This window comes from Macrosteles quadrilineatus, unplaced genomic scaffold (assembly GCF_028750875.1).
Source record: "Macrosteles quadrilineatus isolate MER2022 unplaced genomic scaffold, UCM_ALF_1.0 Scaffold_2__2_contigs__length_208266976, whole genome shotgun sequence".
Lineage (NCBI taxonomy): Eukaryota > Metazoa > Arthropoda > Insecta > Hemiptera > Cicadellidae > Macrosteles > Macrosteles quadrilineatus.
In genome coordinates, this window is record NW_026542595.1 from 130,143,728 (window position 1) to 130,287,906 (window position 144,179).

General features: G+C 36.8%; 1 protein-coding gene and 3 non-coding genes across 4 annotated transcripts; 2 read left to right on the plus strand and 2 right to left on the minus strand.

Moving 5' to 3' along the window:
- The first annotated feature begins 2,980 nt into the window (after positions 1-2,980).
- Positions 2,981-3,052, plus strand: Trnat-ugu (transfer RNA threonine (anticodon UGU)). The gene has a single exon. It is a non-coding gene; the product is annotated as a tRNA-Thr (tRNA).
- A 2,403-nt stretch (positions 3,053-5,455) lies between these two features.
- Positions 5,456-5,528, plus strand: Trnat-cgu (transfer RNA threonine (anticodon CGU)). Its single transcript has one exon. It is a non-coding gene; the product is annotated as a tRNA-Thr (tRNA).
- A 12,278-nt stretch (positions 5,529-17,806) lies between these two features.
- Positions 17,807-90,363, minus strand: LOC128986046 (B-cell lymphoma/leukemia 11A-like). Its single transcript, XM_054406139.1, has 3 exons — positions 90,077-90,363; positions 41,117-41,515; positions 17,807-22,245 (listed from the first exon to the last, which is right to left on the minus strand). The coding sequence occupies exons 1-3, from the start codon at positions 90,111-90,113 to the stop codon at positions 19,580-19,582; spliced, it is 3,102 nt and encodes a 1,033-aa protein (XP_054262114.1). The 5' UTR covers positions 90,114-90,363; the 3' UTR covers positions 17,807-19,579.
- Positions 90,364-116,350: 25,987 nt separating this feature from the next.
- Trnat-ugu (transfer RNA threonine (anticodon UGU)) lies at positions 116,351-116,422 on the minus strand. The gene has a single exon. It is a non-coding gene; the product is annotated as a tRNA-Thr (tRNA).
- Between the last annotated feature and the right edge of the window lie 27,757 nt (positions 116,423-144,179).

Sequence of the window (144,179 nt, forward strand, 5' to 3'; positions counted from 1 at the left end):
GTAGAAAATAAGATTTTAGACACGAATACTGTGTGACTGTGACTGGCTCACACAACTACATGTTTTTTTAATAAAAATATTGCGACAGCTCATCCATAGAGATGGAATGCCTACTTCAGTATCCTACAGTATCCTATAGTCAAGAGCACATTACATACTTTTGGTCGAGTTTTCGACCACTGGACGACCACTAGTAGGCCTATCAGATTAATTCCCAATTTAAATGACATAGGGTTTATAAGTACAGTACTTGGGTTTGCTGCTTCAGGGAATATAATAAGGTGGGTTTTGAGTAAAACATTAATCGCTTAGGATGAAATACCAATTTGCCAAATTTGATCAAAATATATCAATAAATACTGCAAACTGCAACAGTTTACTTTATACTTCATAAATAACATGTTCATTTAAAATCATTGTTTTTTTATCTCTACAAAATGATTTAGGAAAATTTGAAAAATGATGTTTTGAGGGCCAAAAAATAGGAAATATCCGTTTTAACTCTTAAAACCCCCAATAAAACCCTGTTCCCATATTCCGATCATGCTGGTTAGCGAAGTCGTGAAAATAAATTAAGGTTTAAATGTTTGTACCAAATTTAATCGAAATCGTATAATTTTTACTCGATAAAATTCCCTAAATAGTGACGTGCGAGTGTAAAAATTTGCATTGTAAAATATTTGTGTCTTAGTTTCGTAACTGCATAGTGATGTAATTTAGGACATAATTCAAACCGGAAGTACAACGTAGAGTTGGTAATCAGGTCGCTGGTTCGATGCTGAATAAAGGTGGTGGTTTGAAGGTGGAAACAGAAACTGATGTTTTCTAGCATTGAGTTTTTTAATGACCCTACAAAAGAACCATGAGCTTGATCAGTAACAGACTGGTTACAGTGATCTCATTGATTTACATCAATCTTTTACTTATCTTCGTCTTAAAATTCTAGGCGTGTTCCTATAGTCTAGTGTTAACCGTCGGTCTTCGATGTTATAGGCAAAGGTTCGATCCCCACAATAGTAAAAAAAATACCCTGCGATGTGTAAAATTTAATCTTATGTAGATACAATCTTGAATTAGTTAATTTTTTGGGTTAAGTACATCTATCATGATGTAAAATTGTAGGATGTAGACGAGCTGATATATCCAATCCATGCTTTGCAACAGGAAGAAAATGTGACCTAGGCAGCCATTACAGTTTATAATCGGTGCTGATGTGTGTTAAAAAATATAGCAACCCTATAAATTAATTTGAAAATATAAAATTATTTAAAAGTGTAAGCCTCTTTACTTTCAAAACCCTACTTTTGATGTCAATAGATCCACAACAATAAGACAACATACCGTAGTGTAGCAAAGCAATAGCAACAATTAATTGATATTGATGTTATGTGAATGAAATGTTTTACCATAAGTCTTCAATTTTAGTCAAGCCTCTTTACATGTAGCTTGCTATACAGATTAAAAATGAAATTGTGAGCAATACTTTACAAAACGTATACAACCTTTCTTTAACCAAACATAAACCTCTTGCTAAATAATGCACATCCTTTTTTAGTAAATAAACAAAGTAAATAAGCCAGTTAATTGCATTGACCAGCTGTTTAATTAAATGAATTAAACTAAATCATTTAAACTTTGGAAGCATGTCAGACGTAGCCCTTTGGAAATATTCCTGTGGACCGGAGCCCTTAAGATTAATTAATTAATTAAGATTAATATGGGCTATTAATTAACAGCTGTGTCTAAGGAATATGTCGGCCTTAGTCACTAAGACTACAAGATCGTGCCACTCATCCTACAGTCATCCTTCACTCATATTTAGGTTAAAATTCGCACATAGTGGTGTCCCCGTCTTAAAAAAAATTGATAAGAAGTTTGTCCATATAAATAATTAATTGTCCACAAACCTACACTCTCTAAGCTTTATTTTGATGTGCCTATATAATCTTATAATGCCTATATTTTAATTTTGTAAATGGCCTTAACCATTCACATAAAATTTTATTGTATCACTTTGATTACAAAATAGATTATCCTTTTCCGGTGTAAAGTTGAATGAATTATCAGTATCATACAGTCAACGTGTACTGTACATAGGTAAGAATTTGAATAATGTCCCTAAAAACTAAAATCCAAATCACCTCAAGAGTTTTAGCAAATATTCTATACGTAAGCTATTACCGTAGTTCTCAAATAAATACATAGAGCCGGGGCCGACTTATTTATTCGTTTTATGTCCCAAAAACATCTACCATTATTTTTTTAAATATTCATAGATACATGGTGGCAAATTGTCTTGGGATTGTTAAATATTTCAGCAAATTTGGCACAAATTTACTATACACAAACGTCATATAAAACATTATTTAGTGAAACCTCCTCAGGGGGCGCCTGCTAGTCAAAAGGAAATCTTAAATGCAAGCATTATGCTGATACGCACATCAAATTAAAGTGTTTATTTAGTAGAACACAATGCCACAAATTAGAGCTCAAAAGAACAACTGAGTCAAAAATGGTCGTTCAGATATTCAAAATTGCAAAATCAAGGAATCTTTTTGTATTTTGATAAAATTTCAGGAGTCTTTACTTATGCCTAGTCCCAATGCATTACAGTCGTTACGAAAAAAATATATATTATGCTCCTTGGATATATGATTTTTAGTAATACTCCTCAAAATGTGAATTGAAAAGGGTTTTTTTTAATTGAATGCCTACTAAATTGTAGATATGTTAAATATAGCCTACAACGTTCAAAAATACAAAAATATAAGTGGGAATAATTGTATACCAAAGAGTAAAAGAATAAATTTAATTCTAAGGTTTACTCTAGTGCCTCATCTAATGTCTACTAGAATTTCGTAAAAAAACTCCGTAGAAAATCTACCAACTATGCCATCAGTCATGGCCACCTTGACTCCTTGAAATGCATGCAACAAGCAGCTCTTTCTCAGAAGTGACTATTTCTGACCAAACTCTCATCGCCTCTTTAGCTCAGTGGCAGAGCGCTGGTCTTGTAAACCAGCGGTCGTGAGTTCGATCCTCACAGGAGGCACCTGACTTTTTGTTCGCATAATTTGTAGATTCTGTTAAGTAAAATTAAAACAAATTCTATCAACGAGGATGTCGTGTTTTAATTAGTAAAAATCACTTTATAAAATATTTTAAAATAGCTCTGATGTGATGATTTATTTTTAACTTAAAAATTTATTTTTAAATTTATTTTTAAAGGTAATTTAAACCACTATAAAGTTAAATTTTATACATTTAATGTTTAAAATTGATTCTTAACCAGGGTGTAAACGTTTTAAAACGCCAACATGACTAACTAACATGATTAACTATTTCCTGTGCATTTTGAAATGTAAGTTCATTATTTAACAAGGAAACAGACGGTTCTCGATCTTGACCGTAAACTGATGAAATCACAATCCAAAATGTTTATGCTTTGACAGTATTGAAGGTATAATTATTGTCAAATTTAAATAAACCAAAAATTATCCCAAAGCCAAAATTCTAACTCTTAATCCCGATCTTCCACCACTTACCGTTCGAAACTTATCTGTTAATCTCATCAGAAAACGAGTTAGACGGAACGGGGTCACGTGATGACGAACCGCGAAAACAAAATGGCGCCGTAATTGCGATTAGCGCGGGAGCGATAACTCGTTAACACTTTGGCGCGAAAAACCGCGCGTTCGATTAGCGGGAAATTACGCGGGATAGAAAACAGGCGGTTCTGTAAGCGGCGATCACGGAGATCGAATTAGGTAAAATGATCAACCGCCAGCAATATCCTACGGCGCTCATCTCTAAGAGCTACTTCCGGTATAGGAAGGTGGGGGGGAGGGGGGGTAATAGTATTTATATACTCGGTAAACTGATTCTGTATAGGTTATGGTATATAGGTAGTTTGTTCAAGTTCTTTTCTTCATACAAAAATGGATAAGAGAATGTGTGCAACTAAATACTAAACGCAGGAATTTGTGCTCAAATTGCGCAAAATAGGGCTGAATATTCTTTCCCGATGCCTTTACACAAATTGCTTAAAATAGGGTTCAATATTCGTCTCCTAGGCGTAAAGAATAATGTACATTAATACCTACCCTTATAGCCTTTAAAAATTACTTCGTAGCTGAAAAATGTAAATTTAAGTTAACATCATAGTATAAAATATAAAATAATATGAAGGTTTGTATTGTAAAAGATAATTATTTTGGTTAATAAAACAAGTGTGCAGTATTTAAAATGTGTAATTGTACCATACCACCTATTGACCCATACCATGAAGAGTTTTAACAGTTATCGGGCTATATCTGTTTATTTAGGTAAATGTTAGTAATATGCTGTTAAATTACAATAATTACACCTACACTCGCTATTATTAAAGGTTGTCAGCAACACTGGACCCTTAAGCAGACTCTATAAATAAACCAAAAACTAAAGGGTGAAGTACTAAAATAGCCTGTTAAATTAACATTCCGCTAAATCATAAGGTCTAAAATAGGACCGCAATCGTAAACATCTGTTCAGTAAAAGGGATTTTACGGAAAAAAACCCTGGTGAAACCCCTTATTGCATTACTAGATAATATATTGTAGTGAAATCTATTCTGTATAGAAAACCCTCTAGGCTCTTAGATATTTTTACCAGGGTTCAATTTTTCAGCGACCTTCATGGTGAACCCTACAAGGCAGAGAAAACTGTATACGAAATATTATAATTTAATAAGGGCTATACGTGGTAGATTAAATAATTATGGTATGGCTTCTGGTATTTGTAATCTGTGCTTATATACTATTTAAGAACTTGTTTCCTAGGATTTTAAAATTATGTTGATAATCATTATGTTAAACAAATTTAAGTGAAAATGTAAAATCCATGTACTAAGGACATTTATTATGTTATTAATAACTGAGCAACATTTAAATTCTAAAGAGCTTAAGCTGCTAAATTTATTTAAGATTGCCATTCTCAGCCAAATGTAATACATTTACAACGCGTAAGGAGCATTTTCCCTCATTAATAGCCTTTGAAAACAATCAGGGTCACCTTTACCCCGGCGCTCTTTTCTTATTGGATTTTGAAGTACAGTAGTTTTAGAAATAAGTTATGTCAAAACCTCCAAGAAAAGTGTTGGTAGCTTCAATTCCATCGACAAAATACTGCTGGTCCATAGAAAGGTGCTGGTTTGATTCCGGAAGATTTATGCATTTTTCATTTGCCATTCAAATAATTTGGGCTGCTTTTTTAACAGGTTGATATCAATTTAATTTGTATGACAGTTAGTTGGCATCGCTGGAGCCCAAAGTTAGTTAGGGCCGTCTACTACTTGTTGTTTGTAGCTTTAGACACTATCATTGTTACGAAGGACATTTAAGTAGTGAACATCTGTAAATTTAAGGTGGGAAATTGTGCGCATGCGCGTTGTTTTGCAATAATCGCAGGAAAATCTAACGCCTCCTTGGCTCAGTGGTTAGAGCACTGGTCTCGTAAACCAGGGGTCGTGAGTTCAAATCTCACAGGAGGCAAAACAATTTTATAATCGTTTCACGGAACGCCAAAAGCAATTTGGTATTGGAAACTAGCCTGTTCGCATCCATATTCCCCTTTTGCTTTTGAAACGTATGAAAGATTTTAGTTTTAAATAAAGTGAGGTGTGGTGTAACTAATAAATAAAATAATCCTTCATTTTAGAAAGAAGCTGTGTTAGGAGTAAAACTAAATAGCTTCTTATAGAGGATATTCACTATAAACTCCCATTAAAGAAAGTAATTTTAAATAGAAATACATAAGTCAAGTAATCAACTATATTTGTAACTTTTGTGTACAATTTGCTAGAAATGTTAATTTACATAGATAATTTAGGATTGCGACGGACGTGTAAAATACTTTATTCAAAAAACTGTAATATTACCAAAACAAACAATCCGTGTAAAGATTATTTGAGTCCTTTGTGTTCTGTATGCATTCCTTTACACAATGGGTAATAATTATAAAATTAATCAAAATAATAATTTACCAAAAGTAGTCCATACATAGTTTCAAACAATATATTGATAGAAAACACCTGTATTGCATGACAACATATTTTTCATATCCGTTTCAGAAGCATGAAGACACCTCAATCCCGCCCCTTTCTTGATAGACATTTTCCTTCTGTACCACTTTTCTTTACTTTTATTCTCCCCCTATACGTAGTATAAGGAGAAAGCATTGTTTCAAAATTTCAAGTTCTTGGTTTGGGTGGAAATAGCCGTTTTGTGTCCTCCTGAACACAAAAAACAGTTTTGAAATTATGTATGTGCGTGAGTATTTTTGTGAGGTTATGTTTACTTACACCCTACACCAGTGATCCGATTTTGATTAAATTTGGTATGTGGGTACAAATTTACATGATGTCTCCAAGCAATTTTCACTTTTCTGAAATCTTGATTATAATGGAAATTTTCATATAAAAACTCATTTAAATAACGATACAATCAGGTGTTAAAAACGGTCCGAAAGATTTTAATTAAAATGTAGTATGTTATAACCCTTTTAACTCTAAAAATATGGTACAAACCCAATTGTATAAACATTTACTGTTAAACATTTATGGCAGAATGTGTGATCTTTCCATATATTATCGTTGCTCCCACCACTTGCCTATTGTAAGGGATGCTTACAAGCAAATGGGAAAAAGCATGTGCCAGATTGCTGATACCGTTAATTGTGTTAATCATCAAGCATTTCAAACTTTTATTGCCTGACTTTGCAATGACAATTTGGTATGATGAATGAATAATCTAGGTTCAGATATCAATTTAAGTAGCAGCGTTCCCTGATAAAAAATAAGTATGTCTTGGATATGTCAGGAGATCTGGCTCTATATCGTAAATTTCTTTTAGTGCAAATAAAACACCATCTAACAACTTAGTGGACTCATCACTAATATTCAGTAAGATCTCCGATATGAAATTAGATAATATCATAAACAATAGGCAATTCTCTGTGATAGCACTTTATCGTAAAATTTGCGCCTTCAACTTTTATGACGCAGAGTGCATCATAAATATGCACTACTATTGCAGCACAAGGTTTGAAGGCGCACAAAAATACTAAATACTGTAGTAATTTAAAGTATTTTTGTTGGTATTTAATTGTAGGTTCACTTTGGTGACATGACGAAAGATTTTAAGATCATTATTGATACTTTATGAATACCTGATATATTATTTATATCGTGAGAACTTCAAGTTAATTTTATTATTAGCCAAAGGGTGGTTGCAAATGTGAATACGCTATGTGATTTGTATGATGTGTAAACAAAATATTTAATAAGACATCCATTAAGACGCATGAACAAATTACGTGTTATTTCATTTAAAATAATGCCAAACAATCGATTTAAATATTGCAGCTATTTTTTCATCTTAAAATCCAATGGTCAATAATTCTATTATTGTTTATTAAATGGGTAGAAAATAAAAATCTCACCTGGTAGGCCTATAGGTAATTTTTACTATTTTAAGTTTCTACTGTCTTACGAGTTTTGTCCGTTTTAGTTGGATAGTTATATGTGTATTCAAAACGGATTGACAATGCTATAAACAACAATATTAATAAATAAAATTGTATAGAACAATTCTTAAAACTAACATATATAACCAACCGTTGTATGGAAAATCCTGTATATTTTAACAACTTAAAACGTCAATTTTACCAGCACGTTTGTTCATTGAAAAATAACCCGGAAATATTCTAACTCGTCTCACAGTAAATAGACGTTCCAGAGGTCCAGAAATCACACAACGTTCTGGTAACGACTGAGGCGCTCGTAGTTCAGCCATATTCCGCTAGGTGGCAGGAGCGGAGTTGTTTGTGTTACTGGATTGAGATTTAATTCAATTCTGCTATTTTCTTCCCCAATGTTTCTATGGAGTGTAAATAAAAACATTTTTCATAATTCATGTGTAAATAAATCTTTTAATTACTATAGTACAATTCTTTTACAGACATTTATTCGCATTTTTATCCTTTTAAACCTTTGAAGGGTCAAATGTAGGATTTGTAAATAATACTTCTAGTATATAAAAGGTTATTTTTATGTAACGCAAAATAAAGCAACAAAAAATAAAAGTCCAGTCTAAAGTTATTGAAAATAAAATTATTGCAAATAATGAGAAAATAACAAAATGAATGTTATGTTAAATATTTAACGTTTTATAGAACTTAAAATAAATCGGACATTATTTTTGTCATTCATTTTAAAACTACTTTAGCGTCATTTTTTTCCAGATAAATGTCACATACTGTAGAAAATCAAGAAAACCTTAATAAAATTGGTATCGGTACTATGTTTGAATAATTAATTAACATCTATCCATTCCGAATTCGTTGAATTTATCTAAATCACTCCAGAAACAAATAATCATCGATGAATTCAGACGGAAATTTGTTTTAACGTAATGGTTAAAGGGGAAAAGGTTATAATCAGTTTATTTAATTCATCTGTGATCTATTTCATTGTTTTGAAGAAAAAAATAATCAAAAGTCATGTCTAGACAATATCAAATATCACCCTGATATCATTGGACGAGACGAAATGCACGAAATGACAGTGATCAAGTCAGCTGATCAGCTGATCAGCTGATCGACTGTCGATCGCTAACGAACGTAACCGTCGCTCGCTTCGTCGACGACGAAATCGGAAATGATCCTGCAAACATTCTGGTCACTTCCCTGTGTCTTCCACGCGGACAAGCCCGATCTCTCCGTGACTGGTAGGTTACTCGGTCTTTTAATTTTAGTGAAAACAATTGCTTATGTAGGACAACATTGACAAAACTTATGGAAATTATTAAATAAGACTTCTTATTGTGGTTTGCAGTAACATGATATTTGAGGTAAAATAAATCGTAGGGGGTTTGAAAATGACACTTCTTATAAAGGAAGACTTGTTATCAAAGTTTCACTGTCCCTTAAATAGATTAACATCATCCTTTCAGATTTATTATCTTTACTTTACGTGATCAAATTTTAATGTTAGTTCCAGATTTTTATAGAGAGCGATGTGTAGTTTCTAGTTCTTAAAAAATGTTTTATGGCAATAAATTGATATAATTATAAACAATTAATTGTCTGTCTCCTGGTGTAACACAACAGGAATGCATAAATCGTAAAATCTAGCCTAAGATCTCAGAGTAATAAAACAAAATTTTGTTTTATTACTCTGAATAAGATTAAAGAGACGAAACATTCAAAACTTTACCTACAAGAATCACGTATAAAATGAGGCATCAGATTTGACTATATGATCAGAAATCAGAAGTCATAGTCAATAGTTATAATTAAGATGTGAAATGCAATACCGTAGCTATTGTAGTTATATCGTCAAACTTCAAACCTTCAACCATGGTTCAAATCATGTCAAGTCATAAAGTCATAATCATAAATTATCTTTGCTGCTCGTTCTTGTTACAATGCCTTAACCCTGAGGTTATGTATTTCCAACTATAAAAACAGATACAAACCTTAGGCAGCTAAATAGATATATCTTTGAGTAGGGTATAAAAATCATTATTGAGACCATCGACAAAAAATAATTAAAGTTTAATTTTTAAGTTGATTGAATAAAATATCGTTGTGTCATCTTTAACACTTGCTCTGGCAACTCATTTCAACTCACTTAACTGTTAACTAACTTGCAACTATCATCACCATCAATACTTCTTTATAAAATTTGGAATTATTGTATGTAAATATTTTCTCATAACATAGATTTTCGATGCAAATATTTATTTACCTAACCCGCCATGTTAAACTTCCCTATCCCAAGCGTGATGTATACAACTTCCAGTGTTGGGGAAGCTACTTTTAAAATGTAGCTAGCTACAACTACTGCTACATTTCCAAAAAAGTAGCTTAGCTACAGCTACAGCTACAGTTCCCAAAAAGTAGCTAGCTACAACTACAGCTACAATGAAATGTAGCTACAGCTACAATTTTAGCTACTTTTCCAAAAGACGTTACTTTTTATTCCACGCACATTAGGTAAATGTAAAATTAATTGCAACTACATTTTTATTGAACAAACATTTAAAAAAATGTCAGTATTGTATCTAACATTACTTGGAAAACAAATTATTCCTAGATTGTATTTAATTTGTTGGCATTATAAACCTAACATTACAACAACAGAACCAAATAGTTGGGTGTCCCATCATATTTAGTACTTATTTTTAAATATTGCATTATTTTTAAACATCTTAAAATGTAAATTTCATTAAGTTCAAAGGACATACAACCAAACTATATTTTAAAAGCTCATTTTATTAATCTAATATAGATTCATTTATAGATGTTTTATATCAACAATTAAGACCAATAAAACTGTAAAAAGATTATTTAAAAATACTTTTTTGTGTTACAGAGCCTAGCCTACTGAAATTGGAGTTTATTGCCTTCCTTTACTTTTATTGTTAAAAACGACATTGCTATAACTTTGAAAGTGATAAATTACTTGTTCTACGAATAACACTTTTCAATGTCAAGAAATCGTCCTTTATTGTCATTATGCATAGGGCAAATTGTGCTTCAACCTAGTTGGTAGAGAAAACAGTATTCAGTAACTTATCCTGAAATCGGCTTTTAATTTAAACGTGTTTAATTTTGTAAAGTAAAAATAACATGTAGGCCTACTTGGCTATGTAACAAGTTGGCTATAGTAGGCTTGTTCTTGCAAGGACTAAACAGATATATTCATAATAATTGAACTTGGAACTTGTGTTCGTCTTATAGCCTCAGTCCTATACAAGTACAAGAGTTGTTAGCAGGAGCAAACTATGCTATTTTTTCAATGTATGTTTCATGTTATATGGAGGGAGATTTTTTCATTACAATTATCATGTAGTCTAGGCATATCTTAAATCTCATCAGGTAATTTCCTCTTTGTTAATTTAGTAAACCTTTGAAAAATCCTCGTAATCTAATCTAACCAAGGAAGGACTTGAGATGATAAACCACAATCAACAGCTGAAGCAAAGGTTGATAGACCAGCTTTCTAATTATTTCAAGGTGTGTTGGTTTCCATTAAACCCCAAGTTGAAACATTATCGATATAATAAAGAAACTAAATTGATTACTAATTCCCCTGTCCTGTCAATCACTTGCAAGCATTCAATAGCTTCTCTTGTCACCGGTACCCGGTACCGTTTAAACGTCGTCTGCATCTAGCGATTTTATTTTATCTGACAGTAATCATAGAGTAGTAAATTAAGGAAATGAGAGCCAAAAATGTGGATAACACTCATTTAATGGCCTCTATGTCCACACAACGTTGTGTTGTAATAGGGAATGAAAGGGCTGCAACCAGCTGTTTGAAGCCAAGAAAGTAGGCCTATTTTGTTTTTATCTCAGTTTAAAAGAGGTTGTTTCACGTAAGGTTGAGGTTATGATAAAAATCACTATCTCAAACAAGTTAATGTAGCGAGAAAAGTAGCTAAAATTCCGCTACAACTACTTTAAAAATGTAGCTAGCTACAGCTAAAGCTACAAAATCTTAAAAGTAGCGTAGCTACAGCTAACGCTACAAAAAAAGTAGCGCGCTACTGTAGCGTCGCTACTTGTAGCGCGCTACTTCCCAACACTGACAACTTCCTTACTTCTCGAGTGATGTAAAGTATCAAAAACTCACTTGGTGATGTAATGAAACCCATTTAAATAACATTGAGCGATTAACTTAAAAAATATACCTCTATGGAGACAAGAGACAACGACGTTCAACGCTAAAAATCAGCTGCGCGCTTGAATTTTATTGTTATGTTTTGAAGAATTTTCCTAACCTAGCTTTTGTTTGTAAATGAACGTTACTGTTAGAAGATGAGTGAAATGGATAATGATTAATATTGTTCGTAACCTCATGTATATTGTCGGGTCAGGTAAAATCTTGTACGTTACACGTTACGCAAGAGCGTGTATATACATCACTTAGGTAAATTATGCAACTCGCTTCCGCTCGTTGCACAGCCTTCACCTGCGTGATGTAAAAACGCTCTTACTACACTTGTAAAGTAAACAGCTATTACTACACTTTGTAAAGGTCACTTATTAAATTAAAATTAAAAATACATTAGGTTAAGGACTAATGGAATTTTTTTAATATTATACCAACTGGTGTATCTTTATTCATAAAGTAAAATAAATGTTGCCATGACCACGCTGTGCTTAAAAAACATAATAAAATATATAACAGTTCAGGCACAAAATTCTGAAACAATTTATGAAGCTTTGTTTACAAAAACTCAAAATTAGTTTGAAATAAATCAATATATTTAATAACTATAGGAAAATAGATACAGTAATACTTTTTGACAATTAATTTTAGCAGTGCCTGCAAAAGCGTGCCTACTACAATGATGCTAGATAGCACGGCGGGTTGCGTGCTACCTGTATAGGGCGCTAGAAAACCTGTGTACAGTATCTACACACCAAAGAAGACGGTCAATATTTCGTGATGTATTTAAGATATTAATACATTATTATTAATTGTTATAAAATAATAATACAGTATATGAGAAGTTCGTTATCAGTAGATTCTAGTTTATTTATGCTACCTACTTTTTAAAGTCTTGTCAAATTTGAAAATAAAATGGGAAAACAACGATTTCTCTAGCTTAGTTGAAATTTGAAATTATTTGCAGTTAAGTTTGTTTGGTTTAGTGGTGTAGTTAAGGTTACAGTTTACCTATTTTTTATTGTACCAACTGTTGGTAACATATTGTTTACCCAAGTTTAATTATCTTACTGACCAAAACATAACACAGTCTCGATTTGAGTAAGAATTGTGTTATAAATGTGATGGTTTGTGTGTTTGTTTGTTTGAAGTACAATCGCGCAGTAACAACTGGTTGGGTTGGGCTTAAATTTAGCATTATGATGGATTAGGTTCTACATTAACAAATAAACCTTTTCTTACTTCAAAAGCCCTTTCGGGCTCCACCCCATCGGCTCTTGAATTCCCCATGTTAACCTTATGAGTATTCTACCTTATGACTATTAATACAGACATTCCATCCCTATGTTAAAGTTGTAGCCAGGTTATTAATAAAATTTGTCTTAGTTGATGTGAGCCACCTACAGATTGCGCCGATCTAAATTACTGATTTCTGCCGATTACACGATGGTTTTTAACAAGTGAAACTGATGGAATGACTTATTATGAGTTATAGCAACTGTTGTGACCCAGCAAATATGTCAGTAACAAAAAATAAGGTACAAAATAGAGTTTTAGACACTAGTGCAATCTGTGACTGGCTCACACAACTACATTCTTTTTTAGTAAAAAATTGGCGACAGCTGATCCATATAGATGGGATGTCTTGATTCTACTTAAGAAATTAAAGAATTTTGCCAGCTGTTTCAACTACACAATTTGTTTCTATGATATTCAATAGCTAAAATGTTAAAAGGTTTACCAACCGCAGCACTATTAATTTTTTTCAGTCATGCAACAGCTAATTTAAACCAAGCCACGACAAAAACCTGTGAGAACTTCATTTCTTTCTATTGTTTAGGGAAGTGGTAGAACATTATGGCTATGATAGATGTACTATTTTATCTGCTGTGCTATGTGGTATACCGTAATTTATAGTAAACCGAATTTTCTTAAAACGTGTCCTCTACCATTGCAAATGCAAAGCGTATAACTGCAATAAGCATTGTATACGCTAACCCCCTACGAAAGACATAACAAGAACACAGAACTCGGCTAGTTAAATTGATAAATTCATAAAACAGTCCTTTCTACCTGTAGTAAAAATTCTTATTGTTAGGTCTATAGTGATACAGACTGGCCACTCGTATAACTCTAGGCTTTTCTCAAGTAATTAAATTAATTCATCCAACAACCAGCCTCCACCGTCAGTGCAGTATGAAATGATGACACATTTCACACTTCGCTCTCACCCTTTCACTGTTCGAAGTAAATTGTTATGAATCACTTAATTGACCGAGCTTCGCTCTCTCTTGCTCCCTGCGCTGGGAAGTGTAAACATAATAATTTAAGAGGTTGGTTGTATTGGCTGTACTGCTGTACACCGTAAACCGGATCTGCGTAGTGAACAACAAAGCCATACAACCTACTGACATGGAATAAATACAACATAAATTCATTAACCCGAATCATAGTTAATGATGGACGCTAATTTTAATATTTTCTGCACCGAATCAGTGTTTAGAAGCAACAGCATCTCTAGTTACAAAAATGCAGGTGTTTACTTGAGTTTGGTCAGCGGGAAAGATGTAGGCATCAATTCGAGCTACAATTTACGTTAACCCTACTTCAATTTAAGATCTTTCTACGTCATAAATACTCTTGATTTCCTATATTTACTTTGTACTTTTGTTTTGCCCTAAAGTAATAAACCTGGTGGTAAAAAACAAAGAACCGTTGTCAAAGTAACTTAAAAAAGTAGACTTTATCAAACATAATAGTATGATATGAAACATATCAATGTTATTTCCCAAAATTATATGAACAAAAAACTAAATAAAATAATGCAAATAAGTCATAGTCACGAAATACCTAATAGGTAGGCCTATGTTTTTTATTATTTATACGTGATATCCACTAGATGGATATCGTGTTCCGTAAAAATCTGACTTAGACCAAATCATTACTGATAATTATAGCCAATAGTAGGCTATGATGTATAACTTGCTAGCTATACACGATACGTTGACCTACATTTGTCATTGTCAATGCACACTTTTAATTTTATTTGCAAATAATATGCCTATTGAATTAAATAGTCTGATTCTCTTTGAGTTTAACTATAAAACCAGACATAAGGCAATATTAAATTGTTTCAAATAATGTAATTTATTATTGAGGTTAACAATCAACACTGGGCTATTTACCTCTGAACAATAAATAGTAAATATTCTAAAACTTAAGTGTTATTTTAGGATTTTTTTAAAATTTTGACTTGAATATAACCAAACTTGCTTACCATGTCAATACTAAACTTAGTCGTCACATGGTCGTTTTAACATAAATAATCCAGTAGCTTAAAACGGTGTATCACTAAAATAATCACTTACATTACGTATTTTATGTTTGTGAAACACCTGTCTTTTTATTGTTAACTTAAGAGAAAAACACATCAATGTCCACTTCAATACAGGAATGACAATGAAATGACGACCTAACCTAAAACGCGAACACACAGAATATGTAGGTGACTGAACAGTTCAATGAATCTAGAACAAATTCACCAACAATGAATGACTTAACTGGCTGGTCAGCTGATTACACTGTTGCCAACCTAAAAAGTAAAATTTCCCTCTTTTAATCTTTTATGAAAATGACTAGTTTTACTGTTAAATTACTTAACCATTTGTATTTCGTATTTCATGTACAGTATACGTTATGGCAAATCACAAGAATTTGTTAACTAATTGTTAATTAATAATTAATTGTTATTATTGTGAAAAACGTCAATTTAAACAGTAAATAAAATTTATTTATGTCAGACTACTAGTCTACAATCTTTTTGTGTTACGAATTTTAAACTTTTTGATCTATCACAGTGCAGTACAAAATGCTGGATAGTTATAGAGTCTAATCGTACTTATTGTACACTATGTTCAAAATCTTATTTTGTAGTTACAATTTCTGTAATTTACTTTTATGGCAGTTATTATAATATAATAATAATTGTTCATTCTACATTCTTAACTCTCTTGGTCATAAAATATTCTTCCTTATAAGTTTATTTTAAACAACAATTATGTCAATACGGGTAGAATAAAAAATATTAGTAACGTAGTATATAAGTAGTTGTGATTAAAATATACTATACATTTTGAAATGAGAATAAGCATGTGCTTGTAAAATGTAATGATTTTGTTAAGAGAATTAGTTTGGTAAAAAAATAATATTTCTTTTATTATTCATTGTGACCCTTGGTTGGAATATATCATTGATAAAATAAAATAATTACCTTATCCAACCACAGTTGTTTCGTTCCTTACAACTTCATTAGGTCATTTTTAACCACATCATCAATGTATTGATACATTGTTGTATGTCAATAGATTCTTTAAAAAACGGTCACAATCACAATAATTGAAACTTGTCATGTTGATAAAATAGTGAAATAGAAAGTACTAATTGAGAAAAAGTCTGATTAAAAATATACAGGTTGGCCAGAACTGTCTTTTACTGCCACTGACTAAATAAAACTGACCGAATCATGATGTTTCTTCTTCTCTCCAGTGCCACCTGTATTTCAGTTTGTTTTGTTCTTCTTATTGTATACTTCTTTGATTAGAATCTTGTCAATATATGTACAAAATATAATATTTGACTGGAAAAAAGTCTGATGATTTAAAATGGCACATGGGTCGAGTTTGTTTAGCTTTGTTGATGGTGAATTCTTCTTTAATAACACCAAGCTTAAAACGTTTAGTTAATACTCCAACTATTTCCATGTTCTTATCAATAGATGTGTAGTTATGTGATTCCGATTGATATTAAATGTTCGGCATAACTGGATTACTGATGTAGTGATCTTTTAGGTATATGTTCTTTAAATCTTTGAAAGATCTTCCAGTTTGTGCCGATGTAGTACTTTGGACAGTCGTCACAGTTAATTCTATAGACACCTGATTTTTCATGGTTGTTTGTGGCGAAACAAGCCGACATACCAACGTGGTTGGATAAGGTAATAATTTTATTCTATCAATAATAATATTTCCTAAATGTGTAAATAACTTCTTCATCAGCTTTGTGCGTGTTATTAAATTTACAGAAAGAATCTCGCTATTGACATGTAGGGTCTGATGATGATTGGAGTGTCCAATCGATAACGATCTCCACTTACCATCTTTTATATGTTTACCTACGACCGTTTTTTAAAGTAGCCGTTTCAGTACAGTTATTAGAAATGAAAAGGATCTCATAACAGCATTGTTTACTCTCATAACAGCATAGTTTTACTCATAACAACACGGGTAACGGACCAATGAGGTTCAAGGATTGAGAGAGGAGAAGCAAAATTGTAATGATTCGAAATTCAACTAATCAGCTGTTCAGGCCAATTTAATTGTTGATTGGTGCAATTAGTATTTGATATAATGTTTCGTTGCATCACTGTCAGTGGCAATTAGAGGTTATAAACAAAAACATAACCTCTCTTAGAAGTTATGAGTAGTGATTTTTAGTAATTATAACACCGTCGTAGGTAAAGTAGAGTACGCAACTCGCGTAAATAGTGTTAACGACACTCGCCAAGGCTCGTACCTTAAATTTTCTACTCGTGTCGTTAACACTATCTTTACGCAATCGTTGCGTAAACTACTATTACCGTCTTGTGAGTTAACCAACACACTATAAGTGTAAATATATATATCAAGTGTAATCAGACGTGTTTAATTAACTTTCTGCTTAAGATATACTAATTTGCGATATATATATTTTTTTAATTTTTCTAGTGACAGTATTTTTTGCTAAATCAAAAACTAAAATAACACGCCTTGGTTTATTTTTGTTTTGGTTTATTATTTGGTTATTATCTCTGCGTTGCCACTTTTGCCATGCTGATATTAATTTTGTTATTCAACAAATGTCAATCTATTGAATAAAACAGAGAATCCAGATGGTACCGGTAATTAATCTTAACATTAAATATGATCAGCAATACTCAGCACAAGGTTTAAAAAAAATCTTGTCCAAATAAAATAATCTTGCATGGCGATTTGTTTCACAGGCTTAACTAATTGGTCAGTATAGGCTATAGAACCAGGACACAATAAAACGCAGGTGAAATTTTCATTCACATATTTTATCCATAAATACACAACTCTACGGTCAATAATTTTGGTACATTACATGTACAATATAATGATACAATAAATAAATAAAAGAGTCAATGAAATATGGAACGTATCACTATACTTTCACACGGTTTCAAATAATAAAATGTATACAGTTGTAGATATATACAGTAGACCGCCAATGGGCGCTATGTTACAGGCCATACGGCGCACAGGAACTAGATCTGGTCGTACGACCTTAGTTTATAAACAACCATACAGCGTAGTTGAGAAATCCAAAATAATTGTATACAGAAATAATTTAATATCACAATGCAGAACAGAATGTCCAAAATCTTACACTATGGAATCGAGTACTGACTTAAGTAGCAGTGTAAATTAAGTAGTTGTAATACTGAAACATGGAAAGGTAATGTAGTTAAAAGTATGAATAATAACAAAATATAATACTTTATAAAAATCTGATATCAAACAATGTAGAAGTGGCTTACAACAAAAAGCAGTCGATTGGACATTTAGGTATGTTTTATAACATTGAATACATTTTTGCTTATTACCAAAACTGCTTGCCCTTGGGTAAATTAATAATGCTAACAAGTGTTAAAAATGCATGCTCACAATAATTTTTTGACTTTTTTCTCCAAAACTAAATTTAAAAATGAAAATATATTCTTGAAACTGGTTTGCAATCGAATGCAATCTGTTGTAAGCCATTCAATGGCCGGGTCACCACACATCGACATGTACGGGAAAGGTAATCTACAAAAGACATGACATATATAAATACAATATCTATTTACCCTGTGATATGCGTTCTAAAGACGGTTGAAAAGAGAAAACGTCCGGAAATCTACGGGAATCACATTGTAGGTGCGGTAACTGCAAATAGAAAAATAACATAGCTATTTCCGAGAGCTAACAGTAATCAGTATGGCGGGTCGCTATAAACAACTAGAAGAACACACAAAATAACACGAAAATAACCTAGCTTTATACAAGGTTTTGACATCAAGGTGTAACCGATTTACATATTATTTATGATATACACACATGTACACACGTAAATGATAGAATACATGGGACTCGGCCCGCTAAAGCTAAGGAATATACAAACAAACTCAGTATCGAAAACAAAACAGGTAAGTAACAAACGTTGGTACTTGTAGGCTACGAAGCAGCACCTAAACCCAAGCAGTCTTAACATGGAATCATGACGGTGTGAGGAATGTAACGGCTTAGTTTAAGTACAAGTAAAACACATCAAGTACGAGGATACGCAGATCCGTCACTCTGTTTAGTATAAAATTGTAAATCGATTCGTAATAGGTGGAGAGGGGTGAAAATCTGTAAGAATTCGGTATTTAGGAATTTCAATTCGGTATTCATGCTTTTTCGTATACCATCAACCCGAAACACTTCCCAAATGCAAAACAAATGCGATAATACTTAAACAACATTTTCGAAAACACAATACTGTTTAACAAAACTCGTCGATCTAAAATTTCCAAATAAACCTAAAACAAACTAGAAAACAAACAGATCAAAATGTTAAACGCTCAAAACAGATAACACTTATAATTACTTAGTTAAATACGCGTCCGCAGTCGCGCGTACAGAATAACCATTCCTTTGGTATCAGTTACGAATTGACAAACAACGCGTGTGTAGTGTCCTTGTATCACCTGGGATGACTCCGCCGGGGCGAGGGCTAATAGATGGCGGAGGGTAGTGGCAGATGGCGGAACCCACCCCAGGGGAAGAGTCATGTGGCGTCCTTGGAGGCTGACGCGCTGGAGTCTCCGTCGTCTCGACTCTCCATGTCTTCCTCCATACGCATCATGTGACCCTCCATGTCCATCTTCATCTGCATCTTCATCTCCTCGTCCATCTTCATGATGGAGGGCAAGATGTGTCCGGACTTGTTGTTCTGGTTCACCACGCACTTCCTCATGTGCTTCTCCAACGTCGACGGTACAGAGAACGGCATCTCGCAGAACCTACACCGGTAGACGTCCTTCCCCAGGCGACCGTGGGTCTTCATGTGCCTCGTCAGCTTGGAGCTCTGGGCGCACGCGTACGAACACAGCTCGCACTTGTACGGCTTCTCGCCCGTGTGCGACCTCCTGTGGACCGTCAGGTTGCTGCAGTTCTTGAACACCTTGCCGCAGAACTCGCACGTGTCGTTCCGCCGGTGGTCCGCCTTCTTCATATTCTGACCGGGAAGCACGAGGTTCATCGCCGCCGCCGCAGCGGCCGCTGCTAGCGAGGGGGCGCTCGGTCCCGGTTTAGGGCCGTTTTTTAGAAGCATGTTCTCCGGCATCGACTTGGACCGTTGGTTGAGCATGTCATCCGGGTTGCCGACGCCGAACATGTGTTCCCTGTGGGCCGCCATCGCTGGTAACCACAATCCGGCGTACAAGTTGTCCGGTTCAGGACCTCTTCCTAACGCGTGATGTTGTGTTTCGAATTCCAGTTTTATCCGTTTGCTGGATGCGTCAAAGGGGTTCTCGAAAGGTGTTCCTGGTCCGAAGAAACCCGGTGGTACTCTCCCTAAGTCCATAGGAGGCTGGCCGGTCATAAGGTTTTTTGCGAACTCCTCACGAATCCTCATAGCAGCAGATTTGTCTAGGAACCCGTTTTCTAGGTGTCTTAGTGAAGGTGGAGGAGGTTTACTTCCTCCGTTGTTGTTGTCTGAAATAAGAAGTGATCTTTGCAGAATTTCTTCTTTCTTGGAAAAGGGCAATGGATGCGAACCAACCGATTCTTGTAGTGCCTGCTTATACGCTTCATTGTATTGTTGGATGTTGCTAAGGCCGAACTTATCCATTAGTTCTCCGACGAGAGATCCAGAATTGGCAACCTTTTCTAACGGAGTTGCCGTCGGAGTCGGTCGGGCTGATGAGCTCAGATTTTTCTCCCCACTATCGGGAGGAGTCGAGGAAGTAGACTTTGTCGTTAGATCTTCTGGCGCGTCTCCGCCAAGGTCGTCGTCTTCGTCACCCTCTTCGTCTTCCAATTCCATATCTTCTTCTTCGTCGTCATCTTCATCTTCTTCATCGTCCATTTCTTCGTTGTCCTCGTCTTCGCATTCGTCGTCCAACGTATCGACAGACCCTGCGTTCGAGATTTGGTCCGGTGCCGAGGTACTACCATTGGTAGCCACCGCGCCCTCCTCGCCACCGGCTGCCCCGTTTCCCTGGTTAGATCTGCGGTGAATCTTCATATGCCTCTTGAGCTTGGAACTCTGTGTGCAGGCGTGATTACACACAGAACATTTGTACGGCTTTTCACCCGTGTGCGTGCGTCTGTGAACCAACAAGTTGCTCTGGAATTTAAACCTCTTCCCACAGTACTCGCAAGCTCTCGATCGACCCTCGACTTCAGCAGCGGCGGATTCAGAGGTCTCGGAGGGTTTGCCGGTGGGAGGACTGGATGCCGATCTCGGGGTAGATGTGAGCTCAGTTGAGTTGGTCGTCGGGGTCTCAGCCATTTGCGACTGTTTCTCTGGTGGAGTAGCAGATTCCCCTCTTGTAGGAGTAACGTGATTGTTGTTGCTGGTATTGTTATTATTGTTGTTATTGCTGGTGGACAGGGAAGGGCCAGAAGTGGGTGGGTTGCTATTGGGACTAGTAAAAGGAGGTGAAAGTTTCCTCGGAGAAGGAGAAGAACTGCCGTTGGCCGCTCCCGGACTCGTCGTTCCGGCGAGCTGTCTTAGCCTCTGGGAGTAGAAATCCAGCTGGGGCTCGAGGGAGAGCGGTAGTGAAGCAGGAGGTGGAGGAAGGACTGACCGTGACGAAGACGTCGGAGGGACTATGGGAGGTCTGTCTGCTGGAGGAGGGAAGGGCGAGTGAGGTGGTGGTACACCCCCGGCTGCGGCGACTGCGGCTGCAGCAGTGGCCAGGCCAAGGGCGTGATGCTGGTTCAAGCGGATCTGTTCAGAGACCAACCGCTCCATGCGGAAGTGGTCAGGGTGACTAGAGGGTCTCGCGAACAGAGGGTTCGAGTGGGAGAGGTGACTCGAAAGTGCGGTGGACGCGGAGGTCGGTGGGAACGTCGGGTGTCTGGAAGGGTCGCCAAGCGGCATTCTCAACAGTCCTCCCACGCCGAAGGGGTGATGCAGAGGGTGATGCGGGTCTACCAAGGGCGACGTGGGAGGGAGTCCCAGCCTGGGTAGGCCCAGGGAGGGAGTGGTAGGCCCGCCGTTCCCGTTTCCCGACCCGCTAGAGCAGGAAGAGGACGCTGAACAGCTGGAGTATGATCCTGTGGAGTGGTTGGCTTTTGGCGCCCCGGTGCTGGCTGCAGGGGAGGATGATGTGGATGACGACTCTACGTACAGTCTGATACCGTGGGTCGTCTGTACATGCTGGACCAGTCTCCAGGCAGAGTGTAGTCGTAACTTGCAGGTGGAACACACGTAGTTACTGGGCTCTGTAACAAAAACACACAACCGTTAGATATAGGCAAACAGTACATGATAACAATTAGTCACATTGATTAAATTCAAAGTAATCCATATTGCTTACACTCTTGGAAAATCTAAAACTGAATCAGTCACCGCTTAACCTACATTTTGTGGTACATATCAAACCTTCTGAATAATTTCTTTGTACGCTATGACGATATTCGAAATACATCAGCAGTAGGATGTAAATAGTTAATTTCATCAAATAACTTACTATATAGCTATAACTTACAAATAATCCCAACAGAATACCGACTTAAAACACAGCTATGGTTGAAATCTTTTACGAAATACCAACATACAAATATTTCAAATTCAAAATAATATTTAAATATAAAGAGGCGAGGTAGAGAAGACAGGTCGCGGTCGATGTAGTCGACAATGGCGAGGATGTTCGCCGACTGACTCCAAACAGACATAACGAGTCCAGCTGAAATAATGGAGGGAAAAGTTGGGCGCGTATAATGACGTTTAGAAAATAATTGGGGCCTCAGTTGACCCAACTTTGGCGCGGTTAACAAGCTCATGTTTGAAAACTAGAGCGTAGTTGGCGCGTACTTGGTCCATGGTGAAAAACTAGTGACTGCCAGTTCTGTCAACTGTACGGTAAAAAAAAAAACACATGTGACAACTTTGAATGTGATAGACTCGACATTATGTGGTTTGGTTTGGAAAAGAGCATAATACCTGTACCTGAGTGCCTTTAGTTTTTTTTTGTCGTCAAATCGCAAAAAAATATGAATGTTCGTGTTAAATGACTACGGACGATTTTGGGCTAAATAATAGAGAGTGATAAGGGTACATTTTAACAACAGAATCTTTAAATCATGATCTGTGAATATGACAGGCATAGAAAGATTATAATTTTCTTAAAAGATGACACGGAAATAATATGTCCTTTATTTTTGAGAAGCTAGATTCTCAAGTGTGGGTGGTAAGGGGGGAAGTTTGATTTTCATTCAGTAACGACGTACCCCACGTGTGGTCCCCATTAAGTTAGAGCCCTCTAACATTTTCCTTCTTTTATTATTTCTATATTCTTCGTGCTACGACGGTAAAGAAGTTAGTATATTTTCTCTGGTGAGATGGTTTGAAAGCTAAATTAATTCAAGAATTAAAAATATTGTTCATGGGGAAAAAGCTATACAAATCTAAGATCGCAGTACGTACAAATATAATTTCTAGCCGATAAAGAAAATATTTAAATTTTCTCTATATACCTTTAGAATGCTATTTATCTACTTACAATTCAAGGAAATATAATTCTACGAAATTTTATTGAAATTAACTTAATATTTCGGATCCTATCAAACATACACATCAATTTCAACCTAAGCTACTTTTATGAAAAATATTTGTCCAATCCTTGAATTTGAAAAGTTACTGAGCATAAAACAAAAAGTAAAGTAACTAGCTAAAAATGTACCTATATCACGATTAGAAAAAGCAAACACAACCGCTATAACGCCATTTACTTAAGAAGAACGCCATTAAAACTGAGAAAAACCCCGAGAAAAGTAGCAAGGGCTAAGAGTGCTTAATTCCAATTTAGTCTAACGCAGAAGAACACTACAGCCACATTACAGTACTACGTATAAAACAGTTTTACGTTCTCATTATTTCCCCACTGTAATTAAAACTAGGTTTTTGCACCCGCGAAATAAAGTGTCCGCAGATTACGTGCTAAGTTTGCACACGCGGGAAATTTTCGCATCCCAAAACAGTTTTAGGTCCTTATTAATTCCAATAACTAAAACTAGGTTTTTGCGACCGCGAAATAAAGTGTCCGTAGATTTCCACATATTGCAAACATGCTAAGTTTGCACACGCGGTGGACTTTGCGCCTTCCGCATACTAAACAGCTGGACATTGAAACCACCCTGCCTCACCCGGTAACATGTGTATTACACATTTGCGATTTAATAAATTATTTTGACAAGGGGATATTGAAACCGCTTGCTGTTGGCGGTCAAAATCTGTTTTGTGCCTGTATTGTTAGGGGTGAATTTATAATACTGTAATTTGGTGTGTATTTGTCACATGGTGGTTAAATTGGAAAAAAATACTATTAATGTTTGCGGGTTGAGGTTTTGTTATTTAACAACAATTTTTCAACTCGAAAGATAGTCAGATATAATAAATATTTGATCATAAACTAGCCATAGCAATTAAGTTAAAACTGTTGCACACAGCTAGTGTTAAAATAATAATAAAAAAACTTGCTTTGTGTATTAACATATACATTTATAACACAAAACGAACTATAAAAAAATCAATTCCTTATGTGATGAATAGCAATGCTAAAATGCTTAACTCCATTGATGTCTCATCACAGGGGTTTTGTGTTCCATAATTCCAAAATATAAACAACAGCAAAAATAATAAATGTGAAATACAATTTTATCCCACTCTGACCGAGAAGAAAGCGTTGGTAAGTAACGCGTAACGGTAAGTTATCACCGAAGGGTCTTTATGCGTAGACGTCCTAAATAAGAAGATATGCAAGGAGATCCCCAAGGAACGAGTAATGGATTGAGCGGGATTAGAGGGAAAGAAGAAGAAAGCGGCATCGCCGAAACTCGCGACTTCCGTTTCCTCACCATGCAAGGGGGTGGAAGGGGGTAGGTGCTTGAGACCATTTCCGGCTACCACCCTCACCCCCTACGTCCAGGGCTCTTTATCATAAGTGATAGTGGTGTAAATTAAGTCAGCGGTGGTTTTTATGAATAATTTTAAATTAGTGGTTTTCAGATGTTGCTAAACATACAAACAGATGATTCTGTTGGGAGAAAATTGTGCTTTATGGTCAATTTCGAAAAAAAAAACTCCGTGAGCGATCTGGTCTAGTAGAGTGGGGCTTCGATTACTGAGGTCCCGGGTTCAAGCCCCGCCAATCCAAAACGGTTCCTTGCTTCGTTACAATGCCGCTGCCCTCCGTCGGTACATCCGGATAAAGCACTTTAAGACCATGGCTTGCCTTACAGAAAAAAATGAACCAAAAACACTTTTGTTTAGTCAACCAAACTACGAAACCTCAAAACAATTCACCGAAAAATTACGTAACATACTACAAAGCCACTTTCCAACTAGTTTGACTCATTAGACAAAATAAGTCTCGCTATCAAACTTAATTCCAACTATTTCGCAAGATGGAAATTGGCCCAAAATACCGTGGGGGTATTTAAAGCCCCATTACGCGTAACAACCTCGGACGGTCACGCTCGGAGTTTTGGCGGGTAAAGGAGGGGGTTTGGCGCCGTTTTGGACACAATTTGAGGGCGGTAAGTGGGTAATGCGCAACGCAATGAGAATCGTGCTTGCGGTGATGAGCGGTGAGCGATGGGATGGTGACACTTTCTAGGTAATGACGACGTTTGGTAACCGATAGTCGGGGCTACCGTGTGGCGCAACTGGCCAAGGCGCAACTGGGACTGGTCTTTCCCAGAAGGTCGGAGGGTTAAGAAGATAAGTATGTAAAAAATTTAAAATTCAACAATTTTTGAAGAAAATATTTAATTTATGTGTTTTTTCTCGAAAAATGCACTGCAAAAACGTTTGAACAGTTAAATAAGTTTTAAGTTTTCCATCGTTAAATTATCTCCAGGTTCTGTCACAAGGGGTATGAATAGCAAATGTTAAATTGTGTGGGAACGAGATTATAAAGTTAAATTCACGTTGATTGCAAATACAAATATTAAAGAGAAGGAGAACAGTTGGTACATAATATAATTGGGACGAGAAAACTATTTAGCAAATTCTAGAATATAATCAAAGGATAAATAGCAGGCACATTTTATTCAAATTACGAGTATCTTAAGTTAAGACCATAGTGGGTCATAATCGAAACTCGATCCTTTTTCGCACCCAACTCAATTGAAAAAGTCCGTAACCGCTTGTTTACGGACAATAGCCGGCGAAATCCGCAAAACAGTCCGCAACCGGGATCAAACGGCATTTAATTACAACAAAATAGGGTGAAGCAACATGGCGCAAAACACGGAGAAAAAGCGGCGGAAACAATTGAAATCCGTACAACCAATGAAGCACAGCGCCGCGGATGGGACTATTTTCGCTGTTGTCCATCACTTAGTGTTATTGTTGACCTTTGTTTTGCCCTATTGTCAGCTTACAAAGCGGTTTTAAATATGTAAAAGCCGGATTTTCAGCTTCCTGTCCAAATACTCCAACCTCGATGCTGCACAATGCATTGGAATAACGATGAGTTGAGTGCAGTTGCCGATGGCTCCGTCTGATCCCGTTTCGGTGGTTATTTCAAGCTCTTTGTGCACATTGAGCAATGGGCCTTGGTGTGATTTGGGACAAATAGCATGCAAAATTCGGCACTTGAATGTAAAGTACGAAATACTATTGTAAGACGTTGCTTAGTGATTCAAGGTGATCTCTTGGTACATAAGTGTGTTGTCTATGAACAAGAAAATAAGATGTATGAAAACAAGATTTTTTTTAAAACATCAATAGACCTATGAACAAACTACATAGAAGCGTAGTGGTAGTGTAACCTTCAGAAATAAACATAATTAATTCTCCGACGCTTTTTAATCGAATATTGTTTTTTTTTATACAAATATACCTTTGTAGGTACCAAACAATGTAATTCTCATGTTTTTCACACAAAAAAAATCAAAAGACTTATTAAAAACAAAATTTTGGACGTGTTAAACCCCCAGAAAATAAACACAAGTAGCCGCCAGAGCATTGTTATTGAAATAAGTCAATTATGTAGGAAGGGCGGTGAGATCTGGGCCCACTTTTACGATGTCAACTCGAAAATTAAGATAAGCCACGGCTAGTGGCGCCTCAAAGAATGGAAATTTGCATGAGAAACCCCGGCGGAAAAGAGATTCGATGTAGGCTGTTATTTACGGGGCTTATCTCCTTCTTATGATAAGAGCTGGACTCACAATATACTGCTCCTGGGCTAGGTGGAATATAGTGTAGTGTATAGTGTATAGTGGTGATAAAACTATTGTTAGGTAGTATACTGTTTTGTGATAGTATATTGCTGCTAAAAATATTATTCAATATGTCGTATTTGAGTGCAAAAACGTGTAGTTTAATTTTGGAAACCTGTGATATCTGTAAAAATTGTATACTATCAAAACAAAGATTTTTGGTTACATTACGACAAAAGTGTTGGAAGTTTGTACACTTAAAAAATCAATCTAAAAAATACCTTTTGAAACTGAATAAAGTATCGTCAAAACATATCAACTGTATTTCAGCGGTTGAATATAGTTAGAAACATAAGTAACGATTAAAAAACGAATAATAAAGAGAAAAAAAATTGTTAAAATTCACTTATAAAATTGCTGTTATGAATTTACGAGTGACATTTAAAATCTGACGGTAAATCAAATACAAAACGTGGTTTTAACCATAGAACTGAATATTACAATTTCAAAGATCATCACCAAACACGTCTTAAAAACACCTTTATTTATTACGAAAACAATTTTCTAAATTCAGTAACCTGTAAAATTCTGTATAGGCTACTACCCCAAAAAACACCAAATTCCCAACGAAAAATTTAATTTGACTCAAAAAATATCCAAGATGTCAGTTTTTTTAGCATTCACAAATTATATTTGTTTGATGCCCAACGTAAATTAACGTAAAGCTATGCCCTTTTGTAGACGAAAGCTGCAGATTTAAAAGGAGCAAATCATGAATACTTCAAGGATTTTCTGATTTTACAAAAAAGAGAATAACTCTCTTAGTAAACCTGTAAACCTGTGGTATACAAAGTCACAATTCGAAAAGTCTTAAGTTTTTACCAGTATCCAGGCCAATATCAGCAAATTTCAATATAACCAGGTGTTAAACAGAACCAAACAGAACCCATCGAGTTCAATTATTTGAAAGTCTACTCGTAATAACCATAGTCAACGATTGAACGGTTTAAACTGACTTCCAGAAGTCTCTATCAATCATAAAGTCAACTCACAATACTCAAAAACAAAATAACCGTTTAACATTTACAAATATGATTGACATCACAAAACTGAAAACACAATATCGCGTTACATATCAAACCACCCTGTACTTGCTGACGGCTGTCCACTTACCACTCATAGCCAATGCAACACAAACACTAACTAACGTACAAAGCTTGGGGTTGAGCCATTGAGCATACTTGAAACAACGCGCTCGCTCGCTCGCTTATCAGCGCGGTATCGATATAAACAGTGCGTAAACATTGAGTGACAGGGTTAGGGGTGGTTCCCAGGCTCATTGTAGTTTATATGGTTAATTAAAAGGGGTTGAAAGTGTGGTCGTGGCCTACAAGCGTGCGTTGGCTACAGTGAGTTTTTTTATGGAACCAAAGTAAGGTTTTGAAATTTTCAGGGTACAATAGATTAGCGCAAGTTTACTAAGGTGTTTGATGCAGTCGGTGTTGCATTTTTACAGGTTTTCGTTGACAAAAATGGAACTCTAAATGTAAGCTGTTAAATATTTAGATACATACAGTTCTATTTAATTGAATTTTATGTTTTTTATATTGTAAACACATGGATGATTTTCAACCAACATTACTGATGAGTTTCTTTATATTTAACATGAATTATTTATTTCTAAAATTCATAAATTGATTTGTAGGTATACATTTTATTTTGTCACCTTTTCACTTTGGACATGTTTGAACAGGACAAACTCAGTTTTTTTTCAAGAGTATAGCGAATTATTTGTAAAACTCCTATTCAATACATACGTTTAGTTTACCCCCATTTAAATATGTTACGTTTCTAATTTTTCTCCAACCCATTCTTCGTTATTGTCTTTCAGAACTCCTCAATGAATTTCAGACTTTACCTCCGCGAAAATTATAGGCTAATCTTGTAATAAAATACTGGAGACAAATCAATAAACCCCAAAACCAAGAGATTACGTATCAAAGATCGCTATCCATATACTGTACAGTTGAAGCCAGTGAGGCATCATGGCCCATTCCCATAGTCCACTGACCAAGACTTCTGGACTTCCACCGACTCCCGACTCCTTGACAGGGTGACCTACATCCGCGGACATCTCCAGGCCCAGGGCGCGCCGGGCGGAGTCCCTCGCACTTCCGTCCCTCGGCACTCGCGGTAAATCACCCAACCATTTCCCAGTCTCGGTCCATTGTCTGTTGATCGCATTCAACATCCGACAGTCATAGAAGCCCGTCAGTACGTCATACGTCAACAAACTGACGTCTTGGACATTTTTATGAGTAAAATTGGAATTTATGTACCTTAATTTCCTTATTTTTTTAGTAGTATTATGTACCCATTGTAAAATCGGGAGAAGTATACATTCAACTTATAGTTAAATAATACCTGCTTTTGTGTTTTAAACCCGGTGACGTATTAGTGTGATAGCACCGACAATAATATGTCATTACGTTGTGTAAACCTCATCCACATAACAGATACACTCTGTAATTCTGGTTGAAAACCTCAATTAGAAGATTGATAACCAATAGCTGAGGAAGGAGTTATATGAAGTTTCAGAGGGCTATGATCCTTTTAGAGATGTTCTATGACTCTAATCCACCGAATATATTCCGGTATATTCATCCACAGAATAGAGAACTACGGAAAAGATAGTTACTTTTCTTGGCACCTTAACTTCTCCGTGGGAGCACTCACTCTTATTTCAACGCGGTACTTAAGAAATTCCGGAGACCAGAACTCATTGCCAGAGAAGACCGACGACCGAAGACCACGACCCTGTAGGCGTACTTTCTATCCCAGATCCGCACACCCAAACGATGACGGTAACATATGTAAATCGGGGACATTTAAAGAGCCGTTGCAGCAAACCCTTTGTCCGGGAGGGAGGCGTTCTGCGGTCATTGTTTCTGAGTCGCTCCGCTCGCGAGTGGGTGCGCTGCTGTCCTCAGAGATGTATGAATTATTAATACCACGGAACAGATGGGGGCCGCCAATTAGGCGTGATTAAGATATAAAAACCGTAAAAATGACAAGAGGACGGAAATCGGCGTTTTTTGCCGCATTTGAATACATCTCGCGCCCCTTCGAGTTTTTTTAGATTTCCGATAGCTAACGGTTATAGTTGGGTTGAAAACGAGACATCAGTTGGAAAAGTTGTTTGCGAAGTAATTTTCGTTCATATTAGATCCAGAGATATATATTTGGCTACCATTAGTAGAGACAGTACACTACGATTAATAGGATTTATCTGGTTCATGTAATATTGTTCATTTTAAATATCGACCTCATCGACCAGTATTACAGCGTATTTCATTTCTGATTACTTTTATGGTTTCTGATATAGACCTGGTTATGTCATTAACTCATCACCTTATTTTCATTGTCTTTAAAACATCGTCAACTCAATATTGCATTGCAAACCCTGTAGAATTCTAACACAAAAATAAAATAATACCCTACTTTAATTTCACACAGTATAATAGTGCAGTAAACAAACACTATCTGTATAACAATAATTGCACTCGACAATCGCAATGACCCAATTACACTACAAGTTATGCATCGTAGTCAGCTGCAATATAGTTATATGACCAAGTGTCATGTATCGTCTACCAAGTGCCAGACTGCATAACAACTAACTTATTGTGGGAATATTCGTCTCCAACGTCTTATTACATCAGTCTTGAACCATTTTAGTTTAGACACCTATCACTAGGTACATTTGGAATAGTAAAATTACGCTTTCTAGGAAAACACCTACGACTAAACTTTCTTTCACAACCGCAACATTTATTTAGCCGACCCTCGCCGTTTGAAGCTGAGTGACCACGGCCTAATCCCGTGGCGGACAAGACGAAGAGGATTACGCCAACCGCGACCACAATCTTAGACTGACCACGGCCGAGCCTAATCCTATTAGAAACCTAGGGTTGAGAGATACGCGAGTTGCGATATGTACTCGGTGTTTACCGCATCGATCGATTACTGCTTAACTCATGTATAAAACAACACGAAAATCTACATAATATTTTTGGTGAAGCGTAGAATCTTATCCCATGTTTATAGGTGTATTCTTAGTAAAATTAGGTTTAAAACTATAAAACTTATTACAGAAATTTGTTGCATTTGATGTGAACGTGTCAAAAAGAGAACGTTTGATTCATTATTCATAAATATAAGTGCACATCGAATCAGCTGAACTTAAACGGTGCAATCGATAAATAGCTATCGCAATTATTCGATTTTAGTGTGTATCAGTTGCAAAATGCAAGATCGAACAAAATTCGAATACTAGTGGTGGTGCAAACATCATTTATCACCAGTAGATTAAGTTTACAAAATACTCGTATCGCACAGGTAAATGGTTGAAATTCTCGTGTTTTGGTCACGTATAACACGATAATTCGATCTTAAAAATCACTCTTACGAATATGAGAATGTTTCAACCTTTCTGTAACACATGAAATGTTACTTCACCTCGACCCTGCCCACGGGCCACATAGAATGTGGATCCACACATAACACACATAACAGGTCACGGCAGCTGGAAATCGAAAGCCATGGCAAGGCCGTTAGTTTATTTCGGCTGTTCGTTGTAGTTCGATTGGTATTGTTACGGTGTTGTAGCTTGGAACAGCGTTGTGAATCAAACTCTGGGGCCAGCCAATCAGCGGGTGTTCGTAAACTTGTGGGAAACCGACACAACCTCAGCTGGTGCAAGGCTTGCAGGAACAGTTGCGATATTGTAAACGTGTTTACATTGTTTATTTTGGTTTATCCTACATTATAAATATTTCATTGAGATGTGTAATTTTTCATGATTTTTGTGCAAGTTGGGTATCAATAAAACTGTTCAATTGTATATTACGAGCTAAGGGACGAAAATAGGGTCCAGGCTCGAGTGTGTGCAACAATTTTCGTCTAAAACAGTTACATAATAAATAAAATAAATAATACTGTTTCAAATTTGTTTTTAGGGTTAGCAACGGAATGCAATTAAGGAATACCTTTCTCTACTTTTCAGCATTTTGCATACAGTTATGTGTTACGAGTCAAGTAAATGCTTAAAAAACTTACTTAACAGTTGGATAACATATTTGATGAAGTCTTAGGAAAACGAACGTAGTTTTCAAAACGACCAAAAACATCCATTATGAAAATTATTTTTACAATTTAAACAGTTACGGCAACTGTCTTGCTTTACCATCTAAAATGTCCACTTGTCCACACAACAAACGCTAGATTTACAAGGGTAGCAACTAGCAACTCCAGCCACAAACTCAACCTCTGATCTCGCAAACATCTCCATGTACATGATCGTCCGTCGAGCGTCAGTCAGGGTCGACCTGTGATGGATTTGCATGACAAATAACAGAGACAAAGGTGAGTTCATAATCACACCCTGACTTGCCCAGCCCATCCAGCGTCCAGCCTTGGGCTATTGTGCTGCGACATCGCGACATAGAGTAAGTGTGAGTGCATAGAGTAGTGAGGCACTGTATAAAGTGTTTTGGAAACTTTGATCCATGATCGTGTACATTGATTAAGATTGTTTTGTCTTGTAGCGTTCGAATTCTGGAGAGAGCCTCTGAGGGCTTATTGTGCTGCGACATTGCGACATAGAGTAGTAAAGTTTGAGCCCATAGAGTAGTAAGGGATTGTATAGAGTGTTTTTGAAACTCTGATTCGTGATCGTGTACGTTGATCGAGATTGTTTGCTTAGGTAGTTTTTGTAGCCTTATAATTCTGGAGAGGATCTCTATGGATTCAAACCGAGCTATCCCACTCTCTTGAATTTGATATGGTGGTAAACACCGTCAACTTGGGCGAATTTTAATTTCTGAAAAGGAAACTGCCCATGAGATTCATCAACGTTGATTCTTGTTCCCAATACTATACTTGGTTCACTTAGGCGGTTCGAAGGGTTCCTCCACCACTTTTTTGGTATTTAATGTATGTTGAGCTGTTGAGCTTATATTTCAAAGGTAAAGGTAAAGTGGAGGGGATGGATTTCATCCCCTAAACCACCTAAAAATATTGTGAATGAAGTATAGAAGGTTTGTACCGGGTGGCACGCTACCATACATGGAGATGAGTGTGATAGCAAAACCTGTTAACACAATATTTTTGGGTTGAACCGATAAAGACATAAAACTGACAATACATTACACGACAGTCTACTACCGAACCTGAAAAACTCCACCCCAAACTACCTATTACATATACCTACCCTCGATTGTCAATTAATAACGAAATTACAGGCTGTTAAGACCTGCTGTCGTCCCTTAAACGACATACCCTTACGCATGCGCCGCGCAAGCCAACGACGGGTGCGCAAGGCACGCATCTGTCTTCATCTGATATCTAGTGATAAAAAACATCCCCGTCTGTATCAGGATTAGGCAGCTGGCGTGTGCAGACGCGCAACGCGTGCCTTCCAAAGGGTTGTCTAATGAAATAACGAGCAGGTACGGGGATGAGATTGTCTTTGGTAAACAGAGGAAGACAGCTGTGTAGGCGACCTTGGCGGGGGATGTCTTGATTTGGAGGGAAAGCGAGAGGGTTATTGGACTGGAGGGTTATTGGTATGAAGAAAGAGGGTGACAGCTGTATCAACCACCTGAATTTATAAGGGTATGTATTAATTTGGAGGGAAACTACCAGCTGATATAAGTACCAAAGCTGGCCACAGAAGTCCAATCTATGAGGCAAGGTCTAGGTGGTTGATCGTTAAGTTTGTTTAAATGGCAAATAAGAGAAATTATGGGCAAAGTTCGAGAAATAAGCTCTTGAAGGGACTATTAGATGACTTTGGAGAAACGAATGGTAGGTATTAATACGACAGAAAGGGGATAGAAGTTTAGTAGGGTGGAATAAAGATGAAGAAACCCCGTTGGTTCCACATCTAGATTTGGCTGGAATTTCTTGAACCCAATGCTACCAAAGGCCTAGGAGGAATAAATACATCATTGAAATAATAGGAATGTATAGTAAATCGCGAATTTAACGTAAATGGTACTGCTTTGAGGTTGCAGAAAATAATAAGTAAAAACATAAATTAAAAAAAAAATAATTTAACAAAACAAAATTATAAATAACAACTACCCTAACCCATACTGTTACAATGCAGGTAAGAAAATTAGATCCAACATATTTATTTTTCGAAACGAAACTAAAGAAATCACTCAAAAACAGTAAAGAACGGAGAAAAAGATAATTGGGTTATCGGGCATAAAAGGAAGGGTTCGCTGGGTCAATGTGGGTTAAATCGGGCGAACGGACAGCGCAGATTGGCCGTAACATCGATATGCCCGCGGTAGACTGGGCATGGGCACTTGGGCATCTTGTGAATGCCCTCTTGAATCACAAGGTCGGCAATCTCTCGTCTCTCGATCACGACCGTTTTGTGCAGCAAGAAAGGCAGTTGTAAAGGGGACTTAATGCAATATGTTGGCTCAGCGACAACGATGATCAGATTCAATCTATAACGGCAAAGATGTAGTGTTTGAATTTGCAGCCTTTAGGACTTTTCTTTTTTTAGTAGGTCAAAAATGTTTTTCTGTTTGATGTTGGTGAGAAAACGTTGATTTGTCTGAGAAATTGTCTCAAAACATAAAAAATCATCCGAAATTTTGTGAATAATTTGTTTTGATTGTGGTTGAAAATAAGCATTGATAATTTCGTAAAAGTCGGAAACACCATGTACCACATTTATGAACTCCCAACTGATCATGTCAAAACTGATTTACACACAAATAACCCCAATGTTCGATTTCGATGTATAAAACCCGTGTAATAATCAAAGATCAAAGGATCGCATTATGAAAACCCCACAAACTATCAGCTCTTCGCCTACTATCTGTAATTATTTAAAACCAAGGTATTCTAATATGAATATCCGGCGCCCACAAAGGGGTAAAATGCCGGAAGAATCGATAGTAGCGCTTCTCATTATTATCGCACTATCGGCGCACTTTGATGCACCGATTATTGCATTCTTCGGTGATGACATTTTGGGCGCTCGTTTCTTTCCGAACCTTTCGGGTCTACTTTGCGTGTCAAAGCTTTACTGTTATTTGAAGTGATTTCGGAAGGTTATTGACTGAATTTGGGCGTTTAATTAGTTTAGTTTAAGCCTTCGTGCTCTTTGATCAAAATTTGTATTTCCAAAGTTGTTGATACTTTCTGAACAACATGAGTAATTTCCTTTGGTTGTAAACACAATTCGTTATTCTGTGACATTTCTAAAGCACAAAATTAAACGAACTGCCAAACTCGTCGAAAGCGAAATCCGAAACGCAATGAGATAAATCCGAAAATGAAGTGTGAGAAAACAAAACAATTTCGAGAACTATGTCAATATCGAAAACGATAAATCTCCCTTCGGATTGTTTACCAGATTAGATTTACGTGATCGAAAGAGCCACTAAGAAATTTAATATTTTGTTTTCGCGGTAATTTGCCGCGATAAATAAAAGTTTGAGCGCCGCCGGTGCTTTTGGCGCGAGAGGGACGAGTGTTAATATTGTGAATGAAGGGGTGCGGGGAACTGTCACGGCTTCTTGTTTCTTTCTTATTTGGAATCGCATTTCAGTGTCGGGAGATGATTGAAAATTGTACAAGACAGAATGTTATGCAATCTCGACACTCGGGATATTAGGTGTCACAGTTAGAAATCGGCTAGGCGATTGGAAAGATCGCTGCGATTTGTGTATTTTGGAACATAACGTTGATTTGTTTACTCGCTGAAGAAACGTGTTGAGGAAACAAAGACATATGGATACATTTCAGAGAAAAATGTATGAATTTCAGAAGTAGGGTGCATTGTCGTGGAAGGTTAATGGGTTTTTCAATTTCAAACTATGGCAACACAAGATATGTTTTCTTCAATCATTCATGTCACAAAAATATAACCAAACACGTAATGTAAAATTGGAAAAATACGCTAAAACTTTGAGTAGATGATTAAAATAAGTATTCATGCATTGCTTGAATTTCTGTGTTTCTCAATTAACAATGAACAATGCATTAAATACGTTTATCTTGCCTAGACTTCTAACAGAAAGTCATTCAAATACAAACTTCACAACCGTTCAATCTTTATGTGCGATGTACCCACTGCACAAATGTTTCATTTCACAACTACCTCATCAACAACAATTAACACATATTTAAAACTCCTGAACCAATTCCAAACTTGAATTTTTTTCAAAACTACTGAAAACCCCAATTCAAACGATCAGTAAAATTTTAAATCGCCAACAATCTGGTCCTCTCAAAAACGGCAGCGCAACTGGTCAACAATTACGATCGATTGACCGTTGCTCTCTGCTAATCATCCCTTATTACAGCAAGGGTTGTACAATAGATGCGAGGGTGTTCGCGAGGTCACCGGGGCTGATTTGCATCGCCCACCCCTTTGTAGCCTGGACAGCTGCGTTGGGCAATAGGGTGACAACTGTCCAGGTCATCCCGTCGTCCCTAGGGATCACATCCTGAGGGAACAAAGGGTTGTATCATGTGAGAAACCGATACTCGTAATGTTAAAAGTTCGAATGTGAGAATAGGCTAAAATGGTAAGGACAATGAGTATTGGCCAGAATTGTACAGTTGTGTGATTTCTCCATCGGATCGCAGGTCTAGAGGGACATCATAAAGGGTTGTATCATGTGAAACCGATATTCGTAATGTAAAGTTAAAAGTTTTGTGAAATATTGTATAGGAGTGAAAAAGTAGTAAAAATGGTGTTGGCTTTTGGGACGTTAGTTGGACAATCGTGTGATTCTTGATCGGGTGTATCTACTGAAGTACCTTATAAGGGGTTGTATAATTTGCGACACCGATATTTGTAGTACGTTAAAGGTTCGTATGTGAAGAATACCCTATGTATGTTAATGTATAGTAATGTGATTGTAAAAGTGTCGAATGTTACACAGAGGTTGCGGTTTTGGATTTGGACGTGACTTTAAAATGTTTTAGAAGTTCAAGATGTTATCATGCAACGGTTTTGATAGTCAATTACACTTCCTGATAAGAGTGTTTTCGTTACTTGGTAAATTGCTTTAAGATTGTAGTTCAGAGTCAACCTATATAATGAATTAAAAAATAGGCCTACTATAAATGTTGAATAACAGAACACTGCAACACAGCAAAAGTCAAACTTCCCATTGTTGTTAAAGAAAACACAAACATCATCTCAGAGAATCGTGTCAGTAAATGTTTTAGCAAAACAAAGAAGGTATCAAAATCGCTTTTTTGGGAAAGTAGTCTAAACCCATTTAACGTCTGTACATATGACGGGACCATCTCTCTCATGGAATATGACGGGCATGTCTCTCTCATGGTGAAGTCCGAAACGCTAACCCAATTGCATTTTAACGATTTTTATTCGTCGATATTCCAACATAATCCTAATTCCAAACCTAAGAATCTTGACTGCACAACCATGACGAAATCAAGTTTATCCACAAACTAACCATAAAGTCGCTAAATAACCATCACAAACTGTTAACTAACCATAAGATCGTCGATAGGGAAGATCTGAAAGCGATACTGGCGAACGGAAAGTAGCACACACGCGGCGACACCTGTTAACGTCCGTTCCAGGTTTTATGTGTGTTGTCCTGAACTGCAGGATCAGGATCCGTGAGGCGAAGGATCGTAAAAGGACCTCACGAGGTGAGTATATTTTAAAATTCCCGATGACCATTAGCCTCCAAGGACGGTAGGGTGCGAGATTTCGGAATTTGAGGAATGACTGGAAACCCATCGCGTTGCGACGCTGTGAACGTTGCATCGATGAGGTTATATTAGGGTTTCTCTCGAGTCTTAAGTTACTTGCGATTACCTTGTGAAGTTTCTGTATCCTTAAAATATTTATGTACCAATATTTAAAGCCCCCAAAAAGTTTGCAAAAAGATTGCGTGGTTTAGTGTGGGGTAATAAGGTTGTTGTTTTCGTAATGTGTGATGTATATGGGATATTTAGAATTTCTTCTGGACAATTTTGTGAGCAGGTGCTTTGGAGTTTGGATAGTTTTGTCAGCTTACAGAAATTATTCAATTAGTGCTTAAAACCTATGTAAGGTGCAATCAATAGCCCAAATACTTCAACTATACTTAAGGGTTATCACATCCTACATAGTCTTGATCAGCAGAACCGCTGTATAAAATGAGTGAACCTTTAATATCAGTGTAAATAAAACAAGGCTAATGTGTTTATCCTAAATTTTCTGAAAGACTTCTTCATTATAGTATGAAGTTATAACTGACAAAAAGGAACATACAAAAATTCGCGATGTATCGTATCCAAAACAATCATAGGTAATCATTCTTACACAAAACAATCAAATAGTTCAAAATTAGCTTCTGTTAAACTTGCATTTTGTCCACACATTGGTCCCGTGCGCTGAACCATAAAGTAAATAGTGTTTGGTGAAACATCAAAAAACAAGGGGTGAGCCAATACAGAACAAGAATTACCTAAAAAAATAAGCGGGAAACACTGAAATCTATAAATTCAATCTCTTTGATTCTCGAAGCCTGTTACGTTAACCAACTCCCCACATTTCCCACGAACTGCAACATGTTAGAAACATCATCCCACGTAGAGGTGAGCTATCTCGTCCAGAGTGACGTATAGCCCTGGTCACCAGCGGGGGTTGTATATGACGTCACGTGACCTATGCATCAGCTGACGCAGGGCTGAATACAGATCAACCCCCAAACCCCTTCAGCGCCAGCCGCGCATCTGTTATTATTGATAACAGATTGTGAGCTCCGGCTAAGCCGGGACTAATTTGATATCTTACCGGCTTCTTTGACGCGAGGTGGATATTTATTGGGAGTTCCACAGGGTTGTGTGTTCGGAAAAAAATTGTTTTGTTGTTTAGTTAGATCCACGTTATTTGTTATGTTGTTTCTAGTAAGAAACTCAAATTAATGTGTTACAATTGGAGTGTTAAAGGAAATGTTATTTGAAAGACAAAGAAATAAAGCAGTTTTAAAATGAGGGAAGCGTTGATTGATGTATATTGTTGATTGTATAATTTCCAAAATATATAAGAAACGTAGTATGTTTAACGAATGTGGGTAATTTAAAACTTCAAGAAATTCCCATAACTTAGATAACCCTAAAATAAGATTTAAAAAGTGTGTTACAGTAATTACACACATTTTGTGTTATTCTTGTGTGTATTCTTCAATCTGCACTACCTGTTACTACTGAACATTCTAGCTAGACTATTCCAGTTAATTCTGGTTCCGTCGTCATTAGAAATTAACGACAAATCAATTTTATGGTACACAGGTACACAAACTATTAATTTAAATTAACCAATCTCATGTATTTTTTTTAGTTACTCTACATAATCTTCTAAAAATAAAACTTATTAAGCATTCAAAATTCGAATCAATTCAAATTAATCACTATTAACTCTCTCGAACACAAATGCAACCGTACTCGTACCAATCCAGCCTCCGCAATAAAGATATCATCGTGATATTGAGGCTATTAAACAATAATTGGCCACTTACTACTACAGCGTATCTCTAGCGTCTCAGACCAGCTGAGATTCCCACAAAGCCTCCGACAGATGATTAAGCGGCGTTTTGCGCGGGAACCTCGAGATAATTAGGCGGCAAGGTCGCCGGCTGGTCAGATGTCCTTTTAATCGGTTGACCATCGGGCTTTTAAATTCGGAATGTGGAAGACCTTTCGAGAGAAAGCCTCGGGAAATAGCTTCAATTCCGTCGCGACAATTACCGCTCGCAGCAAATGTCGCCGCCATATTGTGCTCAACTGCCAACCTGCCGGGGTAATATGTTTTTTAGTATCTGTGATATTGGCAGCACTGCTATTGCCTGTGGATATTGTCGAATGTATAATATTATCATTGATTATCTATAGTAATTTTTACGTTAGCAGTACACTTATTACTGATTCTTCGTTAATTTACAACAAACTCTAACATGGTTATCAATAATTTTAAATTGCCAAAGTCAAAAATCGCTAAATCTAAAATGAGTTATGCTTAGTCTCCTCGATGAGAGTGAGGGATATGCAAAACACTGAAGTAATCGATTAGAGCCCAAAGGGTCAGTAGGCCCGGACACGCGTCGGGTTTAAAGGACCCTCTGTACTTTTAATTTTATTTATAAAAAGGTGCTCCGCTCTGCTGACCATCCACAATGCTGATACGAGGGTGAGGGAAATCGCCCTAGCCACCTCAGGGTGTCTGGGTGTTTGGGTGAGGGTGTCTACGGAGACCCGGGTGGTTTGGGTGTATCCGTTTCTAGTGTCTTTGGGTGTTTAGGAAAGAGTGTCGTTGGGAATTTACAGTGATTTGGGTATCTCAGTGTCTATAGGTTCTTTGGTTGTCTAGGCAAATCTTTGATTGAGGTTATGGAGGAGTCTGCCTATGAAAGTTCTTGGTGTTGGGGTGTATCTCTTTCTAGGTCCTTTGTGTAATTTGAGATGTAGGTATTTGGTATTTTAAACTATTTTAAACATGGTTTCTTTCACAGAGAGTCCTTAGGTTATTGGTTGATCAAATATTTCCAATAAATAAATTATTAAATTAATTGTTAATTAATTGTTATTAATTAATGTTGTTTAATTAATTAATGTTGTTTAATTAATTAATGTTGTTGTTGTTTAATTAATTGTTATAAATTGTTAAATAAATTATTGGAGAACTCAAAGCTAATTTTAATTTTCCAGTTAACAACTTAGGGGTAGGCTTGTTAGCCTACTTTTAATGTTGGCAGCCCTTTCAGAAGGGGCCTACTGTAAATTTAATTCAAAATTATATATTATCCAACTGCAACACGATATTTCATCAATAAATCCCCAAGGTGACTCCGGTTACCTAAGGGTTGTATACCTGAGTGGGTAGTGTTGGACTCCGCGTCCGCAACCTCAGTCCTCAGTTTCTTGCAGGGACCCCTCGTCCGGGCTGGAGGTGATGTCGAGCTCCTCCTTGATCCGAGGGCTGTCGGGGTCAGGTTTGATGGGGGTGGAGCACCTAGGCTCGTCCTCGGGGCTGTGGTGCCTGGGGACGGTCTTCCGGATGGGAGCGGATATGCTGGGCCTCCTGGAGCCCACGACTCCCAGTCCGTCGTCACTGTCCGCCTCCTCGGCGCCCCCCGGGCTCCGCACACCCGTAGTTCTCCTTGTTGCAGGTCAGCACCTTGTGTTGGATGAACCTGACGATGTCCGAGAGGGCGAAGGACTTCTGGCAGACGCCACAGGTGAGGATGTCCTGATGGCCCCTCCGCCTCCGCTGCAATACAAGAGGTACATTAGAGCATGAAAGAGAGGAAGATGTTGCAGAATTTTATTCAAAAAGCATGTTAAAGAATGTACTATATTAACAATCATGCCAATTGCTCTTTTACGAGATTATCAAACGAAAACAATCATAATGAGTATTAGAAAAAAATTCAGCTGTTCTTAATCATTCGACGTTTATTAAATGGTCCTGGCGTTGGAACCAGATAATATTGGTCAGTAATGTCCCACCCACTCAATATACACACGCAACTTTCTTATATACGTCCATAGTTGTCGGCGCATCTTCATAGTTCAAAATAACTATTGGCCAGTTTACTTAAACCTCCTCCCTTGTGATTAATTTTTTGGTAAAGGTACATATTAAGACACTGTTAACTTTTTTATAGTCAGCGAATGTATTTAGGTATATATTGTGAAACGCTATAGTCCTTTTGAATACAAATCGAATGGATACACATCATTCTTCTGACAGACACCACCTTCAATAACAAACAACCACATCCTCCAAGTAACTAAAAACATGGCTTAAACATGAAATGCCGATCCCACAGAAATAACAGCGAATACATTATACAGCAAATTCAAGGGTAGTTATTGTCCGGGGGCGGAACGGATGGTCAGGGGGGTTAGAGCCACAACAATCGATGAGAGGCCAGCTGTCACACACACCCAGCTGATAACACTGATAACAGCCACAACAGCTGATAGCATTGTCTGTCATCGCCAGCCGAAAATATCTGAAACCCCGTTATCAGTGGTGAAACAATCGCTACAAAGCTCGCTTTGGTAACGACTGGTTTGATATGGGTTCAGCGTTAAAAACGAGGAGTGAGGTTAAACTAGTAATCACTATTTCAAATGTACGTAATAGAGAATAATTTAAGGTCAGGTACAGGTACGATGTTCATATTTAAAAATCTATTCAGTAGACATACAATTAAAGCCTGTGAAAAGGTCTGGCCAAGACAGCAACATTGAAAAAAATTCATACAAAGCAATACTGCAGTTCAGAGTTCAGCTGAGTAAAATATTTAAATTTCATATCGCACTGTTTTGATTGTTTAAGAAATTTTAGTTTTTGTGTGAAAAATTCCGTACAATTGCGTACATTAGTTTACTCTCCCAAAAGGTTTGTACAGTAATACAAATATTATTTGCTTTCTTTTTTAGTGTTGTTGAGTGCATTTTCAGGTGATTCGACCACGCATCAGTTTCTAGAATAAATATATTTTCATACTCTTTGGAATTGTGACACGTTTGTGGTTGGAAAGGGGGTGAAAGTTTGTCTTGTCCGTGGATTGGTCGATGCTGGACATGCGTGCCGTGGCGGGGGAGGGGGAGGGTGGCATTGGTCACTCAAGGGTCAGTTGATGGTCAGAAGCCCCGCCCCCTTTGGCCACCCTAGTGCGTTGGTGGACTTGCTCCACCCCCACTCTCGAGGAGTTTGAGCAATTCTAACAAATAACAAACGTAAAATCTACAAGTAATTTAAACAAACACACAAGTGTAAATGTAGAGGAAATAACAAAACAAAATATTTAATAATAGAAAGAAGACCAAACAACAAACAAACAATAAAAAATCTCGTTGGTAAAAAAATAAAAAATGGTGATAAAGAAAAAGTTCTAAAAACACGTCAATAACACCAATTAACTAAACTTAAAATAAACACAATTGATTAAAAAAACAGCAACACAAATGGTAAACAACAACAATAATATGGTTTGTGATATATTTATCTTGTCAACGTGAGAAATAACAAATAACTATAAATATCAGCAATTGAAACATCATTCAAATTTAGCAGATGAAAATTAAACATGAATAAAATTAACACTTCAGGAAAATCAAGCAAGGTGTCAACGAAAAACATTATTTCTGTACCAGAATTCCTCGAAAAACACCAGAATCCATACATTTAAATGAGATTAACACTTTTGCAATCAATTATGGGGTTGAAAACTTGAAAGCACAAAGAAAAATCTAAAAACACTTCAATGGAATAGTTCACAACAGATAGTTCAATAACAAAAACTGCTGTCCAGAATGTGATAAGGTTTTGGTATGAAAAAAATATTGGCAATTACAAATCAGCTACCACACTTATCTTGAGAAGACAAGAAATAGACAAAGAAGAGAAATCTCAGCGTTTGAGTATGATTGCAATCTGAGACCAATAAACTTGAGAGATGTTATGTTGTAGTGATAGGAGGGGTGGGGGTGATTGGACAGAGGCAAAGGGATGGTCTAGATTCCAACCATTGATAGCCTTGTCTTATTACACGACATACCGAGCTGGGTCCAGTGTAATTAATAGCGTACGTATTGTACCACTATGCACGTTTGTGGGTTGAATGGATTCTTTGGTTTGAGGTGATTTCCTATGTCTGGAATCTACGGTGGCAATAAAGAAACAAAAATGAATAGGCGAATTTATTATGTTGGATTTTTTTGGGTGTTAACAAAATATACCGAAAATAAATACGTATAATTATTAAGGAAAACAGTAGTATATTTTTAGTGGGTCAATAGGGAAGAAGAAAAATATATAGGCAAACCCGTAAACGTTTTAAAAATTGTCTGGGCTTTCCTGTGTTTTTTACGTGGCCAGATTTCATGTAAAATAGTAGAGAGGCAAAACCGTAAACGTTTTAAAAATTGTTTGGGCTTTGCTGTGTTTTTTAAGTGGCAAGATTTACCGTAAAATGCTTGAACGTGAATGAAATGTTTATATCTTAAGTTGGAAAAGACGTGAGTAAGGTTTTCGTTAAAGTTTCGTTACAATTGATCCTGTTAATAACGAACCCTGGATATAGAAGAGTTGTGATATAATATCATCCACCAACTAATTTCTGGATGCTGTGAAAACTGTCAGATCAATCAATATGTTTCGTATTCCACTTTAAAGCCAAGAAACCCCTTTAACTATTTTTTATCGAGGACTAAGATAGAATTGACCACTTTGGATTAGACATTGTTATTGATTTATTCACACACACACTCTGACTAGAAAACCACTTCGATGTGGAATTGGCCGGTTCGGATTAGACGTCGGTTTTCGGTTTTCACTTATTCCGTCCAAAAACAAACAGCCGGCCCCGCCGTCGGGGGCGGTTGAAAATGGGGGCTGGACAATGCCCTATCGCCGTCACCCCTGTTTAAGTATGGTTTTTACCCCTGAAGAGTTGTCACCGAAGTAGGTCTATGTGCCATGTGCCCCTATCCCTCCCCCACTTTTTACACCCCAGAATCAATACCTACCCCATGAGGAAGTGGCATTTACGCTGCCAGACAATGTACTGTTTCTAATTATTTGTACATTAAGTTCCTCTTTTTGTCGAGGTTTTTTTCAACTAGACAATTATCGAGGATTATCTCCAGTGGGGCTGTTTTGGTCGCGACACATGTTTTGATTAGCTCTGAGTGGGCGCATTTGTATGGGGTGGTCTAGATGTTTGGGTTTATTAAAAAACTTTTGAGTTCATACCACAGTCTCATAACAATATCGTCCCATTTGTATTAGTGTAATATTATGATAATTTGCTCTGATATACCTACAAGCTAGATGTATGTATGTAGGGAAATAAGCATGAAGTTGTGTATATATTAATCCTTATTTAGCCCTCCATTAACTTAGCCAATCAAATAGTTAGAAAGGTAAATGACTATATTTGTATCAAGAAACACTGTTTATAAAATTATCTAGTATTATATCAATCAATATTTATTTTTAGAGACACGATGAACATATTTTTGATCAAAACCCTCGATTGTCATACTTCATTTTATACAAACACTAGAAATTTGGTCATTCGAACCGGATTTAAACTTTCTATCCTTAGCCTTAGTATATAATTGGTATTATTATACAACTTAGGTTTTGGATTCGTACAAACCCTTTTGTAATAACTCAACTCTTCCTTTACACAATGGCTCAGTTAATACCAATATAAATCTCAAAATCTTGCTGAAACACATGAAGCATATGGTTCACCAATACATGCATAACATATTTTGTTAACTGCCCAGCCAGACATAGGGGACCGCCCGTAGTTCCGCCGGACGCTGGTGACTCATAGCTCATTTTAAAAAGTGTTTTTTCAAAAGTGTTCTCATTAGAGACGCCGTGGGGGTTGTCATTAGTGCTACCGCCCCAACGGACACTGGCCGCACTTCACACTTTAGCAGCCGTCAATATTTTGGGCGGGGCAGCCAAAATAACAGCTTAAGAAACTTGTCCGATTGTTTTCAAACATTTTGTCCGTATTGTGTGTGCTCAGCCACTAGCTGCGCTTGTCAATCCTTTCTAACATACTGTAGAGTTGTTTTGGGTCGGTGGATTTAAGTTGTTTCGACTATTGCGGACAGTTCTAATCTCAGTTTGACAAAAAATGTTTTTAACGAGAAAAGGTTTAGGACCTGGTATCTGATCCGTATTTAGGCGAGAAAGTTAGTACAAAATTAATAGACAAATCTAGCCAGAGCTAATACAAAAATGAAGAGTATTTCGGCTGAGTTTTGTTAACTTAACTTAGTGTGCTTCAGGTGCCTTTTCACCTAAAGAATACATACAGTATAACAATAGCTATCCCGAACCCTCGGGAAAACGAGTTTTTTCATGAATAATGTTTGCAAGAGCACCTTAAAACCCAGCCTAATACGATTTTTTTTATTTGTAAAACTATCAAAATATTTAACAACAATTTTTTCAACATCAAATGGATTCAAAACGCGAAACGAGAAATTAGGATCAAACTCATTTTACAAACTTGAAATTCCAACTCAGGCACGCCATTTCATTTTATTTAGTGAAATGAGTAATTTGCCAAGTGTCTCGACATGAATGTCCAGAACCGCTTCAATTACTGTGACTCTTATTCAAATTCACGTCGCGGTTCTACTAATGAACGGACCAGACGGACTGAGTTTATTCGAGGTAAACGCGGCGGAATCTGTTTAACTTTGGTCAACCTTTCTAGATTACTGTTTTAATTGAACTTTCAAATATGGGATAGAATATTTGGGTTGTGTTTATGAAATGCGGTCTACATAAAATATTATACACAACAAAATTTAAGTCACTACATAATGAATCACAACTCATCAAAGTTGTCTGAATGTGAAACCATTTTTTGTACATTTGAAAAAAGTTAAGATATAAAAATATTTAAATATTTTATAGGGATGGGTAGTGTTTTTAATTTAGTTCAGTTACACCAGCATACCCCGTACATTCTCGGAATCCAACTGACACTCTAATCAAAAACAATTATTTTTAATTGTCACGAAAGCAAGCCTACAGTGACTGGAGATTTGTAATTTTGTTCTGTTGGCAACACTACAACCATACCCACTATGAACCAATCTACTACCCGGCCTTTCAAATTGTATGATTGCAATACACCTCCCGCTGCCTACCTCTCCACTACTATACGGTATCACGTGGCGATAACACTGAACCATCCAACTACCGACCTATATCAATACTGCCCGATTTTCCAAACGTTTTACAATCCGCGCCCCACAGAGTCAACACTGAATTTCAAGGCGATAACACTGAACCGTCCAACTACCGACCTATATCAATACTGCCCGATTTTCCAAACGTTTTGCAACCCGCTCCCCGGAGAGTCTCGCCGGGATAATGGTGATGCTAATGCGAGGTGGAGCCAACCCGTAGGTGTCATTGTGCCCAGGAATGCGGTCACCTGCCTCACCCCGACATGACCGGACATCGTCATCTTTCATGCAAATCGCTCCTTAATTACCTGCGGGAAACTCGACTCGAATGAAGATGGAGACGGTATTGTCGGTAATGGTCGGGTGATTGTCTCGTGCTCGCGCGTGTGTGTGTGTTGTAGGTGTGCGCGCGTGTGGAGGTGTGCCAAAGTACGAGCTCGTGACGACGCTGGCACACATTGGATCGATCCGTGTTGGTTTGTTGGTTCAGTGGGCACGATATGTTGACGGTTCTGCGGGCTGTAAAGGATTTGAATTTTACTGTTGAGAAAGGTGTTGAAATAGCCTACGTTTCTGGTGTTGTAATAATAGGTCTGAGTAAAAATATTCGCAAGACTTTTTTGACATATGAGTTTTAGTAAGAAATTTTTCAAAAACATGTTTGGAAACAAGGTTAGCCATCAAATTAATGTCCCCTTTTCACCAACTGCAGTTTGAATGGCATCCTGTATATTAAAAGTAGCATCTTACCCATGTTCAAATTAAAATAATAACCCACCAATTACTTTAACTGTTATTTTATTCTCTTACTCTGAAAATACAATAAAATTCTAAAGTAATATACCGTTGTAAACCAAATTCTAACTTGAATATAGCTTTACCAACCTGACAAAAATAGTTCCCAAAAATCAAAATGTATTAGATATGAAATCCATTTTTTGTGTGCAAAATCCATAAATTCCAGCTATGCATATTTATTTCACCCCTTCCCACTTGGGCGCTCAACTCCTTTTCCGCAAGTAATCAAATAAATCTACGGAAACGTTTCCAAAATCAAGAGAATATTCCGAGGCGTGACATCTATAAATACGGGGGCAACTACCCATGGCTGACAAAGTTAAGGAAGGAGCATTGTCCAGGGGTGGCTGTCCGGGGAGGAAGTGTGGGGGGAGGGGGAGGGACAGGAAACGGGAAATTACCACCACCCGCGGCCGCGAGCATCAATCAAAAATATTGAATACGGAATCGGCGCCACACCCGGACCACTGGCCGATGTTTTGTGTGGCTTTTGACACCTTGAGTCCTCCGTCTGTATTGATTTGAACCCTCAACTTTCTATGGAAGAGTTTGGTCAACTAAAATTTAAAATTTTATAATTATACAAAATATTTGTATTACGTTTACTTAACAGGTGACAAGTATGTTTTCATGGTTATTTGGTTAAAAAATCACAGTCAACTGGCTTGACGACCAAGAAAATTTTCACACTAAAAGCCCATCTCCCAATTTCAATTTTATCCAAATTTATTTTATCCAAGAACTAAAACTTTTAAGCTTTTGCAGTTGTAATAATTGTTTCAAGTAAAGAAAACATAAGTTAATATAATTTTGTTCCACCCTGTTCCTTAATTTTTATTTTTCTGTGTATACGGTTTACGCGGTCATTAAATTATAAGTGGCAAACAAAATATTTTGTACGAAAACATTCATGTATTCAGTAATTATATAAATTTAGTGGTAAATATTAAATATTTTCTTGGTTAAACAACACAAATACATCAATTGTAACGTAATGTTTCATAACTTAACTAAGACATCCTTTAAGCTCATCAATTTTCCACTTAAACGCGCTGCAAATCGGACGCAAAGCAATTACAACCCCTAAATCCAGTCCACCATTACACCAGTTACATCTGAGCACAACCCACTTTGACCCTTAATTAGGTGACCAGTTAATTTGGCTCCGACAGAGTTTCGTGGGGAGGAGGCAGGGATCCAAATTGGTCATATATCTGTCTGTATAGCGATCACGGGCCAAAATAAGGCAATTGGTAGACAATAAAAGGAATCGATGCGGTTCTATCTATTTCCGCAACTTTCTCTCCCCACTGCAAACTTGGACTCATGAATAAATCAAAATACTTTGCCGCATTCCATCTGGCCCGCCAAGCACTGTTTTTATACCCTCTAATAATTGAAATGGTTGTTTTCCTAACAATTGTTGTGCAATTTTCACAGATTTTTCCGTATATCTTTTGAGTGAAAGGTAAGTTTTTTGGAAAGGGTTCTTACCAATGAACATGTAAGTTTTGACAGTTTATTATAAATATTCTAAAACTTCAGAATATATTTTTGTTGTCATACTTTAAAATATACTAAAAATTGCAAAAAAAAATGCATATTAAAATTGCAAATTTAGAGAGGTAACAAAATCATTTTACCACATTATTTTACCATCACGGCTCACATTTTGCACTTTAACACACGATGCTGTAACCTGGTAAACACATTGTTAAGTGTTTATTTCTAATTTCCTCACAAGATGTTTGAACGACGGTTTTATTACAGATGAAAACAAGCATCATCCTCAGTTAATCGTTTGGTTTTAATCCCCCAAGAAATGCCACTCTTACTTACTTATCGAGTAACGTTAATTTATTGTCATTAGAGAAAAAAAAATGAGAGGTCGTGAAAATACATTAGATCTGTGTATCATAACACATTTTTATTTGGTTGAAAGGAATTTGCTGACACCCTAAAATGGTAAATGACGAGCAAACTCTATGATGAAAATACTTAAATCATTTGTACAATATTTTTAAACACAGATACGACAATTTAAACTAATTAAAATCTCGTGTACGATATTTCCAAAGACCTATACGACAATTTACTAAAGCAACACACCAATACGACAATTTATCGAAGGTTATAAGCATCTATAAGACAATTTAAACTAATTTTAGTCGCACATACGATGTTCTGCAATCACCTATACGACAATTTACAAAAACCACAAGTACCAATACGACAACATACCAGAAATTGTAAGCACTTATACGACAATTTACAAAAACAACAAGCACATATACGACAATATGACAGAAGTTATAAGCACCTATACGACAATTACAAAAACAACAAGTACCTATATACGACAATATGCCAGAAATTATAAGCACCTATACGACAATTTAACTAAAACAACCCACTGATACGATAATGTATGACAAATTACAAACAGCTATACGGCAATTTCTCCGCTTTACCGGGTACAGAACGCGTTGTCAGCCCTGATGACGGTCGGTGCAAGACGCCGACACTTGTACTAATGCGCCTTTTTACACCGCGCCTTATTAGCGCCCATTACACCCGTATCTGTGCGTTTGACACGGTCATCACATTAAAGTCTGTACACCTAGGCGCATTGAACGCGGGCTTAGACTAACGGAGTGACGATTTGCATTCTTGTTGGGGAAATCGTCAATGTTTGTAAATATTGTGGGAAAATGAGTTTTGTTTTTTATTTTACACAAAAAATCAATTATCAATTATTTAAGATGGGGACGCCACTATGTGCGTATTTTAACCCAAATATGAGTGAAGGATTAGTGTTAAATGAGTGGCGCGATCTTGTAGTCTTGTTAGTGACTAAGGCCGACATATTCCTTAGACACAGCTGTTAATTAATAGCACATACAGCTAATGGCAACTAAGGGACCTGTTTATAGTGGATTCCGAACCACATTTTTCCTCGTAATTAACGAATTGGTCTAATTATCAGGATAGTACTGCGGATAGTCGTAGTACTCACTAGTGCGGACGTTAATCCACACCAGGGAGCATCGCATCCACAGTGCATGCCTATAAATATCCACAATTCGTGACCTCCTAGTAGCTGGATTACAGGACGACGCCACCCGTCCCAGTTAACTTATCGATAGCAAAATTTCTTTAAAATATTTATATGTACCCATAGGTAATGGTAGAATCAACACACACACACACCATAAGTCTGTAAACAAGTTAGACAAGTAGCGGGGGCAGGGGGGGAGGTCACACAAGAGTTAAGGTTGTTTTCTCCGCTTGTATTAGATTAAGAAAGTACGCCTTGGGCGCGCGGTGGGCGCGGACGTCACCTAATCAGATCATCCCCCATTAATGTGACGTCACGGTGACGTTGTCCCAACCAGGTGCCCGAGGCGTCCCTCAGGACCCTGCAGTCGGGACCGGGACTTGTCTTGTTTGTCACTGTAATCCAATTGGGTCACATCTCTCATTGTTTTGCTACGAGTGACTTTTTAGAAGAAATACGTGTTAGAATTGTGATAAAGTAAATTTAGTAATTGTGTGTGGAATTTTAGAAGATTATATGGTTGAAAAATGTGAAGTTAAATTTTAAATTGATTAGAAATACGGTGATAGTTTTATGCGAGGTTAGTCTAACTTAGTTTTGGTTAGTCAGTCATTCAATTAGCAAGAAGTAGCAGTTGGTATTGACTATTCAACAGAAAATATACTTGCAACATTTTTTCAGTACTAAATAAACATGTTCTTGTTCTATAGGTTGTATAGGTATTGTATTATTTTAAGTATGATTATCTCCCCTTGAAGTTAAAATTACCACCAATTACTAATTTTTAAAAAGATTACTCAATATAATATAAATAAAATACATTTGTATAAAGGAAATTATGTAAAGTCAACTATTATGTCAAGAATACATAGCATTTTGCTCTTTCATAATTTAAATCTATGAAATATGAAAACGAAAAACGGAAATAAAAAAAAGTAAAAGCTTTCCCCTTAAAGTAAAACTGAAAGTCGATTTGGAAGTGTTAAAAGATCGGCAAACCTCCCAAAGTGGCTGGGGTATATCGGCAATGGCAGAGGCACAAAAGTTGTTTGTGATCGGAGGGGTTAATTCGGAGCGCAAACAAGTCCATTTCGGGCACCCTGTGGTCGCCATAACGGTGCGGGCAATACCAAGGGGCATCACGGGCACACGCCCCCGCAGGGTTAACGGTACGGGGCAGGTGGGAGTTGAAGTCAAAATTGGGTGAAAAATAAAGTTTTATTGTGGTGTACAGGGAGGATTCTGGCCACATAGAGTCCCGAAAATAGTTCTATAGAGCCTCGATAACTAGCCACCCTTGATAACGAGTGTCATTTTTAAATCCAATTGAATTTTTAAATAATTACATGCTGTTGGAAACCTTAATAAGAAGTCATCCTTGCTAACAATTCTTATTTAATAATCCCAATGAGTCTTGTTATCGAGGTTCTAATGTATTTAGACAAAGTAAAGCTGCTACATAGACCAGGTTTACGTCATCAATTGTTATACTCACAATTAAAATTATACTATTGACTTTTGGAAATTGAGGTACACATTTCATCTTTATGGACCAGCTGTAGTAATTTTTTGTCTTAGTTTTTGAAAACTGGGATAAATAAGGGGTCATAAAACGTGCGATAGTTTAAAATAAATTGTCCATTTTTACCTTTTTTCCCCCTGATTTCCAATCAGGAATTAATTATTTCACCGCACTCATGTCGTGGGCCAATTCAACTTTAACATGGGAATATAATGTCTCGTTCTATGGTAGCATGTTTAATGGTTCTATCCAACCCCACTCCATTTAAATACGGCACAGATTAGTTCAATAGTGGTGGTTAGTAATTTATTAATAAACTGAAAATCATAATAAAATTGCGATGTTTTTGTGCAGAGCTGAATTTCTCTTTCCAGTGCTAACCATTATTTTTTTACATTTTTGGGAAAACATTTTTAGGTTTTGCTGCGTTTGACGACAAACCCCATTCAAATCACCCTATTGTTGTATCACTCATTAAAAGAGTTTCAGTTACGTATCACAAAATTACATAATTGGATAGATTTTTTATATTGTGACGATAAAGTACAATATCATCTTGTGTCTGGATTTTGACCTCGACTTTATTAGTCTTAAGAAATTGCAAATTTCCTTACCCTTTCACCGTCAAATTGTTAATATGCACTTCCCACTTCCCCATATAACACACAAGAGTGTCACTGCTTGTAATACGAGTGCAGGAAGTACTACACCTGTAATATTCAATTTCCCACACCGTTCGTTAGCAAGACACACAGTTTACGCCGTATAAACCCCATAAAGACACATACTAATGCTTCGCCAAGAGGCGTTATTTCGCGGGTTAACGACCCTTGTTTATGGTTTCCCGTTAATACCCCCAAGATTGACTCCTTTACCCGGTGGCAACGGTGGCAATCTAGTAGATTTTCTCACGGTGCATATGGGGAAATTGTTGTGTCATTGTTTATTTCAGTCGTAGTAAAAATTTAGCGTTGTTTTTGCATTCATGCTTTTTCTCCCGATACATTTCAAAAGTCCTTGGTGGAAAATTTCCGTTTTTGGTCCCCCTGAACCCTAAAATGTGGGTTTCGAAGTAAAGTCTTTGAGTGTGTCAGTGTGTGCATGTGTACAAGGCTAGCATCAGTATACTGATACTAATTTCGAACATCTTTTCTATTTTGCCCCCATACTTCTTCATATAGTCGGTGTACAACGACCAACAACTTTCCCACTTCATAAAGCCGATTTCCCAGAATATCTGGCACTTATGAGGTCCGTGGGAAGGCTGTGCCAGGTATGCCAAGGCCGCCAAGGACGTACGACATATGGCATACTGCACATAGCATAACGCAGTGCTAATTGTCCACTCGGACACTCGCGCGCTCTGATTGGTCGAGGGGCGGCCAATTAAAATCGCTCCCGATCAGCTGATTAAGTTAACAGATGTCTGTCACTTCTGTTTGTGTAAGCTTTGAGGTTATCGATGTTAAAAATATACTTGTGTTCTCTGATTGGTGGAGAGAACGACCAATTAAAATCACTCCCGATCAGCTGATTAAGTTATCAGATGTTTGTCACTTCTGTACGAGTGAGTAAATTAACTATAAGATCATTAATAAAAGCAAACTAAACTGTATGGATAGTAAAATACTTTAGTTTTCAATAAGTTAATTACAATTGTAGAGCGAAACCATTTTTGCCATTAGCAATTTCATTTTTTATGCTTTTGAGGTAAATACCAAATTAAGAATATTTAGTCGAATAAATTTACTGGAATCGTTTTTCAAATGAGGTCGAAGGGTCCCCACGTGGTAAGATAAGGATGAGGCATAGTTTAGATTTTGAACAGTTTCATCACAAATCAAGTAAGTCCTAAAACGTGAACAGAGCTAAATCAGTAAGTGTAGAAACTCAGAGAAGTATAAAAAAGTGTTTACCTAATTTGCATTACATCAAGTGTTTGTATTTTGATTGATAAAAAACAATGTATGTTCCGTCAGAGTATTATTTGTCACTATTTCAGGAATAAATTTATAAAAATTATTTATAAGTGGAGAATAAATTATTAACAATTAGTAGAATTTTTTTATAAAAATTGAGGCGCAATTGCACGACAGCTAACGAGAATTTGAATCTACATTAAACACCACCCTTTATCAAACCACAACAAATAACACATAATTGACACTCTTTTAAAAGTATCTACTTTTCTTAAATCTCACGGTCTCCACAAAACAGCAGAAGCTTGTTTAAGTACGAGAGGTAAGTGGCAGTAACCATATCTCCAGACTTCACAACCAGCGCTCTCCGTCTCTCTCTCAGCTATTTGTTGTGTTTATTGCAATGTTGTCATCTGCAACTAGTGTATTGCTACTTGACTTGCGCGTTTATGTGCACCCCCCCCCTCCCCCCGGCTATATACCCCCCTACACTCACATCATCATCACTTCTAGGGGTTAGGGGTCAATAAAGTACCGTCGGTGAGAACTGTAGGGAAAACAGGTGGGTTAACTTACTTTTGTAAATGTGATTTTTAGATTTTATGAGTCTGAGTTGTACGGACGTGGGTAAAAGATGTTAGAAGTATATGTTGCTTTGAACAGTAATTATAAATTAGACTTGCCAAAGGTAAAATTTAAAATAACATATACAGGACCAGGCTTACAAGTAACCATGGGATTGCATCGCAGCTGGAACATCTTATTTTGCACTTACAATAACATAAAAAGCAATTTAAATTAAATATATTACATTGATTGAGGGAATAACTTAAATAGAAAAAACATTTAGCTATATATTTTAACCCACCATATTTATTATAAAATTACCTTATGGTATATATTAAAACTTATTTCACTAGAACGCTCTAAGAAGAATATAAATGTAATACATACGTGATATTCTATCAACAACAGCATAAAACATAAAATACTAATTTTGACAACCGAGTGCTAAAAATAAAATAACTCTTATCAAAAGTAACAAGCAATCAATAATATTTTACCTGAAGAAGACATTGCCAATGACACTAACTGGTACAGCACATGACACATTGATGTTATAAGGAAGGCAGCCGAAGGAAAACTGAATACGGCGAGAGTAGCGACGCGAAAGGATCAAAACAACCCTTCCGCCCGCACCCTGGTGGCCGCGGTGGCAACTATAGTGGGGACAGAGCTTGAGAAGATGAATAAAAACACTAGTCATATAGCTTGTGAAGGTGAAGATGAAATTATAATAATTTCTATCAGATACATCAAAGACATAATTTTCCTACATGGATGACTTGGTACAACGTAATCTTACATATTCTTCAAACACCTTAATCAGCTCCATTGGATTTCCATGAAATAATAACATTATCTCGTTGTTGTATTTTTATTTGGCAAAAAAATATCCTTGTATTTGTATTTTGCGTTAGTACTGATTCGGAGGCGTAAAAAGATAATAAGTTGATATTCGGAATGAATAATTAATTATTAAACTGAAAAAATTATCTCAGGAAATAAAAATCCCTGTTTCTTAATTCTTGGATCACATTACTACTCAATCGCGTTTTTAAATATTTAAATTCCAAATGCGAACAAAACCTATATTTTTTCACCTAAATAAATATTGTAACGCAAATCAAGCGTTGGAAAAATACAACAAGATATCTAACGGTCACGTAGACAAAAACATGCGATACACAATATAAAATCGAGTGCTAAATTAATGAATTTATTTCATAATTAACACGGTCGCAATTTGAATTGCAAATGGAGTATAGGCGAGCACGGAATCCGTGTTTTTCTGAGATTTATCGGCATACGTGATCACGGATGGTGGAAGGTTCAGCCTGGATCTCCTTCTTTGTATTTATATCTCAACAAAGTATAAAATACAAAAATTAAAGTAAACATATCGATTTCACTACGCGTGAAAAATATTTCTAGAGCTCAAAAATTACACATTTGAAGACTTTTTCACTCCTCTTAATTTATGTGTAAACACTTGGAATTGAAGTTTGATTACGTAAACTCATAGGTCTCAACATAATAATTGAAGAATAAAGAACAATTGGAAATAACGAACATTTTGACGTAATTTCATACAAATCTACAAACTCATAATTTTTTCGATACTGTGCAAAACTGCAGTATCATTTTGTTGGTGGATATCAAAATAATTAGAGAAATTAATTTTACTCAAAGCATAAACGGTTATTCGACATTTGTAATGGCCACTGTATTTTAGCATCGCACTTGACTGCATCAAATTGAACTGCAAATATTTGCAATAGCATAAGAAAATTAACTACCAAATTATACTAAATTACGTAATATAAGGAACATGTTGATTTGTAAATTTCCAAAACTGCTCGATTTATTTCGGACTTGGTCAATCTTCCCCGAGACCACATTGCGGATATTTTTCCAAAATCCGAACCTCCGCTCCAGTTACAAGCAGGTGATTGCGGGGTGTGGGAACTGACCGTGAGAAAACACGGATTTTGGTTTCTGGACCTTTGGGTGGGTCGGGGGGGGGGGGGGGGGGGGAGGTCAGGTGCCGCACTACAAATTCGCAACCCTTTCAAAACGTCCGAAACTGGCCTCTTGGTGGACAACACAAATGTTTGGAGTCACTCACACCCCCCGCGGCTGGGAGAGCTTCTGTTTATCAGAGAGAATTGGAGTTTTGGTAAACAATCATTTTAGGGGAATTGCGATTTTTATCAACCATGCTACATAAAATATAATTTTGAAAATAAAAAACAATATCTTTTCACCCTATCTGGTGAAGAGTAGAAACCGAAAAAAGAATTGCAATTTTTTTGATGATGGTTCTTTTAGAATTAGGCACTTAGACACAAGTAGACACTGACGCTGAGGTATTAGAGTATTTTTAATTTATGTACTGAATATGATAATTTTTCATTGTCCTTGGAAGACTAGGACACTTTGGTTGGAGTAGAAATCTTTGACTATCAATCCAATATAGTCAATGGTGAAATTCGATCCCTGAAAACTATGATAAAGTTTTGAACATAGTTTTACTAACACGTCAATATATCTTACATAATGTGAATTATAATTATTTTTCAGTGTCCTTGGTAAAATTGACTCTGGTTAGAGAAAAAATCTGACTCCAAAAACAGATATTAGTTAACACTGTAAACCAGTGCCAAAAATACAGGAACGTGAAATAAATTCGTGTTGTACATAACTGCGACAAACACATGAGAGCAACATAGTCCATCTTCCACTTACAAGACCTCCTAGATCCATTCTTGTCCAAGCTTTTGACAAAGAGGCGGGTTTTAAAACGCGTGAAAAAAGCGATTTGTCACCTTAACACTGTGTTATGTTGGTAGCATCTGTACGATGACTGGGCAACACTTGGGCACTATCGGAGCATTGTAGTGGGAGTAGCGTAAAACAGAGGTGTGAATGAAGGTGCGGACACCCTGTAGCTGCTGGGCATCACAGCTGACCGTCGCGGGAGAAATAGGGAGAAACCTATGAGAATGGTTACTGTCTTGGGAGAAATACTTAGCAGGCTGAAGAGGACTTGGTCGTAGAACAGCCTTAGTCTGTTGGTGATCCGGCTCCCTGCACTGAAACATCACTAGACTAAGAAATAAGGAGAAACCCCTGGGAATGGTTAGCGTCTTGGGAGAAATAGGGTAAAACATACTAGATGACATACGTCTTAAATGAGAAATTGGGAGAAACGCTTAACCTATCTGCGTCCTGTGATAGATACAGGAATAAACACTGGACTGATTTTGCATTCTAGGAGAAAATGAATGAAAAACTCTGTGTCAAAGAAGGAGAAGACTCCAGAATAACTTGTGTCTTTGGAGAAAAGGATAGAGTACAACAGAAAGAAAATCGTCATGGGAGAAATAGAGAGAAACCACTCAAGTGAGCTCTTGAAACAGAAACTGGGAGAAATATTGATCTACGTTTCGAGAGAAATAGAAGGGACCATTGATTACACACCAAGAAATATATTGTAATGTAAAATATCGCCTTGCTAATCACATGTCAACACAGCGTATACTAGTGTTTTAAGGTAAGATTCGTTTTATTACCAACTCTAACGGTTTACCATCTCCTAAACAGTTTAGCATTCAACACTGTGACTGTAAAACCTTCTGTCCATATTCTTCTGTGAACTTCCACGTCCAGCTACGTCTGAGTATGCGACTGCATCAGGGAATCCACCATAACGGCGGTGAGAACCTGGAAGTCTTGGTAATTCGACAAGAAGAGGCCTGAATTGCTTTATTGCCTCAATATACGAAATGGACGAGGCCCTAAACTGCCAAAAGCCGTATTTACAAGGGAAAACTGTAAATTTTTATGGCCAAGATAAAGGACCATAAGGTAGAGATACTGCGGATTAAATGTCGCGTTTGCCACCAGGGTCGCATGCGCGTAAAGAGGATTAAGGTTTGCGTCATGGAGGATTGGTCAAGCGGAGAATTTGAAGAGCAATTGTAGTGACATTTTAAGTTTGCAAACATTTTTGCTGTTGACAAATTTGTGACATAATTTTTAGTTATATAAATGAAACAAATTTCACTGAAACAATTTTAAAATTTCAAGAGCAGGACACTGGAGATTGGTGGGAACACTTGTATGAATATTTTGCCATAAACGTAAACTTCAGCCTCCATACTGGTAAACAAAAGACATAATAAGGCTGTGTTACCATAAGAGAAGATCATTGAAAAGTTCTAAATTAATCCGCTGAATTAACGAGTGACAACTATATTCACATGAATTATGGAGTTGAAAAACGTTATTGGTAAGACGAAAGTCCATGAAATATTTAAGACATTGACGAAATAATTCTTTGGCAAAAACAAATGGTGACAGATAGAAAGAGAAGCAACTCAGTAACAGTGAAAAATGGAAGTACTAAAAACCTCTACGAGTACCGTAAACTCATCCAACACCAACGCAACCCAATATAGTAAAAACGATGGGAAACGCTCACAGAAAAACATCAATTAACGATAGGAATTAAGTAGAACTGCAGAATCTGATAAAGCAGCGGAAGTGGCTAGGTACAAAGAAGTAAGGGATGACCACAGTAGTGGGAGCGTGGGACTCGGTGCTCGTTATGGCCAGATTTGACCCCGAGATAGTTCACACACGGTCTCAGATAGCAGTGTGCAACGCAGATCTCGCAGACCTAGTTTAGTTCCGGTGTTGTTTGCAAATCGTCCGGGGGCGCCCCTTGAACCTGAACTTGCTAATCCGTCCATCATCGTCTGCAAGTTATGGGCTTCGTGACCGAGAGATTCGCCAATCGATTGGTCAAGGTGGAATTGAATTTGCGTAATAGAAATTAATTCCTGCATAGTAATTATGAGTAGCTTGGAGAGTTTGGGATGTGTACTTGAAGAATGAAGGAATGCAATATTTGAACACTTTCAAAACAGCCTTTGCTTCGCAATCCGTCACATCACTCGAGAACCGGACTTTAATTTTGCAAATTAAGGCTTGTCAAGTTATAGACTCCAAAATGATCAACGTTCCAACTATTCTTTTGAAAATTCCCGAAATGCTTTTCAAGTAAGCATCCTACACCATCCTAACAAAATGTAATTTTCGTACTGAAAATCACCTGTTCAAATCTGTACATGTGAAAAATTACTAACTAAACATCACAAACACGTTACAACACTAATTCTCCAACACGAGTAAAACAAGTATATCCGGAAACGTGATAGAAAAGCACCAATTACCAGTGGTAGGAAACACGCTGTTGCTACGGGCAGAAGTGGGCAGTGGGCATGGGCAGTGTATGCTAATGGCCACTCTGACAAACAGTCGCATCTATAATTGTGATTTGCACGCGAACACACCTTTGTTGTAAGCCGAGTATCGTAAATACTGGCGCACATTTACAAATTGACAATTACCGGCCAATAGCTCTCTTTTCAATTTAGCACAGCCGCGCGCGTAGTTTAGCAGGCGATTGCCGCGATTTGTTACGAACCGCTTCCGAGTTCCCATGACACTTGCAACGCTGTCTCTAGTTGAGTGATTAAAAATAAGATAGCAGGTAGTGATTGTTCTTACGATTAGTTATAAAAATATGCGATGCATTTATGTTTTCTGCAGACTATTCATCCACGTGAGAAATTGTGACTAAAATGGTCCTTCGAGCCGGATACAATTAATTTGTGACATCAGTTTTGAAATTACCTAAATCTGAAATATTTAACTAACAAGGATACGAATGTAAAAAGACATTTTCAGCTTCCAAATTATATTTATCACACTGCTTTCTCTCCAAGCCTTTCTTAAATCTTCAAATTTGGATAATTGGTTAAAAATGTAAAGTGGCCAAAGAAAAATTACGAAGAAAACTCTAAACAATAATTCGTTGATAATTAGTTCCATAGTTTTAGTCGTGACAGAGGAAAGTTGAAATAGTCACCGAAGTCATTATCAACCCAAACGTAAACCTCCGTTTTCTCACTATGTGACGAGTTTCAAGGGTACTTCCTCAAACTGGCCATTTAACAGTGTAATTAATCAAATCAGTGGACACCATTAGTTAGACTTGCGAAACAAGCCTGTGTGACTGGTCCGCAGTCCGACATTCCGGAAAGATCCTGTACATCCTGTAAAAATCCTTCGGATGATACACATAAACACTAGAAGTTGTTTTCTAGGTATGAAATACGATGAATCGCAGACTAGGTTCCCGCAGAGTCGTACGGTGTTTGGGTAATTAACACAAGTTTCAAATCCCATGTTCCACGTGGTTCGCTGACCGGTCCGATGGAGGAACGCCTGAAATGCGCCTTCGATTGAGACTGATGTCGCCGACAGTCAGGGTAGTAATTCAAGAAGACATCGTGGGAATGTCCAAACACCTGGTCTGGTGTTAGCAATAAGAGCACTCTTGGAGGTCATTCTGATTTCGGACACATAGAGTAATTATAAAATTAGCAGTTTGTTGGATTTAAATATAAAATTAATCTACGTCGGATGTAAAATAATGGGTTTCTCATTTTATGAGTAACCATTTGTCAAAATTCACATATCTTGATCTTGGTTACCGACCATCATTAAGATTAAATTAATACTGATGGAAAAAATGTTCATCGAAATAGTTACATTGTCAGAAATCTGACTATTATGGAACAAATATGAATTTCTTTGGGGTTGCTGAAATCGTATATTTGCATACTGTAACCCCAATCCCGTGACAAAAAGTAGCAAGTTATCCACACAAGAAATACAATTTTTCAGCTCTCCATCGTCAAACTTTTATTCTAACAGAATTTTTCACATTTCGTGTAATTCTACACGAAATTGTAACAACAAATCATTTCACTTCGCTTATTATTGTTTTTCTTAACCGTCTCAAAACCTATTCAAACAATTAATCTACACATTGATTTAATCAAATTACAATACAACCAAGGAATCTACTGGGGAACTGAGAACTGGAAACCCAATTAACCCGTGAGTTTATGGCCAATAAATATTGTCGGGCTAGAGCCTCACTAAACGGCATGGGTTTATGGCGGCCATAGATGCTATCGACGATGTCCCGTTGGCATTTTATTGTTTTTAAATGCATCCATGTTTGTCAAATTCTGTTTCGCAATAGGCTAATGCTCTTTCTGTAGGTTTCGGATAGACCTTCAAAGCGTTCAGTTAGAAGTTTAGGCCTGCGTTAATGGTTATTGGGCGTCGTGAAAATTGAGGAATGGTAAAGTTTAGGATACGTTAATTAAGTATATTATGGCAAAAGATCAATGGGTATCAGTATGGTTAGCGTCTAGGACGGTGTTAAGGTGCACGGTTTCGACACCAGCATATCCACAATAGTTTGATGGGTTCAAGAGTTTATGATTCTTTAATTTGGAACGATCATTCAGAGAATACACCTTAAGGAATTGTTCTAATCCTTTACAACATATCCTCAGTATTTTCTATACAATTTTCACCAAAAAATATACATCGCACATACCCCAATATAACAACACCTATTCAAACCCCTGTTTAACTTTCAAATCGCTCTGTCAACATTGCCCACCAGAAAATTGATAAAAGATGCATTCCATGGTAATTATCCTTGGTGGGAGGCTCTGCCCACCACATCCTGTTGACCATTGTCTCCCGCCCTCGTCCTGGCTTATCCTTAATTAATAAGTGCAGGATCAATCAGTTTTCTCACCTCGCGAGCGCGAGTCCCATCAGTGGGCGAGTGTCATAGGTTAGTGTTCTGCCTTTACTTGATCTATGGATGTATTGTTTGTGTTCATTGTTGGCAATTGATCTTTCTGCGTTCGCACGCTGAATGATAATTACTCGTATTCGCTTTGTGAATAGTTTGCGCTGTGGGTTGGGAATTTCGCGTTTTGCGGTGGAAATTGTGAATTTTAAGGTTTTGAAACATTTTGGAGGGGGGGATTAACAATTAACAGCTGATCACAAATTAACCGTGGATAAAATAAACACCTTTAAATCCTGCCATAACGGATAATCCAACACTAGGTGGAATCTCGTCCGCCGTAAAAGAAACCATTCTCGTCATAAGTCACAGAATTCATAACTTTTACAACCTGTCATAAAACCGCAGGTCGGGCAGTTCTGAGTGTTTGTTGGTGCGAAACAAGTGTTTAGATGTGGAATTATAGTTTATGAGTAGTCAAGTGGGATAAGTGTGTATAGAAGAAATGGTAACAAGCGTGGATTTTCGGTAATTGAAATATTCTTGTAGTGAGGTAAGTCTTTGTAATAGTAATCTAATAGGGTGTGTGCCATTGAAAAGACCAAAGTAGATTAGATTAGATGAGATTCTAATTTTACGCGGACACACCTAACGTATGACGAGGCAAAACGAGTGAAGTATGTGTGAATCAACGGAAAGAGCTTAGTTACTGACTATGATCAAACAGGTTTTTTAGGCAGCGAACCATTCATTAGGGCAGCTGGGTCCAGTTTCGAACACTAAAAACGCTTCTGGCCTTTTTTCAGGTTGAAAACAAACACACAAAATTTGTACATACTGTATTAACATATTGGGTCGCTTCTATGTGAGTATGGCAGTATACTATTGCTAGTAGAAGTCTGTGACGCCTTTTGGACACGGTTCAAATATTGTCAATCACAAAAAATAATTGTTGGGAATCGTAATAATCTCGTAAGTGGTTCGAAGACCTTTGCTGACGCCTACCTTCCAGGTAAAGTTAATTGCCACCTCAATTTTTTTACACTTTACGATCATTCTTCGCTCATATATCTGTTAATTACCCAGTTTTTACCTCACTCCGCACCACTTCTGTGTTGGGAACTATTCTCCGCGTAATGTTTGAGGTGTGGTGAAGGCTGTGTCAGTGTGTCGTGTAGCTGCGGTCGTCTCCATTACCGCTGCGGTATTGTCATTTGTCCGCACCTGACCACTGGCCATATTACGTCACTGACCGCATCTAGGCAAAGTCTTTCTCATCGCGGAGAAAGCGCGGGCGAGGGTCAGGGCAAAAATGTTGTCCTTTCCAAATATTGTGAATTGACGTGACAAAATTTTCACACCTTGTATGGTTTTGGTGTAGGAAGAAATTTTTTTTAGAAGGTTATTTTATTTTCTAGTAAAATTATTGATATATTTTCATTAATTTGGGCCAGTTTAACAATATTTCAAATGGCAAATATAATTATCAATGAATTGAGCGGAGACGCCAATCAGGTACGTATTTCAACCCAAATATGGGTGAAGGATGAGTGTATAATGTTCTTAGATGATATGTGCAGCTTTATTTATTTATTTAAAACCCACTGATCAAAACAGCTGGGTCCAGTTTAGAACCATCAAAAAGCCACTGACTTTACTCAGGTTTTGGCAAACTTTTGATTGTTAGGAGAAATCTATAACCACAATTTTTGCGACCAACCAAAATTTTGACGGAATAAATTGTTGTAGTGTTTGGACAAGTTTAGTTGAATTCGTTTGATTAATTTGGATGTCTTGTCGTATAGTACGTTTAGACATTCCCTACATATTTGTTCGTATGACTAACTACAAAAATTCTCAAAAAATAATATTGTATCGAACATTTCAAACAGTGTACTCTCTTTACACCAATTACTTTTAAAGCTAAATTTATTTCGACAATTTTCGAATCTACGACCATAACGACAAAACTGACCGATTTCACCCGATCCGCAAACCCGCATACATTGACCCTGGACAATTCGCTTATGACTCATCGTTTTATAGCAAAAGCATATTTCACTTCCGAATATTTGACAGCCTATAAACGAATACCGTTGGACCAGTCGCGAGGTGTGGTCTCGGCTTTCACGGGCACAATAGTCTGCATTTATTAGCGGAGAAATTTACACCTCGCCCCTTATTGCTATTTACTACTGCAATCAAACAGAACTGGCCAAACAGTAAAGCACCTTGTATTTACGATATGGAGTAGCTTTAAACAAGAAAGTGCACCGGTTAAATTACTGATGTACAACAGTATCTTGGTGGTTTGACAGTTTAAATTCACTTCACAGGGATTTAAACAACCATTAAACGATTTTGTGAATTTGTACATATTTTTCGATAAAAAGGGCTAGTTCGGTTATCATGATGAGGGGTGGGACAAATCACCGTCACGATTTAGCAAAATAGCTTAGAAACATTCGTGATCGGTGGTATTTGAACCACAGATTCCAAGAGTGAAGTTACGAGGTCTACCCACTAGAATACTTGAACTTCACCAAAGATTTTAAAGTAGGCCATATTTATTATCAGTATGAGAAATAAACCTACCATCTTTAGGTTGGAAACGGAAATGCAATTTAAGTATTTTATTTCAATATCATACCCCTTTTTCCATGTATTTTTAACTAAGAAAATTACATAACATATCGATATCAATAAGCTTCTTACCACGTGAACAGATAAAAAAAAAGTTGAAATATCAACAGAATTACTGTAGTAAATTTTAAGTATATTTGCTGTTAAAGCATGTAAGTTAAGGTAGATATTATTTACAAGACACACATCATACTATAACAAATTGTGCTTAACTGAACAAAACGAAATTTTACAATAAATAGCCACATAAGGCCGTGAGACTGCACGCTGCACATATCTGTGTGTAGAATAGCATTCGAAGAGGCAGAAGGCGCACACTGTAACTGCTTTGGGAAAACGTATAATTAATAAATATTTATAATTTATATTGATATAAAATGTTGAACTACGTGTATAAATATCATTCCATTGCATGCTAGCAAAAAAATTAATGCAGTCAGGGAAAATTTTGATTGAAATTAAATATTTCCCCTTTAATTTGCTCTTTAAAACCCTTCTATTTTATGCACATTAATCTTTACACATTATTTATTTTTCCAATGTAAAACGCATTTGAAATCCTACTTCCATCAAATATTAAATATGTTTCGTGATAAAAAATTACAAATCAAAATATAAAGTGGTTTGACGAGAGGGTGTGGGGGTAAGGCTAGTGTCTAGATCGGGAAACACTTAATATCGATTGCTACCCTCAGCATAAATCAGGTTCGGCGGGGTACCATTAGGGTCTTGCATGCATTAGGCCTGGACCTTACCCCCTACCTACCCTTACAACCGCCATCTCTCTCTACACTGGCTGTGTGATGGGGTTGAGGAGACAATTGGTCAAAACCGGGTACAAAGTTTGGGGGTGTCATTTTGAAAAACGTTTTTAAGATAAATTCCGTGTATCTTCACAATTACCGTTTATTACCTCTTGGCTTTGTGAGGGTGTAAAATAATTGTATTTTACAAGGTGTTGAATAATTTTGTAGAAGAGTAACTTGCTGGATCATAATCTTTATCAAAAGTGAGAGAAAAGTTAATTTTAAGTGCTATACGAATAATGTTAATCTGTATCAACCAATAAGTTTTAAACCTACACAACTATATCTGGTAAACGTTCAAACGAAACAAATTGTGTACTCCAAAGTTTAAAATGGAGAACTAGATCTAGAACAGGTGAGTTGAGGTGGAGAAGCAGGCAGTAGACACTCTCTCGAGTGGTGATAAGCTGTGGGAGCCAGGAGGTCAACAATAGCTGTTATCACATGGCCATAAAGCCTTCTGATAACAAGGCCCGTGGTAAATCTTGGTAAATTAACTTAATAAATTACCTCTAGGCCTACCACGACAAGTGCTGCGCTGGCAACCATCGCCTACCTGTAACAGACAGAGTTTATGATAGTGGGCAATCAGGGGGTGAGCTTGACTTTGGGAAGGTCATTTGGGGTTATTGTTATTACGTGAAGTACATTGGAGTTGTCAATACAGTAAACTTAAGCAGTTCAAAGATTTCTCAAGAGTTTGAGTCGGAACACCTTTAACTAAGGTGACTAAAACTTCATTGTGTGATACAATTTTAGAAGGATCATCTGAAGTAGTTAAGTGAAGAGGTACATTGGCGTAGTTAGTAAAAAATAACCTACGCCAATAATTGCAAAAGATTTAAGACTTAAAATTTTCTTTCTGGACACAAATATCTTAACTTCAATGAACGTGATAACATTTTAGACGTTAGTGAGGGAGGTCAGCGTGGTTAGCGTTCGGGATATCATTTGAGATAGTTTAGTTTATGTGACGAGAAAGACATTGGAGCTGTGCATAAATTAAACCTAAACAGGTTAAAGTTTTTTAAAGGTGAAGAATTTCACCTTTAAGTACCCCCTACAATTTCGAAATTTAATTTCACAAAAATGTACACAATAAAACAAAATTAATTCAACGTTTAACAACACTATGAACTCTACAATGCTTGAGTACTACAACCAATGCTTCTACAATGCTTGTAAACTATTTGGAACGTAAAACTGAAAACAATACGCAATCGCTCAACCGCACCCTAACGCAAGGTGACAAAACACACCTAACTGCAGACCCATTTCACTCCTTCCACACTTTTCAAACAATTCAATCGGGAGCCGAATCATTAGTCGGGTGGAATGCAGAGACAAAGCCTGTAGAATGTAGGCCGAGCAAATTATGACATAGGACGGCTTATCTAGCATAATCAGTTACCTAGGGCGATGGGGAACAATCGCAGATAAAACTGCATTCCGTCGCCACGGCAACGCTGTGACGCCGTGCGATAAATGCATTGTCAAAGACGGATAAATAAGACGCGAGACGGACAGCGGGAAAGGTGCCAACGGATAAATCTAGCGGGGAATGCGAATTACAAAATGTGAACAGTTGTTGGTCAATTAGTGGAGTGATGTTTCCTTTTTTTCAACGCTTCCCCTTCTGGCTCATTAACAAGTTGGCCTTTCCTTTTGTGGATCACCAAAGCGGCGAATTCATTGACAAGATGTTTGAGAAATGTAAGACACCTGTTGTACTGGATACACAATAAGACACAGAACACATGTACATGTTTTAAACATATCTTGTGATTTCAGAATAAACTTAAACTCTTAATGACAATTTTTTAACGCGTTTACTCAATGTTAGATCCAACTCTGATTCCGGTTGGAAATAATGAATTTACTAAACATTAGAACAAAAACTATTACACAGACGTTAACCCTCATACACATAAAACATCCCAATACGCCTACAAATCTTTAAGTTTTACATTGGAACATTGCGAGTGCAAAATATAATTGTCCACGTGCAATCACTACTTCAAATCATATTAGTACGCCGTAAGTTAAAATAACTATTTTTTTACATAGAAATTAACATATACAAACCTTCTCAATGTGGTCAAAACTTTAACAACCATAAACATAATACACCTGTAACTCTTAAACATTTACAACTTTGAAATCTCTACAATATAATTTCCTACGAGCAATCCTTATTCGCAATCATATTTACGAGATACTTTTACCTTTTACGAACCAGTAAAGAAATAAATGGCCGCGGTCATCAACGCGGTATAAAAATCCAGATCAAAGATATCGCAGCGGTGGTCGAGCGGGAAATATCACCGACGACCACTATAAATATGTGAATACCTAGTATAAACGGGCTTAAAAATGAAGCCATTTATTTGACTCGTTGTTTGATTTGGCTGCGGACATGAAATTTAAATGTCTTTACCATTGAATGGAGACGTGTACGGAAGACCAAGTTGTAGCGTCGAGGAGGTCTAGAGTTTAAATATCTCCAATCAGCTGTGCAAGTTAAATATTCGGATATGATAATCAATAAGTGGTCAGGTGGCTTTGGCTACTGATGACTACTTTACTATCTGGCGATTTATATTCGGCTTCTTTCGAAGTTGGGGGAATATAAATAGTATTTGTTGGTTCCAACTCTAACCGTTATAGGAATTTGAAGTTTTTTTTAAGATTACCTATATGCCTTGAACTCAAATAGTACCTTTATAAGATAATTTTGAAATTGTTGTAGTTAATTGTAAAAAATTCATAAAATTTGTTCAGTAGCAGACTTTTTCACAAGAACGGCGATAAAAATGTCATGTCTCGGACTTGCAAAATACACACTAAATATTTAGCCTAAATAAAAAACGTAAATACTCACAAATAAAAATTTTAAAATTCAGAAAATTTAAAACCAAAACACAAAACATAGTGACGTGGAGTGTCTATCTATACACATGTTGATTCTCAGATTGAATTGAGTGTAGGGGTCCTGGCTACTGGTCGTAAATTCAGGGGCCATATTTATATAATCTAACCTAACCTAACCAAACCAAACTTCTATAAGCGGATTAAGGCCAGAGGTGGCCAGTTCTCCGTTTCCCGATTGAATTAACATTTCTGATTCATTTGCGATTCCGCAACCGAAAACATCTGAGATGAACACCAAATTATAAGTTGTGAAATTCGATTCCAATCAGTGTTAAGTGTTCGAGTCACGTCTCAAAGACTGTTGTTCGTCAGTTTACAACCGAGTGAAGGTACGTCCTCGACCCAGTGAGGGGATCTTCATTTACAACAGGTACACAGTATGAGAGGACAGACCAGACAGACACCTACAGTTCTCCGTGTGTCTTCTTGTGGGTCTTCTACGATCGTCGGTAACTTTCAAACACTTTTAAACCATTTTCAAGGATCTCACCGTAGTGAAAGAAGACTTGTAGGTAAAAGAGACTTGGGAACGTGCATATTGGTTTCGTTGATGATCTTCGGAGTTTTTTTCTAGAGTAATTTTCTAATATGTTAAGGACAGTGAGGCAATCAGTTATAAATGAACACTTTTCTTCCCAATATTCAAAGCGAGGGAAGACCACTTAACAGTCAAAATAAGGTCTACGTATGAGAAGTTGATTTTGAACTTAAGAGGTGACAAGAAATAATTTGGCCTAGATTGGTTGATGACTAACTAACAATAATTAGTTGTAGGCAGCATATTTCAAATAATCCAGTGCAATATATGCATATTGGACCTAAATCGAAAATAGCCTACGATGTGTACCAATGTGATTGAAGGCATGTTTTTGTATTGAAATATAACTTTTAATCATGAGATCGTCCTCATTTATTACAAACAGGTAATGGACTCAATGGTTCATTTATACGAAATCTTTTACATGAAGGATACTGCAGGCATAGACGAAATAGCAATTTTCATTGCTTCATATTCACTGAAAAATAAAAACAGTTTTTGGTACATTTTTCCAAAGTAATTAAGGAAACCCCCTAAATTAAAATTTCGTGCTATTAATCCAGGTATGATCCAAGTGATCTTAACCACTCAAAGATTGACTACACAGGACTTTTGTAGGAGGGCCTTTGACCATTAAGGAGCTGGCGTAGGACCAGGGCGTACCCATGTTCACATCGTGGGCCGACGGTATAGTTCCTACACCTGTATTCAATTAGGATAAAAACAATGGCTTGCCAAATCCATAATAATAACTAGGGTAATGCAATTCGTGAGAGTCATGGGAAACTAGCAGCGGCGTTTCCGTTATATAAACAAAATACTAATTAGATTTTGTGCCAATTAAATACATAAATGTGTAGTTGTTTAATCAGAGGCAGTCTTTGAAGATGAGTCATCTTAGATACAGAATCAGCTGGTTATGGTCAGTAACGGAGCTTTCACTTCAGGTCTACACTCATCCTCCATTCGTCTTCACCACTAATTGCGCCCCATGACGTAATGAATTGTATCTTCCCGATCACGAGAATTTAACAATAAGTATGAATATCTGAAAGGAAAATAGTGACAATTTCACTTTAGTATACTCAAGAAAGATTATCATTGAGCTACTTACCGGACGAAAGAGTCCACATTTTCTACATCGGTTCAGTACACCTCGAAATCACAGACGGAAGTATAAGAACCTTTCGGGTCCACCATTTTGAAATTAAATCATTGCCAATTGGTCAGCCAATGGTGAACTGCGCTGGGGCGAGACGAAAGGATCGGACGCGACAAAAGAGGTTAGCGCGTAAAAAGAGGGAACAAAGAAAGCCAAATACGAGCCGGAACAATACCCGCGGCGTCGCCATTGGCGCGTTTGGGCAAAAACGCCAGGATCCGCGCATGGAGAGTCGGGTCGCACGACGCGGCGTTGACCCCGCGTCGCAAAAACCCTGTGCCGCTTTCCGGAAGACCATCAGATGGTTTTTGTCCGTGGTCGTGCTGCGGCAAACGTAGACTCCCGTGGGTTTCCAGTTATGGTGATTTCATCAAACTTTAATTACCCACCCATTACCGCGGGCAGTGGAGCGAGAAGATCACGTGTAATTGGAAGTGGACGTTACTGGGGAATTGAGTTATATGGGAGTAGGTCTACTCGGTGCCAACGCACAAGTGCTATTGCGATACATACCAAAATATCATTATCGTTATGATATGGGCACGTCACCTAGGTGCGTATTTTATCCCAAGTATGAGTGGAGAATGAGTGCAGAATGTTGTGAGATGATCCGTGTAGCTTTGTTACTGACTAAGATCAGCTGTTTCAACAGTCAGGATGATTCAGCCCAATGACAGGGACAGCTGGTCCAGTTTTAAACCATCAAAAAGCTACTGACTTTCTCAGGATCACTTGCAATGTAGGAGGGTTTTTGGAACGAAACTCTTCCTCAGTTGCGATCAAGCTTGTTGTAAAAAGCTCCAATATTTTTTAAGTAAGACATGCAAGTATACGTTTCGGGAAATGTTTTGTTAGAGAATCGTTTAAGTTAAGTCAACCCGCTTCTGTTTCGTAAAATCTTTCCAAAATGACTAGCAATCAAAAGATTGTCAAATAAGGAAAAACTGCAAAACCTTGATAGCAAATTATTGAGTAGAAAATTCAGAATCCGATCTACTTTGAGATCTCAAACACCTTACACCCTTCTTCTAAACATAACCTCAAAACTCATAAACTCATTTTCAAGTTTCAAGCCTTTCTCTATCCAACATAAACAGAAGCGGACCCAACACCAACCCTTGCAGGACGCCTCACCCCAGACAAGACACGCGTCCTATTCATCTCCCCAGTCTTGTCCAGTTTTTACGAGCTAATCCTCTCCCGGGCGCGCGAGAGGCACGGGCGGCGACAGATGGGAGACATCAAAGAGACAATGGGAAATAAACAAAGTCTTAATCACCTCGCGATACCGGGATGTACCGAATATAATAAATCCCGACACGTTTGCCTACGTGGTAGCATGTAAATCACATATCGCACAGGTAGAAGCGGTCCCAAATTCGTTGGTAGTTATGACTATATTAATTGTGTAACTGATTTTTCCTGGGTTATAAGTGTTTAATAAGCCACTAAACCACTCTGATGGAGTTATCAAACCGCAGTTTGAATAAATTACTGGATTTCCTGATTTACAATTCATAATAATCGGTTGGCGCTTGTTTCGAATCAATTTATTAACGTGTTATAGGTTTGGTATGTAATGAAAGTGCTTTTTAATTTGGTAGTCCAACACTAAACACCTCTATTGACGAGTGTTATTAACGGGAAGTTGCTTAAATTTAACTACTGCTTTCAACATAAAACAGAAAATAAATAGAAACTACATGGGCTGTATGGGCGATCATTGAGGGCAAAACATACACATAGCTCACACGATCCTATTACATTTAAATTTAATGAATTAAGTGCCTATCACATAAATTGTTTGACTGGTGACAAGATCTATAATTGACCGTGGTGTCAACGTCATAAAAGTACAATTGAGCATTCATAGTACAGTCATTTGTACATACATGTATATTTCGCAACGTCAACCAGTTAGTTAACGAGCAGAAAATTTTGGACAAATCTTCATGGTGAAAAAATTCATGTGGTGAGCTCACAACATGAATACAGTACTAGATACAAGACACAAACAAAACATCTCAACACATCCTTGGTTGTCTGAGGCAGACGCGGCGTCGTCGTGGGGCATGATGGGTAATTTTAGCCCTCGGGCTCGCACATGTCACCCTGTGGCGTCGGGACGTCAGACGTCTTGGAGCAGGTAAAAATATCCTGACACTGGGGATGTGTCATCGGGTGAGTCCTTGCCATGGCTGATGTTTGGGTAAGGTGTTAATTGACATTTGACAACGTGTTAGGAGTGTTTCTTCAACATGTTTCTTCCTTCAGTATTAGGTTAGTTGCGTGAGTAAAGTGCTCTGTCCCTAATTGTGCTGGTTTGGCAAAACTTCGAAAACATGACTTTTTGCTACTGTATGTGCTTCGGGAATTTCGTTTGAAACTATTCGAACTTTACGGATAGTGCTCGAAAGTCCACAAATTGTTGTGACATGCAACAGGGATCGGATGTGTCATACTGAGAAGACTAGTGCAACGCATCCAGCATTTGAAGATTTTCACGAGAAGAAAGCTTAGTTTCTAACTGTACCTTAAAGGAAATATAGTGCTGGAAACTCTATTACTGCTGTCTTTGTTAACATCTCTAGAATCGTACCCAAAGATTCATTTATGTGTTCCTTAAGTATCAGCAGAGATTTTAGCTATCTCAAAACTGACTTCTTCCCACTTCCAGTTATCTTAAGATCTACTAGACCAAACCCGAGTGGGAGTAAACGGCGGCGATCAGCAATCAACAATCAGCATCAGTTAATCAGTAATCAGTTCACGCGATCCGATTTCCCGGTAATCAGTGATCGGTCAGGGCTCCGCCCCACTGGCCGGTCGCATGCCACACGCCAGGTTGATGTTGATGTTGATGTTACGGGGTGACACGAGATTTTGATTGATTCAAGTCATTACTAGGTGTGGCTGACCCCTTCCTTCCCCTTTCCCCTTCCATCAAATTGTCTTTACTTCCTTGGCCAACGCGTCCGAACTCTGAAAACTTTCCTGATCGCAAAAGATTTGTAGACCAACGATGTCAGATCCTTTATAGAGATAGGTCGACATATGAAAAACTATTTTTTTTGTAAGTACTAGGATGATATGTTATATAAAGACTGTGTAAGACTTACACAATTATTCTCACAATTATTTTCACTTTATTCCCAAATATTTACTAATCAATTTGTATTTAAACTATAATTACACCTCGGATATGTGCGTATTGTTTCGCCCGTTTCAGCTAAACATGTGAACTCGCCACGCAGTAGTAGCGCCTGGTGATGTGGCAATGTACACCGCCGATGTGAGTGTACTGTAGTAGTGTACACAGCGTGTGTTGTAGGTGTATGAACAACGGTCATATCTGGTGAACTGCGTCATCGGACAACTGTACAAACATGACAAGTCGACGCGGCCTGTACCATGTAGCCTGTCTTCTACATACTCATGTATACTATGCAACTGTACCATGCAGCTTGGTAAATACTGTATCTGTACCATGTAGCCTGCCTTCTACATACTCATGTATACTACGTGGTCATGCGACTGTTCCATGCAGCCTGCTAAATACTGTATCTATAACCGTGTACTGTATCTGTACCATGTTGCCTGCCAAGTAATGTACTGTGAAACCTACTGTCCGTACTAAATACTGTCCGTGTAGTAATTTTAATACTCTGTGTTATGTCCACTATGAGGTACTGCAACGTTTTATTTATGTACTGTGCAAAATGACCAGGCAGACTACTGTACCATGGGTAGGTAACGAAGTTCGACCATGTAAAATGTACCAAAAAGCCAGAGCTACCAAAGATGGATGTACAAAAAAACCATATCAGCTACGAAATGTACCAAAAAAGGGTGTCACACAATAATTTCAACTACGATGTAAGTTACTGTAAAGTTTTAAAAGTTTCCTATGTCATAAAACTAACCATGACTAGATGTCCTATACGCTATTAAACAGCACATATACAAAAATAAAGTCATACGCAATACATAAAACAATACAAATATTTAGTCCCTACGTAGGTACAACGCATTTAACATTCGTTAACCAAATACACTACCGCGTTCGCTGGAACAATAACAGTAGAAATATAGCGAATTAGTCACGATCTACGCACCGCCAAGGTAATAAACAAGATGAAGGAGGGCATTCCATGAATTTGGCCGGCACAATTTACAAGGCCCAAACTGCTCTACAAATAATACCCGAACCTGTTGGCGAGCCAAGGGCCAAGCTTGCGTCAGGAGACAAATCAACCAGGATCGGGTCAAGTTGTCCAGGATAGAGGAAGCGATCGAGACCAGGAACAGTCCAGATAGTCCAGGACAGTGGTTCGTTGATGAAACAGAATTACGACTATGGTCTAATGACGGAACATACAAGTGTTATGGAGCAGCAACAACATAACTCCGGTGGTGGCATTCTGCCCAAGGTTGAAACATATGGACTTTCTTCGGTAAAAATAATGTCTACTGAGATGTATGTTATGGGCTTTCAATCAGAGGGTTGGTTTTGCAATCAATGGGTATGTTTGTGGATGTGTTTACAGTGGTGCAAATGGTTGTTTGAGGATTATGAGGAAATATACGTCTTCAAAGTGAACTGGACTTTATTTAAAGGCATCTTTCCACTTTCGTGTACTTTGAACGTAATTAAATGTCCTTTTTGCAGCCTAGATGAAACAAAGATGAACTAACACCTTTCATAAATAGTTTACGTGTCATTTACAACTGTAGTATTCATCAAACAATTCTCAGATTTGTAAGCATGACTAACTTCCCGCGAACATACTCCTTTCATTGCAAGCCTGAGATATGACGCAAACTGATTAATTACCAAGCAAACCACCTTATCAAGTCAAACACCACGTTATCTCCGACGAGTCAACAGAGAGACTGTCGAAACTCGCTAGAAACCCTCGACGCTATTTCGAATGTCGTCTATCTTGGACATCTGGAAAAAGTCTAGCTTCATTACCGGTTCCAAATTTGGTCGCGCCGAGAGGGTCGCTCTCTGTGGGGGTTTAAAAAATATAACGGAGATTAGGGGAGGAACCGGATGGTGACTGTTGGAAGCTGCAGTAGCTTGACTTAAACATGGCGCGTGGAGAACGAATGGCTAATTGATTTTTACACTTGTCAAGGTAAGAGTGAGCGTTTCATGTAACTTACGTGCGGAGGTACCAAAGTAGAACAAAATACATGTGTGACTCTGACTTACGAAAATTGCCTCTCTAAGGGTTACGAATATACGTGGATTAGTCTTTAAAAGTTCAAAATATTTTTGTCAGTACTCCTCACTTTCCTAATCGTATTCAGATCAAACAATCAACGACTCTGACCAAATAAGTTTTAAACTCTGTAAACGCAAAGTTTAATGACGAGTTCTTACATTTTTTACACGAAAATACGGAGGGATGCGTAAAATACGTAATACACGTAAACGCAACAAAACCAGCATGAATTCGCAAATTCCAAATCGGCAACGGGACATTTCCTCCGCGAAATCCCTCATTAAATCAATCGGAGATTCATAACCAACGATGAAATCAGCTAAAATTCAATCAGCTATAATTACTAGCCGGCGAGGTGGAAGGTGATGGGACGTCCGTTACCAGACGTGAGTTGGTCGTGTTACCGACGTCTACGTCAGTCTATAAAGTGCGAGAGATGCCCTAATGACCATGATCATGGGAACGCGGGTCAGCGATTGATTGGGCATGGTGCAAGGTTGAGCTTGGGCAAGGTGTTTGGGATTGGCCACTTGAACTGCTGCTTATTCAACGATTTTGTTTAAAAACATTATTGCACATATGATAACTAGGTTGGAGCCAAAATGATGATTTTCATTTTTTACATCTACAAATCCTCAGGAAGTTCTGAAATAATACGAGTGCTTTTGGGTGTGACCATGGACCATGAGGACTCCTCAAAATTATCTAGAAACGTGATAACCAGTAATCAGCTGGCAAACATGGCCGCTATCTCGATTCGCCTGTCCAATGGAAAGTTCAACGTTTTATCGCAGCGGACGAATACTTGAAGTGGGCTGATAAGAAAATGTCGCAACTGAAATAATTCAAGTTTGAAAGGGATTTTGGGACAAGGAGTGCAAAGGTTGAGAGAAAAAAATGAAGCTTTTGAAGTGATAGTGTGATTTTGTTAGATAACTTAGACTTCTAAATGTTTATCCTGTATTCAATTTTTACAGAATCCCCAATCCCAAACGAGGGCAAAGTTCAAAATGTATAGAGGACATCAGGACGTATATTCCACGAAACTTCGGTCAGGTTACGATCGCCAGAGTTCAAAGGTTACGAGAAGGACCCGGAGTAGAAATGTCGAAGAGGTGACCAAATTTGCGTATTCGTGAAGTCGATAGCCTTATACATTCACTCGTGGGCAGTCCTGGCGACCTCTGTGTGACATGGGTCGCACTTCGCTACATTGAAATTCACTTTGTCCCAAACAGTCGTGGCCGGGGGCTGAATCGGACGCGGTGTTCCGCCTTCACTGGACGCTTGTTAATTCGTTGATCGGACTTGCTATAACTCTCGCACGGACTGATTGGCCTGCACCATTGTCTGGTTCGATCTGTATAAATTAGCAACCCGGGTCGTGACCCTGCGTTTGTCGCGTGATTTTCAGAGATAAATTCGGGAATTTCAAATCTCCCGGCGCCCTCGGACCGATGACGAATTATGGCGCCCCCGCAGAGGGAAAGTGGACATTCACGAATTAATTTGTATGATTGTGAAGAGATAACCAACAGATTTTTTTCGTACATGAATACATGAATTAAAAATTATATAACTTAATCAAACTCAGCGTCGTGTCGAGGGAAAAAATGTTGACGGACAATTAGCTAAACACAAATTACCTAGCAAAATTGGAATTCTACTTTTCACCTCCAAACTTCAACCTGAACAAAAAACTCTTAAAACGAAATTTTCTCAAACAGCACGATTCAATAATCCGGCTCCATCGCCAGAGCTCGCCACATATCTACGCGTGATGTGATTGCGACACTTCGGAGAAGGATTCGGTCGAACGAAATGAAGTTTTCAATAATTGCACATGCCGAGGGCCAAGCTGAGGGTCAATTATTTATTAAATCTCAGGTCATCGCGGGTCATAAAGATCCATGACGTCATCCCTTTCACATCCCGAGTGACCGGCAAGAGGATGTAATATTGAATATATTACTCGTTGGATTGAGGTATGTTGGACTTCGTCGAAATCGTTCTGAAAATGTTGGAGAATCTCTTATACCTTATATAAATAATTAATGTATACCCAAAACTGAGTTGGAAAATTACCAAACAATTGTTTTATCCTCATATTCAAACAGAGAAACAGGTAAATTGAACCCAAAGTTTAACGTAAACGCACCGAAACCTCCCACGGTGTTAGAATAGATCAAGCAAATTTACGACCAATATCCATCTTCCCTGCGACCTAGAAAAAGTTAAAAACCGGCATAAATCGGCGCAAAGTGGCCGGCAGATGCTCCGGGGGTACCGGACTCTTCACTTCCTACCTCCACTTCCTAGGTCGGTCCAGATCCGCGGGTGTGGGTCGTGCGACCTTCGACCCTCCGTGCTGAGAAACCGTCGACCCCATCAATGAGTGCGGACCACGTAACTAACACTCGCCGCGCTGATAATGAACCGACCATCGCACGTAGAGACTGGGTCAACAAGTGTTGGTCTTCCGAGATTAATTCGTCTTCTTACAAGTAATAAGAGTTGGTCTTCCAAGTGATATCTTCTGTACTAATAAGAAACAGGAGGTCTTCAAAGACAAAGTCATCTGCTGATAAATAAAAAGAATTGGTCTTCCAAGGCAAAGTGAATCCTCATGTGTAACAAGGGTTGACCTTCAAAGACCAAGTCATCTTCTCAGCTTAAACGAAACAGGAGTTGGTCTTCAAAGTCAAAGTCATCTTCTAAAAAAGTAATAAGAGTTGGTCTTTCAAGACCAAGTCATCTTCTCATCTTATAAGAAACAGGAGTCGGTCTACCAAGACAGGGTCGTTTTCTCATCTTATGAAAAGCGAGAGTTGGTCTTCCAAGACCAAAATCATTTTCTCATCTTATAAGAAACAGGAGTTGGCATTCCAAGACAAAATATTGCAAATAAAGTCATCTTCACCACGTCTTGATAGTTACGTGTTGTAATTAAAAACGTCAAGTACCGATCCACGACACACTCGTGGAGGTAAAACTTGTTCATTAACACTTGCCTCCGATAAGATCTGCAGACGTCTCGCTTTCAACATCTTCGTTTGCGTGTCTACAGTTGCAAGGCTGGTTAAATAAACACACAAGTTTTACGGGTGTAATGGTAGAGTTTGTTCAGTAAGAAACAGAGAATCTACGGGTGTAATGCCTGATTAAACTAAATGTAGACTGTACTGCTAGTAAAAGAGTAAAACACGCTATTCAGTGCCCCAGTAAAACGCACCCCTTGCTTCAGATAAACAGCGCAATTTTGTTTGTTTATCCTCAATGAAATTTAAAAGAGTAATGACACATTTCGTCCCGGTCTAAGCTTATAGTTCCTGGGTCATATGAGCCTATCAAGTTAGAGAGGGACCAATTCAACACATAAACTAAAACTATCCCTAATCGAAATTCATAGTTTTCCCTGCTAGTGTTGCAAGCCGGTCAGGATTTTTACTAGAACGAGCTCGACAGATTTGTTTGTACCAATTACAATATCAACGTCTTCACCAGAAGACGAAGGTGCCTAACAACCTTTGACCTAGGTTAATGTCTTGAGTTAATCGTGGAGAAACCAGGACTTGGTCGTGACGGTGACCAGTGCGGCAGCGAGCTGGAAACACTTTCAGTGTATACCAATACCAGATCACCAGAATACCACTACAGTATACCACTGGCTATGTGGTTGACCACAAGTTCATGTCTTGCAATCTTACATCATATATTTACGAACTGCATATTGTTACGTGCAAAACCATACCTCTCAGCTCCAACCTTCGTCCAAAAATTCCAGTATCCTTGAACTATCGGTGAACTATAAAGATCACAATAAATTAGAATACCAAACGTCAACGATATATTTCTATTGGAACTGAAACATCCCCCTAGCACAATCTTCTGCCTTTTTTGTCGCAACCCAAGAAATTTCTCCTCTCCTCCTCCGACAGTGATATTTATACAGCGCCAATTTGGAATTTGAGTGCAAATGGTGTCACCGACCACCCAAGCGGTTGTAAACGGTCACTTCTGAAGATGCACAGGACACTTCAAAGGGGCCGCCTTTTATAGCGGTGCAGCCCCAAAATGCCCCAGACACCCCTAAATAGCCACAAGGACATATTTTGACTCGGACTTTCCAGAATCAAGGTTAGAGCGTGTTCCTGCATAGAAATGAGGAGTGAAAAAGTTTTCACACTTGCAAGGATTCACATATTGGTATGAAGTCTAGGTTTATTTTATCGGACATTTACAATTTTATGAACTTTCTAACGCAAACGTAAATTGTTGGATGAAAAGTTTTTGAACAAATCTTGAAAACACTTCACCGTACAAACATATTGAAGTGGGCAATACCACGCAATACAATGAAGGAAAAGCAACTTTGTCAGCGGAAACCCCTTGCAAAAAAACAGATAGCAAAGTACAAGTGTCCAATTTAGTGGAGTAGTGGACACTTAAATGAAGGTCAATGATAACAACACAATAACCGACTTTTATCACAAAGCTAAGGTGAATTTGATGCAATATTGGAGTTTAGAACGGTGACTTACATGTAGTATAGCAAAAACATAATTTGCACAGTGTCGATGTAGGCCTATACAGAGAGCAACAACAACAACTTAACACTAAACAACTTAAACTTGGCCATCTTCATATTCTGGTTTCCAAACGCACACGAATACATTTTAACATGTCAATTACTACAAACGCCTACGAGAGCATTAGGGAACATTTAAAATCAATTAATCAAATCGCCGAGTAAAAGCCAGCTGAAGCAACGTAGGCGATCTAATGTCACCGGACATTTAACTGTCGATAATAACAGGGTGACATATAGACAGGGACAAGACATACATCGTGGTGACATAAATGGCGTATTTGACATACAGACACGCTTAGGACATAGACTGCTGCGACATTAATGACATACAAGAGACTGAGGCAGGTGCACGAACGACGTGGGATGTTGGGTAATGAAAGTAGTTATTGATACAATCTTTAAGATGTTTTCGAGAACAATTTAAAATGAAGTTTTCGCAATTCAAATTAAATGAATTCGCGCTACAACTTCATGGTGATACCACTCCGTCCGGATTTTGAAGCTAAGGACCACAAGCATTATATTCATAAAGCGTTTCCGTCAACTTAAAAACTATGAGAGAATAATCTTTTTCGGTTTTGACAACATTTCAAATTAAAATCTAAAATTTGAATGGAATTATAGATTTGCGCAACCATCATGAATAATCGGTGCTCTCTGGGCTAGGATTTTTCAGTTATACCACCCGATCGTCAGTTCAATGGATGTCACTCTATATTGACCGAATATTGTTTTGGAAGCCAAAAGTTCCTCTTTAAAGACCTCTACGTAATTTCCTAAAATTTTCGCGTAACATCAGCTCCGTTCTCTTTTACTTCACAACTCGCGCCAATTTTGCACAACTCCCGCCAGTCCAACCTTGGAAGCTCAGTTTGAAGCAGTTTACCGACGAAACTGCCTTTTTACAACGGCTTATCTGAGTCGAGTGCAGTGTGGAAATCCATTATGTAAACTTTATGACGAGAGATAAGGTGATAAGAGAGCAATTTGTCCGCTGAGTGACCGCTCCCAGTGACACGGTATCAGGTGATACCGGTGATAAGCTATCGCTGTGGAGAGCTCGTGAGCACGCCCGGGGTATAACTGCGCGACTCCCACAACCACACAGGTGACTTGAGAAACTTTCCGTCCGAGCTCCGAGCTGGCGATGAGTCATGAGCTCACAAATGAGGAAAGTTTGCCTCACGAGCAGTGAGACTCGCAAACTCACCAGGAAAAGGGATCTTTACTCATAATCTCACAAACACGAGATGTTTTAAAGTTTTTGGAAGAGAAATCAGAAGCGAAATTGGACTGTAGTTGTTTTGACAGTTTTACAACCTAGTTAATGTACATATAGAGAGTACTATTTTTAGGCAAACTGAATATTATTTCTAACCTTGTGATGTTTAAGGTAGGAAACTTTTTGATGGTAATCAAACTAATATAGGAATAACTGTGATATTAACTCTAAATCCTGATGACTAGAGCATTGATCAGTAAAATATTTCCTGAAAACTAGATTCGAGACAAGCTTTCCGGCAAGGTATGGAAGGAGGATGGATGGATACAAGCATCTAAAAATTCGTAAAATACAAGAAGCATAAGTGTGTAGGTTTAATCAGCGAATATTTTGTGTATGCGTGAATACTTCTGGTAAATTTTTAATCTCAGATAGCAAAGTAAAAAAGTTTTTACAAAGTAAAACAATAAAACCGTTGCACAATGAATATTTTGGAATTTTCTCTTTCACTTTCGAATCCCTCCCATCACTTCTTTTTTATACCGCAACCCTAATTTTCACAAAAACTCGAAACCCACCCTTTTGACCCACGGCAATCTTCGGACAAATTACCAACCCCGAGAAGATCATTGCTGATTGACCATTATAAAAACTCCACATCCAGACCTTGTAATTGGGGTGTCCAAGGTCCAGAGGCGCCGGGCCGGAAGACGGTCAGACAGGGGTGGGTGAGGTGGGAGGGGATGTTGTGACAGGAACACCACATGTCGTGGAGTCAGATTGTGGTGAGGCTAGCAACCACCGTGACGAGGCTAGGGGTTGGTGTTGCTTTGGAGTCGCCGCCGTGCAATGATTTGTGGAGGTGAAGGAAACGAAGATTTTTTGAGGGACGTCTAAATTGGTTTTCTTCAGAGGACAATAGGGGTGATATCTGGTTCTTCAAAAGGGTAATATCTGAAGTAACGCAAGATGTTCATAATTCTGTAGTTGAGAATGGGTTGTTCAAGCTGCTAGGTTGCTTTTGAGTTGCCACCGTGCAATGGAAGAGGTAATGGAAACTTGGATTTTTTTGGAGGGACGTCTATGTATATTGGTAATGGTACACTTTGGAGGACACACTTGAGGTATTGTCAGAATACTCTATAGTTGAGAAATATTTTGTGCTGAGGGGCAAAAACCCTAGAATTTAAACTGTGGTCAACTGGTCACCGATATGTATCAGTGTTTTAGAATCTTTTAAAATTGATAACTCCGATTTTGTAATTACATTGTTTTGTGTGAAAATTATTGGGGTAAACAATACGTTCTGTTGTTGCAGAAACGCTTAAGTCGCATTAAGTTGATGTATACTTTCATTAAATACTGCAGTTACAAAGTAATTTTTTCGCATCCGCACACTTTTGCGAGGAAAGCGCGTGCGATCGCTAAATACCAGAGTACACGAAAGATCATTGAAATAAAAAAATCAAGCAAAAACCTAGATATGTGGCAGACTGTCACTTGTGTCCAGCTCAGCACTGAACCTGTTGACCTTTAGCAGCGGCCGGCTTCTACGAACCAACGAGCGTAATGAATCGGAATCTGTAGATCAGTTATTACTTCGGCACGCGTGAAAACCGCACGCGGAATAATAACTAAACAAAAACAGAGCAAGTTGTAAAGGTTAAACATCATAGTGGGTAAAATAGTGATGATAAGTAGAGTGTGTAGATATTATCAAAATCTCTTAACACCCTTTCAAGCAGTACGATGGTAAAGGTGAAACTTTCACTGAAAAGTTAAGAAATCTCCAAAGCTAAATACATAATTTACAACACCCGATGCAGAAAAAGGTTTAATGGGGGAGAATGACGTCGGAATGGCAATGTAAGTGGGGTATTTTCATCAGGTAAAGTACAACTGATTAGGCAAATAATGAATTACGAAGTGGGTGTGAGAAAGACGGCGATAGGTGCGACAAAGAGAGATGAGAGGGGAGGGTGATCGGATAGTGCTGCACTCTAGGCGGGTAGAAGAAGAAGTAGCGCGCAGCCGCAAGGGGTGGATTTTTACTGTCTACCTTCAGCGACTGAAGAGCAAGGAAGGCTCAAGAGTGTTAAGTGAGAAGTTCGTGCAAAGTTGTTTAACCAAAGTAAAAAAAATATAAATGCATTGGTGTAAACGACCAAGATATTACGAATAGTTGTAATGGACCATCGTCAAATTCTAGTCGTGATTAAGGTCTATATTCTTATCTGGATCGTTGGAAAACTTAACGACATTGTTTTTATGACTCCTGAACTTAGGGAAAGCGAGAAACATGTTTGTTTAATAAATATACTTGATATGACAAACTATTGAAAAACAAACCAATTATGGTAGCCTGCTCATCGAGGTATTACTTATATATTCATACCAACGGTCAAACAACCAAAACATAAATGTGTTCGACCCGCTAGGTAGTCCGCATTTCAAAATATGTTTAATACAAATTTCCAGACATGTACAATTTGCCCTTTCGATATAGTGTAATGTTAAATACTAGTTTTCTAAATATTTCCATCCCTATGCAATAACAAAAAAAAAAAAAAAAAAAAACAGTGCATCAAGAATATTTGTGTTACTATCCCTATACAGTAGTGTATAAAAAAAATATGAATTTCTTAAAAATATCACCCCCCAGCGAATATTTCAAATAAAAACATCCTAGAAACAATTTACACCAAGAACGTCCTTCAAGGACAAAAAACCTCAATCCTCTGAAACATTGCACGGTAAACTTGTTTACAGTAAATCGCAAAATTATTTCGCAAAATTTCTAGCCGATCGCAGCCGTACGATCACCGGTTTTCTATGGCTCTTTGGGACAAAGCAGAAGCGCGAATTAATCGAGGTCAAAGAGCGTTTTCCGAACCGCGGGCAATAACTCAGCTAAGTGTGAGCTCCGATCACAAAACGGGGCTAAACCGGTATTTCTGGCACAGTTGGGGAACGTTCTCACACCCCTGCGGCCGCGCCGACTCAAATTTGAGTTTTGGCTCGATTTGGTAACGAACTATTGATTATTGAAATACGTTTATATAATTGATTTTCAAAATCAAAAAAAAATTTTGTTTGTTATCGATTCTTTTTGTTGAATGTTATATAATATAATGTTAAACATAGTATATTTTCACTATTGTTTAAAAATTATAAGTAAACTTACAAGGAAGATGATTGTCAAGCGTTAAAAGTACGTGTATACATTTTAAGGTATAATCAATATATTTAATCATTTAAGCTTTTGAAAAGTATAATTTTATACTTTTGTACTGAATTGCCTCTAATTAAAATCACTCGGAGTCAACTTTGTCGTGTTTCGTAAATTTGTGCGTTAAAAAGTTTTAATCTGAAAACTCCGCCAATGATTTGGATTGAATAGTCATAGTCCGAACTTAATAGTTTAGGAAATCTACACAATATTTTTAATGTAAACATCAGTACTGACGTAAATGCGTATTACGGTACAAATTGTGAATTGTCCTTTTTACGACTCTTCGATATTAATTTTCTTATGCGTTGATGTGTAAACCAGTGGAATACATAGCTAAATTAGTGTTTTGAATAAAAAATAAGTCATTTTGCACGAGTTTCTTTAAAGTCCTAAAGTATTATTTTACTATACGTATTTAAAATAACCTGAAAACCATAATAATACCAGGAAATCTGCTGAAACTCTATTTCACATCACAATTAATTGCACCAGTTAATTCTTAAGGTAAATATACGTTCGCTTCGAAAATATTAAATTTTGGGCGAACAATAATTAATACAGCAGCAGTTCGAAATCCTCACTATTTATTATTCATTTGACAGTAGATGAGCAGGACCAGTTCGGAAGTGATGTAAAAACTGGTCTCCACACGACACGGCACACGCGTGAACGCATGATCCTAAATTGTTGATTAGTTAATTGTACAACTAGAAACTAGAAATTTTGTACATCTTATGAAGATCTCTTGAATATGATACTAACAATTACTTAGCAATTCATTTAAATGTATTGTTCGATGATTTGGAAACTGTAGTAAATAGTTCTTTTAGCCAGGGGTTTAAGTATAAAACTTCAAAATGTATTTAAATAGACTTAATATACTTTTTAAAATTATTACCATTATGAATTTTAAGCTTGTACTGTTTTGTGCCAGAGGGATACGGAATAAAATCGTGTTAACAATTCTAAAGTAATATCTCAAATAAATCCTAAAGTCAACATTTCTGGTGGCGAAAATACGATCAAGTACCCAGAAAAAGTATTTAATTCGATCAATAAGAATTATTTAGTTAAGTAATACCTACCAAAGATACTGTAAGTTATTATCTATGTTCAATAATATTTTTCATCCGTATGGAAAATCAAAGCCGTTTTTTCCACAAGGATGATTTTGTGTTTGTGTTTTAAGTGCGTAAACAGTTTAAATTGTACCAAGCGTACTGTAAAATTTAAATATTTGTAAGTATTTGTTCCGAAATGGGACGAGAAACGCCTCAGGATTAAAATTTTTGCAATGGAACGTAAATTCTTCTTGCGAATAATTATTGCAAGTATGCTACTTCAATTTACTTGCAATCGAACCAATTGCCATACTGTGCATCACAAACAGTGAATGGTGAGTAAAAAATAATCTCAGCATAATTTTGTGTTTATTTGTAAATACACAGGTAAATACATAATTCTAAAAGAACTTCCTAACTTCCTGACCTATCTTATCAATAAACGGGTAAATTATCTCAAACAATAATTGAAAAGCATCAACATTAACCGTTGAATCACAATCGGGTAACCGTCTTATCACAACCGATATCCGCCGTTAACTCGGCACAAAGCTCTGTGATAAGTTCGATAAGACCAAATGATATAAAGAATGCAACCGTGTCTGTAACGAGAAACAGTTAATGGTGCGAAACTGCACCAGATAGTGATGGTGTGAGTACAGTTGGTGCGTTCACATACCTATGTAGAGGGTAATGTCAATGCAGATAACTAGATAACTTGAATGACAGTATTTTTTAGAAACAGAGGAAAACATATAGAAAGGTAGAACATACTGTTTGAAAGAAAGATATATGAGAGATTGTAACTCGATATGATTATTTTCGTGATTTTAATAATTCATTCCATTGGTCAAAACTTTTTTACGATAAAATATAGAAAATATACACGATTTTACAAAATATAATAAAATATTAAATATGAAGTTTTTGTCGAAGTGATTTTGTCGAATTAAACTGATTTGCAATGCTAGAAAACACCTAATCTGTAAACTGAACCAATTAATAGCATTATACTGTATTATAATATTTTTCCAAATCGATGTATGTGTACGGTATATAAATGTCGACTAAAACGTCGAAATTTGAAATTTTAAGGCATAAAAATTGTGAGCTTAACCACTTGATGGTAAAAAATATTTTGGAATATTTTCCGGACAAATTTAAGCTATCAAAAATATGTTTTGCAAACGCATCATGTATAACACGTATGCAGCAATTTTAGTACAATTAATGACATTGGAATGTGTAACAGACGTCAAAGTAGCCTAATAACGTCAGTACGTGTATCTACGTCCATTAACATAATCAAGTAGTCAACAATTTAATATTTATCACTACTGCGCAAAAGGTTGACATATACATTACAAAATGTAATGGCCTGTAAGCGAAAAATATCGCCATACTGTAGAAAAAATCCCTTAAGGAGTAAAAAGCCTTTTCAGTCCCTAGAGAGTAAAAATCAGCTGTTGTAAACAGTTGTTAATGTCCTAATGTCCACTGTAGCAATCACATGATTCGAAATTATTTATCGATCGATTATCAGGCAAGGTTTTAAATTATTGTTGCGTACTTGTCAATAGTTCGTCGATACTTTATTATATCGATAACTTTATTTTACCACTGGGACTTAAGATATCATAATGTAATAATTTACATAGACTTAAATTAATATCTCAGAAATAAATGTTATAACAACATGGTGTATCCTTTAACTGTGTTTAATTCAGTATTGATGATATTTTCATTACGATTAAGAAAACAAATAACCTTTTAGCAAGAAAAGGTTATTGGAAAGAATCAAATTACAGATACCGAAACTTGAAATCCTTTTTTACTTGTGATTTAAAATACAACCGCTCAAACAACAACACATGCTCGTAAAAAAATCTTCAAAACCTATTACATTTCAAACTGTGACACTTTTAAACTCTTTTCACCCCTTTAATCTTGACCACAGATTAAGACACGCTTCGCACCCCAAGGGTCAGTCAAGGGTGCGGTTTAGGGGCTGTTTTCATAGTCGGTCAAGCGGTCATTCTACCGTACAACCCTTTGAAGACTGCGGCACACGCCGACCCCTTACACGCGCTGAGCGTCGGCCTAACTGGTTCTTCAAGGGGTTGTTTTTGTAGATCATCAAAGTATCAATTGCCGAGGTGCTTGGGTCCTTGTTTTCATTTGTTGACGGTAAGAAGGACGGTAAAGGATAAGATGGCTATTTAAATATTAACTGAATCATAGAAGGGTTTCTGAATTCGATAGTTGAAACTAATCTTAAAATGTACAAAATTAGGAGAAGAAAATGTCACTGTACTTTGAAAATAATTTACACTGGGTTGAACGGTTTAAATTTTAGGAAGATAATAAAATAAAAGTACACACATCTTAAAATTGAAAATTAGCAGTGATATAAAATACATCTATTGCTTCATCCGTTCCTACACACATTAATTCCTTTTCATTTATATGAATACGTTATTAACACTAGAATTGTATACTCTTATGCATTAAATTACAATTAGAACACAATTAAATGACGTTACTTTTACCAAATGATAACATGTCACAAATTGCTCTTACAGTTGCTAATACCATGAGTTACCGTATCTTCAATTGAAACTAATTGGCGCTTTTGCTTGTTGAATAAATCTTTGATTAGCTATGAGAAGTATGAAGTACTGTAGGCCTACCTATGTACTGTATAGAGAGAACCTGGATTAATATTTGATATCTTACTTGACACCTCCAATTAAAAGGAATCACTGTATCTTAAACAAATTTTAAGCTGTATAAAATATATTCTGAGATATATTTTATGACTAAGATTTCCGCTCCGAATAAATTACCGGTACTCTAAACGACAGTTGTGGGAAATTAATAGCAAACATTAAACTACTTGTATTTAAACATTGTATGGAAAATCGTTTGGGTTTCTTATAAGTGCAATCAAACTATAAAATGACAGGGTCTAATACAGTAGTAATAAATATATGTATTACAACGCATTAAGTATCTAATATTAAGACGCAGATTATGCGTTAAAAATCTATTAAGAAAATTGTATACAACAAACTTATTACTATTATGTTATTATTATATTGATTTGTCATGTATTTCATATACCAATGTTTAAATTTACTTAGCTATAACATGTACTTTACTGTCTTAATACAATTGGTAAGCATACCACTACGTTATCAAAACTGTAATTCGTGCTCGATCCAAAATTCAAATTTACAATAAATCTACTTACTCATTCCAAGTTTACAGTAAAACCTTGTAAACATTTTACTCATTATGATAAATAAGCAGTTTTAGTTACAGCACGATTGTTTACGTTTCTTGAAACGGAATACGACAAATACATACGATATACTTGTTAATCAATCGACTATTTAAATTATCACATCACGTTATAGTTATTACACTTTTAGAACGGAACCACGGTGCGAGTATGTACCTTTGACGGCGCGCCGCGGCGCAAAAATGTGTAGCTTCCGCCTCTGTTAATTAGGGGCTGCGCGCTCCCTCCCCCACTTTTAATAATTTTGCATAATTCATTTTCTAAGATCCTCCCTTCCAGTGGACAAAGGTTGCAGACAGACGCGTTTTGTAAGCTGATATGTTTATATTCCATCTTAAATAATGTTTTAACTTGGAATACGAATAAAGACGAAAAATTGTTTATCCAAAATATGAGTAAGCTCCAATACTATGAGATCTAAATGTTGTCACTGAGTATTTTTTTACTTACAGTATTTAGTATTACTTGAACATTAACTTATCGGTTGCACTAAGGGTCGTACTGTATAATAAAATATTTACCTAATTAAAAAAAATCCCATGTCACACCATAAAAAGTAGTGTAAAGCACCAACACGAATGATAAGAATAAAATTTGATAAGTCTCAAGTATTTTTAAAATAATTGTAGGCCTATAGTTTATCATTTTTTGTTTTAAGTCCAGTCTATATCCTACAAACATCGGCTTACTATTAAAAAATTGTAATATTTTTTATTTGAAATATTCACTGTTATCAACCAAGTCCAAGTATAAACAGTACATTTAAATGACAACACATCACCATGTCTGCAATAATTCTTAACACACAATAAAATACTCACCTTGGGCAATTCGCACTGCAGGCATCTTAATCCGCATCGTGGTGGACTGGATGTCTCCCTTATCTAAAGCCGGTCTCCATGGTAAGTACACACTGTCACTTCACTGATAAGGTCCGCCACCGTCCACAACGACGTCACAGTTCACACTGCCACTGGCTACCGTCGTATGACCGTGTCCGCGAGTGGCGCGCTCGGCTATGCTCGGTACTACTCGGCTCGGCCGACCGACCACTACTGGCCCCGCGTCCGCGCAGCATCCCCCACCGTAGTTCGCCTCGCCGCCGCTGCCGCACGCAGCGCTAGCGTCACTCGCGAGCCGCCGCTGACCAATGGTGTGTCGCTGACCGCTGTCCTGCCCCCTCCCCTCCCCCCACGCGCTGACCAATCTAATTGTGCTATATTGATTGCGGAATGCGTCATAGGGATATTGTAGGCGGGCCTTTGTCGGTTTTCACTCGGTACGCGAAGGCCTACATCGTATTACATTGTTGTCTGAACTTCTGAAGTATATCTTTGTGAACAATATTGATAACAGTACTGTAAAATGTTCAAGTGTAACCACTTAAATAAATGTTCTGTTATTCATTTATTTATACCAACGGGAAGCCCATTAGATTGCTTTATAATTACAATGTATGCTTACAAAGTAGGCTACGATGTAATCGATAGGTGTGATGAAATGGAAAATATGACATTCAGAACAACAGTTGGTAACAAAGCTTTACAATAATTACGGGTAACCACTTGATACAAACATGGTGTGGTGTAATGTCATTTAATCATAGTGTAAGTATATTGTGCATGTGTTAGTGTACTTCATGAGTAAGTTTCATTGGACACTGTAAGCTCTACTGAAATTGTGAAACTACATCGTTTTTTTTTTTTAAGTGACTGCTTGCTGTTAAATAAATTGTGATTGTTGTTAGTTTTTGTAGGATATACTTCGTTTACAATATTCAGTTGAATTTTTAAAGATAAAGACTCCACCTTGTACAAGCTGTAAAAATGAAAGATCAATCGTGAAAAAAAGTTTCACGTTTAAGAACTATATTTTGAACAATTAGCTTAAATTTAATAGTTCAACAAGGTACATACCGTACTAGAAATGTCATATAGTTTAAATGAGTGCGAAAATAATTCATAACAATACAAAATCATGTAATGAACTAAACAAACAATATGTAGAAACAACAATTAAAAACTAATACAGTATTACATTGTATAACAACATATGTATATAGATCAATATAATTAATCTGTGTAATTAATTTTGTTACAGTAACAGTTAAATTGTAAATGTAATATTAAGATATAACCATAATAATCATCAAAGACACTCGTGTGACAATATCATTTGAAATTATAGAAGTTTTTACGTTGAAATATTGGGTTCTTGAACATTAAAACTTTTAAATTAATTTACGTAGTTTTGTTTATTTATTTATACAAAATCCTGTCTACACAAACGGCGAAGGGGTGTATGATGATAAAGGAATAACGATCACTGGCATTCTTACACAAAGCAGAAGGGTAGCTACTTATTGTTGGAATAGAGGGTAATCTCGTGAATCGATTGGAGGGGGGGATGTCGCCGATTCGAGCCTGGGGTGTGTTTGTTAATTTATAGTCTTAAAAATTAAAAATATACTAAATAAAACGTACCTATTGTTTGATTTCAATGTAGTTATTCTTTTAAATATTGCTAGGTGTAGCTATAATAATTTTAGTTTTAGAAATTTCGGGAGTACTCGTTTAGTTTCTTTATCAAAGGGAAATAACGCAACATGATTGGGTTTTATCAATTCTGCAACCAGATTTCATTATCATTGGATATCAATAATTAACGAACGGTCTAAAAAAGGTTGACGTTAGATAACAAGATCCAGAAACCCCCCCCCCCCCACCTTACGAGGACGTAAATAACGCCAGAACCTCCCCCACAAAAAAAACAACGATTTTATGTTCCTACAAAAGTGCGTTTTTCAAGCTGAAAGTGATTTGCAGAGTTAGTGTAGAATCGTAGAATAAGCGTTTGTGTTATCTATGGTAGAATGGAGATAGATGTCTTGTGTAGCTTTGTTACTGACAAAAAATCAGCTGTTTCCCGGACAAGACCATTTATTGATAGCCCATTCATCTATGACAGTTAAGTCAAGACGCGAATCACAAATTAAGCTTTTCTCAGACTTGAACCGGCGACCTTCTGATATACAGGTGAGCACTCCACTCAGCTACTAGGAATAACAATACACAACGTTACAAAAGGTTATACACAATAAGTAGTAAAAACTAGAAAGAAACTATAAATTTGAAACAACAATAGAAAATGACGTAACCATTTTATGAAAAAATGCATTTCCTAATATAAATCATTGTCTAAATAAATGCGTGAGTATTATGTACATTTGGTGAAAAATAAAACTATTTATTCATCGACGAACCAAGAGATGGAATTATGAAACATCTTGAAGCAACAAGTTGGCCACTTTATTAGCAGAGTTAATTCGTTTAAAACTGCGCCAATCAATCGCACCTTTTCTTATTAAAACTTTAAAACTCTTTTCATCTAATGGCATCGCGATCCTTTTAGTAGATAATCTCATCAATTGACTTCTCATTCTTGGCGTTAATAATCGCTAAAATATCCAATGGTGAACCATGAAATTAATTTCAAAAGCATTACACGTTTCTCGTGTATTAAACATACTCTTCACAGATTCGTTTTTACTAGAGATTAGTGTAAAATAATTTAAAGGTCAATTCTGTACCGTATGTACTGCATTTATTGGTTCATTAATTCCTTGTTATTTATACATTATACAATTATACATTATACCAATTTAAAAATATTAGTCATACTAACATTAATAATACAATACTTTAGCTAACTAGGAGTCTAGAATGAAACCCCATAAAGGGTAAAAATCGCACTGTCTCAAAATAAGAGAAATCATTTAGTCAACATCAGAGCAGTCATGCGCAACCAAACATGAGTCACATGTCAAAAAAGCTTCATGTTTACAATGGGATGAGAAGACTTCTTGCAGTACCCAAAGTCAATGGTTTGCAAACAATTGTATTAGTTTAGGTTGAATGGTAATTTTGCTGAATTTGTATTAAGGAGTGACTACTACAGTATGTGAATAATAAGGGGGAGCGAGCTGGTCTAGGGGTAGAGCGCGGGACTTCGTTCCCTGGGATCCCGGGTTCAAATCCTGCCAATCACCAATGGGTTTATATTTGATCTACTGTTGTTCTAGGACAAAAATCTAATAAAATAAAATTTATGTAAAAATGACTATGTATACTTAGTGTGAAAGGATTTTGTATTGCCTCTGTTTGTTGAAATGCATAAACCTAAAAAAACATTTATTGAAAAATTTGATTTTCGAAGATTTTTTTAACGACTAGTCGAGGAGGAATCTAAATCCCTTAGACGAGTGCACACATTGTGCATGGATTGTCTACTCTGCACTATCCAAAAGTATATGTTTATAAACAGCTGTAGACCTGTACATGTGGTCAGGCGACGAGCGTCATGGATGCTGGAGCAGCAGCTGATAATAGGTCACGTGATGCTGGTCAGCATGTGCTGATATATCAGTGGCGCCTGCTGACTAGTAGGGGAAGCCTTGACAGTGATATGTGTCGTGAAAGTACCACAGAGTGTAGAATGCAGTATATGCTATGTGTAAAATAAAAGGACCTTATGTCATCTTAGGCCAGGCGCACACAGGCGATTTTGAGTCGCGCAACAGTTGCCCGACTAAAATGTTCAACATTGTTTTAAATTGGACACCAAGGAAACAGTCTGGGGACAGTCGCGCAACTGTTGCAACCGATGTTGCCGAACCCAATTTGCCAGCGACTGCTCTGCGACTGAATTGTTGCAAGACTGTCACTCCAGGTTTGGTATCCATTCAATGGATACCAAACTTCTACTACTTGGTGGTGTTATATGACTTTCCTGTGTTTCCATAGGTTACCAATCTGCTCTTTCAACGATTGCTCAAGAAATGCAGCACAGTGTTAATTCAGTTTTCTTTTTAGTATATCAAATTTTCCAGGCTTTCTCGCTTTTTTCATTGTAATATTTACACCAACCCAAATTCAAATCTAAAATAAATAAATTAATTAATATATAAAATGGATAAATATATATATAAATTCCTTTAAAAGTTATAATTTTTCAAAAACTTAAATTTTATCGAAAAATTCAAATTTTGAGTCTCCGTTTAAAAAAATCTGAAACTTTTACCAAAAGTCCCATCTTATGGTTGTTATACTGCTGTATGAATTTTATCTTTGATATTTACTTTTAAGCTAAGTTAAAGTATCACGAAAATCGCAAAAAAACCATAAGCTCAACCATTACCCCAATTTTGAGGACTTACATTTGATTTTCCCTTCAGATTTAATTTAACAAAATCAATAAAAATTGTTTGTTATGGTATTTTGAAAAGGAATAACTCATTTCCTGTGGAAACTGATAAAGTCTCCAGTTCCCACAGGAAGTCGTAAATGAGTCCCAAAACACAGAATTTCATAACAAAGTAATATTATTTATTGAGATTACAGAGTGGTTGTGTCCGATTAACTTGCAAGTATGGAAAATCAGTGTTCTATTGGAACTTTGACAAAAGATGAGTTTTCTGAGTGATGGAAATTGGAAACTAATTAATAGATTTTCATTTGCTTGAAAACAATCACAATTTCAATACCCTAGTAAATACCTTTTTTTAACAATATTACCAATAACCCACGAAATAAAACTTCAATAATTACCGTAATGCATGTTAGTTACCAACCTCCATTTATTTAAGGTCCTTAAACATTAAAATATGGAGGAAAATAAAATTCCCTGTACACCTAATGTTATAATGCTATGTAATGCAAAGACTAAAATTAAATAATACCGTCAATATGTCAGTTCATAATTAATTATAATAAATTACATAATAATGCGTCTATTAAAACAGAAACAGAGAAAGATAAATACCCTTTATTCATTAGGCCAATGAAATAAATGAACTGTTGAAAGACCATAGAACCTGCGAGGGGTTAATGCGACTAATTAAAAGGAGAAGAAGAAGTAATGAAGATGTCTGGGAAAGGACACTCAAAGAAAGCAAATTAGTGTTTACGTAAACAATAAGAGCGAAACAAAACCAGAAGTTTGAAGAGTTGCCGGGGGCTGATTGGCCAGAACAAAAATTTCTTTAGATTGATCACCTGTTGATCCTACACTTCGTAAACTTTTGTTTGGATTTTTGTTATAACTTTTACTATTTTACCATGAAATAAACTCGTATTAAGATACATGTATGTAAGCTAAAGTTATAATGTATTTCTTTTATATTTATTGGACAATCATAATGAAATAATATTGCTTTTAATATTGTGCACTCCTAATTATTATACTGGGATAGCAACCCCATTGGAATCATAAATTAAGTGTATTTACCTATAATATATATGCATTTGATCATCAATTTGAATCTATGTTGTCCTCGTAGTCAAGACAATCAAGTTAAATTCACCAGATACATAAATCGAATCGATATGCATTATAATAGTAAACCATGTAATTCTGTATTGGTTGATACTTACAAGTAAGTAAGTATTAGTTAAAATGTAATTAGAAAATTGATTTAGTAAATGGTTGTTACATAACCAAAATGTTACTTTTAGATGTTGTTTATGACGACTCTTTACAAGCGCAGAGTAAAAATAACCTTTCTGTATATCGGAAAATACAAAAGCTTAAAATTGAACCACTGACTGGTTATTTCAACATAAAATTGCTATACCATACAAAATGTTAATATTTTTTACATAACAACGAGATTTAACAAACATAAAATAACACAAAGAGGAAAAGAAGAATAGAATCACGCTTTATAATCTTTAAGATACTAAAACCTTTAATTACGACCATGGAATCAGAAGATATAGACAAAAGTATGCCTATGCGTCTACTGCGTTGCTATTATATTTAGTGACCATAATTTATAAGATTTGATTAAATCCCTAATTTCCCTTTATTTTAAGAGAATCCACAACTTGATGACGTCAAAAATCCAAAGTAATTAAAATGAAACCTCTATAAAATTATTCCATCCCATTAATCGTTTGCCAAGTGAAAGAATGACAACTTTTGTCTCTGAATTTCTCCAAGATTGACGATACGGCAATTATACATCTCCTCCACAAACTTTTTCTATGCTCTATGCTCTATGCTCTATGCTCTATGCTCTATGCTCTATGCTATATTCTCTATGCTCTATGCTCTATGTTCTATGCTACATGCTCTATGCTCTATGCTCCATGCTCCATGCTCTATGCTCTATGCTCTATGCTCTATGCTCCATGCTCTATGCTCTATGCTCTATACTCTATACTCTATGCTCCATGCTCCATGCTCCATGCTCTATGCTCTATGCTCTATACTCTATGCTCCATGCTCCATGCTCTATGCTCTATGTTCTATACTCTATGCTCTATGCTCCATGCTCCATGCTCTATGCTCTATGTTCTATGCTCTATGCTCTATGCTCCATGCTCTATGCTCTATGCTCTATACTCTATGCTCTATGCTCCATGCTCCATGCTCTATGCTCTATGTTCTATACTCTATGCTCTATGCTCCATGCTCCATGCTCTATGCTCTATGCTCTATACACTATGTTCTATGCTCTATGCTCTATGCTCTATGCTCTATACACTATGTTCTATGCTCTATGCTCTATGCTCGCGCTCTGTAGACGATGTCGCCTCCGACTCGGACCGCGGCGTTTAAAATGCAAGTTGAATTGACGAAACATCCTTGATCCTCGACCCATCATTACATGACCGCCACTAGACCTTGGCATAGCTGTAGCTGTCCTCACTGTACCTTCTGTAGGCTGCACTGCACTCTAGAACTGAGCACATACAGGTAATTTCATTCTTTAATTTTTTATTAATGTTTCGTGTCGGTGTTGCATTTTTACTAGCGAATTACCCATATAGGGTTCGAAAATCAACACAGACTATGACAATGAAGGTTTATGGTATGAAGTTGAGTTTTTTTTTTCATATTTTCCATCCTCAAAACATAAAATTTAACAAAATATTCCTACGCCATTTTGTGGAGCTTGGAAAACAATTAATTGTGTATACTGAAGAGTGGCTGTATAATTAATGACTACGGATAAAATTAAAGGAAACCTTAGTTGAAAACGTTTATGTTGTCATTATGGAAAGTGAGTAAATTGTTATGATTTGTTTTATTATGGAAATATTTTGAAAAAATAGCCAATTTATTAATTTATAATGCTATATTGATTTTTTTATATTGTACGAGCTAGTATAAAAAAGTAATAGTAGAAAACCTAAGTATTCGTTGACCTTAATGTCATATGAATAGGGAATAAACCTCACATAAGAAAGGAAATATTTGAGTAATTTGCTTATTCTACAGGCTTGTTCCAGCGGGGGTGATTTTTTTCATAAAAATTAGTAGACCCAATTCTAATTATCTATATTGTCCAACCACTGTAGACTCCGACAGACGCTCTCTACAGAAGCTTGGGGCAGTCCCGGAGTGTTTACGCACCGGAAGCAGTTCACAGCGTCTTCAGTCGCTCCAATGTTTACCCAAAACACGTCTATTTTATAAACAACCACGTCTCCCGGTCTGACAATGGTGGACAAAAACTCGGCGTATTTTCGGCCTGGAGTGAAAAACTGTTAGAAGCTAGGGAGCGACGGACATGTGGTGAAGAGTTAACACATGTGGACCTGACCGCGGTGACGGACGGCTAAAAATATGGCGCCATCCACTTTTTGGGACAAAGAGTTTCGACTCAATAACTGACTCATCTGCAACCAATTTACATTACGAAATGAGTAAGTATTTTTATTGAGTTTTTTTCGTGAAGACAATCTATCCTTGATTCAGTTAGTTTCGTTGTTAAAGTGGTGGCTCCAAAACGGACTTAAGGGGCTAAAACCCCCCTGCCATTGGAACCTGGCAAAATAGATGGAAACATACATTTCGTCTTAAAAACATAACTGAGGATTTTGGACACAGTTCTAAACGTTAAGAAATTTCACCAGAAAGCCCCAAACTGCTTTAAAAATACCGAAATTTTCAGGGGGAGGACCCCAGACCCCCCTCCCTTATGAAAAACCCCAAACCCCCCGGTAGCCCCCCTGACAAGAAACATCCACTGCGTCAATGCAGTGGCTCAGTGGACTATTCAAATAGAGCTCATCTTGCAATATAAAGGTCGTCGGTTTAATTCTGAGAAAAGTCGGTAGCTTTTTGATGGTTCGAAACTGAACCCCGATCCTTGATAATCGAGGTTTAATTAATTGTTCTTGGAGGAAGCAGCTAAACAAAACTACACAGATCATCTCACTAAGTTCTACACTCATTGTGCTAATATTGTTCCATACTATATCATTGTTCTATACAATTGTACTAATTGTAATTCATATTCTACAAATACGTACCTCAAAGTCCGTCTCAAAGAATTTAACAAATTAAACGAAGTATTAGTGTAGTATTACCAGTCTCAAGAGCAATTGATTGACTTTGTTTACCTTATGTTTACCAGGTTCTTTCAGAATGTGAAATATGGTGATTTAGGTTACTTTTCAGGTATTTGGCTACTAGATTCAGGATTGGTGTGGTGACTAACATTATGTTATTTAAATCTTTATTTGAATTATCTTTTGGAGTACATAATGTACTCTTTGTGACAAGGTGGTGCACACGTTATTTTATATATGTCCCTTTCTTGTTCTATTAGTTTGTTAGATATCTCTGTGATTTGGTAAATTTGGATTTGGTTTGTTTTAACTTTGAATTCTTGTTTATAACCTGCTTTGTTGAAGATATTCCATATTTGTCACATTCTTCAACGACCTGGCAAACAATAGGCCTACAAAGTATTTTTTTATAGTATTTCCCTTTGGTAGGAGAAGGCAACCAAGGTCCAAGTCTGACCTTGACCGGTACCTTGCAAGTCTAATTAAGATCACCACACTTAAAAACACATCCGTCTTAGTAATAGCTGGACTCTTACTAATGTACCGTTGCGTATGGTCTGTTTTGAAATAGTTTCTTGATTCTCTGTCAGTTGATACAATTTATCTTACAAAAGTGTTCATTTTTGTCGACAATTGATCTCAAACATTCTTCCACGTTATACTTCCACCCGTATCTCTTCTTAAACAATATAAAACAAAAATATATAAATGTTCCCCCATTCTAGCCTGGTTCTTATACATCCGATTAATTGAACTTGCACATAGAGCAAATTCTGATGGAATAACCAATTCACCACCTAACGATTCTTACTTAAATCTTCAATTAAACCCCAAAGACATCCAAAAGAACGTCCCTGTGTTTCGGTCAAAATACACCTACCTGCCGCGATGTCCACGTCCGTCGTTCAATAAATCCGACCTTCATCCCTGATCGCATCTTTGGTCCGATGTGGGAACATTCTTGGGAGGACAATAACTACGAAGGACTGACCCGCGTGATAACATCTTGATAAGGACCAGATACCCGAGGGGGGAGAAGGTTACGCACCATCCCTAGACTCAACAACCCTGTCAAAGCCGCCGCGACAAGTGTTTGTGTCGTGCAAACTGCAAACTTTCTCAGCGACACCGACCTACGTCATTGATATGTCGGGGTGGAAAAGGTGCATTGTGGTTATTTCTTGGAGCAAACCTAATTGTTTCTTGAGAAAATAAGAAGTGCCTCTGAATGGGGTTTGCAATCTCTTTGATTCCCATGGTGGGACACATGATCGTTTGATCATTTTGGATTATAGTTTGCGAACAGATTATAAAATTATTTCTACAAGGTGATTAAATAAACATTGATCTGCACTCACACCCAAGCACCACCCTCAATCTAAGCACAATGCTACCATAGCTGTGATCCAGATAACGGTTACAGTTACAGCTTATTATGAGGAGGAGATGAGCGCATTAATGCGGAATTAGTGGGTGCTGGTGCGCGAGCATGCGGCGCGTGCCTGGGCTTAAACACCTGACGAAACCAAGGCGAACAAACACACGGCCATGTTACGATACAACCATGAAAGTAGACGTCTATACAATCACACAACCAACCATGAGAACATACAAGGATACAGCCATGAAACCATGTCTCTAAACATCCGTAAATCCACTAGAGCATACCCTCCTCTACACTAGGATACGAACATGAAACCATACCTATATATAAACATACAACCATAAGAACATGCCTCTATACAAAAATACAACCATGAAAGCATACATCTATACAAACATACAACATACAACCATGAGAACATGCCGTTATACAAGGATACGAACATGAAATCATACCTCTATACAAGCATACGACCATGACCATGAGCAACATGCAACCATGATACCTCTATTACAAGCATACAACCATGAGACAAGCTTCTATACAAAAATACAACCATGAGACAAGCTTCTATACAAAAATACAACCACGAGACCATACCTCTTTACAAGCATACAACCATGAAATAATATCAATGTACGATCATACAACCATAGGCAAACAAACAAAAACATACCTAGGGTTAAACGCATATGGCTAAACAACGGATAACGTCAGATGGCAAACATACAAACACATAGGCATGTCACCAAACAATCAAGGAACTAGACTTCTAAACATCATACGACTATTAAACTGTACATATACGAGCATACAACCATACTTGTCTATACAAGATACAACCATTAAACCATACTCTATACAAGCAGACAACCGTCCTCGTCTAGGACCAAACCCTGGACGAAACCATAAGATAAACAACCTTATTGCTACGTAACCATACAACCACGAAACGTTCTATTTTGCATAACAACGCGATTTACAACAACAGTGTGTTTGTAAGTACAATGGAGTGGCGAATTGCATATTTGGCACAGCGAGAACGTGCTACTAGACACTCCTGATAACAAATTCTGGCTAGAAGGGAAGACCTTATTGCTTCCGTCAAGATATGACCAAAACTGCGATTCCACTTCTGTAGAACCAAGATAATCTAGTTTAGAGCCTTCAATGTGGCCAATTTTGTGGAAAATAGATCATTGTGTTTTAGCAAATTTCCCAATTAGGGAATAATATATAATGTCCGTTAGCACTATAATTCGAGCAAAAATCACCCATTTTGGTTAAATTTGGTACACACGTGTAAAACCTACATTTAGGATATTCGAACCAGTTTGTGAACCAGCATGATTGGACTTTTGGGAATGAGGGTTTATGGGGTGAAAATCGGGTTTTCCCATGTTTTCATCTAAAATCATAAAATATCACAATTTCTTTTCAAACAATTTTGTAGAGCTTATAAAACAATTTAGTATATTTTTTGCACAGTTATTGGTCACAGAGAATATTGTAAAATTGTAAATTTAAAAACCCCATGTTATTTCTATAGTAGTAAGTAAACTCTTATAGTTTACTTGTTCTATTGATATAATTTGATCAAACTTCGGAAATGTATTTATTTTATACTAAGCTTACACGACAGTTTGTTATTTGACCGAACAAAATCACACTTTGTTACCCTCCATCAGCAAACCTAGGTATTCTTTAAACCCAAAATTATTTAAATAGATTCAACTGAAAATCAAATCAGGCAAACGAAAAATACAAATTGAATTTTATTTTTCTCGGAAATTCGCTTAGTCTCCAGGTTTTCTGCGGTGGGGTATTTTTCCATCGTGTCTAGCCATTGGCATTTTATTAACGTTTTGAGAGGTAACGGTCCAAACCCTGGTCTTGTTAATCTAAGGTCGATATTTTTGTTAGATATCATTAATTTAAAGTTGGAGATGTTAATTTTCAAGAAAAAGCTAGTAGACTACTACTTTAACATCTTACATACCAGAGTATTTCCGACTTTCAAGTAAATGAAAAATGAGCACTAAAGAATCTTTTGTGAGAAGTTCTAATAAATTAAATCTAAGATTTAATCTCAATTTGTTCGTTGATAGGCTATCAACGAATTCAATTATCAACCCTTAATATAACACGGAATTCATAAATAAGTATAATATGCATAATTTAGCCCCTACTAAATAGTAATCCCGTAAGTGAATACATTTTGAAAGGTTTTAACAAGAAAAAATGTTTAGTTTGACAAATCTTTAAAAAAATAAAATACCTTTAACTGGAATTAAGTGTTTGTTTAGTAGCAAAAACCCAAATAACAGAAAAAAGTAAATCGTTTTACAGTGGTGATAAAGAAATTCAATTAACTAGCTTGGATTTCAAATCCATACAAAAGGTTATTGTATTTATAATTTAAATTCCAGTCAATATACATTGCCAAAACGGAAGTAGACACTCGTTTGAATACGCACAATGCTGATTTAAGAGGGGTGGAAAAGGGTAAAAAAATCAAGGAGTTCCACCTGCATTCTGAATAAATATCGCAAGTGGTAAACCTGAGGGCGGAAAAGTTATCTGTCTTGAACGGTGTTCAATTATGCAGGTGATTTTGATGATGCATTGTTAATTTGCATTGTAATTCATTTCATATTTTACAAAAACTATCAAACATGTTTTATACTGAAATTAGACCAGTTAAACTTTTTGTTTTTGTTGTGGAAATTAAAACGGTGTAATTCATGGAACATTTAAGATCTGAATTTCATTTACAAAATAAGTAGCTTAATGAAAAATCCCAAAACACTACCATCTTGGAATTTCTTTAAAATTAACGACAGAAAACATAATGATTTATATAAACTTAAAAAAAATACAAAGCAATTTTTATTTTGATACACCCAATAAATGATTCAAACAGATTTTTGTTAGGTGGATTTCCGTTCCTCATAATTAGCTTTAAAGATGGATCCTATATCATGGGATTGGTAGAAATGCGTTAAAATACTGTGAAAATGCCCCAAAACAATATTATAAACGGTTATCGATTTTTTAGCGAAGTACGGATTTAAACATGTCAACATATAACACATAAGCAAATTTCTCCATTTTAATAAACTCCTGAGTTGTGTTAAATATACTAAATTTTAGGGCGCCTTCTAGAGCTATATGTGTAATCATTAAACAATGATGCCTTCTTTTATTTGACAGTAAATAAAACAACAAGCTTGTAAGAATTAGTCGAAGTGTATAAGCTTTATGTGAGAAACGAAACTTAATGAGTTTTTTGATGACTAACAAGATTCTTTTCCCCTTAACACCTTGTTTGTAACCCATGTCTTTTATAACCTTTGGCCATTAAATGTGTCATTATATTCCAAATGATGGCTATCCCTAAATTACTGAAAGTATTGCGTTGTAAACAATGTCACGAAATTGAGTGGCATTTTTGCACGAATGAGAAGCTTTTTCTATAAATATAAATAATAGAGTTATAATTTTAAATACATGTATTTACATGTGTTAACCCATAAACAAAACTAGATGACCCATGTATAAAGCTTAACCCCACCTCCCATAACAGATCAGAAACACGTCTTACTCTCTTGGTTTAGTAATTGTTTCATTGAAACTGTTAGAATAAAAATGAGATTTACATAAAAAAACTCTTCGTTTACTTTCTATTTCCCTCCATTCGTTGAAACATCTCCACTTATGCTCATGATGCGCTAAATACCATGTGCTTGGATACAAATTTAAAGAAAATTAGTCCCAACAAAATAATACTGCATCAAATACATCTATATAATTAATACGCTACATGAAACTTTGTCGGTTGAACTCCTCCGCCATTTCTTAACCGATTTTATTCATTGACGTCTCATTGGAAAGAGCGTGTTGCTTAGATTTGCAAACTGACCTTACATTTTTTTAAGTCCCTTGGGCTATGCCCCAGTGGCTGTTAAAGTTCCTATGTTATCCTTATGAAGAACTTAATTGTTTACATTTTGATCAGCTGTATAATTTAATTGCTGTTATTTATTTTTCAATTCAATTTCTATGCAGACTACATTATCATTAACGAAGATCAACATGGACAACCTAATGTGGCTATAAGTGGAAAAGCTTTGTAGAATACACTAAAAAAATCAGATCAGCTTTTGAAAAATGATAGAATATTTACAAGAAATGTTGATTATCTGGAACTGTTAGGTACGTAATGTATGAGTTGAGTCTTTTAAAGTCATCGGAAACTATGACTTTTATTAGTTTTTAAATAAGTTGTTTTTAAATACAGTAACTACTTAAATTCTTTGCAATTGCTCGATTTCGAGCAACATGTACACTAGTTGTTCATTAATTGGTTGCCTCTATCTTTGTTTTCGTCACAGTTTCTTTGCATAGTTTGGATCGAGGTGTTTTCATACGTCAAACACATTATAATCTACAGCTAACAAGGCTTTCCTTCATCACGGATGACTACAAACCACCACAACATGCTGTCTTATAACATTTTAAATTATTTTACCTGCGAAGAATTTTGGGAATCGAACAGATGTGGTAAGGTAGTGGACCAATGGGGTTCAAGGATTGAGAGAAAATAAGTATTGTAACGCTTCTATAGCCAAATTTCGTCAGAAACTCATACACTCTTTCCTTAACCTATCTTTCACTGTTGAAATTAATAATTAAAGAGATACTTTAATTTTGTTTGCTTGGATTTAAATAGTGTAACTAAACTGTATTAATACATTCAGTATCGTTATTTGTCTACGTGTACCTGAAAAACGCGTATGTTAGGAACGCTGCTAGCATTACCTATTCCCAGAAAAATGACAGAAAGAGTATAGGTAATGGAGTTTTACAAACGTAAATAAAACCCGATCGTAGTTAAAGTATTGTGACTCGAGTAATTAGCCTTTACGACACTCGTAGAAGTTTTTCCCAAATTTCTTGTGTCACAAAGACTCTTTACGCGATCGTTGCGTCAACTACCATTAACAACTTTATCCTTCCTGTTATAAACCTAATCCAAACCACAAACTAAGAATATTTCAAGTCTACGCAACCCTATTCCACCCTTCCACATGGGAAGTGTGTCGGGGGTTATCAGCTAGACGCCCGAGGGACTAGAGAGTGACCTTAAGCTATCTGTCTGTCTGGACTGTTATCAGGGTCCAGGAAGACAGTAAATCTGGCGGCCAGACGGTCAAGGTCGAGGGAGGGTCCGTTATCCCCGGGGGTGGGGGTCGGGGGGATGATGAGGCGCAGGTGGTCAGTCCGACAGGTAGAGGGTAGATCGGACCCCGACAGCGACAAAGAGTAAGGAAATACTTTAGCTGGACACAATGGACCCCTGCCTTTATAAACTTCACGGATCGAAATTCACGGGGGCGTAGCGGTGTAGCATTTGATAGGCGATTCAGTAACCTTGATATCAGGTGTTCTGTGGAGGTTTTTGGAAAAATAATGTTTAGTAGTGATGTGAAACGTGAGCATGAGTAATTCTCAATTTAATTTTATACACTAGGGTAATGCAAGCAGCTTAGAGACTGCATGTATACGTTATTTATCCTGTTTCAGCACTTGTAATGTAAGCAGTAGGTAAATAAATGATTATATACTGCACCTCTTCACCAACATAGGTTACGGGTTTTTTTTTAATTTCATAAACCAAACATTGCACATATACAACTCTTGCAAGTCACTGTCTCCGTGAAATAATTATTTTTTTTAAATCGAAAATGTCTTTAACCCGTGGATGTTGCAGATAGATACAAGTAAATAATTCATAAGAAACGATATTTAGTAGACTTTGATGAATATTCAAACTGAATTCAATAGCATATTTCTTGATGGACTTGTCATCCTAAGATCAGCTGAAAGCATAAGGTTTGTTCTGTTCGGCTTTTGCAGTGACCGTTGTTTGTTGTTATAGTACCAAAATTTAAAATTTCATAATTTCAAAATTTCATAGTTGAAGTTGTGAAACCTCTCATACAATATCAAAGATTGGAATTTGGCACACTCAGACGCCACCAACACGAAATCTGAATCAAAACTGACTGATAAAAATAGAACGAGAATTATAACTGAAAAATTCAAAGTCAATGTTGAATCTCTATTAATGACGAGTTCACCATTATTATAAGATAAGTTAACAATCAAAAGGTCGCCGTTTCAATCCTGAGAAAAGTCAGTAGATTTTTGATGGTTCGAAACTGAACCCAGCTGTCCCTGATCATTGGGCTATGAATAACCTGGCTGATGAAACAGCTGATCTTAAACCAGTAACGAAACTACACAGATCATCTCACACTATTTTACACTCATCCTTCACTCATATATTTGGGTGAAAATGTGCATCTAGTCGTCATCTCAAATTGATTGATTGATTGATTGAATTTGATGTCCTAGAGAGGAAAAGCCCGTTTTACATTGTGTCAACAATATAAGAGATTTTCAAATAATCTACTAAACTTATGACATGAAGAAAAAAACATTGCCTAAATTAATGATTCAAGAACGTCCCATGAAAAAGAAATATTCACAAACAATCAACTATTGCATTCCTTATCCAAGATTCAGGAACAGTCCCGAAAAAGGTAACATTGACTGTTAAATCGCAAATTCTCTCCCACCCATACAAGAAGGGTCAGACTCTCAAAATATCCATGTTTATTTACTCGGGCGTCTTGAGGGCCAATATGTTGGGGCGGACAAACAAGCTGTGCAGGATACGCAACCGTGCTCGCAGTGTCCAAGTCCAGACAGGCCACCCTCTCCCTCCAAAAATAACGACGAGGGGCGGCAAAAATAGCCGCCCATACGTCTCACAGGACACTTGACTTCCAATTCTCCAACTCGGTGCGTGTCTTCCTGGCCACCAGGAGTCGCTTTGATCCTGGAACGTCCGGGATCGCGACCCGACGTTGGTGTTGTCAGAGGTGCGGGTAAAATATGTCACTTCGACTGAGTTGTTAAAATAAATGTGAATCTTGATGAGCTGGTTGGGGATTTATTGAAAATGTCGAGATCCTGATGTTCCCTGATGTGTTTGGCATTGTTCGTAGAAATTGTTGACTACGTTGACGTAAGGGATTGTATCATTCGTATAAACGAAACTGGACCCAAGATGTCTTTGATGATTTCATCGAAAGTAAAGTATGTAAAGATGATTAAGCTTTTCATAAATGGCCATGACATACAATCAGCTGATCTTGTAATTTTTAAACTCTTTCAGCTCTCATTTTCACTCGTCTTCACCTGGAGCATTACTTTTGTGTCGTTGGATGCTCCATGTAAAAAGAGAGAAAAACAGCTGATCATAATCGGTAGGAGGTATCATCAGGACAATTTCCACTCCTCTTTGCATGAAACTCACTTTTATGTCGGTAAGGTTGTGAATGGCATTAATCGGTCTTTATGTTGTTCAATTTTTATTTTGTCCTGTATTAATCCAGTAAATTTGTATTTAAATTTACTCATAGCGAGAAAGTTTTGGGGTAGTTTTGATTTTTTCCATTTCTTATGTATTTTGGGGTGCTGAATCCGAATCTGAGGTTTGCCAACAAAAATTCTTGACGCAACATTGACAAAAATGAGAAAAATATGGAAAAAAATGATATTTTTTTGTAATATTTAGCTTATAACTCACAAACTATCAACTTTTTGTTATTAGTCTATATTATAAAAATTAAAGTACACAAAATTTGCTACAAAATGTACCCCTAATGTGATAATCTCCGATGAACCGCTTAGGCTCCAGAGCTATTTGAAAATTGGAACATTTTGTGTTAGTTTTTAAATTTCTCCAATTATTCTGTCAATGACATATATTCATTGTATATTCCCAGGCAAAGGTCTTATATAAATACAAAGTGTTAAAATTGATTAATTTTGTGTTACTGAACCGTTGACAGTTTATTTAGTGAACAGAAAAGTCACACGAACTGTTGCCGTTTAAATTATCCTCACTCAGAGGGTTGTAATGAGGCAGGTTCTGGCAAACGTTTCGATGCATTATTTGTGAGCATTCTAGCTTGTTCATCTGGACAATTAAAAAAGGGTAAAAGTAAAAAAAAAATTACACATAATAATAAGTAATACCAAAATCAAGATTATCAAAATTAAAATAACAGCAATCTGTTAATCATGTAATATCGTATGCACCTTAGATATACGTAAATAATAAAATGTTATGTAGGCATATACTGTTGCTAAGCATTTACATTGTGTGTAGATTTAACAAGTTAATAAATAAAGGAATGTGCGTTTGGTACTATATACTTACTTTCTTACTTACTTAGATTCTAGCATCACAGCCCATCGTACATCCTCAATCGTATTGGCACCCATTATAAAATTTTCTATGTAAAATTTCAAGATCGATGCATGGCTTAGAGTGATTGGCACTGTTACCATAGACCAATACTAATTTTTTTCACCCCCATTCATTCACCCGAATGTAAATGTAAACTCTAAGCGAGTTATGTCCACACAGCTGCTTGAGTTGGGGGCAGTGAGGCAACGTTGGATTTAGTTTTCTAGCCAAAATTTGTATTGACTATCTTAAGTCAATTAACCCTTACCACTCTCATGTAGGCCTATGCCCTAAGCCCTAGGACCTACAATTTATCAAATCTACACCCAATGTAAATGCTTAGCAACAGTATATGCCTACATAACATTTTATTATTCACGTATATCTTAATATCACGTCATCAGGTGCATAAGATATTACATGATTAATAGATTGGTGTTATTTAAATTTTGATAGTTTTGATTTTGGTATCTCTTATTATTATGTGTAAATTTTTTACTTATAACCTTTTTTTAATTGTTCAGATGAACAAGCTAGAATGCTCACAAATAATGCATCGAAACGTTTGCCAGAACCTGCCTCATTACAACCCTCTGAGTGAGAATAATTTAAACGGCAACAGTTCGTGTAACTTTTCTGTACACTAAATAAAAAGTGAACGGTTCAGTAACACAAAATTAATCAATTTCAACACTTTGGATTTATATAAGACCTTTGCCTGGGCACATACAATGAATATATGTCATTGACAGAATAATTGGAGAAATTTAAAAACTAACACAAAATGTTCCAATTTTCAAATAGCTCTGGAGCCTAAACGGTTCATCGGAGATTACCACATTAGGGGTACATTTTGTAGCAAATTTTGTGTACTTTAATTTTTATAATATAGACTAATAACAAAAAGTTGATAGTTTGTGAGTTATAAGCTAAATATTACAAAAAATATAATTTTTTCCATATTTTTCTCTTTTTTGTCAATGTTGCGTCAAGAATTTTTGTTGGCAAACCTCAGATTCGGATTCAGCACCCCAAAATACATAAGAAATGGAAAAAATCAAAACTACCCCAAAACTTTCCTGGTAAAAACACAAATTAACTGAATTAGTATATAGTAGCACAAAGGAGGATTAATTGAAATTGATATTTATATCTTGTGATTATGAATGGCCAACCAGCCTGATGGATAACTCCAAGAATACTAACAATGTTCTAAATATTTACTAGTTAATACATTTTCATAAAAATGAACTCTTACCTCACAGTAAATCGTGATTGAAAATCCAAAACCAAAACAATATAATTTATTTGTAGCATGATAGTGATTCCTAAAATCCCATTAATTTTCCCATTCGTAAAGCTTTTTACAATTTCTCCACCAAAGAACCATCCGTCAGAAGCCCGAACTAATAGATTTCCAAAACTGAATGAGAGCGGATACCGGGTCCGGTTATTTATTTTTTCCATTAACATCCGTTACAACAACAGAAGCCTCTTCATAACTGCGGCCCGGGATGAAGACAATCGCTGCGAAGGCCTTATCGAATTTCCTAGAGAAAAGACTCGCCAATCTCAGCACATCCCTCTATGGTCATCCAACATCTGCGCAGAAAAAATCAATCGTGGTTTTTTAGGGCCGTGAGAAAGTTCGTTTTTTCTGCCCCCGGGACACAGGTACGCCGTATCTCGGTCAGGTCTGGACAAACACCTCGGCTGTGGGGTGCGTCCAGTTTTTTTCACCCCTCGGACAACAACCCTTCGTTTTTGGGGTGGCAAAAAACTTAATTAAACAGTAATTAAGAGGCCGGACCCTCCGGTAACCATCGAGAGCACTAGAGGTAGACCAAGACCGAGATTAGTTTTTACTTCCGTTTTTGTTTTACCTTTGCCCTACTTTTTTACTAGGTGTTTGCTAGGCATACAAGTTCTCATGTAACACCTGGGAGTCTAGTTTCTAGTTCTGGTTTGGTCGTTATTAGAAAATCGTTTGTGTTCAACGTATTTAATAGAGTACATTTTTTCGGCAGGGTTTCCTGTGCCATTCATGAAACTTTTTATTGAAGATTTCATATTTTGAAGCTTAACTCGAAACTCGTGGAACTTTGTCAGAAAACAATAAAAGTGGACAATCTCCTCCATAGAAATCTCCTCCATTTAGTAATTAACGAAAAATAGGTCAAATCTATAGACGTCTTTGAAATGAAATGAGATTCACTGAAAAGGAATTTCAAAAAAATTCCAAACATTTACATTCTCTGTGTTTTACTAGATGATTTCAATTACAAGAAACACAGATAATTAATTCTCAATTATTGTGCAGTATTTTCTGGGCCCCGCATTCGCCAGGGTTGTTGACGAGCCTTAAACAATATGCATTATTATCATATCAATTAGTAACTGTTGATCGAACAGCTGTTTCCTATGTAATTCACAATAGTATCAACCGTATCTCTCATCTGCGGAATGGTGGCACCAAGACATCCTTCTCAATAATAACATGCAGCTCCAAAGTGCCTCCAAATGATTAATTTCTTCATTACTCTCCAAGCGGCCAGTGCGAATCAATCTTGCGGTCTTGTCTTTGAAGGCAATATCTTCATCCAGCTCTCGCGTTTGAAAAATTGCTTAATTTCATTTGCAAGATTACACCTTAAAAACAAGGGGCTTAATTTTGCCGTCTTGTTAATTTCTCTTTTACAAGCCGCCGTTCAAGGTTGAAATAAAAACACCGAATGACCTCAAACCTTTGTGTTACACTGTTGATTCGTTTCGTTTGGATTGAAAACATATAAACGGTTTTTACATTCTACACAACTTGTACTAAGTGAGTTCTAAGAGGTAGCAAAATTTAAGAAAACAAAACAATGTAATAAGTTGACTTGCCTACGCACTGAAACCTGTACATACCTGTACATTGTTACCTATGCTAAGATAACGGACTCAATGGCGATAGAAGATGAATTGTTCCATGTGAAAAATTTATACAGTTCGTCATCATTGACCAATTAACAAGTTAAACTAATGAACGAGGAGTTTCAGTAAGACAACAGTGTTTTTTTAAAGGTCCGGTTGAGAAAATTCCTCAGAAAAGAAGAAATTTGAGTGAAGCTACTTCAAAACGAGTTTGTCAAATTGCACGAGTGGTCTTTATCAAGTTTTTTCGTACAAGCTTTTGTATCCACAACTGCGATACGTCAATTTAATGAATTGTAAGATTAAGATCGGATAGATAACTTGACTAATGTCTTTGCAACACCCAATCACCCTCGCATCGCCACATCATTCTGAACTATACTTTAAACCCACACAGACCCAACTCTTAGACACGTCTGGTGTAGATTCAGCATCCAAGGGTCTGCGATGTCCAGATTGTCTAGTTTTTTCTCACGAGAGGGACAAAGCCCCTCATTAATTCCCAGGGACAGCTCCGGGAGAATTAAGAATCGAACTAATGCGTGAGATGGAATCAGGACCACCTGACCAGCGTAGTGGCTATTAAAAGTATACCTGGCTGCTACCCTTTGAACAAAACCTGATCGCGAACTCTCACAGGGATGAAACGATGGTTTTTTCAGCTTCCTCTGCCCTCCTCTTCCGCTCGGGTTTTGTGCCGGAGTTTTTTACGGCTCTCACGGAGGGGTGACCCCGGCTTGCAAAAGGTTGACCGAGGAACTTAACATAAAAAAGGAAGGGGCTTACTGGTAGCCATCTGTTTTTTAAGGGTGAAATGCCCGTGGGGTAGGGACGGCCCGAGGGGTAGGCTAGGTCTGAGGCACCTCATCTCATACCTACACTGCACACTGACAGTTACTGTCCGCTTAGCATATCGTGGCATTGATTTGCAAATGGTAAACCTGTGTTTGAATGTTTATGATCGCCAACGGACGATCAGTATGGGCATCTCTCAAGGGTGTGATGGGTCTCGAAATGACACCATGTCGTCACGTCTTTGTTTGGTTATGAAATCGTTAGTTCAAAATTAGTACTATTTTGTATCTTTAGCTATAGCTTCCTTCTAACTGAGGCTAAAAGTGATGAACATTTAAGAATAATTAGTTACGATACGTTGGCCAGTCTTATGACTATCAACTATGTTGACTCTATTGAGTTGAGAGATGATTCTGTAAAGATGTTACATTATCTTTGGGTTATAATCTGTTCATTTATTTCAAGAAAAGTAATCCACTTACCTCGAAAACATAAATTGATCTTTGAGGTAAGGAGTCTTTTCTCTATGCTGTGAACTCTCCCCATCAACCTGGAAAGCATACAAGAGTTTGTTATACAATTATCACCTTAGCATATAACTTTCGATACGGAAAAAGCTTTATCCTTGCTGTACAACTTCTTTCTCTATGGCAATCAGTTTAAAACAAAACAATCGTAACCATTGTTTGGTTAGTAATCCTATCAATTAGACTAAAAAGTTAAAAGTTTTTGGACAAAGTCTTATCATAAACCTTTCAACTATCCCACATTGAATTATCTAAACCAGCATTTGCTGAAGGAAACTAAGAGAGAACTGAATTTATCAAGTACTATTACCATTATTCAAAATATTCCCTTCATTTATATGCATTGATTCGTATGGTCCTTCGAGCCGGATAAAAAAATAGAAAATGGTCCTTCGAGCCGGATTCAAAAGAAAATCAAAATTAGAGAAAATCTTTAACAAACTATTTCCCTTTAAAACCTTGATACCTTTTACGTAACTATCGGCATCTCAGACTACCCCAAGAATAAAAAGACCGAAAAGAAACTATTTCCCATCACTCCCACGTACCTGCGAGATCTCGGACCTCTGCAAACATCGCACAAAGAGGATCACGGATTACACGAGCTCCGAGGATTACCCGTGTTTGTACATCACAAAGACCACACAGCGGAGGCCGAGTTCACGCGGAATTAAATTTACTAGAAAATCAACCCAAACCTCTATTCAACGGACACCACATCTCCAGTTGTGTTTGTTTTCCAAATAAATGGTCCACCTTTCTTCTGTCGGATTGTAAAGAAACCGCAACGTAAAAAATGTGTTCGGTTAGTTTTTCTACCGGATTGTGTGGGATGGACATGCTGTGCAGTTTATTTTTATTGTTGCTACACTGTGTAATAGGGAAGCTTTCAATTGAATATCTGATGAAAATTATTTGTTATTGGGCCTCTCGATATATTCTTAATAGGGACAAGCTTTACTTTTTCAAGTAAACTTCATACGATAAGTCCGGACCTATAATTTCCAGTAAAAAATTTTTGTGACTTGTAAAAACAGTTCCCACTGTTTCCTTTGTCCAAAGGGCTTTTAGTGACAACAATCAGCTAATATAACCCTGGTTAGGATACAGGGTATTCCGTGGCATTTTATTCATACAAATTCCAAATTCTAACTCATGTCAATTTATGATCATACAGCGACCTGTATAGTTAAGTATGCATAGGTAGTTTTCAATAGATGTGTAATTAAATCACATTGTAAAAATATATTTGACCCTAAAATGTCATTGAACTAACGTTTAACCTTTTCCTTTCTAAGTACTATAATCTAAAAATTTTAGATTGAAGACAAAATAGATTTTATGGGATACATTTGTACGCATAGTCTAAAGAATCCCGAGTGAAGGTTGAAAAAAACAAAAAATTTTGATAATACTACAAGTTTTTAAATAAATCTTAGCTGCAGCCTAACTAACGGAAATCCCAGAATCCGTTTACATGGAATTTTAACGTCCCTAAGGCCCACCTTTCTGAATATCCATTCAAAGACATCATTGACGTATCTTTGAGCGCTAAATAGCAACAATAACGGAAACCAGCGATCGGAGTGTCCGATCAGGAACTCCCTCCAAAAAACACCCCAGTTCCGGTTCTACCGCCCAAAACACACACAATATCGGAAACGTTTTTCGCCGCGTAAAAAAACCCTCCCCTAGTTTTTTAAGACTCGACAGATTTACGCAGCATCTATTCGTGTTATTTGCAGATTCTCGAAGTTCCCACGACTCACCGACTGACCACTCCCAGAGGGTCAGTGGTCAGGTGGCTCTGAAAAAATATTCGTAAAAAATACCTGTGTAAAATTAAAAAAAAATCAGTTTGCTACAGGATTGCAATCAGAGGACTATTGTTGAGTAAAACATGTTTAGAGAAAAATCGTTTGACGTTATAGCATCTATGCTCATAGTGACTGGTATATGAAGAAAACACCCTTTTACTAACTAAAAGTTTTATTTTTAGATACCGTTAGGGGTAGACTTTCGTATCTGTTGCCATAAACAACCGAATGAAAATATCGATTGTTCGATTTTCTTCATTCGATATATCGATCGATATTTTGTGTTAATTAGGTAAGCTAATTGTTTTCGTTAAACATGTCTTGGAATTACAGCGTTTGTCCATAGGTTTAGAGGAATAGTTTTAAGCAATGTTTATATACATCAGTACAAAATAATATTTTATCCTACAGTTACCTAACAATGAACATGTTCTCCCACTTATTTGAGAAAGCAAAGTGGCCAATTCGCTCATCAGTGCTAATTACTTTGTCTCACTCCAGATTTGCAACGTGAAGGCACGAAATAGTAAGCGCGTAACATGCAGACAAGGTCGTATGCGCGCGAAATACGTTGGCAGCACTGGCTGTAAATCAGCTGGTCAGCTGTTGTACTGTTGTATCATTAAATGTCATATTAAAAGTTCATTTCTGTGTAAAAATATGTTACGTTTCTTTACCAATTTATTTGTTTTATGGTATCTGTAGGAAAAATATAATGTGCAACTCGAGTTCAAAGTGCAATTGCTTCACTCGAAGCTCACTAGTTGCACAAATAACTATTACACTAAAGTTTTACACTAAAAAGTGTATTGTGACAGAGCTTTTATTGTATGATAAGTTACGTGTGTTGAAAAAGTGCTCACTTTTAACTCATTTTACCATTTATTTTACTTATCACGTTATGTGGACTTTTATAAGATAGAGTTAATTTTATCGGCAGTTTTTGTCAAAAGTGTGCGTGAATTATGACTTATTGTAATCATCTTATCATGTAATCAAGTTTTGAAGATTTTCGCGGCTTACAGTACACTGTATTCACACATAATAAAACGAGATTCAGTAGCTTAACAAGTGTCCAACTGAAACTGAACTTGACCACGTTATTACGTATTAGTCGATCTGTGAATCGACGCGAGTATTCGATAAACAGGTCGAATAACATAATGTTCGATAAACAGGATGTGGCGAACACATCAGACTCATAACGCGAGTATTCGATAAACGATTCGAGTGCGACCGACTCATTGACTATAATCGTTTCACATTTCGACTATCGATCGCATCGCAAACGATCATCAGCAATGCAATGGTTATCGGAAAAACAATTAAACTAGTTAATATAATAGTTGGAAATCATGCACACAGTTCTTCTAAGTCGTCTAAGAGATAAAGTTTTTTTTTTTGCTGTTCAAGAGATGAATCTTGTGGTTCCTTTCAGGTTTTACGTGCAAATAACATGGAAATAATAACAAATAATCATAACCAAGGTAGAGCACAGGTACCACAGTAACAATTGCATTGTCACAGATGAACTTACATTCTAAGCACCCTGGACAATAAACAGACAATTGAAAACTAAATCAGAATACTTCCCTTAACTGTGTTATCGTTGACGATGGTCGTTTGACGTATGCGCTGTAAATATTGGCTTTTTTCCGAGTGACCAACGAACACGTTGACAAAAACGAGAGGAATTTGCTGCCAATGTGACCCAATAGAAATTGTTGGACAGAATTTATACCAGGGAAAGCAATGAAACGTTGTAAATTTACCCAAAAATACGAGATTATGTTTATTTTTATATTTAGGTAAAATTTATACACAAACAATCAAGTTAAAATGTAAAAATAACACTTAACAAACAGCACACAATAATTTGTTCAGGCAAACCAACTTAATACTTTGAGGTATACTCTTAGATAAGTCCCATTTATTCGGATTGCTTGGCAAATAGTTGCTCAAGTTAAAAATATGTGCCTCCTGTGAGGATCGAACTCACGACCGCTGGTTTACAAGACCAGCGCTCTGCCACTGAGCTAAAGAGGCTCTGCCAAATTAGCTTCAATGACGTCTGAACCCATCGCGATGGATCTGTGTTTGCCAAATGAAACGTAGAACAACAATTAAAAACCCTGCAGCCAATCCAATGCACAACTAACTACAAAACTTGAATACAGTAGTTATAAAACGTTTCCATTCTGTTGGAGGTAGATTAAGATTATGCGGCGATAATTATATTGTTTAGAAGCTGAAACTGGATAGCCATGAACTATTCATAAATGTATAAAATTTAACTGTCATTATTAAAAAAAAAACGTTTCGTAGTTCATAAAAGAGTGCCTTAATCATTTCAATCCAAACCCCCCTGATAATTTGAATTTAATGGATTCTAAAACGGGTTTAATAAATAATGAATCGAGTATAAAATTGAATAGCATCAGCGTGCTTTGAAATTATTATTTTGGCACTGTGACACATAAGGATGAATATTCGTGTAAATTGTGCAAAGTGGCCCCATAGACTAAACCACACACTTAAATACATTCTTCCATATGGATTGCCTGATATACTAACCTATCTGTACAGTATAGGTAAGAGTACGATTCGATGTTTACTATTTGTTTCATATTACTTAAACTATTTAAAAATATGTTGACCAAAATAATTGATCCACTTATAAACTACTGCTTGTCTTTGGTAGCGAATTACTCAGTGCATGTTACTCTTTATGCTTACTGGACAGTAAAGCATTTCAATACATTCTATATCTCCTCGCAGTATCTAAAGTCAATGATAAAGCTGTATATTTTACAACCGTGTAGTGTGTACTACGTGCCAAGCCAAGCGCACTAGGAAGTGTTGAGTGATAGCAACTAGATCACGATCCGAAGGAAATGATAATTGAATAACAAGAGTGACAGAGAGAGAGAGAGGGGGGGGAGAGAGTAAAAACATCGGTCACGCACGCACTGATTATGTGGACGCAGTTTATTAAACGCACGAACTCCCGTTTAACCGGCGCGCGCACCATGATACGTCTAGTTTACCAGTGCCGCTTAGCGAGTAGTTACCAAGCACTTTCAGTAGTTTAATCTCTTTTAATGTTCTTTATTGAAAGGTTCTCGCTGAGAACAGTCCTAGAGAATCGTAGCATTAACACGTAAGTCAATGGGGGTTTGGCTGGATTTGAACCCGGAACATCAGGTACAGGAGTCACATGCTATTTGACTAGCTAGCTCCCCCACCCCCTCTGTTTACTAAGAAAGTACTTAATTGGTTTATTGGATGACTTGTTCTCAAGATGGAGGGTTAAAATCAGAACACGACAGCCTAAATGTGCCATTACGTTATGTATCGCAGACTTGATTGGTTTGCATGTTTGACTGGTTTAAATTCAATGCGGATAATCTATATAGTATTTGTTAGCTATGTATGGTTTAGTTTTTATCCAGTGATGATTAAAATTCTTCTTTGGCGTTTTCCAAATCTTCTGGGGTAAAACTACTGGGTTTGAGACTTCGGCACTTTACAATACAAGTGTTGTATTGGAAAATAGGATGCATTTCATGTAGGTTTGATGCGAAATCAATAAAAAAACGTGTTTTGTTTGGATAATACTTTAATACTTTTCAATGAAATGGCGACCATACAAAGTAGGTATTTTAAGCAAAGTATGAAGATGAGTGTAGGATGAGTGGCGCAATCTTGTAGTCTTGTTAGTGACTAGGCCGACATTCCTTAGACTCAGCTGTTAATTAATGTAAGTTATTTCTTTACATGTTTACGATAAAGTGTCAAATGTTTTCTAATATACATTATTTAGCAACCTTTAAAAAATATGTATTAATTTTTTAGATGGGCGTACTCTGGTCAATTTGTATATTGGTATATTCAAACAATGATCGAGATCTACTAAATTCACTACGTCAAGTTTACAAATCAAGAGAGACTACCGACACATGCTAATTAAAAATAAGTATTTCCCACACAATATCGAGTAGGTAGTCGCGTGATTACTGGTGTTATTTCATCAGTAACCAAGTACAGTAACTGCCCGACCAGTAGACCAGCTGATTCATAAACATGAAGCTCGTACTCCGGGGCTCGTAATCGCTCGTAGTGTAGTGTGCTGTAGTAGCAACCGGTCTTGTAACGAACCGTCCTACGTCCCACACAGTTCCACAGTCTACATTGAATACATTGCAAACACATTTTCGGAATAGTGCCTTTCGAAGCAGTGCCTGAACGCATAAATACTTTCGGAGCTGTGTCTGGGCGTAAAACTTTCGGAGCAGAAAAATCCTTTCTTGACAGTGCCTGATGGACCGTCGCAGTAGCGTTTTCAGAGCAATGTTTTTCGAAGTAATGTCGTACACCGTTAAAACTACTGTGCACCCTACACTATCATATATTGAGTTCTTTAATGACTGCCACATTCTTAAAAGTCTTATCTATTTAAATTTATTTTCTAAAGAAATAAATTGTGAATTATTTGCAGTAAAGTTACTAGGTAAATTACATTATAATTTATTTTTGCTTTAGGTAGAAATCTTAGTCAGTAACAAACCTTTATACATTAATCTTGCACTCCTATTCAACCGAAAACATGAAATGAAGTGGCTTTGCTATATCTTAAGAATAATAATGATGACGAAGCCACGATTCCCGATCACCACACATTTATTGCGTGGTGACTGTCGTCTTCACGCAATAAATGTGTGGTGATCGGGAATCGTGGAGGATGGGGCAACATCGGAGAAAATAAAATGACTATTCTCAGCCAATGAGAAATGTCTCGATCGATTATTTCCTAGAACAAACATTCCTCCCTGGTATTCTATCTCGAAAATTTCCATTCCCAAAATTTAAATCCACAGATTTTATCGCCCAGCTTTCACCTCCCACACCGGCTTCAATTAGCACTCGGATGCAAATCGGCCGTGGATGGATGGCGAGGCGACCCTGGACGATTTGTCAACGAGTCAGCGAGGAGGTGGGAGAAATTGGCGCCCCGTGGACCATTGTACGCCCGGGGCAGCGCTGGAAGTGGGCCGTGTGAAAGACACACACGACTGTCGCGCATGCGCAATGACGAAATGATTAATAGTGACCCTGCGCTCATGCGCTGTGCTCATGCGCCATGCGCCGTACCGCGCTGCGACGGACTGCAATTTGGACTTTCTCCCAGTGCACGTGCATTGCAACTGCAAGGGAAAGCTGGGGATTGTAAAGTTTGTTTTGGAAATTTGCAGAGTTTCAGTCCATCTACAGACGATAAAACAGCAATAATGGTTATCAATGACTTGTCATTCTTATATACCCTGCATCTACACAGTGCGGCACTTGTTATTTTTAAAACAAAATTTATACATGTATTTAAATTAAAAGCACACCAAAGACTACACAAACAATAATTAAACATCTTATGGTGCTCACCTTATGGCAGTCAAAATTCGAAATTAAGTTAAATAGTTTATTAATTTTTTTTTAGGAAGCTATGGTTTGTGTTAATGTCAGGACACAACCTTCCCTAATCCTTAAAGAAATGTTGATCGTGAATTAATTGCGCCAAAGAGTTCCTTAGTTGCACCAAGCCAGGTAAAGGCACCTAACTTCACCAAACCTAACTCAATTATACAGTCAAAGAGGGCCGCCACTTGGCGAAGTTAATGAACGTATCAGGTAGGTCCCTAGGAGAGTTGGCGCAATTCAGGCACACCCTACTACATGGAACAGGTCAGTTGGCGCAATTAATTCCCACCCGAAATATTAACAAAAGTGTTAGCAACACTGGCAACACATAACATAAAGAACAATTTTTTGACAAAAGATTCAGTGTATGAAAATTACTGAGTACCTTTAAAATTCTAAAACACAACATAAGCCAACTTAATATTAGCTTTAAATTGCTGTTGTCATTTAATGCACCATTTTCATATAGCAGTTTCTAATCAACCTATTGTCCAGGACTACAACAAACACTATCACAATTCTCGATTGTTCAGTCCAGAATTGGTCCAAGACGGAACACAACTGGGAAGATGGACAAGAAGGACAGATACGTCTCGTCTTTGTTCCGCACCCGCATAAAGAGCAGTGACAAAAGCAAAGTTTCGGCCCTTATTTCACAGAGCGGTGCAGCTTTTGTTGGACGCCGAGGCTGAATCTTGATATCGCATTGGCCTGACAACACAATCTGCACAACAAAGAGTTTTTTAAAGTAAAAAAATATGTGAACTCTTTAAAAGCCCGCTTCCATTCACATTTTCATGTCCACGTCAGGTTCATAAAATGTCTGGTTTTGATTTTTGTGGATTTAAAATATTTAAAGGTCCTCATCCATGTCACTTGTATACAGTTTTATTTTTATATACAGAGTGTTTACTCTAACAAATGAGGAAACTAATACATTTTTATTTAGTTTAGACATAACATACAACTACACCACTCTAATTTATTATTAATTGATCACTGATAAATTGGGTTGGTTAACATTCAATTTATTGAAGTTAGCTATTATTTTAATTTAGAGATCTAGTTTCCCTGTGAAACACTCAATGTAAACACAAATGAAATAATTGATTGGATTCAATTCATATTCAGATGTAATCAGCTTGTTCAAGAGAAACAGTTTGTTTCATACTGTAGGTAAGAGCTAACTGGTCATAATGGAATAGCCTCAGGATCTTTAAATGAGCTTTAATTTAATAATTATTGATTAATTAATTGCAATTAATTGACATAAAATTAAATTGCATCAATAATTAATTTTGGCAATTAATTTCATACACGTTTGAATTTGACTCATTAGACGGTAGAAGGAGAACATTTTTTTAATAATTGAAGTAATGAATGTGCCTCAAAACTCTGGTCTTGTACCTTGTAGTAAATTTAAAAATGATCTGACTGCAACCAATCCTAGCAATCTTTGCCTTAGTGACTTCCATTGCCATCCTCTTGATGGGATTCAACAAAATACTTCCAAGACATTTCCGATGACTCTTGGACAAAACCAATCTTACCGTGAAATATCAAATTATAGTAAATTTGACGTAAGTTGCCGATTTCTTTATCGTCACCTAGGCGCCAGGCGGCGCGGAGAGGGCGGCGAAGTAATGAAAGGTTAAGGAGTGACCCTCTACGGTCTAGGAACTTGGAACCGGTCATCACCATTAGCAAGGTATTTGGGCAGAGTCGCCTCTTGACCGTTGTTGCAGGATGATCTGTCGAGAAAATACAGAGTTGTCTTCAGTTTTGAAGTTGAAGAAGCGATGTTGATAGATGGCTGAAGGAGGACGGATTTTTGCCAATGGTCTAGAAACCTGTAACTGGTAATCTCTTTTAGTAAGGTATTTGGGCAAAGTCGTCTCTTGACCGTTGTTGCAGGCTGATCTGTCAAGAAAATACAGAGTTGTCTTCAGTTTTGAAGTTGAAGAAGCGATGTTGATAGATGGCTGAAGGAGGACGGATTTTCGCCAACGGTCTAGGCAACTGGAAGAGTTCATCACCATTAGCAAGAAATTTTTTGGCTAGAGTTGTTTCTTGAATACCTGACGATTAAATACAGAGTTGATTTCAGTATTGAAGTTGAAGAAGCGATTTGGTTGATGGCTGAAGGAGGACGGAGTTTAGGAACCGGTAACAGGTCATCACCATTGGCAAAGTATTAGGTAGAGTCACCTCTTGGCCGTTGTTGCAGGTTTACTTGGCGAGAAGTTACAGAGTTGATTCTAGCATTGAAGTTGATGAAGCGAGTTTGGTAGATGGCTGAAGGAGGACGAATTTTCGCCAATGGTCTAGGAACCTGGAACAGGTAATCTCTTTTAGCATGGTAATTAGAAAGAGTCACCTCACGACCGTCGTTGCAGGTTTACCAAACGAGAAAATACAGAGTTGATTTTAGTATTGAAGTTGAAGGAACGATGATGGGTGATTGCTGAAGGATTTGAGGATGAAATTTCACCAATGTTCTAGGAACATGGAACCGGTGACCACTTGAAGTAAGCTATTTGGGAAGCTTGGACATCGTGAGAAAAGACACAATGAGAAAAGACAGAGTTATGTAAGTTTTGAACTGTGAGGATAGACCATACCTTTGGTAAACAAAATGTTTTAGGGCATTTTAGGATATTTCTCAACAGTCCAAGAACATCAAAGTGGTGAGCCCCCAATACCTTACTAATCAGTAAGTTAGAGCCATCTATTGTTGCAGGTTCACCCAAAGAGAAAAAAACAAGATGAACTTCTGTCAATAACTGTTCCCATGAAAAAATGTATTATATTGAAACGTCTCAGTCTTCGTAAAAGTAATCTCTCCTACACCTCTCAATACCAAATATTTGAGCTTTTTTATTAATCAGCTACATTAATCAGAAGTGTTGAACGAAATCTAGAAGAACAAAAAAAAAATAGTCTGCAGAAAATATAACTTTTTAATGGATTTCTTCAATACATGTAGTATGTGCCGTTGAGGTTATGCAGTTTGTTTGGATACCATATTTTGAGTACATATATTTTAAAGCTGTACGATTTATGTAGTCTTGGTCGTTACTTCAACAGATTACCCCAAATATTATTCTCAAGACTCAACAGAAAAATAATGTATAACCATTTCAAACTACTCGCAAGATTAATTCGATGATGAATAAACATTGTACAGTCGTAATCAACATGAAATGTAAAGTTGATTTATCTGAAATTAAACGGTAGTAATTCAATTTGACGAACACCCGTGTAGGGTCGTTACCCGATGGTTTTATTGGTCGTAACAGAGCGGCATCATCTACAGCTGAGGTCTGCACTCTGCAGTGACCGGTGGATGTTACGATGAGGAAACATGGATTTTGCATTGGAAAATAGAAGTCTTGTGGAATACGATGCTCGGATTCGTTGCAATATATCCTCTTAACTATTGGAGGTTTCTGGAGTTGTGGAGAGCCCCTTGTTCCCCTGCAGCGGACTACGAGACGAGCGTGAGCGTTACATAGGACATGAAGATGAAACTCATTTGAAAACCTTTCATTTGACAGGGGATTTGCTTACAAATAAACTCGCTTATACTTTACTGAACAATACAGTTAACTCGGATGCAACATACTTACCAAAATGTACTATGATACGGAAATTCTTCAATGGCTTGGAGAGAGACAACATTGATTCTACCATGGGCATGAGACTTCTTGAAGACTGCAGATGTTACACGGAGAGAATGGAACCTATATTTTACCATGGATACATGAGTTTTATTGGAGGTTATTGGGGAAATTTAAGGGGTCGTTGAAAAATCTATGGATAAACACTCAAATTTAAAGTTACAAGCTGGAGCGGTAAACATTGCGCGGAGAAATTGGAACATCGATTTTAACTTAGAAATATGTGTCTTCTAGGAGGTTTGCTCACGCCTCTGAGACTCTAACACATGCTCTTGCCTGTTGGGGGTTATTGGAGAAACTCAATAGAAAAGTGAAAAATCTATCGATTTATAGCTGCGCAAGCTGCAATGGTACACGCCAATCATAATCCACTTTTTTTAAATATTCTTTAACGTTTTAATTAGTAGGCCTTACAGATCTTCCGAAGCTTCCGAAGTGTAAAAAGATTACATTCCAGTATCTATTCCAGTATCACAGTATCAAGATTACAGCTTGAAACCTTTCCACCCTGCATCATTACCCGAGCGTTTTTTTACCGCCAGGACCACGGTCAGATTACGGCAACGCGATCTCCGCTTGTTTGCCCAGAGATCGGAGTAATCGCTTTACGATGCGCTACCGTGTCGCTCGTCGACGTTCGACATTATTCGGGTACAATCGGGTGCGACCGGCTACCACCTTTGTACACCCGACCTTTTGTTGACCGCGATCCCGAATTATACGCGCTTTTTGACGATTTTTCATGTATGACGTTTGATCTGTTTCTCAAACCTGCAACTCACCGCATCTGCCATTCTGCCTGTTATGAGGAAATGCAAGAGGAAGACGATTGTCGGTAGAAGTTTTCAGTAAAGTTAATAGTTGTTTGTAAATTGAAGTAAAACGTATAAAAAGGTTAAAACCATAGTAAAAGGTAAGTCTGTATAAAGTCTGTATAAAGAATAACGTGTTTTTACACGTTAGTACTGTAAAGTTAAAAAGATGCATCCAGAGACTAAAGCCATGCATTTTACGAGAACGCACCGTGTTCTAAGCGGATACTTTTTTTTTTACAAGTTTGTTTATAGTAACTAACATAATGTTTTAGAAGACAAGTTTAGTATTTTGGTGAATTTATTTACTCTATAGATTGTTTTAAAATGTGAATGAAGTAAAAATTAATTACCATGCAGCGTCATAAACCTAAGCACTGTATATTACTCATTGGTTCAATATTTATCCATACACAAATTTCGAATATTTTTTACTAAATGAAATATATCTTTATAATATATCTTCTATAACGCGTTTTATTTTGACACTTCATCTACATTTCTTAAACATTTCCATCCAAAGGAAATATCTTACGAAATTGATTGATTGATCTTCACGTAAAAAATTTCTAAATTTCTAAATTAATTTGACGTAAATACAGCATTGATCATTTCCACATACACACTATAGAATGCCTAAATGCTTTGACCAACAAATAGTTTGCAGGGAAGAGTCAACACGTTTGGAAGCGAGCTAATTTAGAAGTCGTGTGTTGTCTGAAGACAAAAGCCGCATTAACAAGTTTTAACGTCACTTTGAAGTCTGAAAGTCACTTAGCAGTTGGCCACAAAGGTCACTTGGAAGTGGTCAACTTTGGATTGACTTGTACCACAACAATCTACTTGCCCCTCCCACCACCCTCACAAACTTTATCTTAGAGTAGCAATAGCAAAGAAAAACATTTAACACAGAATTATCAACACCAGTTTAGAAGCCTTTGAAATTTAAGTATTTTTGACATACAATTACAATCTAAATTCAATTTTTCAGTTGAAACGGGTTCACACCACTCTCAGTTTTTTTTTGTAACACTAATGAATGGTGGAACTTACCAAATCATGATAGAAAATTAAACACAGTGTGAGATAAAGCCCAATTACAGTGCTTTATAAAGTACCAAAATTATTATAGATTTTACACCAGTTATACGTGTTGGAATTACAATTAAATATTTTTGATGTGTATGAATCAAACGTTTTAACTAGATAAATAGACTAATAATTTATTAGAACAATTGTTTGATTCATTAATATTTATATGCAAACAAGTTTTAAAGTTGCATAGAGGTCATGCAAACAGGTCTAGCTCTTTCTGATCGTCATAAGTTATCGTCTTCGTATTCATTAAATAAAAGATCTTGGATTATCTTATGTTATAAATCACTACACTGTATTTGCATCGAACACAGCTCAAGAAAACCTATAAAATTGTTCAACTAATGACATATCACTAAGTTGACAAAATTTAACAATTACTCATTCACTACCTTTGACTATTCAATAGTCAATGCTATCTACTGTCAAAAGCGTGGTCCAATACTATTACTTAAGTAAAGACCGAAAATTAACTAAACACGATTCTTGCTTCGCATTCTCAAGAACTCCACCAACGATTCACTGTCTATCAGTACCATATTCTCCTATGTACACTTCTATCATGCATCATATACAACAGAAACATAAACAAAAACAACAAAAACATGGTTTATAGCAACAAAAACAAAGCAAGAAACAAACCTAAAGGAAGACACAGCCTAGAGGTACATATTTCTAGAAAAAGTGAAAAATCCGATCTCATCAACTATCGACCAATATCACTTCCCTCGATTTCACCAAAATGTTTCATATTTTTTACCATCTCTCCTCTACTATGGAGGATGGCTAGTTTCTTGCAGTGGATATTTGCGTCAGTCGTGTCGCCGCCGGGTGTGCTTGTACAAAGCCCGGTCTCTCACTCTAGCCAGTCATGGTCAGCGGACTTAGGTCGAGATGATGGATGGACCATTCTACACTGTCCGTTGACCCTCGCCCCTCGATCCATCTCCGGGGATTTTGCATTTCAAGTGGGATACAAAAACATTTAATGTTACGTCCAGATAAATGATGTTTAGCAAATGAATGGTATCTTAGTGAACAGTTTGGTACCACCATCTTTTGATTGTCAAGTGGGATACAAAACATATAACCTTCAGGTTACAAATGGTGTTTAACAAATTGTCCTTCAAAAATGTGGACCTTGAGCACATTTGGAAACAAATTATGCCTAAGTTGTACTTTAGAGGCTATGGGCATATAAGCTATCAATGTGACCTTGAAAAATATACTTGCAAAATTAAGCATAGCGATCGAATGTGGTCTTGGAACTGCATTATCTTCAATAATCAACATTTGAATCATTATCGTCCAAATTCATTTGTCAATTGATGCATCTGTTGATATTACTTCTTGGCTTGTTACACCTGAAATTTGCAAAGGTGTCTTCCCTTTACTATCACCCAGGACACACCAGGATGTGTGAGACAGGACTTGTCGGAACTGACAGGATCAGATCACGAGTCTCCTTTGTCGATCGCCACATTGTCCTTTACAGGACTTTGCTAAAAAACCGTGACCCCATCAGACATCTGCGGCTAATTTACACGGGTTTCAGTTCTTTTTAAATCTACGAATCTTCAGTGGAGACGCATGAAATCCGACCTTCATATCCGGTTTGTAAAAAGATTCTCAGTGTCCAGATATTTTTTTACGTTCCTTTTGTAAATCGGATGCATATTCTTTTGGGAAAATCATAAGGAGATGACAAATGAACAAGAGCAAAGAAATGTTCAAGATAACTATGTGAAGCAGTTATTGTGTAAGTTACTACAAACTTTCGCATTAAAAGTGTGAACACAGCTTTCTCGATGCGTTGGACGCTTCATCAAACCAAGGTAACAGGTAAAGATGTCAATAGGACACTATGGTCTGATTTATATTATCACCCGATAATTAGTTTCTAGTTACATAATGAAAATGATCAACAATAATGTGTAAATCAAAACTATAGAGAGGGTCTCGGGATCGCTACAATAAATTAGTTTAGAAACCAAAGAGTGCATCGGCGTTTCTGCAAGCTAACTGAGAAAGGCTTGAAAATATTATTAGTCTGAAAAACAATAAGCTAGAATCATATTATTATGTAAAATATGGACTGTGGTGTTTCCGAAATGTAGCAATTTTCCAAACAAGTGCGCAGTCGTTTCTCCCTAAGCTAAATGAGGTTTTGTAAGCTAACTACTATAGTTTGCAACTAAGATGCCATATGCAGCTGGGCATCACTTCTTTTGACAATATGTCCTGATACTAGAGTCTAGACGAGCCCTATCTCTGTCGTGGCACTCTCACCGGCCCTGAAGGTAGTACCCGGTAGACAAAGGTCAGAGGTCGTGGTCAGTAGCGTCGGCGGCTCTAATGACCAAGTACCCTTGTAAGGCTATCTGTACCCGTCCTCAGTCTGTAATGCAGCCTTTCTCTGCCAAGTTTGCCAGATGACTCTGCACCTCGGCACGGAAACGTTTATAGGGAAACGCTCCGACAGAGAAACACTGTTTACAATCAATGTACGATAGAATTGATTGAGTGAATGGTTTTGTTTTTGTTTTCTTTCTCCTAAGACGCTAGGCACGAGCCCTGGATTGTTTTTCTGATTAACCCAGGCCAGACCTAGGGTTTGCGGCATTATCACTTAGATAAAATCCATTGGGGATTTGGCGGGATTTGAGCCCATGACTTCAGGGACCAAAGGCCCGTGCTCTACCACTAGACCAGGTTGCTCCCCGATTGAGTTAATAGTAAAGTTTCGATTTCTTGACGTCTCTATTGTATTTGCTACTTAAGTAAGCATTTGATACTGAAAAATTTTACTCTTTATAAGATCTCTCTAGAAGTAGTATCTCATATTACATTAGAATTTTGAGATTATAGCAAACTGGGGTGCGTATTTTAAGGTAGCCATGAATAAAGAAGGGTGAGTGTCGAATGAATGAGATGGCCTTTTACTGACTAAGATCAGCTGATTTTTTTACCCCGGACCATGATCAAGGGCAGCTGCTTTTAGGTTTGAACCATCAAAAAGCGTCTGGCTTTTATCAGGATCTTCACTGACCACCCAATATACTCTGATGACTAATAAACTCCGTTCACAGCATTTAGGCCGTTTCAGGAGAAGAAATCTATTCCCTCAACTTGATCCCACCTGTAAAAAACAGCAAAACAGCTGAGATTGGCCGAAACGTCAATCAGCTGCAACGTTATATAACTAGGTTAAAGTAAACTCATCTTAATTAGCAGTAAATTTAATTTCACAGTGTATGTTTTATACTTGCCCTTCTCTGGCCTTGGCATTACACTAAATAATGCAACAATACTAAACCTAATCATCCTTAACTACATTTGGCCGAGATCACATACATACGCTAATAATTTATACTGGACGAAACTGTGGGAAACAGAGAATTGCTATATTTCTTTTTAATCTTGGTGTAATTTGATGTAAATTATTTGTTTTTATTTTATACTCGAAAATAAGGTACCCAGGGGCACAAAAATAATTATCCAGTTGTAGTTGGCTGATAATATAGAGGACCCTCTATACCAAGACCTTCGATAACAAGTCACCATTGATAAAAAAGTGTTATTTACAAATAACCTTGATATTGTGTTTAACTTAATTACGTATCATTGAAACCCTCAACACAAAGACAATCTGTAGAACAAGTCTTATTTGATAATAGAGACTCGATATATGGTTTCTACTGTAATAACATTTATAATGATTTTCATATAACTGCACTGGTAAAAAATTAGCTGCATTTTAATTTCCGTATCAGCTTTATTACAATATGTTTAAAAGACCATTGACACTTACAATCAATCACAATTTCAATTTGAAACAAACCACTCGTTTTTTGTTTACCATTATGTAAATCTGTAATACTATTTACCCCTTACGTTTTCATTGTCGAAAGTGAAAACAAAATAATTATTATTTAATCAAACTATTTAAAGCCATATCGCAAAAAAAGGTAGAGGTTCTTTATCTATTCTACGATGATAAATTTATAGTTTGCTTTTGATAATCACTTGTAACTTGCCTAACACTTTACCTTACACTCCTAAAAGAAAAACCACAACAACTAATACTACTGCATTCCACAATCATCTAAGTTATCTTTACCTACGACCGTTTTTTAAAGTAGCCATTTCAGTCCAGTTCTTAGAATTGAAAAGTTTCACTTTACAGCTGTTTACTTTCATATCAGCATAGTTTCATTTCATATCAGCATAGTTTTTCTCATATCAACACAGGTAACGGACCAATGAGGTTGAAGTATTGAGAGAAAAGAATTAAAATTGTAATGCTGCGAACGTCAACTAATCAGCTGATCAGCTGATCAGTTGACCAATTTCATTGTTGATCCAACTTGTTCATGTTGATACTCGCGTATTCTTAATTAAGTTGGTGGAAGTCCAAAAATAAATGAAATATTTGCCGAATTGTACCTGATACAATATTATTTACGGTAAGAATGCTGCTAGCAATGTAATATTTAACGAAGTTTAACAAACACGTAATTACAGGAAATCAGCTGATTGTACAACAAGTCGTTGCATCACATTCAGTGGCAATGACAATACACGAAAACATAACCTCTCTAAAAAGTTATCAGTAGTGATTGTTAGTAATTAAATCCAGATTGATAGTAATTAAAAAACGGTCGTAGGTAAAGTAGTGTACGCAACTCGCGTTAATAGTCTTTACGACACTCGTAGAAGTTTTTACTCGTGTCGTAAAGACTCACTTAACGCAATCGTTGCGTAAACTACTATTCCCTTCTTCCCTTACAATATATCCCTCACTCATGGACGAATCAAACCCTGTAACTACATGACCGTTTGCACCTAACACCTGAGCGAATTCGACACCGATCTTTTCCGCCGCGCAAGGAAGATTTATGACAAAAGCACGGAGAAGATGGATGATGAAGTAGGGGAGAGACAGGAAGGAAGGAGATCGGACAGCTGGCGAGTGTTTTATCAGTGACCTAGAGTCCAGCTGCATGCTGCAAGATGCTTCATCGCGGCAAATTACTTGCAAACAGTGGACCTGGAGAGGTCACTTACGACGAGTCACTCCTCATTGTTGAGATGTCAATCCAGAACAGCTGATCGGCGGAGGACAATTAGACGTGTAGAGGGGTGTATTAGAGTTGAAGTGAGAAATCTTTATTCAACACTGATAATAATGTGAAATTGGTTTCGATACGTAAACTTGATACTTAAACTTGGTGTAAAAAGTCAGAAAAACATGTAAAAAGGTATCACGAACTTTTGAGAAAACCCGTAAGACGAATACTTGAATGAAAGGTATTGACGAGAAACTTCTCTGAATAATATTTACGACAAATCCTAAGGTCCTAAGGGCACCAGCCTCAATTAAAGGGTTGTAATCAAATTTTAAATGTTTAAAATGCTTAACCTGTTACAATTGAGTAATTGTAATTTTATGAAACAATTGTCACATATGATACTAATAAATACCGAAGGTTTTTTATCAAACGTTTGTAAATTACTAGCAGTCGCCCGGGGTGCATAGCTGCACTTAACAACTATTATTTGCAATGGTAATTTGTTCTATACGATAAATAATAAAAATGTATACCAAAAACAAAAATAGAATATTTATTTTACTTAATTGTCAGTGGATAAATTATGTTTTTTTGTTTTTTCATTAGGTGTATAAATATATACATTTTTAGGCGTAAGTTACCCTTTTATGTTTGCATATTTAATAGTGGAGAATTTAAACGTTGTTGACTGCATAGGTATATTATATATTAGACTGCTTAATATATTTAGACTTTCTGTGGAAACAGTGTTGCACTATTTTAAATCATGACTAATGCTAATACAGAATGTTGTGATTATTCAAACCTACAAAACAGTTGGGAAAAGTAAACATCTGCTTTTAAATTATATTTATTTGTAAACATTGTAGTTCCAAACATCTGACATTGAACCCCTTAAAACCCTCTGGGGCAGAGCCCTTTGGACAGATCTGCACCAAACTTCACACAAACCATCCTTGAATTGCTTAATAAGGCCTGAAAGTTTCATTACAATCTGTCAAACGGGGTTGGAGTCCATAAGGTACATACATACATATATAGTTCCTCTTTTATAGATATAGATTACGGTTGCAATAAGTTTACCTTCAAATGAAGGTGCGCACTTGTAATCCATGTAAAGTATAACTCCCAATCCCTTTCTTACTGCCAGTAACATGTTTACACTATGATAAAAAAATTAAATTTACAAATAGAATTCATACAACAACTAATATACATCAAGTAAACTGTGACACATTTTGTAACAAAACATATAGGCACGTACCAATTTACACAATTTTAAAACAAAAAAGTGTTTTTTAACAAACTTTCCTCTCTAGGTCACAATAAAGGTACGTTTTGCATGGAGCGACAGGTGCGACGGTCGCGCAGCGACTGTCGCCGAGCGGCTGTCGCGGGACACTGATCTCAGGGGTTTTGCATAGTCCTGTTTTGCTTGGAGCTACTGTTGCTAGAGCCGCGAGCTGCAGTCGCTGGGTACTGCTCCAAGACCAGTCGGGAGCGACAGTCGCTTAGCGACATTTACATTTCTGATTGTTTTTATAGTGTATAACATTTTGACAAGTTCGATGACCTTTTATTTTCGCTATATGGCGTCGTCGGCTATTCGGACAACGCCTGGGATTAAGTTAAATTTTAGTGGTGAGGAAATTAAACGACAGTTTATTAGAAGTAGTGGCAAAATACCCTGCGCTTTATGATTTAAAACATATCTCCTACAAAGAATAAAGGTAACGTCTGATTTGCAATAGCTGGTTAAGTCGGGAGATCAGGTTAGTTTAATATTATGTTATTGTATTACAAGTTATTTTAATATAGATATTTTTTCATCTGCAATACAATCAACAAAATATAATTTTCACTCTGTGAGGAGGTTGTTTAAAGCACTTATTTCCAATTCAAGTTATGCTTGTGTACTGCAATTTATGGAGAAATTGAGTAATTTTATTACATTTTGGCTTGTGACATGGCAGTTTTGCAATGTTTCTCATAACAAATAACTAGGCCTATAAATAATTGTTAAGTTTTACCTGTTTTACTAAGTGAATTTATCGAATTTATTTAGTGACTTTATACTTAGTGCGCACTTTTGAGGTTAGGTGCACTGACGGTGCCACGTCTCGTGACGCCAGGAAAAATAAGTTGTCGCTCCAAGCAAAACAGTCTACCACCCCGCGACTGCCGCTCGGCGACAGTCGCTGCGCGACCGTCGCACCTGTCGCTTCAAGCAAAACGTACCTTAACAATGAATAACGCGTGATACATTCATTGCATGAGCTGCAAACAGCAGTTTCAAGACAGTAGTCACAAACAGAAGACCCTGCTTGGCCACAACTCCAAGTTTAAATTAACTTTACTGTGTTCTTGTCTCGTCCCTTACACCAAGTCTTATCTACGTGTTGCTGGTCTGTCGAAAATCTCGACTCGTTCCTGCTTGAAATTAAACTTTTGAACATCACTTTTGGTTAGATGTTGTGTAAGTTGATTCGTTAATAAGTCTGTGGATTTATGATTTTGTTATTTACTGGTGGATACATATGTATCGATACTTTGAATGACATTTTCCATCTTTAAACTTGCAAGCGATTAGGATGTATTGAAATATTTACAAGTTATATTATGTTTAGTTGCCGAGTTAATGATAAATTATATATAGACGTACGCGTATTCTTCCGAGTATTATTATATAAGTACGAGTATATTTATTCCAACCTGAATTCTAACCAATGTGTATATTACAAAGTGAAAACTTTAGCCTAAAATTAGACAAACACATTTTTTTTGCGAAAAGAGAACTTAAATTGAATGGAAATAAAATACGTAAAATTCTCAATATATCCAAGTGGCTATAGTGCTGGCCTTCAAGTGAAGGGCGCTGGTTCGATTCCTAATGGTGTCGATTTAGGTCAAAACATAATTTATCATTGGGTCATTGTAAATAAGCGAACTAACAAAACGTCGACGTTGAGACCTAACCTAACCTACAAAACCTAACATACCCAGCCTAACTTAACCTAAGCTAACCTAACTTAACCCAACTTAACCTGACTTAATGTCTAATACTATGAGATGTAAACTTGCAGTATCATAGTCAGTGATGATTAATAGCATTGACTATATACCATAGTAATGGTATATAGTCAATGTTAATAGCAACCTCCCTAGCGTTTAAAACCACCCCCTTACCACTCTTCAATACTGTCTGTCACATAAGTAGTCCATGCATGTATGGACGGGTGATGTTGGACAATGGGTTGCAAAAGTGGTATAATCGCGAAGATTGTTTCCTCCCCCTCCCCTCCCTTCCTCAGTCTAGCACTCTTTAATGACCGATCTTTCCTCTTCACACACGTCATTGCGGAGGAAATGCAGAGACAAATGGCGGACATGTACTGCGTAAAAATAAACACATACACACAACACCCGTCGCAAAAAGAAACGAAATGAACACAATGAAACTGCATGAATCAGACAACTATTCTGTAGTAAATGATTTTAGGAGCTAAAGTAATTGAAATATATTTAATCCTGATATATTCAGCCTAAATGAGTTTGTTTTAGATGTTTTCCGTACAATATCACTAACCTTATACCATATATATACCGTATATTCCATACAATATCATATACGAGATATAGCGACAGACAATGTGAACAAAGTGTTGCTATATCAGCAAAAGATAGCTAGAGAGTTCGGACGTATTTACAAGAAATAGTAGCAAACAGAAGTGATATGTAATCTTCTTGATTGTGGGGTATCGTGTCGACTTGATTTTTGAAATTGTTTGTACAAAATTGTGTTTTTTTATTATATTTTTGCTTGATTCGTAAGCAAAATATTGTTTGATGATTAAGACAGACCAACCATGTAAATGAATGATGAATATTTTTTTCGTTTCTAAAGTTTTTGTATCGAATTACATTTTAGTAAGGTGTTGTTATAATTGTTGTATTGTTCTTTCATTTATTATTATTGAAACTTGTTAATGTTTGCTGCGATCAGATTATTGGACAATGGCTCATGCGACAAATATAGTTTATATAATTTTAAACTCTCACTACCAAAATTTGTTTTGAGTTCTAAAGTAATAAACAAATATTTACATCTTAATATAAACGGGATATCATCAATTGAAGAAACATTTTATACTAATTCAGTTTAATATGGATGGGTTACAAAATTAGAAATATATTAGATTCCAAATTAGTCGAACCCAATACAATCTCAATTAATTATGCTTAAGCGTTATACATTTTTTTTTTCATTTATACATTCCTTTCACTACGATTAAAACAAAGAAAGCATGTTTAAGCCTCCGTTTCCCCTACTACTATGCCTTTTCAAAACACCATAACTCTTCAAATCACGTTAAATAACATAAGAAAACAAACATTAATCAAAATATTTTTTAAACTTTTTTTTGGGGAAAAATATTTTATTTGGATTGTTCAAAAAATGTGGGGAACAAATTTCGGCACTGAGGTGAAATTGTCGTGTTTGTAGATTACAGAACAACAACAGGAGTGTGTTTCGTTTGTATGCTTTAGTTGGCTTACGCCGTTGGTCACCTAGCGCCACCGGTCCCCCGTTGGAGTGCTGGCAGCGGCTTGTATATATGCGAGCTCCGATCAACAACTTTCGAGCGAGAACCAAACTCTAACAGCACGTCACATTTACAAAACCCACTCATGGTGCTATAATTGCAATTGTGAGTATCTCTAAACGTAACTGAACGAAGCATTAACCTATTTAAATGTAGAGACATTATTTAAATTAACGAACTCGAACTACATAACCCTTTACAACCGCTAAATATTGTACTGTACGTATAATTTTAACTTCTCTAGTTATTGAATAAAACATTCTTTGGAAATTTCACGGTTGTTGATTAATTTAAGTATACGTCAATTCCAGTAATATACATCTATAATTTCGTTAAAAAGGGCGAAACTCTGGTCTAACGTATCGGTAAGATATCTATATAACATTCAATCGTTATATACCAACTTAACAGGATCAAACAAGTATTTAGAAAATACGATGATACATTTTCAATCCAGAAAACAATACTGACTTGACCCTAGGCAAGATAATTTAAACTTCTTTATCTTAAGTGCAGTAAAGACTCATTATCATCAGTTAGTGGTTATTTGTATAACTACTCCATATAATACCACATATTCTGCACTCAAAAGAAACATTTTCTAAACTGGGGCTAGCGTAGAAATATTTCCAAGATGATCTCAATTATGTAAACGTAATATATTTTTTTCAAACGCATTTAAACGTTATACGTTGCTTTGGAATAGCAAAGTAAAACAAATAAATCATGCCTTAGCCTCCATTTTCCCAGAATATTTCTAAAACATAATTACAAAAAAACTTAGTAACGTTCTTTTGTACGGTGCAGAAAGGTAATCTTGTTCTCTATCACTTATTAAAACGCTTACAAATAAACATATCGTTTATTCACTTTGTGTGTTTGAATTTCAACCGGTGTTTTTTTATGGGATCCAACCCCTATTGTGATACTACATTCTATCCTATATCAAGTACCCACGTGGCCGCTGTAAGACCCCATTGTAGTGTTTCGCCGTGTACTCGTGTGTACCCAGGATGTGTTGGTGTGTACGCAAGTGATGTCGGTGTGTACAGGTGTTCTGCACAACACTTTGCACACTTCTGTAGGCTATACATCGTGGCTGCGAATAGTCCAACTGTGCTCGCTGAGTCCAACATGTGATCGTTGACTTGTATACTGCTCACGGCGTAGTGGCAAAAACTAAGAAAACTTCATCTAATATAGATTGAAATGTTTTAAAAAACTTACAGCACAATGTGCGAAATCAAGCTTTACATTAACTACTAATTGTTTGATCAATTAATAAACAGTTAAACTTATCCAAAAAGCTAGTAATAGTAAATAAGGCAGATAAATTTGAAAAGGACAAATTATATAAATAATATAAGTATATTCTGGATCCGTACTTTTACATTAAAGACGTTCAAGTATTATAGGAGTTAAGAAATTTCGCCAATTCCGGTGGAGGATAGGTGTAATGGAAAGGTCAAGCAAAAATACATTCTTTTAGTGGTTTTTGCGCCGAAGGAACTATTGTTGTAATGCTAAAGGTGAAGCCTAGATTAGGGGTATCTATAGGGTATGTCTAGGTATGTCTCGTTATCTATTGGAGTTATGGGTAATATTTTTATTTTAGAGTCTCCAGAAGCCAAAACCAAAGTTCTTTCAAATTTCTTGATCTCTTTCCATAACTTTAACGTTTTGAAAATTTCCATTTGTACAGTATTCTACTATAATTGTAATACAATAATACACAAATTAATATTGTAAACCACTGATGACCTAATTCAGTGCCTTATTGATAGTTGTGAAAGGTTCATCAAGCTCTATGCAGCAGCCCACCTGTCTTCGATAATGTACACTGATTTTTTCCACATCCTGCCACGGGGGCCCATATGGGAGCCCGAGGCCAATTGTTGGTCCCGTTGGGGTGGTGTACTCACCACCTTGCATTTTAGATAACATCTCACCCTCAGGAAGGTGTAACTCGCCACCTAGATAGCCAGATCAAGGTCAGGGGTTGTTTTAGTTTTTAGTTTTTTGTCGGTTCCGGGAGTTTGGTGGGCGAAGGGATGAGGAGTTAAAAAGTAGTTAGCCTAACAAAAACTATGTGTTTTCAGTTTAGATTGCAAAGTATTACGGAATTATTACCACTACAGGTCGCCCCGTGGTCGAAAACTTGACCAAAATATGTAATGTACAGACTTCTCTATTTTCACTCCACGTTGTAAATAAAACATGTGATTGGAATTTCTTCCAATTGTTTTGATTTTCTGGTTTTAGTTGTTACTTCGTCACCAGTATGGAAACCCATAAGGTCCATGTTAATTTTTAAAATTAATATTGTGTGCTTATTTTTCAGCCTTTTTTATTGTAAATTAATTCTATACATCTGCAAGCAAATATCTTTCTAAAAGTATGCGTTGATTTTCCTGCGATGCACACGAGGTGAGAAAAAGGTTTTCAAGAAACATGCTAATTTGATATATTGAATGAATTCGAACTATTGAAAGTGAGTTTTAACGTTTTCTTTTAGAACAGCGTGGTTTAGTTTTTATTTATCAAAGATCTGAAGTCACAAGGCAAAAAACCCCTGTGTTGTGCGAGAACGTCTAACAAAAAAAAAAAAAAAATTACGACTGTATTTAGAACGGTCCTTTGTGATTTTATCATTTTAAGTCGAGCTCCCTTTAGTCTACAAAGCATGAAGAGGAAATGAAAAATTATTGAAACTCAATATTATATATAACAATACGTTCATCGCACTACTTCTGTGTGTAAAAAACACAAAAAATATCAAAGGGGGGAAAATTTGTTCTCATAGTAAACAACTGAAATATCTTGAATCTCTTAAGTTCTCATTTCATTGAGATGCCCATAGTGTACACCTTTTGAAAAGCGCACTCGTAATATGCTTTCAACCCAGTTAAACAGCTGTTTGACTACCAATACCCGGTGGCAATGATGGGGTATGATAGCATTATTGTGGAGTGGAGAGCGCTGGCGTTCACAGTCTATAATCAGCATTATTACGGTGTGGTGGCACGCGCTACCAGTTTACCAGTAACCTGTTACCAGCAGCGGCGCGTCTTTCCGCCCTATGAACGGGTATTGTCACAGCTCTCCAACTGTGACAAATAAAGCTTGAACTTTAACTTAGAGTTATAGACGGTTTCTCATGAGATAGAAATATCTATACCCTTAGCAATTTGGAAGTGCCTCCTGAACACCATTTAAAATTCACAAGTCCAGGGCCACTCTCATATGGCTATGAGTAGGTCTCAATAAGGTGTTGATAATGAGCTTATCGATGGCTAATTCCAAAAAATATGAACTTTGATGACAGAAATATTTAATTTTTATGCAATTCTACAACTAATTACGTTATTGCACATGCAAATGATTCAAAATATTTTTTTAATGTTAACAAGTATTACCGAGGACTGTCCTCATAGAAACAAACTAAATGTGTTAAGAGTGAGTGAAAATGGGACGCACAAATATAGTTTATCATGCATCATTACATTGATGATATAAGCCCTGATCAAGCATTAAGGTATCTCATACTATTCTAAAGATTACTGTAATTGAATGATTGAAATACCCTTCACAATGGCTCATAACGATATAGAGGGTCAACAGTTATCAAATAAATAGACTCCTTATTCAAGAAATACTTGTAGGCCTACCGGAAAAAAACTGCAACTACTCTGATTTAACAAAGTATGGAAAAAGTTAAATACAAAGATTCTCGCCACTTCTCACCTGAAGAACTTATATTTAGTTGTAGTTTAATAGTTAAGTGGATTCCACCTTGATGCAAATTCCAAATTACCGCATCATCATCATGACATTATCATATAGCTGAAATCTATAATTGGTAGGATTTCAACCCGTGCCTACCACAAAAAATGTCGCCCTCTTAACAGTTTTAAATTCAGTTACACCCCTCTGATTGACTATTTTAGTTAAATCATTTAATAACTGTGTAATGCATTTCTTTAAAAATGTTAACTTCATAATCTTGCAATCACTAACTCAACTTTATGAGAGAAGTGCCATAATCAACTTCAATGAATACATTTTGAACTGTGCAGTGTGCATCTTAATCAAACGCCCCCCCCCCCCCACTGAACATTTACGGTGTAGTGGTCAAAGACTTAACCTAGTGCAATATCTTGCAAATAAAATCAAATATTCAATAAAGATAAGAAAATCCCGCAACATACGGTCAGTAAAAGTCTATAGTGACCAAACATCGTAAATTGCCGTGTTTTAACACTTAATAAAGATCTAGGGATGACCGGGCTCAAGATTAGCATAGTCATAGAACGAGGCCGTAAATATGTCCGGACATAGAATGGAGAACACGTGATAAAGATGTGAGCGAAAGAGAAAGGATGTTAATAACTCTTGAAAGGGAACGTATGTGGCTGGAAATTGACTCGGAGTGAGTATATGCGGAGAAACTGTTACAGAAAAGGGTAATGATAAAATAGAGAAGTCGGAAAAGACTTGTTTAGGTGGAAACCTAGAGATTGATAACAATAATGTGCCTATAAAAGGATTGGATAAACGTTGTATGCAGAGACGTAATGAAACATGTACAAGAAATTAAATACTGGTAAGAATTTGAAAGAAATGCAAGGAAATGTCTTAAGAAAAAAACGAGAAGGAAGATAGCAGAAATCGATTATGTAAAATACAGGACAATCATGTGTGGCCAATTTAAATGGATGAGGAGAAAGTTGGGAATTTCTTACAACCTTACATTGATTGGGGGTTGACGTAGAAAAGGAAAAGATTAAAATTAGAATTCATTCCTACTACTGGAACGTCAGTTATTAATAATAATATAATGTTACCTTCTAACGTTCCAAAATGGTGTAGTCATACGACGCGTTTCGTACTGCATTAGGCAGTCGTCGCCCAGAATTAATCATGTGCGTACGCGAGTTGTGGCCACAGCGACGACAATACCGATCGGTCCTTAAATGTAATAATTATGTGTTCGTGATATGTGTTTTGTGTTAATGTTCAAGACGAAGCGATAGCGGATCACCTGATGATGTCACTGTGTTGACGAAACGCGTCGTATGACTACACCATTTTGGAACGTTAGAAGGTAACATTATATTATTATTAAAGATTAAAATGTTCATAATTGTCATTATCAATTAAAATGTGGACCATAACTATGTATTTCAATCCAAATATGAGTGTAGGATGAGTGTTCTGTAGCTTTGTTACTGACTAAGATCAGCTGTTTTATTAGCCAGAATCATTTATTTAAGCCCAATGATCAGGAACAGCCAGGTCTAGTTCTATTACTAGTCCTACTTACTAGTCGGTCTAGTGGTATTATTACTAGAGATCGATGGTCTAGTTTTGAGCCATCAAAAAGCTTTTGACATTTCTCAGGATCGAACCGGTGACCTTTTGATGGTCAGTCGAGCACTATAACCTAGCTTCCCAGCAAGAGGAAGGAGGAATATGCATCAGTAACAAAGATGGCATTAAAATAACCTATAAATAAGCAAAAGACGGCGGAACTTACGTAGAAAAGAAAAAGATCCTCTAGATGAATGAAGTATTTGTCAATAGACTGAAGAAGACGAAGAATTCAAAACAGCAGTAAAGAGTTAGAATACAATAGAATACGCAGAAGGAAATAACACATTATTAAATAACCTTAAATCAAATACAACAGAGTCAACATGGAAACAATAAACAGGATGGAGGAGGAAACATTTGTCATCATCATGATGAAGGCGAATGGTTTAGAACTGCTTAAAAAATAGTAGATGGTGGAAGATGAAGGATGAGTACTTTGATAAATACTTAGAATAAATATAATCTTACACTGATTGGAAAGTTGACGGAGAAAAGAGAAAGATAAACACATAATCGTCATTATCAACTGAAATGTGGACGCCTCCAATTTTTCAATCCAAATGTGAGTGAAGGATGAGTGTAGAATGGAGTGAGATGATCAGTGTAGCTTTGTTACTGACTACGATCAGCTGTTCCAATGGCCAGGATCATGTATTTAATGCCCAATGATGAGAAACAGCTGGGTATAGTTTCGAACCATCCAAAAGCTATTGACGTTTTTCATTGTCGATCTGGCAACTTTTTGATTGTCAGTCGAGCACTAAAACCACTCAACTACTCAGCAAGGGGAAGGATGAAATTTTCATCAGTAAAAAATAAGGCAACTAGCAAAAGACGATGGAAATTACTATACGAAGAAAGAAGAAAGATACTCCAAATGAAAGTAGTATTCGTCAACAGAATGTAGAAGGAGAATGATTAAAGACAGTGATAAAGAAGCAGAAGACGGACGTTGATAAAGATGCGGTATCAGGGGCTCGGACAATGTTGGAAGATTAATGATACCGCGAAGGTAGACTATACACGATCCAACATGACTTGGCAAGGGTCAGCAGGTCAGCGGTAAACCTCTGGCGAAGAATTTAATTGCGAGTGATTCTCTAGTTGTAAACTTCTTTGTGGCAGTAAAACTACAGTCTTGGGAGATGGAGGAGTGTCTACAAACTATCCATGGGACACAGCAGACTTGATGGGGACATTAACAGAGGTTATGTCTGAACAATAATCATGATCATCATGACGCCGCTGACCAAATTGTTACAACATTGTGCTGTTGTACTATAAAGACAACATGTAATATGTAGAAAATATTTTTAGAGAACAATTCGTACATTATTTACACCCGAAAACAAATGAGTCAACAAAATTCAATCATACAAAAAAACAATAATAAATAAAATAAACGCTATTTCATTAACTAATGACCAACAATACAATAATTAATTAATTGTACTGTGCACTTACTCTATCCATATCCACAACACATTTAAAACAAAACCACACCAGAACCCTAGACCAATTACAATTCTCTGTCCTGATAACAGCCAAGGTCGTCTGGGTGGTCACTGATAACACAGGGTGGTCCAGATCAACTAATTATCACAGACTAATTATACTTGCATGAGTACAGTCTGCATCAGCTGATGTACTTCTTCTCCTCGCCGCTGCATTGATTTACACCTAGGTAGGTATGTGCATGTTACATGCTGCATTAACCGGGATTGCATTCGCACAACAGGTTGGACATGTTATCCTTGCGTGCAATTGTTGCCAACGTCTGCTGGATGGAGTGAATTATTCGTTTTATTAGTGTAATTAAAAGTTAGTGTATGGACTTTTGATTTGTAATGATAAATATATTTAAATATAGTCTTCGTTTTCCATCTAATTGTTCCTATGGTAAAGAAAAAGGTAAGGTGCAAATTGTGGAAATGTATATGCATGAAATAAATTATTATTGTAACTACCCAGTGTAATTTTTTACAGTATCTTCGATGCTACCGGCTTTTTCTGACTTTTTTAAGAAGCGGTTTAAAATACTGGTCTTGTTAATTTATAACGACAGATATTTATTACATATCTCTCAGTCATTAAATGGTACCTCACTGGCAGTGCCTGATTTGAATTTTACTCAATGAAAAAAAAAAACTAATAGTATAGCTTGGAAATATGTTTTGTATAATTATACATTTTCTTGAAAACAAAAAAGCTCTTATAAGAATTGTAAACATTGTATAACTCGTTTTGAAAAGAAACGATAAAAATACTAGTTACTTTATGACGATGACTTTTTGTTAAAAACCAGGATTAATTGATATGCCAATGGAAATAGCGTTAAATCCAACATCAAATCTTTTCGTGAATGAACCAGCAAGTTGCATATTTAAAAGCTACAACTATAACTACTTGGCTATTCAGAAATCTTTTGAGGAACACTAACAAAATTAACCTTTTCCTATTCTGATGGACAATGTTAATTATAATGTTAATTATAATAATGTTTTTCCGCTTAACTTGTTTCCAGGAGTGACTGTTTTCTGTACATGATACAATTGTAGACTACGAATTGTGTCGTCTTACAAAGGATTTTTAACTATCCTGACAAACATTTTCTCTGCATTATCTTTTTAGTTTTCTGTCGGAATATATATTTTTTTTAATTCCCGACTTTTTATTTCAGATTTCCCTTATGTTTAAAACTTTCACGAATAAACCCCTTGAGTTTCTCAGGAAACGGTGATAATTTTGGGGAATGACTGCGGAATCGTCGGACGGCCGGAAAAAGGACCCTCACAGGAGCCGCCGGTGACGATTACCACTGGACGGACAGCGAAATCATCGCAATTCACAACCACTATCAGGATTTCTTCTTCCTGCTCGCTACGTCCAGGTGTCGGCCAAATAATGGACAGATTGTGCCGAGTCATGAGGCATTGTGGGATTGTAGGCTGGCCATAGCGTCTCGGAGTCCAGGCGAACCGGCACTGCGGACATCGGCCAACGGCCAGTGAGGGTCTTTAAGGTAAATGCACTGATATGTAGAGAGAAAAGTGGTTGTGAAGGATTGCTTGTTTGATTTCCCACCACGTAAAAATGCCGGTAAATTTTTATTTAGTATACTTACAGGGTAATCGATTGAAGTAGTTTGTTGGTTTTTGGTTCATTACATTTATCGTATTTATGTAATATAATAAAAGTATAAAATTTCTTAAATTAGTTGCAGGTGATTTCATCGATTTATTCAGCAACAAATAATATTTGTTTACGAAAACCGTCTAAGTTGGTTTACAAACCAAAAATAAATTTAAATAAATGTATATTAGACGAATAAACAATTAAATTGATACAGGCGTTGAATAAAAGGCGACCATATATAATCAAATTAGGGAGTGATGATAATTTTTACCAATGAGCATAGTCTGACCAGCAACAATTGCACATAGGATGTAACCTTGCAAAAAAACTGTTGAATACAATTTTTAGATTTGTCTTTATAAGACAGCAATTTGAAATCAGAACAATCCGTCTGAATGGACCAAATTTCGAACCGAGTGTTTATATGTTGCCTAACAAGTGCAATGGTTCGATCCTGAGAAAACAAAGTAAGTCTTTTATTTTTCGGAACTGGACTCAGTTGGTCATTTGACTATAAAAATATAATTCTGGCCCAATACCCATCCAATATTGTTATGCGT

Bases quoted from the DNA above. Each gene is read 5' to 3' on its own strand.
- LOC128986046 (XM_054406139.1), bottom strand. From the start codon at position 90,113: ATGCGGATTAAGATGCCTGCAGTGCGAATTGCCCAAG. The intron at 41,516-90,076 runs GTGAGTATTTTA...CTTGTATTGCAG, and splicing joins TGCAGTGCGAATTGCCCAAG to CGGAGGCGGAGGGGCCATCA. The intron at 22,246-41,116 runs GTATACAACCCT...TTTTTGTTACAG, and splicing joins GTCCAACACTACCCACTCAG to AGCCCAGTAACTACGTGTGT.